This window comes from Camarhynchus parvulus, chromosome 1A (genome assembly GCF_901933205.1).
Source record: "Camarhynchus parvulus chromosome 1A, STF_HiC, whole genome shotgun sequence".
NCBI classification, from domain to species: Eukaryota; Metazoa; Chordata; class Aves; order Passeriformes; family Thraupidae; genus Camarhynchus; species Camarhynchus parvulus.
The window spans coordinates 39,369,596-39,513,774 of NC_044586.1; the positions used below are offsets into that span (position 1 = coordinate 39,369,596).

General features: G+C 36.2%; 1 protein-coding gene across 1 annotated transcript; it reads right to left on the reverse strand.

The window, feature by feature from the left end:
• Nucleotides 1–24,163: 24,163 nt before the first annotated feature.
• SLC16A7 (solute carrier family 16 member 7) lies at nucleotides 24,164–102,309 on the reverse strand. Its single transcript, XM_030959726.1, has 5 exons — nucleotides 102,029–102,309; nucleotides 55,779–56,021; nucleotides 36,325–36,468; nucleotides 33,987–34,799; nucleotides 24,164–31,602 (listed from the first exon to the last, which is right to left on the reverse strand). Exons 2-5 carry the CDS (start codon nucleotides 55,990–55,992, stop codon nucleotides 31,331–31,333), a joined length of 1,443 nt encoding a protein of 480 aa, XP_030815586.1. The 5' UTR covers nucleotides 55,993–56,021; nucleotides 102,029–102,309; the 3' UTR covers nucleotides 24,164–31,330.
• Nucleotides 102,310–144,179: the final 41,870 nt, after the last annotated feature.

The window sequence follows — 144,179 nt, forward strand, 5'->3', positions numbered from 1 at the left end:
TACAGAACAATTAGATTTCTTGACTCTTTCATTACTAAGAAAAGTTCTGCCTCAGATGTTGTATCACAAGGGCTTGAATTTATACTTACCACTTTTGTATCATAGGATCACACCTATTTTTGTGAAAACAGAGAGGAAAAAATAAAATAATTTAAAATAATACAGTTCTATTCCTTCTCTCTCCAGTAAAGAAAAATAGCAGCAAAAGATAAAAAAAATTAGAGGAAAAATTCCTAAGCAAAATCCTGTAGTATAAGTAAATGCATAAGTAAAAGTATGGTAGTTTAAGGAGCTGATGAGTGAAAATTGGCTAATTTTTCTTCATTTTAATTAAAATACACATAGTATGTTCTGATACAAATGTTTTGAGCTATTTTTGCAGCCTGACGTATCCCATCTTCCCCTGTAAACCTCTTTGTCAGTGTAGCTCTTTTTTTTGCCTTGTGGTTTGCTGGTATTTGGGGGAAAATTGTGAGTTTGTTCTATAATATGAAAATATTGTTCTTCCAGTCCTAAGCAGGCAATGACATGATCTATTTTTCTCTCTTATCTGAGGGCTCTAAGCAAGTACAACTCTGGAAAGTGTTAAGAGATTAAATTGTACTCTAGATCTACAGTGAATGATAAGCGACTGGTGAAATACGGTCATTTTAGTTCTGACACATAATTAAATGTTGATTCCATCAAGGAAAGAGAATGTAAATAGATGTATATGCATTTCTGCACCTTACATGTATTCTCAAGGAACTTCTTTTAGATTACTGAGAAAAACCAAGGCCCTTCTAATGCTGTTAAGCCAAAATTTGAAACAAAACCTGAAACTTTGTTTTTTTTCTCTTCTGACTCATGGAACCCTAGAACTGATAAATTCCAGTTGGGGAATATATTAGCATATGTAGTGCCTGCCAAAATTATTTCTGGGGTTTCATAATAAACCAGTCTTTTAAAGTAAGTTCTTCATGTTTCATATTGAACGGTTTTACAAAAAGAAGGGAAGATACACAGGAAAGTGGTACGATAATTAAAAAACGCTTGGGTTTTTTTAACCCTGACACATTTTTATCATCAATCTGTGTCCTCACCTCTAAAATGAAGCAGCAAGATCAACTAATTAATATCATAAGGAATTCCTTCCTCTCAATGCTACTAAATATTCAGTTTTTTAGGTATAGTAAGAAAGCGGAAACAAAATATGTAGCAATGGAAAAGTCAATTTGTTAATTTGAGACAAATTTGGTGCTTGATTTTAAAATGCAGAAGGAATTATGATATAGAGTTTTCATTGAAACTAATAACATTGCTCTTTTCCCAGAGATTTCATAATCTCTTCAAAGTTTAAAAAACAGAATTGATGAAAGAGCTTCAGAAAAGTTCATCTTCTTTTAAAATTTCTAGATAACAAAAAATCATTGAAATGTTGGGAGTTTCCCCATGTTTGGTGGCTGAAATACTGGTATCTTTTATATTAGTGACATCAGAAGTTCATCTGTAAGTGATGAGGTTGCTGTAACAATATGTCTAGCGCACAGATATATTTTGGAGTTTTCCACATACTTATTCTGAACTATTGCCATAAATTATGAAATTCCAATCAATCTATATTTAAGAGTTTGCACATTTGAATTTTTTTTTAATTTTACAAAATCTCCTATAATAATCTCCTCTAAAAGTTTGTATGTACAGCTTTTTAGAACTATGGACTGCAACTAATAACAGAAAAATCTTATATTAAAAAAAAATAATTTGTAACTTTGTAGATCTTATTTGTTTTGCAGTATTCCCAAGTTTATGCCTGCTCAATACTATTTTTAGCACACATAGGCAGAATAAGATGTAACAGCCATGAATTATTTAAAAGTCATACCTTGACAAGTGATGACAATTGAGCATGACAATTTTGGAGATTCTCATTTGTTAAGATTTCACCATAATCACTTCTCAGACGGCTTCCAAAATTCCTGTTGAATGATAGTTTGAAGCAGCTCAGCAACAGTACTTCATTCTTTTAAACTGGAAAATTCCTTCCCAAACCATCTGGGCTGGCATGTGTCCATCACCAGATCTAGGTTGCTATGAGACAAGATTTACTTATTCTAATTAGTCACATAGCATGAAACTCCAATTTTGCTCATTTGAAACAACTTATGTCTGGAAGGGCATATTACCAGTAGCTGTAAAGCTCAAGGTGTAAGACCCAAGTTAGTAATGTCAGAAAAAAAGACAGGGACTACTCATACCTGTAAAGCCTTCCAGGTTTGCCCCTAGCTCTCTGACCCATGGAGGGTAGCTTATTATGAATGATGTGTTAGTGTTTGCCTCTGTGACACAGATGAAGTCACAAGGCCAGCTCAGTCATTCTGTTTAACTAAGAGAAATTAGGAGTGGATCTCTGAAAGTTGGAGCCATTGCCGTGTTGAATTTTTCTCCTGAGAACCTTCCTAAGGCTTTCAGTCCTGGGAGAGGAGAAGACAGGAAATACTATGCAGCTCAAATACTCAAGTTATGATTATTTATTATTTGTATTATAATAAAGCCCAGAAGATTAAGGTAAGGTTAATATAGAATTCAGTAGCCAACATTATAAACAGCCAATAGACTTGCTACAGAATTTTCCCTACTAGAGCTAAAATAACCAAAGGATAAATTGAGAAAATCCAAAATAAGCATAATTTGAGATAAATTCAGGCAGTATACTCTTCAACCCTGGAAGCATTCTAAGTAAAAGACAATTCCAATTTTGAATCAAAAACTACCCCACACACTTGCTCACAAATACTCCATATAACCATCTAGCCACTTAGTGACTGTAAACTACATCAAACTTCAAAGACAGATTGGAGGAGGTACACAAGCACTGATTATCTTTCCACCCAGCTGAAGACCCTGAAAAAGGACGGAGTTCATTCTAAAGAACATTTGCCCAGGATTTCAGAGTCATGGTAATTTCATTCAAGTCTACGACCACCAGAGGAGGCAGCATAATGAATAATGTAATTCAGTGGTTTCAAAAACAAATCCTTATGCCTGTGTCCAGGTGTGCATACACCTATTTTTCTTTAATACAGTAAGTGTAAAGGTTTGTAAGAGACTAGAATATAGGCCTATATGTAGAGACTCTCTAACAGACTATATCCTCAGGCCACTGGTATATAGTTCAACACATTCTTCCTTATCAGATTTTTTTCCCCATAAATCTTACAGGGCTTGCAGAAGTGCCTTTGACAGAACAAGGCAGATTGTCACAGTCTTACCCATAACTGGACGATATTGTAAGTATTGAGGAATTGAGTCCCCATTGAGTTGATTGAGTCCCCATTACCCTTACCTAATACCATTTTCTCTGGGTATTTTCAAATACTCAAAACAAAGTTATTTTTCTCTTTAATGCTTGTATGCCTGTACTGACACCCAGCTAAAAGGTTCCTAATAAGCAGCCTTTATTCAACTGCCAAGGCATCAGAGATCGCCTCAGACACGTTCTTTGCTTATCCTTTTTCATTGCCTTGTTGTAGCTGCTCCATGCTAAGCCTGCAAGAGCACTGAACCCCTCTTTGAGGATTCTGCTGGAGGACTGAGCCTTATGTTGCTGAAATTAAGTCAGATTCAGTAGCAGCATCTGTATCTCCTGAGGTCATATATTCCAGGTATGTAATTAGTTCCAACAGCATAACAAAATACTTGTTTTGAAGTTAAAGTATTTTTGTTTTCTCTTTCATTCATGTCATGTTGATTTTTGGTGTACTCAACACAACTTGTTTGGACCGACTCCAAGAAGGTGACTCTAGGGAGTTTTACCTTCCCCAATAATTAATACTTGATTATATCTGTTCCAGAAAAAGCATGCATCTGGTTTAATTAGTATATTGGGGCTCAGATTATATTTTCCTTTCTCTTGGTGGCACACAGCCACCTTGACAATAAAACAATTCAAAAAATTTACTGTATTTTAATGTGACAGACCAGCTTATGATGAGCACAAAAGTCTATTAGATTTTTAATTCATAATGCTAGTAAGCAACAGTCAGCTTTCCACAGGACCAGGGATTTTTAGTGTGTAGTTTATGCAGTTTTTATGTTTTGTCCCTTGATTTGACTGCAGTTTGGTATTCATTCAAGATCCTACTGGGGACCATCTCCAACTCTGTCTAAATTGGCAAGTCATAAGGAAACAGAAGTGGATCCTCAAGAATGAATCACATGATACTAAAGACTTGAAATCCATATGTGTTTTGGAGGTTGAGAGAGGGCTGTTAGAAATGGTATATTTTATTTCACAAAATTCTAATGCTTGACTGAGGGTGAAATTTTGAATGTCAGTGCATTCATCAATTTTGATTGCCTCAAAATACTAAAAGGCTCAAAACTCCAGTTAACAATGATCAGTGAAACTATTGGAATTCTCACAGAGCCTCTCTATTTCAGGTTGAAAAGCAATGGTTCCTCCTGTCTCCCAACCTTTAAAGTTTCCATAATAAAAAAACTGTGGAAAAGAATTTAAAAAATAATCCCTACAGCAAAACTGTTGTGGCAAGAGATGAAGCCATGTAAAGTGTCCCACTCCATTGTTGAATGGCATAATTTTCCTGGTATTATTAAATTCTTATTCATTCATGCAGCTAACAAACTGAGAAATGTGCTGAATCAAGGGAAATTTGATTATTTTATAGGAATCCTTCTTCAGCCAATTAAGGAGAAGCAAAATCTGGTGCTGGCTTGATGTGGGGGACACAAAACCAGGCATTTAATTTTCTGGTAACACAAAATTATAAATTGAGAAGGAAAAAATATAAAAAATAAAGCAAATTTATCCTGACATTTTTTGCTGAACTAAGTACTCAATGTTTTTCTTTACAAGGTTAGTAAAATGTAAAAAGCTGTATGGATATTGTGAGAAGTACATAAATTATTAGCTTCTTATTTTAACTTACCTGCAGTTGTAAGATTGATAGTTATCCCACTGGCATTGCAGCATATGCTTTTTATTCTTTATTTTTGTTCACAGGAAAAAAAATATCTGCAATTTGTACACAGCACAGTACAAACACTGGTTTTGTCCGTCTATACTTGCCTCGGGTGGTCTGAAATGCATGGGTTTCAACAGGACAAGGAAGTTAGTTTTCCAAGCCACTGAACAATCAATTAAAATGAGTAAGGAGGAGGAATAGGAGTATCCTTTGCACACAAAGGTCTTTTGCTGAAGAGCATTTGTTCATCAAACAAAGAATTCACCATGCAGTTGGATAATAAGATGATTTGAAAGACTGGACATGGCTCAACATGAACTCTGTATAACTGCACTCGTGCTGACACAAGGTGATGAGCTTCCTGACTAATCCAACCAAAGAGCTGATGCAAAGGAGAAATAGCACAAAGAGTTTTTTTCTCAGGAAGGGCAAAACTAGGAAGAAAAGAAGAAAAGGGAACATAGAAACAGGATAACACTATTTCTGATTTGTGCAACATCCTTTCAATAATATGAAGGCTGTTGAATACTTTATCACACTGTCCTCCTGTGTTCTCATTAGCATCTTGTTTTCTGAAGTGCAGATCACTTAATTCACAAATAGTAATTAAAAAAAAAAATTTGTAACTTTTAAACAAAGTTTTCATGTTAGAATGACCATCCTCACATTTTTTTTTTCAGAGATGTAAGCCCCCATCACTGTAGGCACAAAGGGCAAAGAAGTACTGCCTTTTCTATTGTCCTCTTAGATGTCTTCAGGCAAACATCTTTTCTCTCTGTTAAATCAAAGTTAGATGCAGCCATGAAGCTGAGATGCTCTGTATGTCCAGAAATAACCAGTCCAGGCAGCTGTCAGAAAAGGAACTAAAAAGAAAAACTTTCTTTTCATTCTTTAGTAATGAATATATAACCTGGGGCTTATCTTTACTATTACTAACATAGACCAAGACGGCATGTGTATGAAAATACACATACGTAACCACCCAAGGCAGGAAGAAAGAGCAGGTGCTGAAATAGTTACAACCACAAGAATGTTGAAGAAGATGGTGTGGTGGGTGTCACAAAGCTTCTGCTGGGCATAGAACGCTGGTTTTTTGTAACTAAAAGACTAATGGAATGAGAAGGGGAGACTGGAAAAAAAAGACTTCTGACCTAAAAGAAGGAAAGATAGAGAGGAAGAAAGGAAGAGAGAAAGAGAGGAAGAGGGGAAGAGAGGAAGAGAGGTAGAGAAAAACCCCGCAAAATATCTAGAATATGAGCCTGAAAAATAAGCTAACAAAAAACATACCTAGGAATTTCAGATAATATCAGAGAAAAATAATTCAATGGTAAATTAATAGAGAAGGTCATAAAAATAAATTGCTTTTTATTTATAGCCCTAATAGTACCTGGATACAATATGCTAAGCTCCCTCAGCCACCAATTTATTGTGGCTATATTTTTATTTAGCATGATTCTTTTTATGTTTGTCAAATGTTAAGGATGGGAATTCTTCTAATAACTCTCTAAAATATTAGTCAGCTTTGGAATTGTAAGCACTCAAAATTTAAGAAAAGAGGACAGTTGTTTTCAGATATGTAAATCTGTGAGATCAACTCAAAGGTGGTTTTCTCCCCCTTGGTGTTAAATGGAAAAAATTGCCCTTATTTTTTCTAGATCTTTAACCTTAATTTTGCTATGAAATTCCAGAACCTTTTGAGGAGGCAAGGAAAAAATTAACATGAAAATATTAATACATTTTAATTACATTATATTAATACATTATAATTACATTTTAATATTTGCCATGGTGTTAAAATGTGAGGGAATCCACAGACAAACAAAACAACCAAAACCTCAAACAACAAGATGATAAATGCAACAGAACTTGTTTTATTTTCACTAACACAATTTGCCGGACAGCTCTTTCAGTGGTTGTACTAGCTCTGTCCCTGGGTAAGATTTTAAAGGAGAAACCAACTTCAGTACAGTATATTTCATGAACAGGACATGTCATTCATAGCTGCAGAAACTCTTTTGTGCAGCAGATGTTCTCTAGATGCAAAGTCTCCGGAGAGATTCATTAGCAATTGAATTCATTAATGAATGAATTCCAGCTTTCATCTGCCTTAGTTAATGGATAGATATCAGTATTGCAACTTCCTGTGGAAATGAACAAGGAAACTTTGGGACCCTGTCATCTGTTCTATTTCTGTTTCCTCTTTATATTTTCACCTGGAGCTGCTTAGAAAAAAATTACCCTAACCACAGACATTTAGATATATAATTGGCTAAGTTGGATGGAATGCTATTTTTTATATACAGATTCAGCAAGCCTCTTACAAAGCTTAGCAAAATCATATATGATTTTATTACCTTTAGTACAGAAACTTTTTAAATAAATAGAAAAAAAAAACCCACCACATTTATTCTGCAAACACGTACAACTTTTTTACAAAAAAAATTATCAAAATGTAAAAAAGAAACATTACTCAAATGTAAATCTGAGGTATGCTTTCATAAATTATTTTCAGGAACAATGTGAGACATAAATATAACAATCAAAGGTTATAGCTCTACGGACTTACAAAACATTTGATCTACATGCAAGAGAACTCCATAGCAAAATGTGTTCATTTCACCCTATTCTAAAGTATAGTGTATAAAACTTTTAAAAAAACCACTAAATCTGGGGGAGAAAGATCTCTTAAAATATATAATTTTAGTGGTTTTTTTTTTTTAATACTTAACTCTTGGTTACACAATTGCATATAAATGCAATTTCATCAAAATCAAAATGTTTTCTTGTGAAAGCCAGATTAATGTTTACAGAGGAAATTTCCTAATTTCCCAGCAAAGCTTCACAACAGATAGTAGACTTTCATTGTATGCATTCCAATGTCTCCTAGACAGCCACCTTCTCCCATTTTAAAAGTCATCAGGAGTGTCATCCCAAAGGCAGGTGAAGATTGAACAGGTTTCTTGATAGCAAGCATGTAGAGCACATTGCTTTGCATTAAAAAATCACAAATGCTCCCTATTACACCAAATACAATTTTCTTCTTTAACTCCTAGGAGGTTTTGAAGATGATTTCATTCCTATAAATTTCAGAGACATGTCAAACTATAATTTTCAATAAATTAACTTTGTTTATTCAAGTTCAATACAGTGACTTTCAGAAAACTTTATCTTTGGCATAATCTGTATCTCAAAATTCTACAGAAATTAATTAAGCTGCATTTAATCACATTTAACCACAAAAGTGCTGGTTCTTAATGAAATGAAGATGCTGGAAAAAGAAAGTTGTACTATTTCACTATTATGACTTCTAATGTCAGCGGTTTTAAAATGGAATTAAAATTAAATTTCAACAAGTTTGACAATGCACATTGGCACACAGTGCATGTACTGCTGCATATAACCATAGGAGTCTGTTTTAGGAACTGGCATGTGATTCCTCTTTGGGACATGTAGTAAAAGGCTAACATCCACCAATACCTTCTCAGAATCTTTTGATATAGCTGTGGGAAATGATTAAGTTAAAAACACATTTTCCTTTGTAAATAAAGACAGCATGTAAACAAAGGCTTTGAGAGATTGAGATTTGTTGACTAATAGCATCATTAGTACTTCACATTCCACATGCCTGGACTTGAAGAATATATTTATGATTGTAAACATGCAGTCTCTTAGATAAAAATAAGTAAATAGAGTTCACTTAATAGAGTAACTCTATTGAGCATCATTGAATCACTGAGAAGTTGGCAAGCTGACTCAAGAAAGTTTGTCTTTCATAACTTTCTGTGACAATGGGAATTTGTATGGGATTTTTCCCATCACATATTTGTGACAATATTATCACACCCAATTCTGTACTGAGAAGTATGTTTATCTAATTCTAATTCATTCCAGTTGTGAAGTGTCCCATTAGGTAGCATGACAAAAGATGGCCCCCCACACAAGAGAAAATTTACAGTTTGTGATGTTTAATTAAACTAATGAAGAAATGCAGGATGAATTTCAAATAAACATTTAGCAATAAAGACAAAACTTTTTTATGTTACTCATAGTAATTTTTGATATACAAACACTAGTAAGGTAATATTGACCAAAATTTTCTGCATTATTGAAAATCATACTTACTAAGATAAAAATTCCAGAACTTGTTTTGTGTTGCTTTCAGCTTGAAAAGCAACTTTCAAGAAGGTGAATTGAAATTCTTGCATCCAATACTGGGTCATTATCTTAAAACAAACAAACAAAAAAGAAAGAAAAAGAAAGGATGATCCTGTGGTTATACTATTTTTTCTACTGGACATGTACATAATATTAATAATAGAAAAAGAGAAAAAATATTAATTAGGTGACTTACAAATGTCCAAAGTTACCACTGAAATTAAACTGTATACAGCAGCTGCTTACATGACAAGGTTTTTGCATATGCTTTTTGATATGAGAGTTCCTCTGATTTCTGCGCACCTGGTTCTGATGCATGCACCTGGACATGTGAAATTGACTTGTGCCTAAGCATCAGTGAATTCTAAAGACTATAGGAATTACCCAAAGGTCACTTGAGTTGGACACTGATGCCTTTTCCTCATGTCTAATGATACTAACAGGAATGAGGCATTCATGAGTGGAAGGCACAGGTTCCTGATACTACACAGTCTACACACCATAGTGATTAGACTCTCACAGTATTAAGCATATATATATTTCTCTACCTTGAAGGGAAATGGAAAGTTCTAAAATTATATTTCTGTAATTTCTGTACTTCTTACAGAAAAAGGTTTAGTAGGCTGGATAGCCTCCTCCTCAGGAAATAGTGTGAAAAACTTCTGTTTAATTGTTAGACTACTGACTGTCTTCAATGTTACTAAGCACAAGTCCTCAAGCTCTTCTCCAGTTTGCTTTATACTGCTATTGAATGAACCAACAACAGCAACAGCAACAACAACAGCAACAAGTGCAAAATACTGGCAGACCAAAATCTAAGAGTCCCTTTGGCAGAGAAGGTTTAATATAAAACCATAGAATTTTTTTCTCATCTACTGCCTGCAGGACAGGGATCCATCATCTCAGCAATTACACAGGAGAGAGATAAAACATTCTTAGGGACTAGATAGTCTTTCTCCTGGAAGTTAAAGAGCTTTCTTAGCATGCAGAACTTTGAATCCTAGTTTCCCCTGGAATGCTAAACCAGAGTATCACTCTCCTTAACAACCATTTAAGTTTGGGGTTTGCTTGTATGAAAAGTACAAGCAAACCCCAAACTTCTTGTACCATTTCCATAAAAAAAAAAAACACCAAAAAACCCCCAAAAAACAAAACAACAACAACAACAAAAAACAAACAAACAAACAAACAAACAAACAACAACAAAAAAAAACCAAAAAAACAAAACCCCCAAAAGCCAAAGAAGAAAACACCAACACTAAGGAAACCCCCAAAAACAAAACCCAAAAAAACCACCAAAAAAACCACAACAATAACAACAAAAAACCCAAAAAACCAAAAACCCAACAGATGCATTCTAAATAGCAATACTCTGAATTTCATGCTCCGGTTTCTAAGCAGTAGTTTTAGTACTTGACATACAGTAGAGTAGCTTACAGTAACCTGATGAGTAGCTCAGAGTCTGATCACAACTCTGGAAAGGAAGAAGATTTTAAAGGCATGGTAACTACCAGTTGACTTGAACGCACCTAAGCATTTAATTAGATCTTGTCTAAGAAGATATTTGCAGGACAATCTTCTAACATGTAACCATCACTGCTTACATGTAAGGGACAAACACAGCAGAACAAAAAATTGGTACTACCTTAACTGATAGGTTGCTCAAGTTACTATCTTTTACTATTTTAAGAAAATTATTTTTCTTTTCTATTTCATTCAGCACTAAGAGGAGATTATTTTATGCTTTGACTCAAAGAAAAAGTGTTATTTAATGACTGCCAGCACTTATTCCAGGATCATGCATATTTTCCTTCATAGTCTCCAGATTGTATGCCTTCATCTTTCCATTCATCCACACATTAGTTACAAGATCTGACAGGATGGTAGTACACTGTCATATGGCTGCAGGGCACATATATTAATATTTAAGACCTACGAAAGGAATATATTTTTCATTGTAGCAGTAAATTTTACAAATGCAAGTCAGAAGATTCTGCAGACACTCTATAGAACAAAATGTGATAGAACCTGCCAATAATATCTCAAAGTGGAAAAACAGTCCTGAGACCAGGGCAAGAGCTCCTGCCTCTGACTGGGGCATTGAGATCTGCCCATCATGGCATTTCTGTGCTATTTCTGGGTCAAAAATTGGGTCTTTTAGCACCCCATGAGGTTAACATAAGCAGGGTCTGCAGAAGCACTCAAAGAATGGTAGCAAAAAACCTCAATTTTTCTTCCATCCTCCAAACTGAGGGAGGTACAATTCCAGGTGATTCTGTAAAGTTTTACGACTCTGTAAAGTTTTAGGACCCCCTTTTCCCACAGATTTGAGATCTCATTATCATTCCACAAATCAATTTGGCTAACAAGTACAGATATATCTATGCCTTACCCTTTACACACAGTCTTAGATTAGTTAAAAGAAGAAGTACAGTTTGTAAGTGTAATATTCTTTTCCTGTCTTCAAAGTGGTTTTCTCAATCCCATTAAACACAACTAGTGAGACTCAATTTCTCAAAGTAAATAAAAATGTTATGTTTTAGAGCGCACATGGAACCCTGCTGGGACAGAAAAGAGTGCTCCTAGAAACACTGACATTCTTTTTTGCCTCTATTTTACATTAGCTCATTCCTTGAAGTGTCAGATAGGAACAGTTATTTACAGATTTTTAGCTAGAACGTTTTTTTAAAAAAACTTTTTAATTCTGGCATATACATACTTTAACTGTATGCCATGATGTATTCCTAAAGTGTTTTATGTTCTTACTAACATAGAAAAGCAAAAGCATTCAGATTCCATTAAATATGTATATGTCATTAAATTGATCAAGAGTTTCAGGGTCTCATTAGAGTCAACAATAATAATTAAGAAGAGAGAAAAGAACAATTAAAAACTCCATAAAAGAAGTAAAAAGAAAAACAATCTTCGAATATAATTACAGACTTAAGGTTGAGCAAATAGGTGAGAAAAGATTAAGCATAAAGCAACAGCCATTATTGTATAACTGTAGTTCACTAAAATTAAAGCAACAACCTGATCTCTTATTTAATAATTAGCTGAAAAAAGGCATTTTGTACTAAAAGTATTTTTGTGTAGGAGATATTGCTTAGGGTTTTTTGAGAACAACATCCAAGATAATGTTCCATTATTCATACTAATCATAAACAAAGGTCATCTCTCAATGGGTTATTTGGAAATACTTGTTTCTTTTTAAATAAACAGTATAGTTCATTCACATGTTATTCTGTAATAATTTCACATTTAATTCTTTCTGATTATTACAAAGGGAAAGGAAATTTTACTTTGTAGGCACATATTCCCTTAAGACATACAAGGACAAATTCATTACTTATACTTTTTGTTTTGAATTGGATAAATTATGAGGGGTGATGCAAAGACCAGTGATGGAAAGCACTTTTCAACTGTTAATGTCGAGATTCGAGTTCAGTACATGGATGGCAGTTAACGTTGTTCTATTTCCTTTAATGCCTCAACCCTTGCTCACACTGCAGTCATTTATATGTGCCAGTTTCAAGTGAGAAAGAATTAGGAACAAGTGAAAACAAAAGGGTTTTTATTCACTTTGAATTTGTAAAAATGGCTGAAGTGAATTCTGTGATTTGTCTTTTATGATGCGCCATTCAAAAAAGAAAAGAAGAAAACACAAGCAAAAAATAACCACAATATCTCCATACTCATAAAACATCACTTAATGCTGAGAAAATAATTTCAGCAGAACAGAGGATCTAGAAAGAATTTTGCAGTGGAAGATGCATAAGAATAAATGGAGAAAAAAATTAGTGACTAGAACAAAACATTGCAACTAAAAAATTAAAGATCTTGAGTCTTAAAGATTTAAAGATATGTATATGAGTCAATTCCTGTATTGTTTTAGATTTGATTATTCTCTTATACTTGGTTCAGCAGAATCTGATTCTTAACAATGACCAGGAGGAAACAACAATTACCATTACTTCTCTTTCACTCCTTAGATTCTGCAGTAAAAACCAGCATATACTTGCAGACATTTAAAATGAAGTTCAAAAATACAGAAAAAAGAAGTGACAGGAAAACATGACTGGGAGATGAGGATGAATCTTTGCAAACTGGAAAAGATTAGAAAAGTCACACAGATACTGGTCATTTCTTTAGTGTCGGAGACTAGATAGGGTGGCAAGCCATTTTGGTTTTCTTTCTGTTCCTCATCAAGGCTGACCCAATCTCACACTTCCTAATTACATCTCTTTTATCAGAAAACAAAAGTGCATCTTTGAAGTGTGACTCCAGGAGCCAATTAGGCAGATTAGTTTCAAAACACACAGGATGCAGCAGCTCTTATTTATTGACTCTTGAATAGCTGTGCTAATGGTTTTTTCTCTAAATCATCAATGTATTAGTCCACTTGCAGGTACTCTAGTTTTTAAAAATTATAGGAACTGGATTAGCTACCCCAGCCCAGCTGGAATATGTGGGCTGACTGTCTGGCTGTATCATCTGTTGCTCAGTTTAAAAAAAGAGGACAAAGTCAGTGAAGTGGAGTGTCAGCTCAAAGTCCAGGTGTAAATGTTCCTAACTGTGATTGCTTTAATTGGCTTTATCAACAGAAATTTTCTCTGTAAACAATGTATTGTTTATCTAAGATAGAGCCAGCAACACTGTTAGAAAAGGTACATAATTTTCTCTTACTACATGGAAGTGATGAATGAATTCTAGCTTGATTTATTTTTTCAAAGATTTTCATTTCTGTATTTTAAATTTCCATATAATATTATTTGTAAAAAGATAAGGAATCTACAGCCATCTCTTTCCCTGGTAGTTATGGACAATAGTAAGCTTGTTAACAAACTTAATATTTTAGTTTAATATTTCAACAGGAATAAATAAGTATATTATCATATCATACCATATCAGATCATATCATGCATCAAATATCACATTTTCCTCTTGGCTTGATGAATATTAATATTGAATCTAGTTAAGGTCAAGAAAAAAATAGAAACTGAATCATGATGATCTTCAGCAAATACAGAGGAATGTGAAGGTTGCTACATCATTTCCATTGTTGCTAACTTATAGGGAAAAATACTACTCGACCAAATTTCTGTTGTCACATGCTGGTGATCACTGTACTATGAAATCCATTAGACAGTTCCTGAAGGGAGAAGAAAGTTCAGGAAGACTGCTCTTTGTAAACCATCATCAGGGTCATGGTTCTGTGAAATATAAATTTATGAACCTCAGCCTGACCTGGCCCTATCCGAGGGCTAAACTGAGTTTGTAATACTGAATCCTACTGCTTGATAAATAAATAGGTCTTAAAAGACTTTTATTTTGATAACTTTGTTGATTTTTTTTTGTTGATGACACTCAAAACCATTTTTTTTTAATGAAATCTGAAAACTCTGAAGAAAACCTAAATTTTGCAGAAAGAAAATTAGGGTGAAGGAAAGGGAGAAGGACAGGGACATGGAGAGGGATAGGGACAGGGACAGGGACAGGGACAGATATTCCACAGTCACAGTGTGCAGGAGGAGACAGACATCTTGAAAAGTAAGTCACTAAGAGCTCTGAGGACAGCAGAAATCCTCTTCTAGAATCTATGACAACAAAGAGAAAATTGATTTGATGTGTTAAATGGTTGTTATATCAAATACTAGCAGTATACTAATGGAGAGATATTTCCAAATAGTGTAAAACTACTTCCGTTCCAGACATCCATCAACATCCATTAGGTTTATTGTTAATAGGGTTACAGTGTTAGATCTATCATGTAACCAATGCATTTCTAGTGAAAATGTTCAGTTTAGTTACAGAGCTCACAGGGATTAGAAACTCCATTTATTTTGTTGGAATGCTTTCCACTATGACTTCTTCAAACTTCATAAAACCTGTGCTGTAAACTTTCCTCTTCTTCTTGCTAGCTGGGTGTAATTATTATGTGGGAGAAAAAAATTTAAAAATAAATTCATTGTGCTTGTGCTGTGCAGAATTGTACTAATAATGTTGATTTACATCAGGCAAAGATCTGAGTTCTCAAATGGCATTACTTAATCAAGCTATGAATACAGTTTTACTTGGATCTATTTTTACTTAAAACATGTGTTGATCTTTTCTGTATATATTCAATCACTTTCACAGTTTAGCATGTGACATATCAAATCCTCTCATTTTTTCCCAAATTATTTATCACAAATTGACAGTTCTTAGCACCAGGCCTGTAGTGCTCTATATGATGTATGACTTAAACAGTGAGTTCCTCAAATGGCCAAATATCAGTTGATATAGCTCTTGTATACAGCAGGCAAATCTCAATTCTGGGAGGGTGATCTTAACCATTTATTGCATTCTGTCAGCAATTTTTTTCTCCTCATAGTGTTGCATACAAATACCTATGTTGAGTACAAATATCTTCCAGAAATAAGCCGAGAAACTTCATGGAAACTGCTTTGCCTCTGGAGTGGAAAGAAACTCTTACTAAATGAGAGTCACGACTATGACATTTTCCATAATGCTGTGGGAAAAACCAGAATGATTATTTCCTTTGCAGAGGTATTTACCACTATACAATGGGTAGCACACCAGAAGACCAGGTTAACAGAGAGAGTCAGAAAGTTGTAGATAGCCACATAATTGAAAATTCTCATATCCTTACATAAAAAGTTGCTTCAGCACATTAACCTGATATTTGAGGAGCCTTTTTTTTTAATGCATACAATTGGCTGTACTTTAGTACACCTCTTGAAACTACTTTAAAAATGTAGAGAGTCCCAACTGGACTTCTTACAAGAAGACTTGCATCACTCTTTAAAGATTTAAAACTAAATTTCTATTCTCCTGAACTCAATTCTAAGCTGCAGTTTTGAATTTTGAGAAGGCCAAAGATGCCTTTCATTTCTTTTGTGAAAGTATGGATTTCATGAACAGAGCAGCAAGTGTGCTTTTTGACTTTACACAACTTTGATTGCCAGAACATTTCAGGGCCATTTCTTTAATCTTCTGAGAAGATTCTCTTGATGACTCAGATTAAAAAGATAGATCTCATTTACTGATCTGTGCAAGCAGATGAAGTTTCTGACACTTTCATATATAATCTTCCTAACAGAAGAACTTAAGTAGATGAAATATAAAATAGACAGTTAATTATGAATATAGAAAAACTGCCTGAATTAAATGAGGATTGTTCCCTATGAGCAGAAAAGCTTTAGAAGTTGAAATATGAAACTTTTTTAATGATTAATATTTTAAATTGAAGGGAATCAAATGGAAATTCAGCTGAAAGTTACCTGGAGAGCTCCATAGAAATCGTATATTTAGTATAGCAGATTCTTATGGAACTTTGCGCATACATGCTAGGGAAAATGAAAGTGAAGAGATAAAAGCTGGATTCAGAATGGAGATTTTAAATTATTTGATTGGGATGAGAATTTTTTGTGTTAGTGATGAACTTGACTGACTCTTTTTACAACCCTATTTTGTTTAAATGTAAAGAGATCAGGAAAATAGTTCTGTAAAGTATTTGCTTTCTGAAGCAAATTAATTAATTTTTATGTTTGTGTTTGTTATATTTATATTTATATTTATATATACATAATATTCCTGGGGATTAATTTAAAAATTGAAATTCTCTGCAGTCACGGTCAGTTTCCAGAACCGCTAGCTGCATAAGAGCTGATAGATTTCAATGGTAAGATTTACCCAAAGAAATATATGCTGGTAGTTTCAAAGCTACTCCTGACATCTCCAGCTGAGAGCCATCAACTCATTTAAATCAAGTTGCCATCAAGCAAAAAAACCTGTAGAACAACTCTGAAATTTCCAGAGCTCCATGTAGACTCTTGGTTTTCATATGTATTCAGAAATTCAGTAAATCCAATGCTTTAGATGAACATCACGATAGGTATGTTCATTCTTGCTCTGTATTAAAAGCTCAACTGCAGAAGGCCACAAACTGTCTTCTTAAAGGTCTATTTGTTTCAACTCTTCTATATTGTAATTGAAATAATATTGTGAATAAAAAGTGACATTCAAAATTGCACCACAGCAATGCATATACTTTGCATTTAACCTGTAAATCTCTGTCATGTACTGCAACTGAAGGCAGGAGGCTAATTGTGATCTCCATTAGTTCATAAAATGTTTCAGAAACATTATTGTCAACTGAATCAGAGACACTTTACACTTCATAAACCAGACATTAACTAAGAAACAGAGCTGATCATGTCTGTGGATTGCACTCCTTACTCCCTTCTTCCTTTTATTTGTGCTTTTGAAACCAAGACTTTGGAGAACAACAGACTTGCTAATCCTGACAGGACACAGACATTTTCATTGTAGCATTCCACTCAGCAGCTCATTTGATTGTCCACAGGCACAGGTGGGTTGGAAAAGCTGAAGCAACAACAGCATGTGGCTCTAGAAGACCTCCTCACTCTCTTTGCTCATCTAATAATCTTACTAACAAAGCTAGCTTGAAGTGCTGCTCATCAGTCCATACTCCTCACACAAACACTCCCTTCAGAGCTGCTTTCAGGAAGATGCAAATAGCAAAAATAATTTGTAGTTTTGAGAGCTATTTGCTTGCTGATGTGGATCAGCTGGGTTAAAGGATAGCAGAACAGAGATGGTGTAGGTGATACTTAAACAGAGACAATATGTTTCTCTATTTCAGGTAATTTATTTCTCTATCTTAAAGCAAGTGGCTACTGTGACATAAATATTTCACTGAGTGACTACAACATAGTAGGTAACAACTAGTCATGCAGAGGCAAAACCATATTGCAGTAAGAATACAACTCAGCAGAAATTACATATATTTTCAGTTAGAAACCATTCTGAGAGACACAAGAGTGCATTTAGAAAGTCCCTGTGAAAGAAAAATGTGAGAGAAGTAGCCAGGTAAAGACCAGCTCCTAGATTCCACTTACCTGCTTTTAGCTTAGATATTATTCACACATTAATGGGAAAGCAGAGATTTTCCCCTTTGTTGCATCTTGTCTCGAGACTAGGAACTATGAAAAAGTAATATAGTAATAAATCCCATTAAAAAAAAAAAAAAAGAAAAGGTGCATGAATAGAGAAATAGAGAAATGTCTTTAAATTTATCGTGTTTTTTTTCTGAACCACGAAGATCTTTTCAGGCCAGAGGTGTTAGAAGGTGAGTAGCTGCGTTGTACATTTTCTTCAGGGATGTAGCAATTTCATGCTGAGAACTTATTGCCTGCAATTCTGTAACAGGGGAAGTGGTTCTTCAGCTGCTAAAAGGTGACATGGAAAACAGTGTGTGTTCTAAGAACATAAAAATGTTAGTGATCACTGATATTATCCCTTGAACTCATAGCTTTCACCTTTCTTTACTCAGGTCTCTAGCCATGACTTCTTGTATACTTATAAAGGTAGGAAAATAGGCCTAGAAAGTTGCTTGGAAATTTCCTGTAATAATTCATAGTACACGCATGAAGCAAATTTAAATTATCTTGCATTTTAATTTCTTTTTATTTATACTGTGATTCTATTTAAAAGAACAATTTTCTAAAGGTATAAGCTATCCTGTAAATTACGTATAAAAAAAAGTATTTTCAGGAGTGGAAGAGAGATCTATGGAGGTGTTCTGTGATTCTGTTACAGTTGAAATTTGGTTTTTATTCCTTTTACCCAGATTAAGGTAATTCCAGCATGTGATTACTACGAATTTTCCCAGTCACTTGTGTTGGTCAAAAAAGTTTTGACCAAGAATGTATTTTTCCATAAGGTGACCAAACCCTTAGCAGAGAAACCCTCCTCAGTACAGGCACCCTTATGTGCAAGAATCTATTCACAAAGACCTTTGATTGATTCATGTGAGTTTTTTCATGCTTTTGGTAAAATATATCAGAAAGAGAATTCCCCAAATTAAAAACTTTCCTTTGCCCCTCTCTGTTTTGTTCATCCACACTTAAGGTTACAAATGCAAAAGAAAGAACCATGCAAACTATTTAGCCTGAAAGTTTTGTGATCATCCCTTGGCAGGGTTTGGGGCAGAGTGAGGAAGAGTCTGGATTGTGTTTAAAACAGATACTTCTTGATGTAACCCAGTGAGACAAGCCCCTGACCTGAGCACCTTGCAGCACTGAAGCAAGGCATTGCTCAGCGGTGTATTGTGGATGCTTAACTGTGTTCTGGAGAAAGTGCAAAAAGTGTGAGGCCAGCAATTTCCACTTCAGGCTCTACAGTCAGCTCTCTTGTCAGCACTCCGGGGAAGGTGAGAGAAAGGTTGTCCCGGATGCCTAGCAGTGACTGTTGCTTCAATAAACAGAAAACACATTGCTGAGTCTGAGGACAGAGGTGTGGGAAGAAGTTATTAACAGATACTCAAACAGGGGTTGTAAATGGCTTCAGGGTGATTCATGCTTGTTGTTGATGCCCTACACCAACTGAAGTGCTTAAAACAGTTCTCTGGTTGTAAACTCCTGTTAGTGTCACTCTTAAGGACAATGAATATGTCACACCTTCAATACCTAGGACGACATACTTCTGCTAACAGCCCACTTGCAACCCTTTGCCAGATGCACTGAATCTCCAGGTTGCTGCTGCTGCTGCTGTTACAAAAACAGAACTTAAAAATGAGATTCAATATGATTCCCTTGATTAATTTTAAGAGAAACATCTTGCTTTAATAAACCTGAGTAGATTCCAGAATTAAGACCATTTAATGACACTGTTACTTATGGGAATAACATTGCCAGAAAGATTAACTCCCTATGAAAATAATTGCTACTTTGAGGCAATTTCTCATTTTCAGTAACCTTTTGTATCCACATGAAACTTCTATGCCTCTGGGTTTGTGGGTGGGAAGAAAAATACCTAGTTCTGTGAAGCAGTCATTTTCAATTAGCAGTGCGGCCTGGCAGCCAGGAGGGCCGACCATGTCCCGGAGTGCATCAGGCACAGCATGGCTGGGTGAGCAAGTCCTGCTTTGCTCTGCACTGCTGTGGCCTCACCTTGAATATTGTGGGCAGTTTTGGGTGCTAAGGATATAAAGCTATTGGAGAGTGCCCAAAGAAGGTCAACAAAGATAGTGAAGCATCTGGGCAGGAAGCCTTGAGTAGAGGCTGAGGTCATTTGGTCTGCTCAGCCTGGAGAAGAGGAGACTGAGGGGAGAGCTCACTGTTGTCCACAACTCCTTCATGAGGGGAAGAGGAAGTGCAGACACTGATCTCTGCTCTGTGGTGACCAGTGACAGGACCTAGGGAAATGGCCTGAAGTTGTCAGGGGATGTTTAGGTTAGGTATTAAAAAAATATTTTTTTACCCAAAAGGTGACTGGGCACTGGAACAGGCTCTCCAGGGAAGTGGTCATGGCACCAAGCCTGAAAAATTGTTTGGACAACACTCTTGGGCACCTGGTGTGGGATGTCTTTTCCAGGACTGGAACTCAATGAGTTGAACTTGATGATCCTTGTGGGTCCCTTCATGAAATTGTACCTCAAACAAATGCAATAAATCCAATGTTAAAGTAAACAGAAAAAAAATCACAAAAAAACCCAAAAACCCTATGGATTTTATTAATATCCAACAACAAGGCCTTTTATTGTTTCCAGTGGACAGCAGATGAGTGAAAAGAAATAGATAATCAATGCCAATCTACTTTATTTCCCAGTCTTTTAAAAGCTGTGGGTATTGTGACTTTTCAAAGCAATGCATTTGCTGTGAAACACTCAGGGAATTGGGAATCCACAGGGGATTTTTGCTGTGCAAAAGCAATTTTTTGTGTACTGGCAATTATTTTTACTGGTGTTCTTTCACTTTGCATAAAATATTTGATGTTGGAAGACATATAGTCCAGATAGTAGAGTGTCACTATGCAAACTGAAATGAAAGATGGCTCATTTCTGTGGCAGGAAAAAGTATGACTGGAGAGAAACTCAGTCCTGAATCCCCAGCAGCTTCAGAAGAGGGAATCATGGGGTCATTCATATTAAGAAGAACTGAATCTCTCTCAATATGTCTGATGAATAATGTGATCATTGCTAAACTCTGTTGTTTCATAAATTGAATCCAATTTTCCTTTTATGTCCATTTAGAAGGTTCAAAATGGAATTGAAAATCTTTGTTTTGTAATTAAGGCAAATAAGCACTTTTTCTGTGAGGGGAAAAAAACCTCTTCATTTCATCCTCAACCATTTTCCCCCAATTATTCAGTTCAGTGATTGAACTGAAAACCTATGGTGCCTAACTGCTATTCATTTATCATTCAGGCCAAACTGGAATTGCTATTATTAATCAAAGTACATTATGATGGTTGACAAAATGAATCACTGTTCCTCCAAAATAAACTCTTTGTAAGTGAAAACTGATACATGTATGATATATCAAAAAAATGTTGCCATTTCTTTTGGTACCTAGCTACAGCTTTAGGGTTCTACAGGACCATTTCTGAAAAGATTTATTTTGTGGAAAATACAAGCACAAACAAATTAGTGATATCTCAACTAGATTATTCATGATAAATGTTTTCTTTTAGTATTCAGTTAAAACTATTTCAAAAGAAAGCTTTGAGAGTTTTACTATGTTTTCATAACACATTTTCCTAAGTATTTCACATTAATTTTGTGCTGAAAATTTAATGCCATATAAAAGTTTAATTAAATGCTTGTGTAGTTTGTAGGTTTTCATGAACTTTCATGAGGACGGTAAAACAGAAACAGATTTTGCTGATGAACTTCTGCTTGTCTTAAATTAAGAAACAAGTAAAGCAGCATTAGCAAATTTTCCATTCCAATTTCATAAACATTAAAGCGTTGAAATAGACTGTGCACATTTCCAGCTTATGAAAAAAGATTTGAAGGGGAAGTAGGAATAGCAATAAGAACTGACTTCAACTCTATATAGTTGATACACAAGGCATGAAAATTATTCTGCTGTCACAGGTTTCATATATATATATAAACATATATTGCTTGATTAACTATGTTTACACAATTTCCAGGGGTAAAAAATTATAATTAAATTCTGAAAAAAAGAAACACATAAAAGAAAGAAAATTCATAGGTGTTTTTTAATGAAACAAAATAAATCCCTGTATAGATATTACTCTTAAAAGCACTCAAATTAAAACTGACAATTTCCAGGCAATAAAATCTAATTTGATCTTAAATTGAAATAATATTGGTAGGATTTTAGGATGATAACTGCAAATGCTGAGCAGTGTCTCCTCTGGGCATGCATTTTGATTCATTTTTTTCTTTTTGGAGACTTCATATTTTCCAAGAAATTTCTCAGAGGTCCTTTTTATCATACAAGGTCCAAACTATTGGAAAATAAGTTTATTTTGTGTTTTCTTGTTTTGGTTTTTGGGGTTTTTTTGGGTTTATTTTCCTTACTGTTGTTGTTGTTGGGAGATTTTACAACTGAGACAGTTTGTGTATGGATGTTCACTCCTTCTGTCACACCCCCAAAAACTCTCCTTGTCTTGTCCCTGAGCAGCAGGGTTAGTGTGTACAAACCTGACCTCAGCAGATGAGCTTGTGGGCTGTGGCCTCCTCCACCATGAACCCAGGCAGAGATGATTTTCAGCACAGCTGGTGTTTGGCTTCCCTTGTGAATTCAGTCTTCTCCCTCGGCCTTGTTTACTTCTCCTTAGACCTGAGATATTTTGACAGAAGTACCACCTTTATCTTATCTGAAATTCCCATCAGAGTCCAAATTCCTGTCTGGAGGCATATTTAGGGAGGGGTGGCCTTCAGTGGACAGTAGTCCCTACAGTGGACAAAGGTACTTCGATGATCTTAACAATGTTTAAAACAGTAATCATTGATTCAGTCTCTCGCATTTGCATGATCAGTATCAGTGACAAAGTTAGGAGGAGAAGAAAATATGAAAGAAGTGAAGTAACTTAATTACCTTCAAGTCCCATTTAGTCTAAATTCTGACTAAATCCCAGAAAAGAAAATCATCTGAGTATTAGTTTTGACAAATTAATCTAAATTCTCATAGATTAATGTGAAACATTGATTTGAGGTAATACAAGTTATAGGAATGATTTTTCTGAAATCAGTATCTATAGAGGCAACATATCCTTAGGCATGAAAGTGATATCAGCTGTGTCTTTGAGCAGGGTTAAATAGCATATCTTGTTCATTGTTTCAAAGGGACAATTTTGCTACTAGAATTTTTAAACTTTTTTTTTCTTTTGCTTGGTCAATGCTTGAAAATGGATTTTTATGATTATTAAAACAGATATGCAACTATTACAAGGATCCATAATCTAAACAAAATCTAAACATATTTCAGTAGCTGAATCAAAACTTCTGTATCATGAAGATTATATGTATAATTCTTTGAAAACAGATTTTACAGTTATTAGAAATATAACCATTTGATAGTTATTTCTTTCTTATTTGATAGTTCATTTTTTATATCTTTGTTTTCTAGTAGCCTTCTGTGCATCTACCTAAAAAGTGTGTAGATGGTATGCAAAGTTGCATCTTAATACTGTCTCTAACACTCCCCATAACACCTTAATTGTAATTATCCAATCATATTCTGTAAATAACAATTTAACTGGGGCAAGCAATCGTAGACTGAAGACAATTTACAAAAACATAGGAACCGATGACATTCAGAGGATACAAAGTAAGACTTATCTACACTATCTCAAGATGCGGATAAATTTCTCTTCTGTAGTGAAATGAGTATTGGTGACTAAGGAATAACATTCCATGTACATGGAATGTAGGAATACATCCAAGTCCAAGTAATGGGGAAAAGAAAACCTGGTGTCCAGATGGCATTTTAGTTATGTATGAGAATAAATCCTAATTATGGTGAAATTAGGAATAGCAAGGGGTTGGTACAATGTTTTGTTACTAGTAGTAGCTTTTCTCCACAGGAAATCTCGAAGTTCTGTTTCTGTATGCAACAAGAAGATTTGAGATCTTTGCTACAACTGCATAGTGAATCAATCTAAATATCTATGAATATTTGCACACTCTGAAGGTGTAAATAATATACTATTAAGAAGACTAAGAAAATAGAATTTACATCCTTTCAGAAAAACTTGACATGGAAATTTTATTTTCATTTTTCTTTTTTTCTCCCAATTGCTTATTATACACAATTTTCATTGTAATTTCCCATAAATATATATGGACAAACTTGACATATTACACAGTAGTACAGGCCTGGAGTAGAAGTTAATGAACAAAAATGGATTTAAATACAATTTAATGCAATGCATAAGCACTTTACAGGGTTAATATACATTATGAACAATGAATTTTGTCAGGTCAAAAAAGGATTTGGCATCTAGAAAGTTATCATTCACTCATATCTCTTTGGAACATAAATAGCACCTCTAGCTAATAAATGATTGTCAAAAAAAAATCTAGCCAATATATTCAAGTAAAAACCATACAGTATTGCAAAATACAGAAAGGAAGAAACAACTTTATTAGTCAACAACAATGGTTACTGCACGTTTAATTATTGCATAGCAATACCAGGTTCTGTTGATAAACTGCAGATATGGTGAACTTTCCAAGTAGGCTGTAAGTGGAAAATGCAGCTGTATCACTCTTCAAGGAAGGGAATTTATGCAAATGACTTATGTACTACTCTGAAAAATCTCCCAGTAATTTTAAAGTATAACTTTTTTAAAGAGTGAGAGCCAAATGTAGACTTTTCATAGGCTTGCCTACTCGCAGACAAATTAAAACCACCAAAATCTGTAAAAGGTATGATATATTGTCAGTGTTTTTAATTACTAATGTTCTGGAGTATTTCACATATTAATCTAACAGGAATATTGTTTGCAGGGGCTTGAGTATTCTCACTTTCCATACTTGTTACAAAAAATATCATGTCCACCAATATTTTGTATGAACTGGTCATACATATCACATCAGCTGAAAACTCAGTATATTGGTTGCTGTCTGATCAGAGATCATTTAGTTATTATTTCCACAGCAATGACACCCCACCAACAAGTTCACCAACAATGTAGGTTTTGCCATCTATGTCAATGAACATTCTCAGTGATCTTAGGCTGCTTTGAACTGTCACGGTTGGAAACCAGTGTTACGTAATACTGCAGCTTTTTGAATTAATTTCTACTATAAATAAATCTAGCAGAAACTGAAAAATAGCATGTGCTCTTACAAAAAAGCTTCAAATTTTTCTGCCATTTGTGGAAGTTTTTTATTTGCTTACAATTGTGTTTCATTTATCAGGCACAACATGCAACTTACTCTAAAATATTATATATATTTTATATATACATAAATATATATAATATATATAAATTAGAGTTTTATATATAGGGGAATACATATATACACATACCACATCTGCATATATATTCCCTTATATATGTCCATATATACATTCACAGACGACATAAACCATTTTCTCTGGAAATAAGGAAAATGAAGGTTATAAACTGCTCAAAGAAGGCTTGAACGGAAATAAATAATTTCCTTTGGGGTTAACAGACTTGTTTGGATACTTATTCAAATATATCCTCTGTATTTTATAATCTACATTCAGAGTGTATGGTGGGATTTTTAAAAAATTTATTTACATAGGCTATTAAAATAATACATGTTGTGCGTTAATTTAGGGACTGATTCATTGGGAATATTATGCAGGCATAGAAAATTTGCCAGCTGTAACAAATCCTGTGTTTAATGTGTTATATCTGATGGTCCTGAGATTTGTAATGGAGAAAATAAGGCTGAAGTCTCCACTGAAGCCACATCACCTCCAATGTCTAGTAAAGTTCTTTGATTGGTATTTTTGTTTTGGCTTTAGTGGAATATGTACTAGGTCCTAGAAGGCAAGAATAGTTTGAAGAATATCTTTGAAGGAACAATCATCTCTGGTTTTGTAAAGAGCACATGAAGAATAATTATCATTCCTTGACCCCAATCTAATATTTTGTGACTACTTCCTTCAACTGCCCTATTAAAGGAAAAGCAAGCTAAAATTTGCTATTATTTCTAAACACATTTTATTTTTCATGGATGCAAAATGTTCTGTAATAGTTTTATAAACTGTTTGGATATATTAACTTTGTTACTTTCCCTAACTCAGAAATCGTAAGAAAACAAAAAGGAATAGTGGGCCAGCATCTCACAGAAAAATCATTACACTTTCGATAGCTAAATGACACACTGAGTTTTTAAACCAGATCAGTGATGCAAAAAATTCACAGGTAAGGATTAAGATTAAAGATATGTGAACTGATACAAAGATGTGGACACAGATATGCCCTGCCTTGAAAACAGAAATGTAAGCAGCTTTAAATATTTGGGAGACTTTCTAATAGTCTGTACAGGTTTTACCATTATGCATTTTTTTAACTCTATTCTTCCAGGGTTGTGCAAGTCTCCAAACTTCAGCTGAGAGGTAGATGATGAGAAAAATTTGAACTGCAAAACTACAACATGCAAATTATGTTGAAATCACACAGCAATGCTTATGCAAATTCTCATCAAAAATGTGATAGTACATGCAAGCACTTTCATTTTATATATATTTGCACAAATATCAGAAGTGCACCCACCCCCAAAAAAATTCCAAACAGCCTTTTTAAAACTGGTAAGCCATCTCTGAAAATAATTATTTTAAAATTCCCTTTATATTCCTCTCTATGAGTAGAAAAATAGTCATCTATAGAGAAACTAACAAAAATTGCCTGATTCAATTTTGTTATAGGCAAAATTGTCGGTGTCATTTATAACATGTTCATCTATAAAAGTGGTGACTGGCTTTGTTTAGTGAAATCCTGATAGCAGTCCAAAATCTGGCTGCATATAGTATCTTTAACTTATGTATCCCAGTAATATCTCTCCATTAATATTCACAGCCAGACATGAAAGAAGGAAGTGAAAAATGTTGCATTTGGCAACACAGAAAATGTGTCATTACAGGAAAAAAACCCAAGAAATATTTAAGGATAAGTCGCTACATCCCCAGTCCAAATTTTTTGTTACATCAAAACAAAGTATGGGGTGGTGGAGGTGGGGAATGTTTAAAAGGAATGAGAATTCTCTGGGAGGAACAATCATGTGCACATTGCCAAATGCTTTTTAAGCACAGTGGATGCTCATATGTAACACGACCATTAAAACTCATGTGAATTTTGCATTGATGTGAATCAGTGAAATTGCTGCCATTCACTTCAGCATAAGTGAAGCTGTACCTCCTCTCAATAAGGACAGCGTCACTTAAAAAAATCTATTTGAAGATAAAGTAAGATTTTCCCTAGCCCTGTCAAAGCAGTTCACAAAACACACTCCTGAAATAAAAGCATTGTAGTCTTTCATACAAAAAGATGCATTTCTGAACTTCATGGAAATACAGAATTAACAACAATTGCAACCACAGTTCAATGGGGAGAGATAGGAGGGGTGAAATTTTGATACGCTCCTGAAATAGTACTGAGAATTATTAGTGAAGAGTCTTTCTCTGGAGTTGAAAAGGGTAATACAGGAGAATTCTCCAGCTAATAGAGTATATGACATAAAAAAACCCAAAAGAGAGAGAAGTATCTGGATATGTATTCAAAACAACTTGAAATTTAACCCTGATATGAAATTGGGGAAAATATTATTGATGCTATCCACCTTCTTACTACTTTTAAAATTTTCACATTATATTTTCTAGAAGAGAAAAAGGGCAATCAGGCTTAGCAATACTGTACCAGAGAAATTAAAAGAATGAAGTACACATGAGTATAAAGGAAAACAAGACCAATTACGGATTTGCTTGTGCTGACTGAGACTACAGATTCTTAGAGCGCATAAGAGACGCATGTGCTAGAAAGTTGGGGTAAATTTCTTCATCACTGATCAGGGGAATGTGTTAGTACTGACCCTTCAGTGGTTCAAACTGAGGGTGAGGTAATTAAGAGAAACCAGAGCAATTCAGAGAAATTATGTATATACCCAGGTCTAATCTCAAAAGCAGAAATGTAGCAATGAAATGATTTACAGTACAAATTACAGGTCAGTGCAAGTAGGAGTGATATTCAGGAGTTTGAAGGCAAGTTATACTCATTTTGCTACTTGAGGTTCAGAATAAAGTTGATTCAAGGCAATTTATTATTATCACTACTTTTAGGAATAAGAGCTACCTGTACTAGGCAATTGCCCCTTTAGGACCTGTCATTTGGAAGACACAGGTTTTTAATTTGAGGCAGTTTTTGCATAGATACAGTTCCAATTTTCTTCACTCATTTCTGGGTTTTAACTTCTTTACTATTCAGTAATATCAAGAGTATGCTGATGGGTTTTATTTTGTTGCTATTATTAAGAGAAAGAGTAATGAAAGAGGTGTAAGGAAATGTTTAACTTGGCTCTTCCTACTTTATATCACTCTAGTTGCCTGCCACATCATTTTGCCTTATGGGTTTAAAAACTGCACATTGTTGAGTGGTGGTAAAGCAGCTCTTGCACTCCTATTAACTTTTAACATAATGGACCAGAGATGAAAGAGTAGCATCTCTGTAGAGTGTTTACAGAAATTTTTATTTCCTCTGAGATAGTGAGATAATTTTTGCAACTAGTGGTCAGATGTGTCTGTGGCTCAAGGAACTTTGTTTTTCCCTTATTTCCTATGTTGTTTTGTATTCTGAGATCCTGCATAGAACAGGCAAGTTGCCTGCATATTTCCTGAGAGACTTTTTTTTATCATCATTTTTCTGAATCCTTTATTTACTCAACAGCAACTTTCAACAGCCTTCAGTCAAAAGCTGACACTTCTTGTATTCTACCCTTATTCTTAATCATGCTCCTTTATTGCAAAGAGATAACAATAAGCACCTACAATTTTACCTCAGACATTTTGGTTCAGTTCCTGTATTAATCTCTTTTCAAATAATCTCTGCATTTCTATCAGTGGCTATCGAGAGCAGAGTGATGTTCTTGATGAGCACTCTTCAGCTAAAATTTCAGTTCATCTTTCATAATCCAGTATTTATAACTGATAATCCTCACTGTATGAAAGCTTAGTATCTATGAAACTCATCCCTTTCTGGCTACGGGCACACAAGGCCTTCACAGCTCCTGGAATTCACTCAGTATGTTTGTACAGCCATAAAGAGAGCAATGCTTCATGTCATGGGGTTCTGGCAAGGCTAAGGTTTGGATGGAGGTGCAATGTATTTACTTCCTCTCTGAAGCTGGGGCTTGGGAGAGGAACTGTAATTTTACTGGGACTGAATCATTCCTCTTTACAAAGTACACAGCTTGAGTCTGAACATGCAACCCATATTTTATCCCAAAACTCTGAAATGCACATATTTTGATTCTGATGCTCCTAAAAATTTATAGGATTTGTTGGAGAAGTTTGGTTTTCCTGAATATAACTAGGCAAAAAGTAGGTACTTAATTCTGTACCATGATGAGAGTAGATTCATATTTCTCCCCAAAACAGTGATGAGAAAATTTTAAAAACTCAGCATTATTGTGGAACTTTATAAAATGATAAACCAGTAAAACAGAAGCAAGCACTATCCATATTTTTAGAAGAAAAATTAAAATAATTTTGAACATAATAATATAAAGAAATTACTTTCTTAAAAGCCCTCCCATATCTACTAGATTTTACTATTGAGTTTTTAATTTAATTATTGGCACTTCAAAGTGTGTTTATCACAGTTAGCTCTCTGTCCAATATATTTCCAACTTTTTGAGATTTAGAAGAGGACTAAAATGAATAATTTTCTTTTCCTGGAATTGAGTGTAGGTGTATCCTGCATAAACAGAGCATAAATATTTTATGAATCAGACCCTTAATTTTCACAATTTTTGAGGTGTTTATAAGCATCCCTCCAAAATGAATAGCACCTTTCCTTACCTAGAAATAGAACAGAAATAATTTCACATATTATCTTCAGAAGCTTGCACTTTTAACTTTCAAAGCAGTACTAAACGATTTGTGTAAAGTAAAATTGTAGGTTTATGCCTTGTTTTGTCTAAAGGAAGGGGAACAATTGTGTACATTTTAATTTATATGATGGTCTGCATGAAATTGTAGACACAAGACTAAACATCCTGCATAAAACTAGTGCGTCAATACAAAGCTTCCAGACTGGCATTGTCAAGGTGCCTTGCAGCACTTTTGCTCAAAGCAGCACTACAAAAAAAGAAGTAGCTTTTCACTAAATTCCTGGGAAAGGGAAGTGGGAACTGGGAAGCTACCCATCTGCAAAGATCAGAAGTTAGATCTTAAATCTTCTCTCAAGACATCATCAAACAACTAACGACTTGTCAATAAAGCCAAACATCTACTTTGAAGTCATTGTCATGAAACTCATTAAGGCCACAAAAGCCAAGCGTTAGTATCCTTTTAACATCAGCAGATTATGAATCTAGTCCCTTTAGGAAAATGGCTTCACAGTCTGATCCAGATCCTTCAGCTACACAGGAATACATAGGCAAACAAACTGATTGCCACTCTTGTTAGAAATGTAAAACTTGGGTTTAAACCTTTTATGTACAGGCAGATTTTAGCTAGTTTGAATTAGCAAGGTATGAACATACTTTGAATTCAAATGTATATATTGAAGTACTATGTAATCAGCTATCACTGGAGGAAACTACTTCTGGAATATATTATAAATCAGCTTTTTATTGCATTTTAGAGGGGTGTTCACCAATTATTTGTCTCCTACACTTAACTTTTATATCCATAATTGCTTATGCAGCCATATTTTTTATCTAGTGGGTGTACAAAAGAGAAGAATGTTTCAGTGTGCTACAGTCAGGTATAATGTCTCTTTTGAAACAAATCTTTGACTTTATGTTCTCTTTAATATTAATGGCAAGTAGAATTTGGACAGATTATTTCAAAAGACTTTAACCACATCATAAAGGTGAATGCAAGTATCTTCCCAAATAAGAGTAGGAGATACTCTTGCACTAGATACACTTCTGAAACAAAACTGTTTGTCATTGGAAGGCTTTATAGCATGTTTTATCTGACTCTTGATTGTCCAGAGTCAAAATTCAATGGACTCATTTGCATTGAGTCACTATCTCTGTAATCATAATTTTGTATCTCTGAAACAAATAAACTGTAGATAGTAATTTAGCTTTGAGTCTTGCCATAGGGCAAAAATCTGTTCCCATCCAATATTGTGACTGATCATTTTTACCACAAAACCTGGCCTGTGTCTTGAAGACATATTCCTAATGGAAGTCATAAATATTGCCTTCTTAGCTATATTTCAGATTAAATATTGGTTTCTCTTTCTGATGGATCTTCAGGAGCTTTATCAGCTCTGCTGGAAGCATCTTCATTCTCATTGTTTGTTAATGGTTCTGCTTCCTTTGGGTCAGCGTTCTTCTGTGCTTTCTGCTTCTCATCTTCTAACTTCTTTTCTTTTGCCAAAAGCCTGTAGTTGATGGCATTGCCAATGAACAACCAGATACTGGCCACAGTCACAATCACTCCGCAGACAAAATACATGTACTTGTATTCCCCAGTAACATCTACTAACCAACCTGAAATACAAAGATAAGAAGAGAGAAAAAGTGTATTTAGACTAGGATACCAAATAAAATCCACATCTTTCCCTCGGTAAAAATATCTATATACTTTTTGGTTTTGAAGTTGGAGCAGAAATGCATTTTCAACATGTTAAAGCTGTCTAACATAGACAGTGGAACTCGTAAAAAAAACCCTGTATTAATCCAGATAGCGATTGAAGACCCTGACAATCATAAAATGTTGAAGAACAAAGTAAGTAAAGCTTAATGAATAATGACAGTTTTTCAGCTCTTTTATTTTCATTCTTTCATCATCTTATTATTTTATTCACCTCCTAATTGTGTTTTCCTATTGTTTGGAGTGACAGTCTGACACTCACTGAGGCTGCATAAAGACAATAGGATGAAGAGGTATGTGCCCTTTTAGGCTGCTGTCTCTGTGCATCAGCTGCCTGCTTTTCACTTTTACTTTCCTCTGACTGGTGAGAGATAGAAAGGCTTCTCCCTTCAGCCATCACACTCAACTGCTGAGTTTTAAACTCTGAGCCCTGTACCTAAAACTTATATTCAGACCTCTGAGATTAAATTTCTTTATGACAAGGAGAGAAAAATATAACAGTTCTTCCAATTTTTGAGACATTCCTTCTAAATTTTCCCAATTCCCAAATTAACATCTGTACGTTTCTAAGTATTTAGCTCTGAACTTTCCTACACTACAATTGAAACTCACAGGGTAAGCTGCACACTTCAATTTAGTATGCATTTAGATGCTTTTACTGGGCTGAAAACATAATGCCAGTCTATTCACCTGATACACGTTTACAAGCCATGAAATTATTCCAGACTTTTTTTTTTTTTTCACAAACTTAGTATTAGGACAAATTCAAATAGCACTGCAAGTGTACAACTCACTTATTAGTGTAAATAGTGCAATCAGTTGATTTTTATTAATGAGCAGTCTCATAAAAATATATTTAAAAACAAAATTCTGAATTAGCAATGCTTCAGCATACTATTTTAAAACATATGAACTAGTCAAAACTGGAGCTTAGCTTTTCCATATGTTCACCCCCTTTGTTCCCTCTGTTTAACAAGTTAAATCAATTATTCATGGTGTAATAGCACACAAAAAATGCTTTCCAAAACTCCTGAAAAGTTTTTGTACTGAAAAATAAATAACTATGTAAGCTACTTCTCCATAAATACTGGATTTAATATCTTTTGAGTTGATACTGATTTCAGAACCTGACTGAGAAGGTTGGACTCAGGTGGTTAGAGGCTCACACCCCCCACTAGGTGGCACAGAAAGAGTCTGTGTGAGGATACATTTTGCTCTACTTTTGCCAAAGTGGATTTGTACATTAGATGACAAGAAAAATATGGAATGCATTTAGACGTATTAAAAATTTACTTGTATAAATATTCTTTTACTAAAGTGAGTGGAATTGTTTTAGCATATTCAAAATTGCACACAACAATGCTATTTTCATAGAAATACTGACAGTAATCTGAAGTATTTTGGTATACATAAATGCTTTTAGGTACACAATCTTGCTGACTTCTGAGGCAGTGCTAATGTGGGTACAGCGCTAATGTTCATTGGGCTGGCAATCTCATTATCTTTATATTCTTATATTGTTGGCCTTATACTGCAACACACACACCAAGATACTCACCAATGCTTCTCAATAAAATTAGAGCATCTATTTTTTTAATCTCTTATATCATCAGAAATCTCAATAATATAAAGCTTACTATCAGCATTACTGAATACTAAGAAAATAGATAGCAAACAGAAAATACTTTCTGAAAATACTTTCTGAAAATGCTGTTCATTTTTGCTGCTAGAAGCTCAAGTGTCATGAATAAAGTCTAGGTGATACACCTAGGCTCCCTTTAAGCTCCCCTTACACTTGGAAAGAGAAGTTGGTGATGCAAACATCTTTCAGTCAGTTCACCCTCTGCATTGCCTTGCCCCCATCTATTGGCTATAGAAACAGGCTAAAGGACTGGCTCTGAGACGAGCTGGGGTGTGAAATGATGCCAGGGTGCAATGCTCCACAGCACCCTGATGGAATCCCACCCCGTGTGCACCCTGTCTAAAATGCTGAGCAGGCCTGTGTTCCTTCTGTCACTTTCCTGTTAGTTTTTCCTCTCTGGAAATGCCGATTCTCTCTGTTTAGATAAATTAAAGGTGCTTAAGCAAGTGTAAGTAAGAACTCTTCAGGCTGTCCCTAGGTTGGAGAAAAGTAACTGATGCAGTTATTTTTTACTATCAGGCTATTACGGTACATTTCTAGTAAAAGGAAAACATTAAGAACAATGTTTATATTAATTCAATGTTACATTGCAAGATTATACTGTAATGTCTGAAAAAAAGGAAAGAAATAGATTCTTACCTCCTAGAGGAGGGCCTATGAGCACAGGGCAACATTCCACAATGGTGACAAGTCCCACCGCACTGGAAAATCTGGAAGCTCCAACAAGATCCATCAAGGTCTCAAAAAGAACGCTGCTAACCATTCCAAATGCAAACCCAAAAAATACAGCATATATCACCAAGCCAGTGTAATTTTCTGCCAGAGGGCACAAGATATGACAGACTCCATTGTACAAGACAGCAAAACTAAAAAAATACTGAATCTTTGGCCGGATAAACCTGGAGTTTGCTACAAGTCCCATGGAAGGCCTAGCAAACATGTCTACAAAGGCTAAGATAGAGAGCAAAAAAGCAGCAGAATATTCATCAATTCCCTTGTGCTTGGCATAAGGAGCCAAGAATACTATTGGAGCAAAGAAACCAATAAACATAATGACATTTCCTGACAAATATATCAGAAACCCTCTGTGTTTGAAAAGGGACAGATCTAGATACTTATTCATAGTTTGCCAACAAGACTTCTTGCTGTTTTTGTGCAAGGCAGAATCTCCTGTGCCTTTTTCAACATCTTTTTTCACAGGAGGGACTTTTTTTGGTCCAACAGGTCTCATTAGTGACCCAGCCACACAGCAGTTCAAAAGAAGTCCTCCCAGAATAAGAAAGCTTCCTTTCCAGCCAAAAGCATTAAAGAGGAATTGATTGAGAGGTGCCAATGTGCTCAGAAACACTGGACTTCCAGCCATTGCCAATCCATTAGCGATGGGACGCTTCTTATAGAAATACTTGCCAATCATGGTCAAGGCAGGCTGTAAGTTGAATGCTAAACCCAGACCTAAACAACACATAAAAGACAGTATTATTGCAGGTCATGCAGTGGAAACCACATCTCAGCTCTTTCAAGTTATTTTTAAAATGACCAGTATCCAATACAGCGATTCTCAATATTGAAACCACTAGCATCAGAAAATGAAATACAGCCTCATTGACGTCTACGAGTGCTCATACCAAGACTGTGTCACGGTGGCATTTGGTCATTTCCCCTGCTGTGCTGCATTGAAAGCCAGAACTCCTTTTTGTGTTTCAGCAATGATAGAGACAGGGGAATCACATACAGAAGAATGATGGTATCTGTGCCTTGACTCACCATTTTTTTATTTGCTAAACTATAATACAATTCTCTCCTGGCTCATTTAACAAAACTTATTAAATGTCACCTCAGCTACAATGAATGTAGGGTTTACTTAAATGCATAAATCTCCTAATTTCCTATTTCCAACCCTAATTAAGATACAACTTGTCTGTAAAACTGGAGGATAAAATAGCAAATTATTTTCCAGCACATTCAGCTCTCCTTCCCCAGGTCACTATTAAGGAGTTTTAAAGGACACATATGGGAGCAGACCACCCACCCAGATCAGTTGAGTGTGTAAACTGAACCCAAAGCTGAACCTCTAGGCCTTCTCTCTGTATTAAGACATCTAAGCCATAAACTCTAATATGCCTCTGCTTGATGGTTCAGGAGAGAAACTCTCTTCCTTGATAGGCCCATTCCCAGACTCTGACATTACTCTTTCAGTAGGCACCATGTTTAGGATGTCAAAAATAAGACTTTTAAGGTTTAATCACTGAATAAAAACAGACTCCTTTAGTCCCAACATAAAGGAAGATGAGCCTGAATATACAGGTACTATCTCATTCATTTATTACCTGCAATATTTTACGTCTCCTTCCTTATTCTGAGAAGGGAGTTAAAAAAAACCCACAACTTTAAATAAGGAGATTTTTTAATTTACTGGTATTACAATAAGTCATTACTCTAGGTCTGTGATAGATGATTATGAATAATTTTATTTGGTGACTGACCCTGGGGGATTTTAAACAAAAAAAATATTGAACTGAAAGTTGTTAGATTTTTCTGTGAGATTATATGTGTGTAAAAAACCTACAGACATCTGGTACAAGTTTTCATAATTCTACTAGAATTTGGCTAGCCTCTGCCACCCTGTTTGCAGCGCAACATGACTGAAAGCTAAAACAACAAATGTGAAATTGTACACAAGTGACTGTAATAAGTGCTGTCATGAGCCAATCAATTTTTATACTGCAATTATAGTGCAATGTGGAAAAGTACATACATATAGCATTTATTGAATAAATTCATCAGTTGTTTCTGAATCGTCCTAAGAAATAATTTAATATCATGCCAGTTAATTTAAAGGATTAGATAGCTGAAATTAACTGATATTACTACCTTCTTGGATTGCATAGAGAATTCTTGATCAGTGAGGCTCATTTGTAGAACAATATTAGAAATAGTTTGTTATAACATAATATAACCTTTTAAACGGGACTCTTACCTCCAACCACACCGATACATATATACAGCTCAAGGACACTATTGCAGAAAGAGGATGCAATCATTCCAAAAGAACAGAGGATACCCCCTGCTATCATCACAGGCCGACTACCATACTTATTCACCAAAATGCTGCTTATGGGACCTGTTGGTAGAAAGAAAATGCAATTTCAGGTAACAGGTAACTCTATCTTTGTATTTACAACACATTGGAATGCTTTCCTCTTCCATCCCAGAAAACGTTAAACTGTTTCTATACCAATCTGTCTTACAAACACTCTGAAATTGCAGACACAAGACTGGATGTGGATATACTGCCTCCATGACAATATAAATATTGATTAGTTATGGAGATGGATAAAAAGATTAAAGACATCAGACAAACAAGAGGGATTGTTACAGTTCACGAACAATCAATACCAAGATCGGTCAATGAAAGTTTTGAAAGAGCAAGGACTGAAGAATTTCAAGTATGAGACAGGTATCAAAACTCCATAGAGCAGGAGGAGCCTCCAGGCAAGCAGACTAAAATTACTTAAAACTGCAGCATGTCCTGCACCCCTACTTAGAACCACACATAGGCTTAAAAATATTGTCAAATCAGAACATAAATCTCTGGCCTCTGAGGCTTGCTTTCCCTTACCTTATCAAGAGAGGAGTACTAATGCACAGTAAGATAACTACAGACTGCCTGGGAAAATCTAAAATGTGGTTTAGCATAAAAACCTATAAAATTTAAAAATATTGCTCTAGGTCCATTTTCCAGTTTCAACTGCAATTCAGTTTATGGTATAATTACATCCATACTAACCAAACAGCTAGTGTGCAATTTAGCATGACATACATTATATGTTTTTGAACAACCTTGGCTAGAATAGATGGTGTGCTACATATCAAGACTAAGAGGTTGTCAAAGCTCTTTAGGTAAACCTGCATAGCATCTGGTTGCACTATATTTGGTCCAAACCATTACAAACAGTCTTGCTTTTGCAATAACATAAGTTATCCAATACAAATTTTTTTAAAAATAAAAGCAAAGAACCCAAAAAACCCAACATCATAGAAAGCAATGCATTTCAAACTTAAGACAGAGGACATACCTAGCACAAAATGGAATGCCTTGATTTGCATCTGAGTTCCCTGCACTATACTGGTAACAGTTTTAAGTCTCTTTTTTTATGAAAATCTAAAGGAATAAATCCCAGAAACTTCATGCAGTGAAAAGCCAAATCAAATGAAATTTAAAAGTGTGCTTTCATAGGCAAAGTTATATTTTAGACTCCAGTCTTTGAATTACCTTAAATGCATTAGAGAATTATTATTGATAGGCTGAAAATGTTAATTACTATTTGCATATACACAACAGAAGTCTTAAAAATATGCCAAATGATCAATTTTTACCTTACTTCCTTATGGAAATAAGCTTCTACAATAGAGTTGTCCTGTGCCTGCCTGTCTTTTCTAATAGCTCATTAATACAGAGATCAACTTGAAGTTAACTTGACTAGAAAGCAAAGATTTGAGTCATGTTTGGATCTTAGTTTGTGAATTCATTAAATAGCTTGAGTCCCAAGGAGTCTTAAGCATAGCTATATATTGAAGCCCACAGACTTAAACATCCACAAGCATGGAATGGACACCGAAATAGACAACAGCCCAGGGACTTATTAAAAGACTTTAGAACACTAATGAAGCACTAAAACGTTTAACTGACAGCTTACATGATGACATGACTAACATTTCTTTATTTCCATTAGAAGGGAGCCACTAAGCAGAACTGTGATAGAAAGGCTTTCCCCTTTGAGACCATATGAAGAAAGCAGTGAAACATGGAAGAACATGATTTCTTTTTATAGATTTATGTTTCGAAAATTAATGGTTGGGCTTGTGTCTGAGTTAGAAAGCAAGCCCCTTTGAAATATGTAAACAATAGAAATAATTTCTCTAAGTAAAAAAAAAGAACTTTTTAACTGGAAATCTCTTTTTAACTCAAAGCAAAAAGTTTCATCCCATTATCAAATAATAGCTGTAAGTTTAAAAATAAATAAATCTAAGGCAAGTAAAAAATCTAGTTGTTATTGCTAAACACAGTAACAGTATTCACTTACGACATATAAAAACAATTATTTTTAATTTTTTTAATTATTTCCCAGTTCTTCTTCCTGTGATGACATGGAAGTATTTACAAAATTGAAAATGAAAAACTTGTTTAGTGCTTGCTAACAGACAGTTCCTTACCAGGAACAGGAAAACTGCATCTCTGCTGATCTTCACTGTAGCAGTTAGGCTGGGACTTTAAGTTACAGCTTTCCAGATCAAAGCACATAATGTTAGCTTCACCTACAAGACCTAATAACTGAGCTCAAATATGGATGTATTAATTCAGATAGGTTGTCTGAGCCTGATTCTATACTTTCAAATTACATAAATTTGGAATGTATCATGAATTTAAAAATCCTTCAAGTATAATACTCCCTTTGAGGTGTTTTCTTTAAGTTGATGATATGTACTTACCACCACAGCTCCCTTAATTTGAGGTTTTCTTTATGTATATTCCAGTATTTTAATTTAAAATTTGTGCATGTGGGAAATATTAATTTTTGTACAAGCCACAAAGTTAGTTTAAGCTCCCTAAATTATCTAGGACACTCTTCCAATGTGATAAGTAGGTTAAACATTTTATTCTGACAACTGTGTATACACTTTGTTATGAAATCTCATAAAATAATGCATTTTCATGCCTTAACATAGATGTTTCTAAATAAATTCCAGCTGTTTTCCTGCCATCATATGTTTTATAGCCTTGTACAAATTTCTTGCCACATCTAACATCTTCTACAATTATTTAAGTAATACTCACATGCCAGCATTCCCTGTATATTCTTTCTTTTTAGACAATGGAAGATTAAGCTGTTTAAATACTATTACACTGCCAAAACCTTGCTATACATTAATATATGTTAATGCACTAAAGGACTGCTGGATCTCTGAATCTACTTTTCCAAAGCCTGAAGTAACTGCATAACAGATGTTAAGTCAGGAGACCCACAAGAATATTTACTCTGGTCTCTCCCTTAACACCCACTAACCATCAGCCACAAAAGATTATACACTCCCTAAAGCAAATTTAAGACCATTATCATAATATGCTAACACTCTCACAGCTGTACTTTTGTTTTATATCTTTCTGTTTCAGGCAAAGGACCAGGCTGTGAGGCAGCAACTGTAACCAGCACCACTGAAAAACAGTTTCAGCAAGGGCTGTGCTTTATAAGACAAGAAAAAATAGCTGCTTTTCACATTGTTTGTCATTATGCCAAGGGAAAAGTAGCAAAAGTCATTTCAGCTGTGTGAGCAGAGATGGGATCATGCATTTTGGAGATGTTTATGATGTTTCATACAAAATCTATAATACTGTGACACCTATGCTCTGTTTCACAGGTTCAAAAGAGCATTTACTTGCACTTGTGCACAAAGAAGTTGGGGATGCTAAGAGTACATTTAGATTAGATGTCATGAAGAAAATCTCCCCTGTGAGGCTGGTGAGCTGCTGCAAGGGGTTGCCCAGAGAAGCTGTGGCTGCCCCACCCCGTAAGTGTTCTAGGCCAGGTTGGATGTGGCTCTGAATATTCCAGTCTACTGGCAGATGTCCTGTCCATGGCAGGGGGGTTGGAACTAAATCATACCATCAGTCATAGATTGGCCTGGGTGGCAAGGGATTTTAAAGGTCATCTAGTTTCAAACCCTTTAAGGTCATTTGCAAAAAAATGTCTCTCCATCCTTCTTGGAGGGTCCCTTCAAGTAGTAGAAGGCCATAATTAGGTTACACCACAGCCCTCTCTTTTCCAGGCTGAACAACCCCAATTCTCTCAATCTTTCCCCAAAGGAGAGATGCTTCATCCCTCTAATCATCTTGGTGACCTCCTCTGGACTTGATCTAACAGGTCAATGCTCTTTCCTGTGCTGGGCATCTCACAGAGGGATGCAACACTGCAGCTTGCAGAATATAGGGGCAGTACAGAGCAGAGCAGAGAGGAATCCCCTCCCTGGCCCCGCTGCCCACGCTGCTTTGGATGCAGCCCAGGACACGTTTGGCTCTCTGTGCTGGGAGTGCCCATGGCTGGGACATGTCCAGCCTCTCCTCCCCCAGCACACCCGAGTCCCTCTCAGCAGGGCTGCTCTCCATCTGTCCATCCCCAGCCTGTGCTGATACCAGGGTTTGCCCCAGCCCAGGTGCAGCACCCTGCCCTTGGCCTTGTCAAACCCCATGAGATTCCCATGAACCCACTGCTCAGGTCTGTCCAGGTCTCTCTGGATGCATCCTGTGTCAACTGCACCACTCCTGTGTCACCTGCACTACTCAGCTCAGTGTCATCTGCAAACTTGCTGAGGGAGCACTTGATCCCTTCATTCCTGTCATTAATGAAGATATTACATATTATAATTTATAATAATAAAAAATAAAGTCCCAGTGCAGACCCCTGAGAGACACCATGTGTCACAGATGTCCATCAGGACTCTGAGACATTGACCGCTATCCTCTGGAGGTGGCTGTCCGACTAATTCCTTATCCAGCTAAAGTCCACTCATCAAGTCCATCTCTCTCCAATTTAGAGACAAGGATGCAGGGGTCAGGTCAAAGAATTTCCAGAAATCCAGAGAGATGACCTCTGCAAACCAAATATTATGCATTCTGTGACAGTTTAATCTCTCATTCAAAAGCTTTTGTTAAATTCTTTTAGTATTTTTGGACAGGCTTTAGACAGAAAAAAAAAAATATTAAAAAGTCATGCAACTATTTTTGCATTTTTTTTATATTTGTATTTTTTATCATGTTTCTGGGAATGGTAACCTGCATTTCTGACATATCCCATGCGTTTGTGTAACAGCAGTGAAGTAAATTAGTTCAAGAATCCTTGGACAGTTTTCTCTGTAGTTCTCTGTGCATTTGGCAGCATTTTTTTTTCCATTTCATATAACATTTACAACTGGCTGCACTGATTCCATAAACCTAGAAAACACAGTAACCTTGACAGAAAGCAATGAGAAAATATGCTCTTGCAGTAAATACCACCAAACAGAAATGTGTAACAATGAGTTAGGGCTGTTAGACTATGAGAGAGGAGAGCTCAGCAGCTAAAAGCTCAGCCTGCCAGGGAGGACGCAGTCAGCTGCTCAACCATCTATCACACTTGGCTCTCCACTTCCCCTGCTCTTAAATACATTCCCTCAGTGTCATTCTTCTGAATGCTCACATTCTCACTGGTGTCCTGAAGGAGCCTTGTATTCCATCAAGCTTTTATCTTTTGATCTCTAATGAACATTAATTTGACCTTCATCTATTCCTTGGAGGTTTATAAGGAATGTAGTAATTTTATCTGGTAACACACAGGAGCCTGATGGAAGAGTGCTCAACTCTGGCTTCTTCCTCACGGTTCTTCCTCCCAAAAAGACTACACCTGCAAGTTTTGAAGTGAAGTGCTGAGGTCAGAAACACATATGTCTGACTGCAAATATAAGCTGCCTTTTCCTGAAATGTTCAGGAGAAACAAAAGAAGTGATCAGTGGTGCTGGTACTTGCTCTAAATGTATTGCTTTTATGGAGGCATCACTTGATCTGCTTTGGTATTTGTGCTTTTCTAGCAACACATCAGAGACATGAATCAAGGGTTTTACATATTTTGATTAAAGCTCTTGTTTGGCTTGCAGGTTTTTTTTTGTTTGTTAGGGCGCAAATGTGTATGGAGTTATGGACCATGTAATTTAGAAAATGTCTTCAAGTTAGCAAATTGCTCTATATCTATGAATTTTAAAAAGCTGGAAAAGTGCCCAGTTTTTAATCAAGGAGTAGCCAGACTGATTATTATTTACATGGATACGTATCAATGCTTTATATTAATTATGTTTTGCATGCTCTACTGCAGAATTTTTTTTCATGAAAGGCAAAAACACTTGATCACAATGCAGAAGACTTTAAGAAAAATTCTGACATTTCTTTTGAAATGAACAATATGAGATTTCATCATATTTAATAGGAAATTAGTGTAATTCTATGAGCTACTGAACACTCAGCAGATTTCAGAAACATATATGTAAAACACCGAGTAAAAAAGCTCTGGCCCAAAATTAACTGCCCACATTTCATATTGACACCTTTATCATGAAAAGAAATAAGATGCAGAAAAATATTTCAGCATTCTTTAAAAGTTTCCTTATATTTGGTTTCCTGTGTATGCACATGTGAACACAATAATTGTAGATGTTCATTACTCACCACCTTCTATTTATTATTCTCTATTATCATTCATTATTTTTATAACCCCTAAAAAATTCCTGGCTACTTTTCCTGGAAGCAGAATAATACTTTGTCAATTCTGCCCAGCAGAATTTTAGAGAGCAAAAAGTCATAACAAATACAATAGACCAGGCTATTGTATTCTTAGGAATGTATTCTCTCCAACTCAAACCAATAAATTTTTCAGATAATGCATTTACACTGAAAGATTCAGCCAACTTCAGTTAAGATTAATATTGTCATTTGGATTTCTCTGTCTTCTACAAATTGCCCATCATATTAAAGTTCATACAATATCCCATTCCCATCCTGCACCCCATCCTACAGTTTATTTTTTTTCTTCCAGAATAATATTATAACTAACTCAACTTAGAAATTATCCCTTATATACTGTTGCAGGCAATAATATGTAATTTCAGAGATAGCGCAAGACACTTCTTCCTCTCAGTTGCTCCTTTATCATATTCCTTTCTGCTCTCAGTTTTGCACTGTATAATTAAACTTCAAATTGAAAATACTGAATCTATTACCTATGATGTGTCTCTGGACCTCTTACTGTGAATTATGGATCATGAGTGGATCATTAAATCTCATCTACATACTTAGAATAAATGTGATGAGAAGTATAAATCTGTATGTATGTATTTATAACTTGGAAGTGTCCACAGAAGACATCATATTTAGGTCATTGTCAATAACACTGTAAGATTATTTCCAAATGCACTTAACATATCAGTAGCATCAGGCTTAAACTCTATTTTATAGAAAAAAACCCAAAACTTAAAGCATTATCATTTTAATTACAGCTTTTTTACTAATATCCAGTAAAATGCATATGGCGTCTTTCAGTGCTAACATTTAGAAGCCTAAGTGTGTCAGTTTCCCAAACTCCTTTACAAACCATAAATTAGACCATAAATTAAACCATAATTTCTAAATAATTTGATGCTAATAAAATATTATACTTAGTAATAAAATAAATATTTAATGATACATCGTTCCCAGCATGCTGAGGGAGTGGGAACATGGAGGGAAAAGGGAAAAGGGAAGAGTGAGGGGAAGAGAAAGGACAAACGAAACAGAAGGGGGAAGGGAATTTATCTGTGTTTTAAAGACGCCATATAAAATCTGAACTAAGCATTCTCATTAGTTTTTGGCACCAATTTAGAGTCTAAGTGGAGACAGTGGTAGTGTATTAATGGGACCATACTAGTTCCCCACTATTTTTCAAAATACATTCAGCTGCCAATTAAAACTGAGACTCTCTGTAAAGCTTCATTTGCTTTGGTTTTTTCCCTGTTTTCAGACAAGTGAAAAAATAGCACATGCTTATATTGAGAAAAAGCTGTTATATTATAGAATTATATATAAAGTAAAAAACACTGACTATTTGTCCTCCTGGTCAAAAAGACTAAAAGCAATATAAACTGTTAAATGCTTAGAAACATGAAGAAAAAGAAATCAAAATTAGAATAATGAACAGCCAAAAGTTATCAAAATAACTCTTGATCAAAAACAGTAACAAGATTTATGTGATGTGATGTTTTTCATTTTGTCAATGCATGTTCAACTGTGCTCAAATTAGTAGCCTTTATTAAACCCTAAAAGAAGTTGAAATTTTGAGGACAACTCAGTCAACATGCATAAAATTCTGAAAGTGTCCCAACCCAATCATTCAATGAGCCTATGATTTCCAATTTGCTTAAATTTGAGACAACCTATATTTAACTGCTTTCTAAAAATAATATTTAGTAAAATATTTACTGAATAATCAAAAATTTAAGAGTGGTTTCTAATATCTTCTCACTCTATTTTCCTTGCATGTCTCTAGCCTTTTATGGACAAACACATGTCTCAGAATAACTCTATGCAATGAAATTGATGGAGAAATCAGATAAATTTCTTAAATCTTTACATCTGAGTAGATATCAGTTTATCTTTGCATATTCCCATACCCACCTCACATATGTTTTCTCATCAGAACTGTCACTTTCAGATTTCCATCTGCTTTAGAAAAAGCTTTACTTGATGTGGTTTCAAATTTTTAAATTGTTCTCTGTGTAGAGTCACATGCCATTTATTTTGTGGACTCAATCAAAATTAGAATAAGTTATGACCAAGTTAGGAGTGAAAGAGTCAGGAAAAAATACTAGAAAAAGCCTGGGACTTGGACAGTGGAAAAGAAATATATTATAAGGGAGTTGGACAAAGGCTGTTATGGCATTTGCATTTTGGCTGGACTAGAGAGGAAACAACATTCATAACATTCTCTACACATTCTGCTTTGTAGAGCAGAAGATGCACCTCCATAGACAAGATTTTCTGAAAGTGAGCGGGTGGGAAAGTCTAGGTTGGCTCTGCTTACATGAACAAGGAGTATTTGAGCTCTGCTTCAAAAAGCAACATGAAGGGGCTTGGTGACCTAGTCCCATCCTCTTGCACCTGAAGATAGTATCTGTGTGGCTTTTGAAAAAAGAGGGTTTTTTTTACCTGCTGTGAAGAAATAAAACAACCTGCCACTGGCAGAAACCTTATTCTCCATCTAGTAATATAAAGCAGCTTTCTAATGACTGTGATGCATCATAAATTCAAAATAAATTAGTGCCCATTAAAATACAGGCTTTTCATCATTTGTATTACAGATACTGCTGGAGCATCATGCATTTCTGGAGCTACCTTTCCACTAAAGAATTATGTTGACATTCTTCAGCAAGAACATATTAAAATAATCCAATGAAATATACCTACTTCTGCAAAGATTTACTATGTGTGCCTGTGAGGAGAATATTACTGAGGTTTACTGAGGAAAGTAATATTTTCTTCCTACAAGAGGAACTACATTTCTTTTAGTAAGTTTTAATACATCTTACTGGAAAGCAATTGGTCAGAACTTTGCCTGATCTAGGCAATGTGCATATCTGAACACCCTGTCAGGTAATTTTTTTATAACATCAGGTGAAATAATCTGGAAGAAATTCCATAATACAAATTTGTTCTTGTCTTAACCCCATTTGCCACTTCAGCTCTGGCTCTCTGAGCATAGGGTCAAGTGCTTTGCACTCAGCTTACTGTTTACATTTGAGTAAGTAAATATGAAGAGCTTCTAAATCACAGTGGCAAATGTAACCTTGCACACTCTTTCCACAGGTATAAACTATGGTGCTGTGTAAAAGACAAGAGAATCACTCCCATATATATTATGTGGCATGCTAGTTGATTTTTAAGGAACAATACAGAAAATTCAAAAAGCATTGCATGAACCAACTTTATGCTTTAACATCAATTTTATTCCCAAGCTGAAATAGAAACTTCAAGCCTCAGAACTTTCAGTTAAATTAAAACTCTTCAAAAAAACTCACTCTGAAATATCTCTAGTGTGTTCTGCCATATAAATAAACAAATTAAAAATATAACTGTGTGGCATTACCAGGAACTAATTCTTCCTCTTAGCTCAAAATAATTACAAACATTTTTTCCAAGGTTATTAGGTATCATATTGCATATCATTACCAAACAGTCTTAGGAAACTTGCAACTCTACAGTTTCTTATTTTAGTATAAGCCCAAAGTGGTGTTTATTACTGTATATGCAGTCACCTAACACAAACTGAATTTCTCTCTGAGATGAACTGCCACATCTCATTCTGTGAGGTGTACTCCTCTGAGTGATTGTTCATGTAAGGGGACTTGAGCCCCTTAGAGTCATCTCCAATGTTGACTACATTCTTTTCCCATGTGAGAATCATAAATTTTAGGTCACTACCTGGAAATGTTTTGTTACAGAATATGTTGTTTCAGTGAATAATCCTTACAGTCACAGTCCCTGATTCCTGATTTCTCAGAGAACTTTGCAGCACTGGAGCTCTATGGAATCCAATAAATTAAAATCCAAATTAGGACATTCATACTTTAGGTCAAGAATTAGGTGAATTACTTAGATTTTTGTTTTCCATTTATGAAGCAGATATCAGCTTACTAACAAATAAGTCAGAAGTTTTATCCAATGACTACTTCAATAAAGTGAATACCACCAGCTTTCCTCAAATCCTGTAAATCTTCAAAGCTAGTATTCTATATCTTATTTATATTTTATTTGGGGGAAAAGATATTAATCATTTATGAATCATGTCTTTTTAAGGTGAATATAAATAAAAATGAGATCTTAATGAATGCCTCTGAAATCATATAAGTCATTGAAGGTGCACTGTCAAGAAATCTCGATGTTGCAAACACACCTAACGATGAACATATTTGCATAAATATATAAACATGTTTATATGTTGACTTATTGACTTTAGGTAGGTGAAAAAAAAATTTAACTTTGAACTTTATGAGATCAGTAAGGTATTTAAAATGAAGTATTTCTTGCAGGATAAGCACCAATGCTCATACTTGGAATGGAGTCCCAGGCAGTTGTTTTAGATGTCTCTCACAAGAGAGTAACATCATCAATAAAGGTGTTCCTTCTCTCCAGCTTTAGACCCTTATGCTCCTTAATCAAATGTTTCGTGGTACCCATTCTGGGGCTTTGGTTTCTTATGGATTGTATAGTTCTTCTAAAGACAATCTTTAAGTTAAATATTGAGAAGTAAAACCTCCTGTACTTTATTTATTTACCTCCTGCTCTGAAAATTACAACAATTCTGACAAGGCAAGTAATAGCAGACTCGTTCACTTTATTACATACACTTAAAGCTTAGCAATGCCACAAAAAGGAGAGATTAATTTTGCAGGTTGGGTATATGCCAGTAATTCAAATAATTTAGACCAGCACTGCTCTAGAAGCTTTTCTGAGTGAAATTTTACTTCCAAGGACATAAGATTACTCCACCTTCTAGGGAAGGCCAAATAGGACATTCGCTGCCTCCTTTCGTGCCAGTCCCATCTTGAAAACTGCTGCAGAGTTTTTGGGAAATCCTGCAAATCTGGAAGCAATATATGTGGGACCGAGAAGCTCATCCTTTTAAAAGAACTACAAATTTCAGTCAGGCAAGTTCTGTTCCAGGAAGAGCAAAGGATTCCTCCATAGAGCAGTATGAGTAAGGTTTGCAGCATGACAAAGTTGGTGCTGCCAGCTGATACTGATAAGAGAAGTGTTTGGGGATCTTGTTACAAAGAGACTGAACTGTATTTAACTTTTAAATCATTCACAGAGCATAAGAAAATATAACAGGTCCACAGATTTCTATCAGCTTATAATCAGCTACAGAAGAATGTAAACCTAGACAATTATTAGACAAGCCAGTTATGGGTTTTTTTTAAGTGCTTATGGAAGAAAGGGAATTACGGGTATGAGGAAAGTCATTGCAAGGTAAGAGAAGATTTACAAGCTCAAAGGTACTGTTAAAATTACCAGGTATTTTTAATAGGACTAAAACTAATGCAACTGAGTCAGTGTCACTGGAACTTAGGAGAATTATAACCCATTCAACATACAAGAAGATTAAAGAAGAAATCAAACCTTAACACAACAAGCTTAAAACCCCTAACAATGGGTGTGTATCTCAAATAAGAATGTTCTTAGATTTCAAGGTCTCTAGGTAGCAAAATATAATGTATTGGTGTAGGGCAACAATCACATAGGGCGGCATCAACTCAGATTTGTGGAGACTTTGAACTTTACCTCCGGATTCTTTTAGCACTCAAAAGCCAAAGAGGTCTTTGTATTTGATGTGTTTTGGACACTTAGCTTCAGAAGGAATGAATTAGAAATTCCCATCTTTATTGACTGACAACAGAAGATGTCTAGACAACTGGTCAGATATAGGTGCCTTTGCTGAGGAACATGAAACACATGAATCCTGTTCATATTCTCTCCAGCTACTATTGCAAAAAAGCTGTAAGGATACCATTACTTTCTTCAAAGTTTTCTAAAAATTAAACCTCTTAATGGTACATGTTTCAAAGTATTACACATAGAAAACCAAACGGGCACACATTCCCATCATCAGTGCGAAACTGTTAACAGATATGTTTGAACCATATGAGGAAATCAACATCTTATTTCACAATAGAGTTCCTGTTTTAATCACATTCTTTCATTTGGATGTCATGTCATAGTAGACATTACTCCAAACAAAAATCAGAACTGCAGAACTGCAATGTAAATACTTTACTGTTTCTTGACAACAAAACAACACCTGCCAAAATTTGTGGAAAAGAAAGCTAAGATTTTCTTTGGCTTGTATGCACCAACAAAACATGTATTACCTACTAAAGCTGCATTTGTTTGTGTTCTTGGAGGTACAGAATCTCAACAGAATATCACTATTAGATTAAAAGGTTTTTGACCCCTAAATATTGCTTCATATGGTTTATGCATTTAAACACATTTACCATGTGGTCTTTGCAAAAATCTTCAAAATTAGTGAATCAATTTAAAGAGTACCTAATATAATCATAAAAAACATTCTAAACCATCACATTTTTTTATTTCTGCTGTTCCTCTGGCATCACCGTAAGCCTGTCACATAGTCTCTGGCACACTCACCCCTGCTAATGACTGCATAACTACATATCTTGAACCACAGTACGTCTCAGCTGTTGCCATTTGATACTGGCTCAGAATACCTTCTAAACATATCAGTACAACTCTGTTTTCCTTGAATATACTCTTCAAAATAAACAAGGGAATAGTTAGACATTCCAAAACAATGGACCAGTAAAATTCTATAATAAGTTCTTTGTAAAGTGCTGGGTTTATTCTTTCATTTGAAGTGCTGGGTGACTACAATGGTATACACAGACTTTTCCTTCCCCACGTTCTTCTCTGGTATCTGCATAAATGTCTCATGATTCCCAGTTGCGCTAGACCATTGTTCCATTACCTTTGAATTACCCAACACACATCACGAACACAGCCATTGTATGATCCCCTGAAAAACTATATGGGAACTAATCCAACATTTGTAGTACTCACAAAATAAGCATTCTTTCCTCAAAGTTTTACAAGCTCAGTGAACATATCAAAGGCCTCAGTTTGTCCCTTGGTACCTTTCTTAAACAAACCCAAAGTTTTAGCTCCTTAGAAAATGATGCATGTTATTTATTATTGTTAGACTTTGGCCTATTAATTGAAACTAAGTGGAAATCAAAAAAGCATCATTTTTGCAGATAAAAAAGCTGTCAATATTTATTTACTTATTGAAATCCCTGTCTGTAAAACCAAATTAAGATCAAGACAAAGTCTTACAAAGGGAGAGTTATTAATTAATGTTTATTATGCAATCCACATTGCCTACTTTTATGTAAATGAGACCTGTTTTAGTAAAAGGCTCAAGTTAATTAAATTTAAGTTACCACAAATATTTCTATAGAATCATGGAATTGTTAAAGTTGGGAAAGACCTCTAAGATCACCAAGTACAATCATTAACCCAGCACTGTCATGTTCACCTCTAAAGCATGCCCCAGGTGATCATATGAATCAAACCATGACCAATACCCTATGGCTGGAACATCAGAAGAGGATTGTAGAAACACAGTGGGAACTCTGTATCATGTAATGTCTTTCTGACAATTGTAGGAATCTATAAAGTTAGAGGGTCTTATATTGGTGTCAATATGCTTTCTCTCTGTGTAATTGGCTAGGATGAGTATTTGGTGACTTGTAACAAGTGAGTTTCTTTGGCTTGCTGCCTAGATGCGAACTGTCAAGATCTTTGCATAGAAAAAACTATGTATTATACAGATTCTGGAAAATAAACGGTTCCCGACGCATCCATCAGTGGTCCCGTCCTGTTCATGTCTGTATATAGCTAGCCGGCGCAAACAATTACTGAAAATTAACACAAGTACACAATAAAAGACAAAAAACTCCTCATTTCTCTCAACGGAAGCATGTACTTAGCTTTGAGACTGGCTTCCTAAGTGTATCCAGACCTGAGCAAAACCCTTTTTTCATGAAAACTTGACAAAATTGCATCCACAAAAGGCAATGACTGTTTAGCAATTAGGTCTTCTCTGTTCAGCAAAATGTAACAAGTTGCAGAGTAAAAACCCATCTTGTTCCTGTACATAAGGTGACAAGCCTGTTTGAAAAGAAAATTTATAAAACCGTCTAAAACAGATATGGTTTTGGTTTTTTTTCACCTTTCTTCCCTTGACCATTTTAGAGTGTTTTCTAAATATCTACGAAGACATCTCTGTTTAAAACATCTCTGTTTAAAACATGCATTGCTTCTGCAGAACGCTACCCTACAATGTCCAGTTTTACGAAAACTCAAAGCCTTGCAAGAAATACAAGACTTGGCTGTATTACCCTTCACCGGCTTTAGCATCCAAGTCTTGTTTTTTAAGAACTGAACTAATGCATATTTATAATATTTTGTTACTCTTATCTCCATTTGGTAGTAAGAGTCAAAATGCTCTGTTCTTGTGAAACCTCATTACGACTCCTTTTCCTTTTATCTGTGAGTCTCAAATTAACTTGACACAGATGCTTTTCATATATCTCAGGCTAAATGTGAAGTATTCCCTTATGCCCATGAGGAACTCAGAAAGTTAGTAAGTTCTGCTTTCAAGGGCACTCTAAATGAGGTTATTAAAATGCAACACTTTGCATATTCTGATGGGGAAAAACACTTGCCCCTGACAACAAAGGAGATAGGTCAATTCAAGAAAGCTTCTCAATCTCCATATTGATGGCCACTGAATTCCTTGTGCCAGCATTCGTAAAACCGAAATTATAAAATGTTATCAGGAAGGAAGAAAAGTGTAGGAACCCAGGTTCTGCCCAAAAGTAAAAATCCATAACCATCTGTTGTTTGTGTTACATGGATTTCACAACTGTCATCTCCACCGTGCACGCCATTTCATCTTCACAGCAATATCACCAAAACACCCACTGAGATAAAATCACAAATATTTTGAACATTCCATATGATATGTTATTTTCCAAATTAATATTAGACAAAGTCAAAATGAGGACTTGTCTATAGGTTACTTTTGTGCTGTCATATGAAAAATCCTTCAAGGGTTTTCTATTGTTTGGAAACACTTAACTTCGGACTTGAATAACTTATGCAATACTGAAGAGAAAGGAAGATATTAAGTGCTACATTTTTAAAGAATAAGTGTGTTTTGAAAAATTATAATGTCCACTCCATACACTTATATAGCATCTTTATTCCAAAGCAGTCTAAAAATGTATTTTCAACTATTTACTCAGAAACATTATCCAGAATTTAAATGAAACTTTTATCTTTTCTGAACTTCAGACCAGCAAGACTGTCCCACCTTTCACAGCTGGGTATGACTTAAAGGATTTATCAGCTCTCAAGCTAATCTTCATAACCCAATGTTACACCCAAAAAGTGCTTTTTGAGAAAACAAACAAACAAACAAACAAACAAACAAAAGAAACAAAAACCGCAAACTGAAACTGTCCTTGGAAAAATGATAGAAAAAGAGTTAAGTACCAGCGAGTGAACAAACTGCTTTTTCCCTGAGGAAATCTAAAACTCAAGGTCAGTTCTGTCTGAAATCACCAGACCTGTCACATGGCTTTCATAGTTGCCCCTGTGGCTCCTATCAAACCCACACTGAAAGCAATGAAAACATTTTTACTGGAAACAGATCGAGCTGTGATAAGAAGCTCCTTAATCACCTTTGGCTGATAACACTGCACAAAGTGAGAGGTAAAGTTTTGAAAAAGAGAAGAATGAACTAAGAGAACTTGAGGTCAAATGTATTCGACCTTTTTCTTTAATTCCTTAATTTCTCTGTGTGTTGGACCAGAAATATTACTCTGTAAGTATATGGATACATATATATTTTATATACATAAGAATACATACATGCACATGCATTTTATACACATATCTGTTCATACACGTGTAGGAACACAGATTGTGCTGACAGGATAACTCAACTAATTCCATTTTATCCCAGCTTCTGTCCTCTAGTAACAAAAGTCTGGTGGTCCCAATCTCAGTCCTTTGGGTGTAGGAATCCATCACAAACCCATCACCCTTAATTTAATGCAATTGACAGTCTCTCCTCAAGAGAGGCAGAAGGAGTTACCATGGAGACTGAACGACTGCTCTTCTCCAGAGGATGCTTTTATCAAGCATGGCCTGAACAGTAGAGGCTGTGCAATACTTGTAACCTTAATCACATCACTGGATCTTGCTTTTTGGGATGCCTTTTTAGTAAACTCTAACAAACATCAAAAGGTTGGGGGGTGGGGGAAGAAGGAAGAGAGACCTTAAGAAAGCAAACAAACCAACCTCCTAAAACACAACAGAAAGCAGTATGAAACTGCATATTGTGCCAGACTGAGAGAGAAAATTAGTTTCATATTGATTTGATTTATCAGATTTGTCACCTCTGCCTGGTGCTTTCCTAACAGGGTGAATGCTGTGCTTGACCTATTTGCTGGAACTAACCAGGACTGCAGGAGACCATATGGATTGCCAGATGGTCTGCTATAATTTAATGCCATTTATTCTAAGTATGAAGTAAGTGATAAATATAATTAACATTCTTTTAGCTCCTTACTGGAGCTTTTTTCAGAGGCATTGAAAGGTAAGTTAATACCTTGTTGCAGAAACACAGATGCCAGCTAATTACTGCAAGAGGCTGCAGCCTCCAAAGCAAAAAGTGTCTGCACAGAGTCTAACTTATTCACTGACCCCACTGTGATGATTAATAGGTTGAATGCTAAGCTGTAATGAGGATGACAGATCTTAGATGTTTTCAGGTTACCTTCATTAGTAGCATGATGAACAGTGTTCATTGCAGGTGCACGTATCACACTCCATAGTAAACAACACACCTTGTACTTGTGGCCTGAATGTGTACTTCACATTACAGCACATCAAATGTGAAGGAAGAATCAAACCACCTTCAGACAGTAAAAACAATGATGTGATTTCCTTCAGAAATGTTTTTCCGGATTGCTATTTCATATTCTGCCAGTGATTGTCTAAATGGCCCAGTTTTTAGGAAGTGGTCCTAGAGAAGCTTTGGCTTCAAAGAGTGTTTATATCAGGCAGGGTCGTCACTATCAGCATTTTAAAACCAAGAGTCTGTAACAAGATATCCAAACAACTCTGCTTACTGTTCCTGTGCTGATAATCTCTGTAGTAAATGGGATAGGTGTCAGCAGAATGAATAGCAAACAATTTTGCAGTTTTTAGTGTCAATATAGAAGCGCAGTTAGTAACTGGTAATCAAAACAGTCAAAGAAGTACTAGAGAAAAGGCAGAAATACTGAATCTTTTGCATTTAATAGGAAAAGTTGTGCACATTGAACCTCACAGATAAAAATGACCACAGCGAAATGTCTAAGATTTGCACGTGCACTGGTAATGTAACCTGGGTGAACTTTGACCTGTCAGAAACGGCATAAATGAAATGCTACGCAGAGAACACAACATAGCAGCACCTTCAATATACAGCAAACCTGCTTCACATTGTTAAAGGAGCTCAGGGTCAGCAAGTCACAGCATACAGAAAGCAGAAAATATATCCAGCTTTTCAACACCGATGCTCTTCCCATACAGACAGGAAGATGGGTTCAACACTCGTTCAGGGGTTTCCACAGTTACTCAGGTACACTCCACAGTGCAAGGACTGATGCACCCTTAAGAAAATGCTCCATTAGGGGGAACTTGAATATGAGGAGATATACCCTCTTTCACTCCATTCTTGAATACTTCAAGCTATTTCTTCACCTGGTGAATTTTGGTGAATTCACTTGACTATTGTCACTGGTCCTATAAAACCCTCTAAATTTCTCCACCAGCTTGTGAGTAACTCACAATTTTCTATTAGTACATGAATAAAAATAGTATCAAAATATGTCAATAGCATATTTTTGTTGAAACAGATACTATTTGTCAAGACATCTTCATAAGGTCTCTGTGATTTACAGAATTTGAAAAAGGATCCATTTTTCCATCCCATCAACTGAGGTGCAAAAGCTAACGCTATGATGGCTCCAGCTTCATGATTGTAGTCAGACAGGGAAAATGAGGTATTTGGAGAGAGCAATCCAGATAGCTTGATCCTCTTTCTAGGTATGCTCCTTACTTTTCCTGACTACTAAGTAAGGTAGGGCCATTTGTGTGCCAGAGTTTAGGGAGAATGAAATAAGAGATAAAAAAAAAAAACTACCATGCTGGGAATAACACTTTATTCACCTTTCAATAGATCATTTGCTGTACCCGACAACACTGTACTTTACTATTACACAGATACCAGTAAGAGTATTCTGAAAAATACTCTTCGGCGATTAAAGAGTTTCAGTATCAGTATGCTATCAGCACAGTGTTTTCAGTCTCTATGTCTATACATTCACACATATGTACATATACATAAACACACATTTGCAGATGTATGCATTTAATTGCTTCATCAGTGCAAATAGTCAGATGCTCCAGGTGGTTATCTCTTAACATTAAAGGGAAAGGGAAATACCAGATGTGTTGCCTGAATTAACATAATTCGCACCTCTGAACTGTCTAAGTGTTTTGCCTAAGCAGCAGCTAACTCTCACCAATACTTAAAGGAGAAAAAAATTCTGATAAAATGAAGAAACCATGCAGAATTTAACAAGTTAGTCTTTGAGGTTGATAGACACAAAGCCTGTCAAAGCAGATCTGACACTTAGTTCTTAAACATAGCTTTATACTTTAAAAATCCTTTTACATCTGTCTTGTTCTCTACTTGCTTGCCTGCAAGAAGAAAGGTATCAGAGAATTTATGTTCCCTGTTCAATCCCAAGAATAAGATTGTCTGCATCTTAGTTGTCATACAGATGGCATGTTTGAAGAATCACTCTTAGGACAACTAAGGACCAGATATAAACCCTTGTCTACAGAGGAATACCTGTGCCTCATGAATGAACACTCATTGCCGTAATAATTTTCTGTGATTAAGCTTCATCCTTGGATATACTGAGAAATCTCACCAAGTCAGTGGAAACTGACCAAATTCACCCCTAGACCCAGAAGAAATTATTTGGGCATTGATTTGTTGGGAAATTATACTCTTAAAAATTGTGAATTTAGGGAAAGATTGTGAGATCTTTTTTTATTCAAATTACCTGAATCTTAGGTAGAGGAACAAAGAAAAGGCCCAAAGGGAAAAAATGCTTTAAGACCATATGAAATAAACAACCAAGCAAAGTTATTTACTAATTTCAGGAATGTCTTACCTCCTGCATACATGACAGCAAGCATTATTGATGATATCCAAGCTATCTCACTATATGATGTGTGGAAGATCTCTTGTATTTCTTTGAAGAACACTGTGATGGCTTTGGGGAAGGCATAGGAAAATCCAATAGAGATAAAAGCCCCAAAGACCACAACCCATCCCCAGCCTCCGTCAGGAGGTGGGTAATCTGGCGCTCCTGTTGCAGGTGGCATTTTTGGTCTCTGTCTCTCCTCCAATTAGACTGAAAAACAAGGAAAGAAACAGATTGTCAATTTTTTTTTCATTTTTTTCATATCAAACTACATTATTCAATAGTCATCTGCAGGGAACATAAAAAACCCTTGGAGGAAAGATCAATTTCCATCTTTCATGGGACCACAGAACAAGAGTACATGATTTTAGAAGCAAAAGCTGTTTTGCAAAAAAAGTTGTGGCAAGAATTTTTCCAATAGCCTAGTCAATATGTGGCAACTGTTAAAAATCACTCATCTGAGTCACTGAAGTTTGTATTTGCAATTAGTCACTTATTGCAAAGTGACTTGTGTGGGTTAATTTATGTAGCTCTACAATCTACAGTGTGGAGAAGAAACAATTTGAAAAAAGTTACACCTAAATTATAACTAAATGCTATAAATAAGTGTTAGTGAGATTTATTGGTACCGCACCAAAGTCATCATCAACAACAGAGAGGAACAAATTGCAAACATCTGAAAAGCAGAGATCTAAGCAGAGATTTAAAATTCCCTCTGTATCCATAAAATAAATACATAATATTAAAATTCCATATGTTACTCTTAAGATTTTGATATTTTGATGTTGATATTATTTGCAGGAACAAGGTAGAGCTTGATGGTATTAATTTTGCTGTTTCCACATATTAGAAGACATCAGGAAGCTTTCCACAGTGCTTCTATAATTTAGAATTGATCTTAGGAGCTGCCACCACAATGATACTTTACAGAGGTTCTAAGAGGTGTAGCCAACACATTCAGACAGCTCAAATCCACACAAAACTTCTGAGGCCTGAAATAAATTTCATATTGCCAATATCATCCTGATATCTAAAACTTTACTTTTTTACATTCTGCATTAACTTTTTTAGAAAATATGTAGCAGTGAAAATCTATTTGTTATTTCTGAGATTTTTTCCACTAACAAATCCAGTTATTATTAAACACTGAACTGGAGTCCACTGTGTTTTTTCCAGCCTACACATACAGTATGAACTGCAAATTCTTCTTTCCTCCCCGTTTCTTTCTTGGGCATTTAGGCAACTTATTACTCTTGATTGGTCTCCTGCCATACTAGTATTCAAAACTGTTGATGATAACAGTGAGTAGGTTGCTGTTATGCTTATGATTACCAGCAAGCCTCTCCATGATTTCTTCTGTGCCACTTACAGCATATTCCAATTTCTCACAGTAAACTGCATTAGCAGTGGGAGTCAGGTGATTACCTTAACAAAAACGAAAAAAAACCCAACTGTGTCAGCTTATACTTATCTCTTGGGATAGTGCCTGGAGTACTTTTAGGGTAAATGCCATGTAGCACTGCATGCAATATATGCCACAAAACAAGCAAAATATTGTTTTTAAGATTAGCTATTACTAGGCCAGCCCTGTGATAGAAACCCAGTGTACTTTTGATTCTCCAGTTCACTGAAGCTGACTGTAGACATCAGCTACAATCTCATACAGCTGGCACACCACTGGGGAAAGCTAAATCAATGACTAAAACATCAGGCTTTTAGGCAAAATTTTAAAAGCCCAGGTAGTTTGACTTCTGCACCATATAACTGAGATTTTCTGCTGGCAACAGTAGGTATCTATTGCTCTGTACACAGAGCATATAAATCTTTTTATATGCATGTCTAGAAAGAACCACTGGTATGTACTTTGTTTCTGCTTATCCCAGTCTCAGTTTAATGTTAGTTCACTGAGAAAACTCAGAGAGGAAAACCTGGGCCTATCACTAGAACAAGCTGGACAAAGAGAAACAATTCTGGTTGCTGAGACTTAACTTTTTGAACACTGTTAAACACTAATTTCTTTTTGCTAATAAAGATCCATTAGAAGGAAGAGTATCTCAGAAAGCCCACTGTAACTTAGAGCACAAATAAAAATTATCAACTGCCTGTTCAAGAGCAGAAAAACTCAAATTTGCTATAAAAAGCAGAATTCTATTTCTGTGAGTTGAGTGGAAGTAAAGAACAAGAGTTTGCCATCTATCCCAGAAAAACTGTTGTTCTGCTCATCTGAGAAAACTTTTGGTTGTTTAATGAAAAAAGGGTAACTATTGTTTTCTTACACTTCAAAGGCTTGAGTATATTTGTTTTCATATTTAATATTCACATGACAACACTTCTATCGCTATTATGAATTTTTGTGATGGCAAACAACATCAACACATTGCTCTTCATAAAAATGGAAAGGGCTTATCAATTTACTGAGGAAGCACTCCTTTTCCTAAAAATAATACAAAAGCACTTTGAAAAATCACAGCCACCACATTAGTTAAAAGAAAGCTGAAGCTTCCTGAATGCCACTAATAGTTTGGAGAGATCCCACTATATCCACCCCTTTAGGGTAGAAGAACAGGCTCTGACAGTTCAGTGCTTTCCTCCCTTTAAAAACTTCACAGTAAATTACAGCAGCATTAAGGAGACAAGCAAAGGGGCATTGGCTGCTCCTGTGCCTTAGCCTAGAGGCAAATTGGTGTAAAGGCCACTGCATAGTCCTGTCTGCCAACCTACAGTGGGCATCATGCTGTCACAAAGAAGAGCCTAGCCTGGATCATAGTATCTCACACCTCCTGTTTATTCCACAAAGTAGAGCTAAGAATAGCTTCCCTGATATTCCTTTATGATCATCATGGCCAATATTAGCTCCAGTCAATGAAAGGGGAAAAGGAAAAAAATAACAAATACATGTTTGTACCAAGGTGAAAATAAGTGTTCATTTTCTCACAAACATTAAATCCAACATCCCACACATGCTCAGGACCTAAAGTAGTATTCTCCTGTAAAATCTGCATTTAATGTCCTGCTACAATCCAACAACAAAATCCATCAGCAACCAAAAAACCCCAGGATTTTACATTAGTAGACACAAATGTTGATAAAGGAAGAAGCCAAAGATGGAGAATGAAGCAGTGATAGTCAAAATGCCTTTTCAGAAACTCTTATAGGTTATTATGGGCTGTGAAGAATAAAAAGAAATATGGCAGAAATCCTAAAAACAAGCATGTGTGATGATGTTCACGCGCAGGACACAGTACCAGACCAAAATAAGAACAAAAAGAAACAGCACTTGAGTAAATAAAGATCACCACCAGTGTTCTTAGTCGGTCATATGAATTCTGTCATGTGCTTAAAGCTAGCAAGAGAGCATTGCTGGTACCTATGCCTTTATAGGCAAGCAGTGGGCGAGGAACACGGCCTGCCCCCTCCCAGGGAAACAGCAGGGGAATAGTGTCTGGAGTGGGTCCTGAGTGAAGCCATCAATCTCACTTCTCACTGTCAAATACACAGAGATTCCTCAGCCTTTACATACCCTGAGTCAGATGTGCACAAGGATTTTCTCCTAAGCTCTTTCTAATTCCCTTGTATAAATCCCATTCATGTAAGCACTGAACAAGAATGCAGTTTACTGTATAGGAGCTGCATGTGTCTGCTACCAAATTATAGGAGAGAAACAAGAGGACACTTTTATAACATATGATAAGCAACATTTTTATTGCAATTTTCATCACATTTGAACTTAATTAGGCATATGAGAACTAGTGAATAAAAGAGAGAAAGGAAAAAAAGGAAGGAGGAGGAAGGGGAAAAGGATAGATGTGAAAGGAAGGAAAAAGGGGAGAAAGAAATAAAAGGAAAAAAGTAGCAAGCAAGCAAGAAGGTCAAACTAAGAGCAAATGCTGCAAACAAATAATGTATCTTGATACTATGCATTATAGACTTCAGTCAGTTACAATCAACCTGTTCAAAGTGCTCATGTGCCTACCAATGCTTCATTAATATTTTGCAGTTGCCAGCTGCCAGAATCAGCTATCAATACAACAGCTTGTCAAAGACACTTCTGAGAAGAGTTTATATTGTTCTCTTGTTTACTAAGACTCTGATTTTACTGGGAGTTTTAGTTTTGTTTTTCTGCAAAGTTAGAGTAACTGTTTGTTTTCCTGCTTGCATTTTGTCTGCCTTGTCCTTAATGTGCCCCATCACCACTTGACTCAGCAGCCACATGTCCCAGACTATAAGAACTGGCATGTGAAAAATCTGTCCCCAGCTGCTGTTAGGCTAGTAGAAATACTTCACATTTGTGTACTGCCCTCCAGTTCCAGACAGTAAGCCAAGAATTGCAAAAACCTTTGCAAACTTGAGCAAAATCAGTCTTATAACATCCCTGTGAGGTGACTGAGAAATATAATCCACTTTTAGACATGGGAAACAAATGTGATAACAGACTGAGTGATCTAAGATCAGTGTCAGAGCTGGCAAAAAGACTAATGCCCAAATAAGATGTGAGTTATGACTGAGATTTTTAAACATGTGTGTATTTTAGAATCTCATTAAGTAGCCAATGCAGATTATTTGTACTGCTTAATACTAGAGCAAGGAGCTCAGGTGGGGTACAATGTTTGCTTTATAGGTTTGAAAAGTCTGTTGCTCCACCTTACCCTTAACACATGTTAATTACACTGCTGTATTTGAAATAAATTACTTAGAAGCATAGATGCATTATGTAGAAGCATTAGAACATAGTGAGTTAAGAATTATCCTCTTATCAAAGATCCTTGCTTAAATGCTGTAAGTTTTTCCATTTTCATTAACCCCTCTTTAATGAGTTCTAAGCAGGATGGCAGAATAGCAGGTACCATATCATCAAATGGCATTGCCTCACCAATCTCTGTACATTACTGTCATAATCTTGGGAACAATTTTGAGCCTTTGAAGAAAAACGTATCTTGTAAGTTTTGTGAGAAGGCTTTGCTCCTACTTGCATTGGTGTTTTTTGGTTTTTTTTTTCTGAAGAAAGGGAAGATGTGCAAAGACTGTAAGGTAGCAACAAAGTCTGTTCTCTGCTTTTAGCTCTAACTACTCAGATCTGGAAGCAAAGTATTTCCTAAGGAGCTCTGGTACCTAGCCTTAAAGAACAGGCTAATTATTCTGAAATGGGAAAATAGTCTCCTTTTTGTCTGTGTTCAGAGACTTAAGGGGTATGTGATAAATAAAACCCAGGTAGATGAAAGATGCACTCATAGTCGGAACTCACTGCCTTTTTTCCACTAGGGTTTAATCTTCAGGACAAATACGCCCTGTGTGAGACCAAGACTACTAAAAATGTGCCCAGCCTAGACAGCATCTTAGAAAGATGTTGGGTTTTGTAAAGTTTCTCCTACAGGCTTGAATCTAAGGTCATGTCTGTAAAGGCTTTCAAGACTTCTATGTGACAATAAAATAATTTATATATATTACATTAAATTGTGCTTACAGGCCTAACGTTAGAGTTTGCTACTCTTGCTAAAAGTCTAAGTAAAAAACCACCATTGTTACTTAAGCCTATTTCACTTCATTCTTAAAAACATATCTGCAGGTATTTTAAGTCTAAATCAATCACCTATTGAGAAACAAAACATTTTGTTTTATCTTGAAGAGCAGATGAAGAAACTAGTTCTAAATATTGGTATCTATGAAACAAATATGTAATTATCTGCAGTTCAGAATCAGTGTTGTTGTGTACTTATCATCCCACTGAAGCAGTAACAAAACAAGTGCTTGAAGCAGTATGGGAATGTGAGAGCCCCTCACACATCCAAGGCAGACATATGCAAATCATTGTTCCAACTGTCTAGGAGGTTGGCAGAGGCAGGCTCCATGGAGGGAAGCAGAAAAGAAGGAAAAAGCTCATGCTGTAAGATAAAATTAAATGAGAAATCCCCATAACTTTCTTTCTTCTTTGGGTCTAGCATTTCAATTCACTGATTCTTAGGAACAGCATCAACTGGGCTGATAATTGGATGTTACAGCAAAAACTGTTTGCTGAGCTATACCAGGATAATTGCAGATCTGAGTTGCCAATGGCTGTGAGAATATTCACAGAATATGCTGAGTTGGTAAGGATCACCAAGTCCAACTCTTACCTCTGCACAGACAGCCCAAGAATCACACCATGCACCTGAGATTTTTGTGCAAATACTACTTGAAGTCTGTCAGGCTGGTGCTGTGACCACTTCCCTGGGGAGCCTGTTCCAGGACCCAGCCACCCTCCAGGTGAGGAACCATTTCCTAATATTCAACCTAAACTTCCCCTGACACAACTTCAGGCCCTTCCCTCTGTCACTGGTTACCACAGAGAAGAGATCAGTGTCTGCCCCTCCTCTTCCTCACGAGGAAGTTGTAGAGCACAAAGGTCTCCTCTTCTCCAGGCTGGACAGAGACCAGGTGACCTTGGCCACTCCTCACACATCATCCCCTCAAAGCCCTTCACCATCTTTGTTACCTTCCTCTGGACACTCTCTAATAGTTTAATGTCTCTTTTATATTGTGGGGACTAAAACTGCACACAATAATCAAGCTGAAGCCGCACCAGTGCAGAGTGTATTTGAAGGTCTAATTCAGTTTGACCAAGAAGAATTCCTTTCTTCCTCTTAGAAGACTCAAAATCGGATTACTGACACAGAAGTGAGTCCTGAAAGATACTACCCTATAAAAAGCAAAAACATATAAATTACGCTGTTAGTGTAATTAAAATTCCATTTGCACTACAGCCAAAAGTTATTACTAGGTCAGTAACTAAAGTGAGTTTTTTTACAGTACTGGAACCTCCATCTGGAAAAATCATATTGTAAATATATTGGACTTATTACATCATTGAAATCAGATTTGGAGCATTGCTAAGTCAGTAGTGAGATGACTAACATAATCTTTCAAAACTAATATTAATGCAGTATTTATAAATAATTTGATTTTTGTGGCTGGGTTTGGTTTTTTAGGTTTTTTTTTTATTTTAAACTTCATATTTTGTACTACCACATTCTCCTGGGAATCCATTATCTGCATTCACAGTCAGTCATGAGTTGGACTTCCATTCATCATCTCTTCTGTTACTACATTTTTCCACTGTTTTTAAGGGAAATCTATATGACTGGCTTACTCTGGATGACTAAACATCTACATAGCTAGAGTTAAGTGAAATTAATTCCAACCAAAGTCATTGCAATTCTGTTTTAATTACTTCAAAAAGACAGTCAATAGGATATCTAACGTAAAGAGGTTGTCACTCCGCCCAAATTGAAGTGCACTGAAATGAACTGTTGATGGCTAAATTGAAAATGCCAGTGATCCAGTCTGAAGAATTACTCAGATTTAACAATAAGTTGATTGAAGTTGATGAAAAATTCTGCAGACCTGAAAAAAAACAAACCACCAAACTAATCAACTTTAAAAAAAAACCCAAATCAAAACTTTCTTCTGCCATTAAATAACTAGTTTTAACAAGCTCAGCTAAACCCTTTATAAGCCAATGTCTTAGCTCCCTGCACTGCAAGAGTACTGATAAACTTATTAATTAATCTCTAACCACTCTTAAACTCTAGCACTACTCCCTCATATTTAAGTTTGGTGGTTACCAGCTTGACAACTTACAGATGCTTGATATTTTAACTCTTTTTAGACCAATATTGAACAATATTGGTAACATTAGCCTTTCAACTACATCAGCACACTCATTTTCTCTAAAACTCACACTGAATAAATGTTTTAAAAATAAGACTTCCCAGAATAACAGAAGTCGTGTAAATTTGGAGCTGTTTTGTTTGATATGTATTTGAAGAATTCTGATGTTTGGAAGGAGGGAGTTATAGATTCATGCAATTGTAATATTTTATAAATGGAAGAACTAAGGTTTTAAGTCAGTGTTAATGGAATTATCTGCACAGCTGTTGAACTTTGCTTGAGAAATAAATAGCATAATCTTTCTAAAGCAGCAGATTTTCCATTATCAATAATAATGGATATTCATTTTAACACCATTCTTTCAATTTTAAGCTGCAGTAAAAAATATCAATCATAGGAAAAGCTAGCCTATTCTTAGGCTGCACCACTAGTTAATATTTTCAAAATCTAAATTTTTATCTTTTTACATAAGCATGTTATTTGGAAGTGGCAATATTTAATTCATGTATTGCTGAAGATAATGTTCACATTCATCTATGAGCTGAATATTTGGCATTAGGAAGATGCAATAGATTCCAATTGAAATTCTGCTGATATTAAATTTTGTAAACTTTATAAAAGTTACTCTGGGGTCTTGCAATCAGAATCCAACCCTTGGCTGTCTTCTCTGCTCCAATATTATGGCCCAGCATATTTTTTGTGTATGTCCTACCACTCGTTTAAATTCCAGCCCAAAAGAATCATCTCTCACATACTGGGAAAATGTTTTTCTTCTATCCTCGGGCAACACATGACTCCCATGGGTGGAAATAGTTACTAATGTTTAAGTCTCAGCGACAGCTACTTAGATTATGTAATAGGAAGTAAACTGATCTGGATTCTGTTCCTAAGAGCATATGACAGGGAATATATAGCAGGCCAAGGCTGGAAAACAACTCCAGACTGTAGAAGTTTATTCAGGATTCACATTTCATTTATTCCTGCCAATGTGGAAACTGTTACCAGTTTAAGATATTTTTCTCTATTACTAATAAAATGGACAAATTTAGGAATGCTTCTGATGACATAGTCTTTCAGAAATGTGAACTAGGAAAGCTAATGAATCATAAATCACTTTTTAGCAAAGCTGCAGTTCCCTTACATAGTTTATAGAGAAATAAGTAAATAAGGCAAGAAGGAAAAGGCCAGAGCTATCAAAACTTACAATGAGGAAAAAAGAAAAGACCTTTGAAAAGAAATTACTTGGGGACCAATGCATGTTGAAAAAACCAGCAAAACTTCTGCAATTCTGGGGATCCAGTATGAAAACCTCCCCAGAGCTCAGGTAATAAGCAAGAAGCCATTTAGTTAATATAGATTTTAAAAGTTGTGTGTGCGTAGAGGAAGTAAGCTATCTATTTGTCTTAAATAAAATTAAAAATATATAGATAACTGAAACTGCAAAATCCAATTGAGTCAACTCTGCCTTTAAAAGCTTGATGTGCGAGCTCTTTCTGCCAGCAAGAGTTAAAATGTGAGCCACTGATTCTAAACACACTATAGCCAAAACGTAAATTAATCCAAAAGTCATTCTGGAATTACTAAAACATATTAGGTTACATATTAGGTTGGAAAAAAGAAAGAGAGAGAGGGAAAGAAGAAACGAGAAGAAACAAGAAAGAGATAGACAGAGAGAGAAAGAGAGGAAGAATGGAAGAGAGAGAGAAAGAAAGAACGAAAGAAAGAATGAAAGAAAGAAAGACAGAAAGAAAGAAAGATTTTTCCCACTTACAGAATTGAGAAGAGATTAAATTTTTCATGCATTTATAAAAAAGCAGTTTTAGAACTAAATCAATGTGACTTTGCAAAACAAAGTGGAAGAATTTCAGAATATCAACATAATCCTCACAGAGACAACTAAGTGAAAGTTTTTTCCAAGTCAGAGGCACTAATTTTCATTAAATTTCATCTCATGACCAGTGATAGCCATGGCTCTGAAAAAGCAAAATTTGACAGCAAGTTATGATCCCCTCTCCAACAGTTTCCAGTTCCTGGCAAACACATAATCACACAGTATCATGTCAGGTATACTGACATGGTGCTTATGCTTGGGACCAACCAGGGGCCATCCCTGAAGATGCACTTGCCATTTCTTAAGTGCAGAAATCAGATGCTAATAGCACCTTGAGGACTGTGCAGGGGAATTTAACTTCTCTAACCACCTATCATTATAGCTATGTCCAGCCCACTCAACTTTCTGTCTTTCTTATGCTGATATTTATGCTGGTAAGAGATCATAAAAGAAAGTCTATTCCTATTTATAACCCACAACTTTGAGCAAACAGCTAAACAAATGGGGAGGCATACATGTACATGGGACAGTGTAGTACTACACAGACACAGTTGCCATCTCTTGATGACTAAACATGGCTAGTAGGAACAGAAGAGCTTTGTTAGCTCAGAATCCCATTGAGGGAACTTAGCTCTGTTTGAGTATCATGGCATGGTGCTATATAAAATAAGTACACGTATGATGTTTATTTGTCCAGTCTGGAACATAATGATAAAAAATTCATTTGAAGTATGCACCAAAACGAACATAATTTAGGCAGTGGCAATGCTCTAACATAAACAAATACAGTGAAGGAAGAATTTGTGATTGTATTTGATTTCCATGGGAAGGAAGAGGATGTTTAATTACAAACTTACTATGTACTTTGTCCAAGTGTTAATGAGATGACCTGCTGGTGTATATACAAAACAACTTTAAAGGCCAAGATGGTTTAATCAAATTCTGACACGTACTCCTCCATCCATTGTAAGAAATTGAGCATGGGGAGATCAAAAAACCTCTCTTGATTATTACAGAGGACACTTTTTCCTAACACAGAAAGTACACAACATCCAAAGAGTACAACATATCACTGTACCTCTTAGAGAACAGTTCTACAATGCGACAGCAAAAATAATCTTCAATCAATTTCCAGCAAGCTTTAGAACTTATCAAAGGTTTTATGTAAATCTTATTGTTTATACATTATCACTTTTAACTTTTTTACTCTGCCACTTACTAAGTCCTCGTAGAATACCCAGAACATACACATGAAGCCCATGGTTCTGCTCTGGCACAGTGGCAGAAATGTTGTCTGGTGCTTTGTCAATACGTTCAAGGAGATGACCAACCAGTGAAGGATTTGTGAGAACTGCTAGACCTTTCTGAAAATCCCCCCTTCTGACATCAAGAATTTCTGAAGAATCTAGAAACCAAATTTTTCCCATTTTTTGGTCATATTTTCATTTTTGAATCTCTATTTAATCCCAGCACTATGGATTTAAGTTAATACCATCTATTTTCCATTTTGTTTATGATGAGAAAAAAAAAAGCCTTCTGGAACATAAGTCTTTTTATCAGAACTTAGCAGCTATCTCAGCCTGGTATGAAAGTGCTCCTTTCAAACATTAAGGCAAGAGGAACTCTTTTTCTTACTAAGGACAATCCATAGGTCACTGCCTGGGTTGCAGACCCAAAAGGTAGACCTGAAAGCTGAAGCCCTGAAGTACCACAGCCTGTTAGTTATGGGATATGAACATGCTCATGCATTAGCTGTATTTTAGCTGGCAAATGTCTCATTTTGCTTGACAGAGCATATGGGGTAGCACTGCTTCATTGCGCAAAAGCAACCTGATAAATCCAGTACAAGATTCATTTTTGTTGAGTTATGCTGTACTCTTAACTGTGAAACTTTTCCCACATACCAAAGTGCTTTGCTCTACATAACCCCTCTTCACAAAAGCCATACCTACGTAAACAGACTCACAAGCATAAGCTCTTAAATTTCTGCATCAACACAAGGAAAGTTTTGCTCTTCAGATTATTTTTCTGCAAACTGAGATAATGTAATACTCCTTATTATTGAGAATCTAGAACAATAGAATTCAGAGCCTCAAAATTTAACTATAACAGCTACATGGAAACAGTAGTAGAATTTACAAAAATATATAGCAAATGAGACAAGAAATATAAAGATCTCTGTGGCATTTGCATCCTTGCAATTAGCAAAAGGGCACAAGAAAAATATTCACAGAAGGGACTAGTTAAGTCATATCCACCAGGAAACTTAATAAATAAAGAATAAACCATATCCAGTGTAGGGCAACAAGCATATCAATCTAAGAAATGAGTCTGTTGTCCCTTTCAGGACAGACATTTAATCAGTTCAGAGGCAAAACACTGAGCTGTATTTTTCCTTGTAAAAAGTAGATATATACACATATTTGGTTGTTCATGAACTCTCCTGAAGGCCCATGTACTTATGAGTTTAGACAAATTTTCTATATGCAAAATTGTTTGCGACACATAGAAACATGTACAGCACACTCCACATACCTATTCATTTTGTCTTGATAACACGACAAAGAAGTGGTAGTGGAGTTGTGTAAATCTCAAGGTTTTTCCTTGAAAAGCAATAAAATGCTGGGATTCAGAGCCTAAGCATTATAGTCCCCTGAAGGCCATTTGCAGTCTTCCAGACAGTAATATTCTTCTTTGTGTACAAAACAACTCTGGAGTTTGTGTGTATTTCTAAAGTCTTTAAAGACATCTCTTTTAATTATTTTCACTGGTCTTAAACTGTTATCTACCTATGCATAGGTATGCATAGAGTATGCATACACTTCATATACATAACCTTTCACATACAGCCTAACTGACTTCAAAGAGGAGTAAATAGATTTGAACTCCATTCAAGTTTTATTTAGCTAGATCCTTCCCCAGTCAATAGCTGCAGATGAAACAGCCACCACCTCCTGGGACGACTGGGTTTAATTATGGTTTTATTCCTCTGCAGATTCTTCTCCAAACACACTTTTCAATATTTCTCTTACTTCTCAAAATATTACTAGATACACTGTGAGGTGTTCCTGAGGGGAGGTTGTTCTTGTAATCTGATTCAAGCATAAAATCTATTTTCTATTCAATCCTAGCATTATTATTTAATTTTTATTATATTTTGCAATTTGAATATTAAACATGGATTTTGGGTTTGTCCTTTTTCTTTTCTTCCCTTGAAGCTAAGCATTGAGAGATTCAGCAGTCAACAAAATGTTAATATGAAAAAGAAACGTTGGTTAAAACAAACTCTGCCCTAATGAACTCCAAATAAGTCTGTATGGTTTTTACGTATAGAAAAAGGATGGGTTGTTTCTTTCCTTTTTCCCTAGTATAACTTACTGATTGAAAAAAACATGTCTTTTAAATGCCACATGCATTTATTGCACCCTTTACATGATGACAGAAGCATATGATGGAAAAACATTTAAGTTGGGGGTTTGTGCCTGTCTACATCAGGAAATGCTACAAAGTATGTAGATGATGGTACCTATGGAATGACATTTCAATGCACAAAGTTTTTTATTTGGCCTTTGTAGGAAAAAGTGTGACTGACCCCTGCATAATAAAGACGACTGTTAAAAGATGTAGAACTGATAAATCTTGAATTTTTAGGAAGATAAAAGAATGTACAGATTTTCAGAGCAAGTATCAGAGACAAAAAGATGAAGTAAAGAGTGTTGTTTTCACCTTCAAAATGTGAATAAAGCTATAAGTCCTCTGCAAAGCAAAACAGGATTTTGAGGTGGGAGCACATGAGACGTTATCTGGCTCTGGATATTTGAGTATTTCAATTGGCTCTGCCTTCTATCTGTTCTGCATCAGACCCAAACCTGCTGTGTAGGGTTAGCTGAAGTCTTGAATACATTTCCAGTTCATATACATTAACAAAATAGCTATTATTAATATGCATGAGAGCTGAGAATATTAAATGGTACATTAACACAAAGTACTATTTCATTTCCACCAATCAAAAGAAAAGCACACCCTTTTTCTAGCAGCATCCCTAAATAAGGCTATCTTTTTCATAGGCCAGTTCATATGTTTCATATGCCAGTTAAGTTTCATTAAAAGGAAAAAAATAGAAATGCAAAGATTATGTACAAATTCTGAATGTAAGTGAATAAAATGTTTTCTAATAAAGACTTCTTCATTCACGTTTCTAGAAAAGACAGAGTGGGGATTCTATACCTTACACATCAGTACAATAACAGAGCAGAAAAGCAATAACATGTAATGCAAAAATCTCATTTTGAATGATGGAAAACTTTTAAGTACTTTTGATACTTTTCACACCCCACGTTTGAACATGCAGGTAAGTGGTGGTTTCTAACAAGTGGATGTTTATGTATCTACCTCCTGCAAAATAAAGCATAAGTGCTCACTTAAGTTTAAAAACAAAAAGCTCCCTTGAACTTCATTTGGATTTGACAATTAATTCTGATCCGGAAGGCTGTCCCACATAAACAAAGATAAAACCTTTTTAAAACAGAACAGGTACTCTAATAATTGAATTGTTCTTAGATATAAAATTAATAGATTGAAATTTTTCACTTAGAATATTTATACTGCTATTCTGAATTTGTACTATTAGAAAAGTCAAACACAGAGCTACAATATAGTTCTTAATAAGAATACTTGACCAAAACTGTGACTAGAAGCACTATAAGAAAACATAAATACAAAACCAAACAAACAAGCACTCTTATCATATAAAGTTGAATGCCTTCTCTGATTCAGGAAAAAATACACAAAACAAAGCACCTCCTTTGAGGCACATAGGACAAAAACACGTGTAAAGCTAAAGCAATACTTTAGTAGATTTAAGGTTAAGACTGAGTGATTACTCATTACTTAGTGCTAAGCAGACATATTTCAGACAGAAATCATCTAACATAAATTTTTCTTTTATGAATGCTCTGGTTCATCCTGATTTCTTAAAATATCAAGAAAAAAAATCTCCAGGAAGAGATCCAGGAATCTCCATAGCATTTTCATTGCTATGGGTTGCTTCTAAGTAAGTTTTGGAAATGCCAATTTTCTGAGCCTTGAGTCACTCATGTTCACCCTCTGCAACGCTTCTATATCATTCACTGAAATTCACTGTATTTTGGCTTCTGCACGAGGAATGTGTCCAAAGTTCATTTGGAAAATATCTTAATGCAGACACTGTGGAATTATTTAGTGGCTTATTTATTTGGTGATTATAATAAAAACCATATTTACAAATTAACACAGTTTGAAAGAAAATCTTTACAAACTGTATGTTCCTCTAAAAACCTAAGAAAGCGAAACAGGACAATATCCTCTGTCAATAATGGTTATATAATATCAAAAAACCACTCAAAATTGTGAAAATTACTTAGCCATAGTAATGATGTTGACATAGGCTAAAAAAAAAAAGGTTGTACTTAGGCTTCCCTCATAATCACATAAGGAAAAAATAACTTACCATTACAGAGTTCACATTCCCAATATATGTAAAAGTCTTTATGATTAACCTATGCACAGTTATACCTTACTTCAATAATTTTTTTGTCTGTTAACTGAGTAAAGTGATGGTTTATTAACTTTAATATATCCTACATACCTGCTCTGATGTGAAATAATGTACTATCACCCTGCCATGTGCTGCCAAATAACTACAAAATCATTGGTAATTGCCAATAAAGCATTTGAAATAAAGTGCTTATTTAAGCACAGCAAAGATGGCTCTAGGGCGTATTTGCATCATGGGACTGACTTAAAATACCTCCCTAACAATTCCAGATGGAGTCTTTATCCCTATCAATCACAAAGAAAAGATGTATTTTATTTAAAAAAGCATTATCCAAAATAGAATTATTATCTCCATTCCAGGATATTACACTTCATAGAGGAATGTGCATACAGGTAAATATAATATAATTTAATATAATAATTAGTCATAGATTTTTGTTTTATCTGGATATCAATGCTGAGGAGCTGAAAGTGAAAAATATGCAGTCTTTCTGAATTACAATGTTTATTTTATAAATAGCTTAATGTACCCAGCACAGGACACACAGAGCAGAGAGATGTACTAAGTCTTTGAAAGTGTATGTCAGGTCTTTCTTTTTGTAACATATTTCCACTCCAGTATGAGTTGATTGGTTTGTACCAAGTTGATTGACACATTTAATTCCTCCTTTTTTGAAAATTCTTGCTTTTTTTATAGGCAATCAAGGCAATGACATGGGTTTCTAGTGACCTGGACTCATTCTCTCATTCTGCATCAAGATTTTCTTGTATTTTTAGGCAAGACTTTCATCTCTCAATTCCACAAAGAGCTTAATAATGTGCATATATCCATTTGTATTACAAACAAAACATTTAGGCTCAAGACCTTTGCAAGCTGGTTATTGTTACAGTTGTCTAACACCTGTAGAGGAAAGACAGTCACTTCAGGAAAACCTAAAGTCTACATATCCACCTCCAAAGTGGCAATTTCTCCTGCTTAGAGTACATTTTGTTAGTACTTGTATTTTTAGCAGCCAAGGAACATGAGAGCATTTTCTTCAAAATAGAACAATTTTATCAAGATCAACTGACAACATCCTCCTGAATAGTCTCAGAATTAAAATTCTCTCCTGAAAGGGAACAAATGTTGGCTAGAATCTTCTTGCATAGAAAGAGAACTTAAACATTATGAAATGTCCTAATTATTGTCCAAGTTCCTAAAAAAGGAACTACCCGTGTCACTTAACAAAACCAAGCGTGGCACACTATTTAACACGTAATCTCTAAAATGTAGAACAGTCCAGACTGAAAAAATTACCTCATGTTGTTTATTTCATATATCCAATGAGAGCAAAACATCCAGCATAATAAAAGCTGGGGCATTTCTGACCATGCTAGAAGCAGAACTTTAGCCCTATAAGCCAACTAGGAAAAGAAATTTAAGAGCCTTCACTATTATACAGCAGTTCTTTGAGGTTCTGGTTACTAGAGTTTATATATATGCTTATTTTTATTACCATATACCAAGCTTACATATGAAACATACTCCTTTCTGTATCAAACTTTACTATAGTAAATTAAAGGATGATGAGATCTGGTCAAACACATCTCCAATGCAAATAGCAAACAAGACCATTCTCCAACTATGAAAACCTCACAGTTTAAGTTCTTCTCCCTCTCTGTATATGTGTGTGTGTGGGAGTGTATATATATATATATATATTTATATATATATTATTGGTGCTGTTATCTTTGTTCTGGCCATTAATATATTGTCTAGCAGCTTCTCCTTTCCTCATTCAGTTTTCAGCGAGAGCCTATGTATTCTATTTAATGAAAGGTCCCTAACACTGTATTATTTTTGCCCTTTGAAGCTGCCTTTTGCACAGATCACTGTCACAACTTACTTAACCTATCTGCATTTTTAAAGCGTTTATCACTGTGGCACTGCCACCAGACTGGTGTCAACAATTAAAAAACAGCAGGCAGGCTGTCTGCAGGTAGGCAGGGGAATCTATGTGTTCAGAATACTGTAAGACCATGAAGTTTCTCTTGAACAAGCAAGGGCAACATAAAAAAAAGGTTCTGCATAAAACTTTCTAAAATGAGAGTGGTAGAGGAGAATCCCAAATTTCACACTTTTTGTAATGTATTTATTTTCCCTTATTAATGAAAAAAACATCAGTGCTTTGTTTATACAAATAACCTACCTCAATGGAGAAAAGGTTATTTCAGAAACTTCTCTCTTACAAAATGAAGAGAGATAAAAAGAACATTAAAATAAAATCAAATCTACAAAAAACATGCAAACTTCCTCTCCCCCCCCAAAAATCATTAAACTCCCATTTTTAATGCAAATTTTTCTTTCCATTTAGTGCACTCATTTAAGATTTATAAATGCATATATTTTGCAAGCTGAACAAGTCTGTTTTAGCTGAAAAAGAGACAAAAAAAATCTTTAAAGCAAACATTTCAGATGAGAAGTTCCAGTGATATGTGAAACCATTGCAGATTAAAGCTAATACACCAGTTTTTTTAAAAATATTCCCCTTTGTCTTCAGTACAATCTTGGCAACATTAATACCAATCATATTTTCAATTGTAAGCAAATGAAGCCTCGGAGTAGCGTTAATTTGTTGACTGCATGCTAGCAACAGTCCCTCTGCTCCTCATCCCACATTATTTTTCCTAGGCAAAGAAATACATATTCTTGATTATTCTGAATACAACAGATTCCATCTTCAGCGGGCGAAGTGGAAATCCAATATTCAAGTCATTCTACTGGAAAAATATGACATCTTGATTTTGAAAATTGGGAATAAAAATGTAGCAAGAATCCTTTCTTTTTATATTTTGCAAATGAAAAAAGCAATCTGTAAAAAAGTCAAGTATTCATCCTGAAATCTCCTGATTTACTGGAAAAATTGAAATCAATGCTGGCTTTGGTGTTACACATCACTTATCTGAAACTATACACACAAAGTCCACCTATCGAGCACTAATCAAGCTATTGCCTGTTTGTATCTTGCAGCATGAGCAAGTCCTTCCTTAAAAGACACACACAGAGAAAGAGGAGCAGATTAGTATTTTTCTGCGCCAAAGTAGAATTTACTCATAAAAAAGAAAAAAAATTACCATGAAAAAACAGGAAAGTATTCTGAGAGATTAGCATTGCATACATAACATTTTTTGAAGACTTGGTTTCTTCATCACATTGATCTTATTTAAACAGTCTCCTATTTCTCCAATATTTTAATATTTGTGCTCACAACTCAAGGATCTCTCAGGAGGCCTCAGCTGAGTTTTGGCACCACAGCATAACAAGGTCACCTTTTAGTCTCATGACCAGAGCTTTTGGCTCACCCTCATTGACCCTGCCTGTACTATATTCTGAGTTAAGTCATGCAAGGAGGTGGAAAGGATTATGCAAGAAAATGTGGGCAGGCTCAGCAACATGTATAACCTTATGCACTTCTTAGAAAAGAAGCACTCGACTCTCCCCTCTCAGCATGGTTTGCATATCTCCGTGGTGTTCAGTTGTCATTTTCTTTCTGCCCTTTTCTAGTCAAGCCAGATACAAATCCTGCGCTTTCACACAAAATTAAAGGCACCTTTCTTTTCTACTCTATGGCAGAGCCACAGGTATTTTAGAGAACTATTTGTGCCTTGCTGACACCCTGAAGCACTTTTTCCAACAGCCATTCTCACCTCAGCTGACCAGCACAGAACAACATGCCATTTCTGGAGAAGAACTGCCATGCCAGAAAGCTTTCAACTGTGAAATCATTCAACAGATATAGGAAACAATATAGCCAACTGGGCAAAACTGCTGGGTTTTATTTGAAAAACTTTATAAACACAGAATTTCAGGGATATTTATTAGTTGATACTTTCTTCATCTAGTGGTGCAAATAAACGCTAGATTTAGGTAATTTTTATTCTCTGTAGCAGTTTTCTTACTCTTTAAATTTGTTTCCTGGCATCCAGCATACACCCAGTTCTTTACAGCTATCAGATTTGTTATTTCTTGCTAGAAATACAGACGCATGGGCCTCTCCGAAACACTGCTGGCCAACAGAGCAGTATGAGCACAGCCACAGCTATAATGAAGAAAGCACAGCAGCAAAGTTGCTTTTTACCTTGAACAATCAGATCCTGAACCAAATTAGGGAGGAATATCAAAAGGAGTTAATAACTAGGGCCAGAGCAGGGAAATATCTACCATAAATCTTTTTTCCTTCTCTTAATTTCAGAAGTCTTAAATATAGGGCAGGGGGACAAAGAGGGTAGTAAACCAACCAAAAAAATTTATGTAAAACTTTTCACATGCTTTTCTTCAGATTCTTTTAATAGCAGTGTCCAACAATTAAACCTATATGAAACTTGGGCTGTGGATTTATTTTTTCGCCACTATGTCTGAAACAAAAGTTATATGAAACATTAATGTTGACGACAAAGCAGTTGAAAATAAAAATTGAATTACATAGGTAAACAAAAAAATCAATATTATTTTAAAACCTGTTGAATGAATTCTCCAGTTTCATTCTCTGTTTGATGCATGTCTGTCTTAACTGTGCATGCAAATGTTAAATGGACTTCTCTAGAAAAAATAATATCTTATAACTGTTTAGGTTTCAGTGAGGACTCAGAAATTATTTTTTAAATCAAACAGTTATTTAATGAAGCCCAGTTTCTCAGTGTTCAACTCATGTCATGCCAAAGAAAATACTTATTTTCAGAAACTGTAGAAAACACATTCTGCAAAGTAACATGGTATAATTAGAATGTTAGGCAATAGAAACATGATTCCATGTATGCAAGACACTGAACAAGTATTTCAAAATTATCTCTTAAATCAGAAATCATTAAATAGCAATGATGCTTATTTCACCTTCCAATTTCAAAACAGATTTTTTCATTTTAAGTATATATATGAAACTTAATCTTGATGATGCAAATGAAGAATAGGATCAGAGTATTTACCATCCAACACATTGTTTTATATGTACCAAAACCAATTTAAGCATGTCATGAAGTAATTTAAACACAGTGTGTAGTATTTTTGAAACATGAGCAACAAGGAAAATAAAGCACAGTGAGAAACATTGAAAATTATGTTAAAAGGTATAAAAACAAATCAAAACCAAACTTATCTTAGTTCAGTTCCATATAAGCCCAGCAATAACTCTACATCCTGCAAAACCTGATGCAGGACTTCAAGTACAAAACTGTTTGCTGCTACCTGTCAAGAATAATTAATGATCCATCAAAAATGGTGTGGAAGTAAATTTTATACTAACAGGAAACATGCTGAACCACCCTCAGTTGCCTGAATCCAGACAAATGAACCAAGGCATGCTGTACTACAGCATGGCTTAAAAAGAATTTTCCTACTTGCATGGTATGCCTGGGACAAACACAGCCTGAGGTTTCCAACAACAGACATGTTGTTATTGTGGCAGCTGCACAGGGTAATAAAAGAAACCTTGTGAAAACCACATGTGACAAAAGTTGAAAGTCACAGTAAATAATTGCTTCCCTGAATGTGAGCTTACTGCTATTCTTTTAATTACATTCATGACTGCTTGTTATTCTATCGATTACAATAATTCTACAATGAAATTATTTTTATTAACAGGTATGTACATCATGTTAAATGCTGAAATGAGAAATTTGTAAAGCAAGCTTGAGGCTCAAAGAATGTAGTGACATTTGATTACTATATCATTATAGCATCAGTTCATTTTCCTTAATAGACTTCATCCTCACTTACAGAGCATAGGTAAGAAAAAAAGTTGGTTCTCTATTCATAAATATGCTGAGATGTTCAAAACTGAAAAAAGTTATATATGCCCTTGAGATTTCCAAAACAAATTTTATCCTAGTAACTGTTTAAACAGGTAAGGTATTTCTGATTTTTAACACAGTGATTTGGAAATTTGATGCAAGAGAAATCAAGGTGAAAATAAATCAATAAAGAACAGGAGGCAAAAAAATTTTGAGGAAATGTGCTGATGTAACAACAGGTAGCTTTGTGGCAATATTAATGTAATGCAAATAACTTTTATAACTTGTAATGCTTTCAACATTTCTTCCTGACATCTCCCAAAAATACTGTCTATAGAAATCTAGCACTTCTAATGCTGGACATACCTTTTCAGTTCTGAACAGGTAGAATCATGTTTGTACTGCTCATACTGTACAACAAAAGAAAAGATTAACAAGTGGCTAAATGCCAGTACCTAGGCACTTCTAAATTAGGCTACAGGTTAAGAAAAATCCTCTTTCCAGTTCATTACAGAGTCAAACATACTTCATACTTCAAACATACTTCATACTTCATACTTCAAATAATAGTACTCAACATGAAAAAAGAAAGCAGTGCTTTTAAAGCAAGTTCAGACACTGTCCTCATAAGAAATGAGGAAGTATTAGAAGTAAGCCTTCATGTGAAAGAACAGCTCTCTCTTGCCTGGTATTTTGAGATACCACAATGAGGTATCTCACAAACCAAGATCTAGCTCACTAGTTTAAAATTACCCTCAGATTCATCAGCAATGTTTTTTGTGTGATGCCCTATTATATGTGGCCATCAGGATACAGACATAAGGACAGTTATTCATACAGAAAAATATTTTCGACTTCTTAAATGTTATGGGTAGCAGGGAAAGAAGAATGAGGACTTTATATGTAGCTAAAAAACTACATTTCCCACGTAACATAACGAAATTAATGCATACCTGCTTTTCTGTGAACTTAAGCCTGAATTGCCCTTCAGCAACCTGCTAGAAATTAGATGTTCCCCAAGAATAGATATCAACTGTTACCTCAGGTTTTAGAAGTAACTTGGTGCCTCATCAGATATAGATGCAATAACTAATGAAGCTGCATTTCTGTCATTGTTCTGTTTCACTGTGGTATGTATAATGCTTCTATTTGGGAAGGACTTGTAATTTCTCTTCAAAACTTCTCTTTCAATCCTACAATACCTGCCAAATATGAGCCTTACAGCATGATTTGATTGCACACAGAGCTAGCAGCACATTTTTCCTCCGTTTGCATCAACTGCTTAAATTACAGTAATTTTATTTTGGAACTAATGGTATTCTCCCATATATAAAACATTTCTGCTTTGTCAGTCTGTTTAATCAGCATTACATGAGAATACTGGGCACTTGAGCCTAAAATTATGTATATCTGCATGCCATTTTCTTTTACTTCTATCACACAACTAATTCAGCTGCACTATGTGGCCAGATGTTAGTACACACTGTTGATCTACATCATTCTTGCCAACTTAAAAATTAATATCATGGGATAGTTTTGAACAAATAAAATACTTACCAAGGGACAGAAAACAACCTGTTTTATGTGAAGTTTGCAATGCATCCCACAACACTTTTTTTTTATAGACTGTAATTAACTTAAATATTTTCATACATTACGGAAAGTTTTCCTCATAAGTCAGAGATAAAATATTAAACAAAGATTTCAAGCCATTTAACTTACAGAAGGAGACACCCAAAATCCCAGACAGCCCAAAATGGTTGTTTTTATATCCCTATTTTAGTAAAGCAATGGTCTACTTGTCAGTAGTGATTTCAAGTGTCTGTAATGCCATGTTTGGTTAAAATACTCTTTAAAGATTCCCAATTCCATCAGATGGGAATTTCTCTTTTCCATTTTTTTTAATTTCTCTACTCAATATCTCAAGTATGACTTCGGTGGGCATGAAAGTGAATGAAATGAAAAATTGCTTCTTCCACACACTATGCTTATTCTTCTGATTTGCATAAGGTGCAATTTTGTCCTGAAAAAATAAAAATTTTCAACTTGACTTTTAGCCTTAAGATGACTGTTTTTAGCAACAGGGAGAAGGATGATGGCTTCCCCTCTTGCAGCTGAAGGATTTCTGCATTGAAATAGCTAAACTAGGCTAACCATGCACCAAAAAAAGCTTTTTTTTTATCTTATAGTCCCATCCTTTTGTCCTAATCCAGAAAACACCAATAGGAAGGGATTTTTGGCTGCTTCTCATGGAGCCTTCTTCATGATATACATCACATAAATCATACCAATTATCTCCTCAGTTCTTTTGCCTTTCAACTGCATGTTTCAAGATTCCACCTGACTTCGTGTCTGCCATCACTCCCTTTAAGCAAAAGAGCCAATCCTAATGGTCTCGAAAAGACTTTCTTTCCCAGATCAAATGTCCTAGTTTTGCTTTTCTGCCTCCTTCTCTTGACCTAACGCACTCAGCACATACTGCTTGAGGGGCACACCACCATCAGACACTCAGCTGAAGTTACAATGACCTCAGACTGAAGTTATATGAATCTGGCATTTACAGTTTAGATTAAGTTTCTCTTTTTCTGGTCCCCAAATTCAGATACTTTCATTCAAGGCCTAGCCAGCAGCAGAGACATGAGTTACCTCCTAAGTTCTAGAAGTGCTGCCTGCAGTGCACAGCCTGCCAGGGGCTTCCCTTCTACCACAAACCCAGGCACCCAGGCTGCACCAGCAGATCTCCACCTCTGCCTTCTGAAGGAAGTGCACGCTGCAAAGCAGGCACACAAGCCAAAACCACTATGTTATCTAATGAGTATCAGGTTCTTTTGCAATATCACATATTACAATCAAATTTCTATCACACTCTTCTTTCACAAATAGCTGGCATTTACCGTCAACCAGGGAAAGCGCTTCAGCTTCAATGAATCTGACAGCAGTGAGGGAGGGTGGAAAAATAAATTAACACTTGATACAGCCACCACAAATAGATACCAAGAATAAAGTGAAATACATGAAAAAACTCCTCGCACTCAATCAAAAGATGATGTAATGAGATCAGTCACATACTCTTGCTGCTCAGTGTCTGTGACATAGTAAAAACACAAGGATGCAGAGAAGGATAGTAGGTGACAACTATGTGCTATTTCTCACAATACAAGCATGATGACCTACTCAAATAAATGATAAGGCAAATTCTTTAATGATGCGTGGTTTTAGGCAAAACTATGAAGATTGAATTATATTTCATTATACTTCCCTAAATAAACTTTGAACCTTGCCTAAAACCTAATGTGGAGTGGGGAGAGGGGGGGAACCAAACAAAAAACTATTACCCTTTCCTTAGAAATCCAACTCCTCAAATAATCCTAACAACCACATCAACATTCCTTTCTCTCAAAACAAACATTAAAAGGGTGTTTTCATGGTATTTTATCCTGCTCCCACAGGTCTACCTTTCAGAAGTTACTGTGAATTGCCCTTTTGCAGTCACTGTCAGAGCATTTCCTGATTATATCGCAAAATTAACCATTTTGAAAGAGGAAGAGTAATTATTATTTGCAAAAATGGGAGTAAGTCCTTAGAGACAGTGATGTCTCTTGACACAAGGCAATAGTATATTTGATGAAATATAAAACAGTTGGTTAACTACCAAGCATTGTAAATGAATCGCTACCAAGAAAGTGCTGATTTCTTCCAACAATATTCCCCCATAACAAACCTCAAAACACAATTTCATTATCAAGTCCTAACAAGGCCTTTATTCTTCTCTCTAGGAAAAGACTTCTCAATGATTCAGTGACACACACACTAAATATTTTTCTGGGTCAAAGCTAGAAAGCCCAACACACCCAAGGACTGAATTTTAGACAGGAAAGTGACTGTGAAGTGCACCTACCCCTTGTGATTCATGTTTGCAGCTCAGCTGCATGATGGCTCAAGAGCATAACTACTGCTGTCAGGCTGATCTCATGAAAAGGAGGGGTATGTACAGGACAGCTGGCCAGCAACAGATGGGAATATGCTGTTCCATCTCACAGGTTGGTAGACTTCCTGTTGCAGCACATGCTGTCCAGAAGGAATTCTAATTCTAATGCAGCACCGGTCTTCCAAAGGAGGCCTGGCTTTAAGCCACAGTCAAGTCCTAGAATTCAAAGAACTTCTTAAATTGTCTATCAACTCCTTAAACAGTTCAGTCATTTATAGTTCAGATCTGTTGAGAATTAATTTGTGTTGAGAATTAATTAGTCAGTCCTTTTAATTCTTTTTGTGTGTTTGCTTTAAGGTGAAAGTTTTTATGAGCAAAACTTGATGTAACTGCTGACAGCTTAAAATTATTTGCCCTTGAAGAAGAAAATTATTTAATTTTCTAATAACATGATAGATGCAAAAAGGTCATCATCAGTTGCAGTCACTACGAGGATTATTGCTTTTGCTCATTCTGCTTTATGGTAACATTAGTTTTGACCACCAATTGACTTCTAAAATAGTTAAGCTGCATTAAAATCAGACTGTTGTTACTGCAATTTATAAGGCAATTAATTTATCTTTCATTCATTCTCTTAACACCAAGAATTTTTTTTTTGATATTTCAAATTAAATATTACTTGAAAACAAAAAAGTTAAATGCATCTGAAAACTTAGAGAAACACAAATTAAGAAACCAGCTCATTCTGTCCTTCTGAGTGGAAAGAAATTAATAAATTAAACATTCATGACACTTCTCATTATCAAGGTGTCTGGAAACAACTGTAGGGAGCTCATTCCATTATGCAAACTCACCCTGACCCAACTAGTCATTGGGTGTTAATGTAAAGAATTATCATATCACCTTCTAAAAATAGAGCCATTGTTGTGGATAAGGTTATCTATACCATAAAAGACAGTATTCATTTGTAGTGCTACATTCAAACCAGGGATTAACTTATGAGACACTAATATAAATTAATGGAAAAGCAGGTTAAAGGGGATTAAAAAATAGGATGTGGTTGAGAAATATTGCTTTTTTGCATTATCAACTGTGACACTGTGTACAAAGTGATACAAGTTCGCAGGGTACAACAAGACACCTTGATTTCACACTTCGCAGATGATCAGAATTTCTACGCAAACAGTGCCTGTACAATTCTATACATACATGAGTGTTCAATAGCATAATTTTTCCTTTTCTCTTTTCAAATGCTTTCAAGTAAAAATTGTATTAACAGTGATGTATAAACTAAACTCTGTAGTAAATGCTTTTTAAGTACATAAATTACAAATTAGAAAAATGGGTATGGTCTAATATTCATTAAATACCATTTCTGTATTATGTATTTCCCTTCTTTTAAACTAAAACATCAGTTCACAGAAACACATATATAGTCTGACATTTTGAAATGCCTCCTGACTTCAAAGAATACGTGCCTAAGAACAACCATCAATGTTTTACAGTTTCTTCCTCATTCTCAACAAGTATTTCACTATTCAAACTAAGGGAGCAGTTCTTGTGAATACTTATACACAGCATTTTAGTACTTGAGCATATTCTTACTAGACCCCACAGTGATATATTTCACTGTGCTGAGCTTTAAAGAGGGTTCTGATGAAAAACAGACATAACTTTACATAGTATGCTCTACAAAAAAAAAAACACCTGGATACTCTGAGTACTCACACTAATAAAATTAATATTCAGTCTAAATGTTTACAAATATGAAGCTCAAACAAATGCAGCAAGCTAGAATTGAGTTTAACTCACTCTCTAAGCCACTAATTTGAACAGCACAAACCAGAACATTGATATAGTTCTACTCAGAAAAATAAGTTGAACGTGCTGAATTAAATACTGCTAGTTTAATGTTTTCTCTTTTTCTGCAACCTCAGAGCCAACCCTTTTCCTTTTTTATGGTCTCTCCGCTCTTACATTTGAGATCACAGAGCAGCAGACAGCTTATCAACTGTCAAATATTTTTAAATTATTATTAAAATAATTAGAATAATTCTAACCTATTATTCTCTCTAATTTCTTCACACATCAGATATTATTGTTGTTTTTTTACACCCATGAGCTACAATATTAATGCAAATGACAAATCATGTATCAGAATTCAAAATTTAATGTTAAAGGACAAATAAAAGTATACATGCATAATTTCCATAATTTCCATAATTCATATAATTGGTGCATATAGTATATATAGCTTTTGCATCAGCAGACATCATATACACTGACATTTTTGTGATTACTGCAATGCATTAGTTATGATCTACTCTTGCTAAATATATAATATTAATTTGCTGCACTATAATAAAAGAAAAAAAATTTAAATGGATATCTGAAGATGGAGCTAGTGGAGTGTTTTGTCAGTTTTAAGACTCTTAAGAACCAAACATCACAGATGGCAAATTTATCTGTGGTTGATGACCACTTCCATTTGTCGTCTCCTAGAAATTGATTCCATCAGTTTTTGCTGTGAATCACCAGATGGCACTTCTCCCTACTCTTAAGAGTTACCCTCTGAGCATGTAGGAGTTAGATCTGGGACAAACATTTCCAGCTGAACTGAGATGCTGTTTAGATTTTGAGATCCTTACCAGTAAAGAAGCACTTGTCTTGTTTCAATCCCTCTCTTTAACTGAAAATATTCTTTCTTAAATTAGTTGCTGTAGACAAGCTATGCCTACAGAAGTGGAAAAAAAAAAGTAATAAACCCCCCCACATACTTTTGTCAACACATATGTACTGCCCTGACCAGAGACATTTTTAAATGAATTCTTTCACATTCTCCACAAGACTATATTTAAAGCTGCACTTCTAGCCTGAATAAAATAATATTGACAAAACAAAATAAAAATGTACTGAAAAGTTTGTCCATTTCTAAGCAGCATCGTAATTTCACTGCTTCTATTCTGGCTATGTTCTTCAAATAATTTCTCTCCCTTGTTTCCACGTGCATTCCACAGGAAGAAAAAAATCAGAAAAGTATGCAGTTATGGCAAGAGCTCTCAGTGAAGTACAACGATGATTCAGTATCATCACATACTAATGGGATATCTCGGTGGAAACACCATAAAGCAATGTTTAAACATCAGGCAGTGATTGTTTTATGCCTGTAACTACACTGCACGCACATCTTTCACTCTCCTGCTTTCCTCTGGTACATGGGTCAAGCACAGCGCTTCCTTTTCTCTGGGACTCTGGGGAGAAGAGACAGCCTGATTTGGATTTTTTCCCCCCACTCAATTTCTTTCCTTCTTGTAGCTGTTTAACGGGACAGAGAGTTGTAAATAAATTTTGTGTGAAAATCTGAAAAAAACCCCCAGGTTTTTAGGAGGAAAGTTAAAGCAAAAGGAATTTTCTTCATACTGAAACTTCACCAAGGTTGCATGCAGCATCATGAAAAGTCATTTGTTCAAGCATGACTCCTTTACACAAGGACTTGGGGACCTCTCTACTATTACCCTGTAGCAATACCTTTCTTGTTATCTCCTGGTTTTGCTAACAGTCTAGGCAATATTTTTAGTTTTGGAGAGCTACAGTACATCAGTTCTGCATGAGAGTGGGACTTTGAGAATATACACTGAAATCTCAACCACTGGTAAAAACAAAATATTACTTCTTTTTCGATCTCCCAACTAATTTTTAGAAACATTTTATGAATAATATTTCATGTAGATTTATTGAGAATTATATCATAAGCAAACACAAATGAAAAAATATAAAGCAAGGTATAAAATATCCATTGGAAGTGTTTGAGGACTCCATTGAGGAGTTTTATCTTTTTTCTTTTTTAGAATTTGACCCATTTAAGTCCACAGCCTTAGTGCGTGATAAGCCCCTACAATGCTTCTGACATCAGAAGAGTTGTGAAGGTGACAGCCAAAACTCTAGCCTCTAAGCCACCAGCCTACCCTGGTGAAATCAAAGACAGCTTTAAACTCAGTTTTGAGCTCAGTAAACAAAGATTTAGACTTTAAGCTTTGATAACAGGGATGACAAAAAACAGCCCCAAAAATCACCAGGTTATCTCCATGAAATAAACTCAGCAAATTTTTCTTCAAAATTGTGTATAATCAGCCATTCTAAAGCTCGTGGACTATTTGCAGAACTGTTTAGGTTGGTGGGAGATTTTAAAGGGGTTGGTATAATAAAAAAAAAATGGAAATTACTTCTGCACTTGATCCTAAGGAATCTAATAATTTTTAAGCACCTATATATGAAATGAGGCATACAACACTGAGTTCTGACATTGCAAAAGACTGAAAGGAGTTACTTGTGTCAGTAAAATACACCCCCACATTGTTTGCTTTAAAGCAACCCCTCAACATTTATTATAAAAATCTCTGGTATTGGAGAACTGTCTGAGTGCTCAGCGAGGATGAATAACCTTCATTCCAATACTTGGTTTCATGCAGGGGGGTTATGTTATTGCTTCCCTCCCAAATTCTTATGAAAATAAGATGTTTATCACGAAGACTTGTCTTGTAAGTAAAACTGATGTTGCATTGATAAATTAGGTGTTACTTCAAAACACATGGCATTAATTATCCCTATCTGACCTAAGCTACACTGATGATTCCCCTTCTTTTAATTTTCTCTTTAGAAACTCATCTTTGAAGTCTTTATTTTCTCAGAAATTTTGGCAACCTATATGAACAAATATGTCCATCAAATCCATAGAGTTTGGTTATACTGGGAATTGTCAGCATTCAGTCATTAATCCTTGCTATAACCTTCCAGGAGTGGACAGAGTATAAGAATATTTTTTCTTTGAAGTGCTTCACACTGTTTTGTCAATACATGTTAGATAATGATTAAAAAGCCAACAGCAAATACTGTGCAACATGTGCTAGTGCAGTGACTTGTCTTGCATTTAATTAGTCAATTAGTTTTGCATGGATTACCACAGTAATCTGAAACTACCTATTGCTACTAAATAAAGCTAAAAGGAAATAGAAAAACAGCACATTACCTGGCAGAGAGCTGCTGTCCAAGACAATAATCGGAACTTGAGATACAGAGCCTTTGTTCAGTTTGAACATTTAAAGACTCTTTGGAGACCTGATTGGCTGATTATCACACATGGTGTTTGGACCGTTTATTTTGTGTGACCAATGGCCAAACCAACAAGCATCTCAAATTACTGAAGTGCAGGAGGTTATGGTGAAGCTCAACAATCAGAACACAATCCCTCAGAAGGATACCCTTGGTTTATTAACATTCCATCACCTGTTTAGGGTTTCTTTCACAGCTTCTTTGTCTGACATGAACGATTTTTCCTTAACAACCTCTGTTCAGTTTCAAAATTCTATTTAGGTGTTATATGTAGCCTTTTAAATGAGTGCTAATGTCTGGGGACACCTTAACATAGTTTGTGTCTAATGCTCTAGGAGTTCAGCAATATATAGTGAGGCTGGTTGGGAAACTGCCTTTTATAACATACACTAAGATCAACATTAATATTATTTTGTTTAATGAATAAAAAGTGTAATAAAAATGCTCTAAAGATCATCAGTAAAAGCTTAAAAGGAAAATTATAGGCACTTAATGCAACTATCATGTTGCAAAAATCCAATTTTTTCTCATTTGGACAAAATTGTCCAGCAATTAACAGTAAGTGTGCAATTAACTTAGATGTTTTTAGACTGCTCAATTAACAGTGAAAGTATAAAATACTGCATAAGGCTTTATACAGTAATTAGAAACTTTGTATTAATAAGCAGTATTAGCCATGACAATATTTAAAAAGCTGTGTTTTGCTGGAGATAATGCAGAATTTGCTGTAGAGCTCCAAAAATTATTTTCCATTATTTCTTAAATTTTAAAAAAACCTCACTATTTTTGTATAGGAAAAAAATGGAATCATATGTAGAACTGATGATACAATAAATATATTACAAGGCAGGTTGTACCTAAGACCAGATCCTACCTTCACTTAAAAACTCTGAGCAAAATGCTTTTCAAAGTTCACATCAAAAGCCCTTTCTTTGTAAATGCAAAAATGTTGTTAACTATATTGCTGGAAAACCAGGCAACAAGGTGTGCATGTCCTCACAACTGTTATTTTTTATCAGTCTCACACACCATACTTGCCTTGACCCAAAAACTGCTGGAAAGGATGAAACTGCCTGGCCAAAAGAAACAGAAAAACAATGTGATGACTCAGGCTGGAAAAAAATTAAAGCTTTTTCTTGTCCTAGATATTCACTAAGCAACAGATATTAAAACCTCAAAGCTCTTAGAAGTGCTTTGTTTGGGAATTTCTGGCCGCCTCTGGGACAGATTTTATGGGCAAACTGCTGTTACTTTCACTAGCCACCACTTCAAATGTTCATAGGCAAGAAAGCAATTGTCAGAATAAATTTCTTAATCTATATGAAAATAATGACACTAATGACGATCTGCATTTCTAGGACGTGTGGCAATCTCATATGAAAAGTGAAACAAGGTCTAGAATTACTGAAAGCTAACCCAATAGGAGACTTGCTTAAAGAAAAAGACCAGCCTAATCACAAGAAAATATTATCATTTAATTGATCTCTGTACTGTCAAAACTTTAATTTGAATCTGAAACAGTTCTTTTGGGAAGAATGAAACATACTGGAGATAACACATGGCAGCGATAGGTGAGCCTCTAATGCCAAACTGCGAGGAGGATACTTGCAAGGGTTGTTCATCTCATCACTGAGGACAACAGCAGGAAGGGAATGTGTTTGCTGACACAAGCACACAAGAAGGGGACAACAAAGGAAGTAAACATGGGTTGCTGAACTCTGACAAAGACCCTGCAGTGACAACAATACCACATTTCCTATAATTGTAGTGAAGTAGGAAGGGAGGCATTGTTACTGCTGGACACCTTCTGTTACATTTTGACAGCTTGTGTTTAGTCCCGGGTACAGCTTCTCACTTGTGTCAGCAAAGCTGCTCTCCCCCACTGTGCCCACAGGCCCTTCCTTCCACAGGATCCTCATCCCTCCCCAGGCAGGGGAAGAGAAAATCACCGCTGGCCCCAAGATTTCTGCACCCATGAGAACCAGCCACAGAAGGATGGATTAACAGCAGGCACCACTGCAATGTCTCCAGGGATGCTGGCCACAAAGGCCACACGAGCAAGCACAGCACAGCACCAACTTGGCATCACGCTGGGGGACCACAGCTGCTTTTTGTCCATTGACTTCAGACAGCAATAAGGACTGAAATCTGTGCCAATCCTGCGGTTGAGCTTTTTAAATTCAGGGAACTGAGCATGAGGTAGATGGTGAGAACTATAACTAAAGTGTACTTCTAAGTGACAGAGCTAATTGGCATGGGCATGCCAGTGGCAGACAGCTGACCTGCAGTCCACTGTCAGCTTGAACTTGACAAAAACAAAAGTTAATACAGTCTTGGACCATTGTCTGTATAAAAACATATCAATATCAAGAGGGCTATTACTCAACTCTCATATGAGACTGTATCCAGCAGCGTATTTTGTGAAGAATAATGCCAGTGGAATTTTACATCTAATACAAATCCATCTACTCGAGAGCTCCTCTGAGAAGGGTGCCTAGAGCTGGTTCAGTTTTTGCACTCATAGGCACATATTAAATGTAACTATTCCTCCCTGGAAGAGAGCCAGACACAAAAAGGAGAATTTCTTTTGGGATGTTCAGATTAAACTGTTAAAATTGAAGTAAACTCATCATAACCATTTAGTCTGGCTGCTGATGTGAACCTCAGCTCAGTTATTCTACACACTAACATCTGCTTTACTACTTCTTTTTAGTAACAGACACATGAAAAGAAATAATCCTTGCTGCATATGGTTGAGTGCTACCATTCATACTGCAGCACAATTTTTCCTTCTGTCCCAATCCAAGCCTTCTTGAAAGAATGCCCTAAATTACCAGGGGCAGTAAAGCCTAAAGCTATAAAGCAGCTTGTTCTAATAATGGATGTCTGGTCACAAATTGTTTTCTTTTGGTGTGAATTTTTACTTTTTTTTTTTTATAACTCCCTGCAAAACCTAAAGTACTGGGTGATAATCTTCTTTTCTCCTACTAGTACATACTCAAGATTTACACATTTTAGAGAAGATTTAAGCTTGTGATACAGATCTGCAACGTATTTTTTGACTTACACATAATTTGATGTTTTCTCATTTAAGGGAGCAATCCATCGCAACAATATTTTGACATTAAGAGTGCTGACATCTGCATGTGATCTGGATATGTAGGTTTCACTTAAAATCAGTCGGCAGAAACAAAGTTCTGGGATATCTCTCCCTGACCTGTTTAGACATGTAAGCTATAACAAAACAAAATGTGGCCTACAAGTGCCTATATCTCTCTATTATTTAAAGTACATCTGGAAAAGTGTTCAATTATAGATGCATATCCTACTGAAGTCTGTGCTTGGATGAATCCAGCCCTATATATAAAGTTGTAATATTATTTTTTTTAATTGCAGTGGACTGAAAAAAAATTACCCTGTCCCCTCTTCCATTCCAGTATTTCTAAATCATAAGTATGTTGGGGGAGGTAGGATAAGGGTTATCCTGTTTGTTTATTTAGCTCTTACAAAATAAGAAAGCGAAAAATGTTTGCTCTAGATTCTAAAAATGTTCTTTCCATCTTCTTTGAAACTGATCCACAGCTTAATAGCATGATGTTGAAATCTGAAATTCTGCAATCTTTTCTGTACTGTTGAGAAAAATATGTCCAGTTTAGCTGAGTATTGCAACTCTGAAAAGCATGTGCTGCAAGACACAAATTTTGTCTCTGTGTTTGTAAAATGTGCAACTCAGGACTGTTGGATCACAAATATTTTTGTGGTTGTCATGGCTTCATAGAAGACAATTTATGGAAGGTGCAGACAAACTATCTTGTGCTTTGCATACCACAGACAACTATCTTTTTGAAAGTAAATCTTCAAGTCAAGTCTTATGCAAAAAAGCATAAGAAAGAAAATCACTGCCATATTAAGCAACATAATGACAAATTTCATATGTGCAGTTTTAAATGACAATTTACTCGATTAAGTCACTGGATAAAACACGAAATTAAAACTTGAAAGAGTGTTCAACGCTTTACAGAACAACACAGAGGACAGCTTACCTCATGTAAAGGCTGGACACTTGCCCAGATCCACAGAATTAGAGGGATCATTTTTAGAGCCAATTTGTGACTGCAGGGATTAAATTGCTAACAAGACATCAATTTTTATAATGCAAACACATTTTGTCTCATATTTTTGTGACATTTTGTTAGATTGTATTTCATAATATCTGAATATGTGGCATTCTACAGTTCTATAAAAGTACCTAGTATTAAATACAATTTCTTCCAAATATGAAATAGAGGCAGCAGAATAGATTTGATTCACAAACTTTGAGGCAACAAAACAGGCTGTCTCTGATGATGTAGATATCAAATATGCATCAGGGACCGCTCAAAAGTTAACAAAAAAAAACTAACTGTTTGACTACCAAATCTTTTTGAATAAGTCCAAGAATTCCATAAAATACCCCTTTGCAGAAAAAAAAAAAAAGAGTACTCTCTGTGAATTATTTGGAAAACATTATAATGCAGCCTGAATTTTTGTTGGCTTAGATAACTGCAGATTAACAAGATCTTGAGTAATTAGACATGCCATAGGGTGTGCCAGTACACAAGTTTGAGTGTGTTAGGTATGAAGGAAATACAAATCTGAAAGGTATGTTGCACATCATATTGCCCAATATCCCAGCTTTTTGGTTGCTTCACAGCACCCTTTCAAATGAGTCAGACTGATGGGTTAAAAACCACCTGTGCACAAGTCACAAACACAGAGGTTAAAGAGAAATATCAGTGGTTTCCTTCTCACCCACCAGTACATTAATGCTCACTGCAATGGCACTGCAATGAAAACACACTCCCCCACCAGCCCCTTAACCTGCAAGCCCTGTCCAGCCTGCCAGCCCTCTCCACCCACAGACACTGCTTCAGACTGCTCCACAGATTGCCCACTGCCCTCCCTCCACTCTTCCTCCCTAATCCCCCAGCTTCACCCAGCTGTCTCACCCCTCCTTGCTCTAACAGCTCTAGTAGCTCAAAAACATGCCAGCATACAAAGTCCAAGGTAAGGAAAAACTACTCCACAAATGGCTTACAGCTTCTTCATCACAAAACTGGTACTTTAAGTTTCCCCTGGTTCCTTGATTTTCCTTCACTTGTCCTCACTATCTTGCATTTAAATGCATCTGTATGAATGCACAGATAATCATACACAAAATAAGAGAATGCAATACCTTAGAAGTAACTTCTAATGCTACTCTGTCAGGGCCAAGGTTTGGTGTGATTATTTGAATATCACTTTCTGCCTTAAATAAAGAGGTATAAACTTAGCCACTAACAGTCTTACTTTTTTTAAATGCTGCAGTAGCTCATGAAGACCAAATATGTTCAACTCATTAATATATGATGGTAATTTTCCTCTTTTGATCAGATCACTTTAGATGCTTCTAGGAATTCCATTTCTTTGTCTTTTACAAATTATTTGTGGGAGAGTGTACTTTTTAGAGTACAAAATCTTTTTTCTATTCAGATCAGATAATGTATGTGAGCCTAATTCAGCGGAACTGAGTGTGTACATGAGACTGAGTATTAGAAACTAAAGGGTTTTTAGAGGGGAGAGATGCTGTGAGAACATTGCAAAATAAAAGTGAAAAGAATAATGAGCTTGAATGCAATAGTACTATTGCCTTTACTAGCATCGTAATTTTTAATGGTATGCATCTTTTGAAAGCCGGTACCTCTTACTTTTAACTTAGCAATCTTTGTCATTGCACAATTATAATGTTAAGCAAAAAATACTTGTTTCTCACCTGTAAGAAAATGCAAGATGTTCTCCAGCTTGAAAGTTTATGATTTATGTACAGATATATAAGTTGCTAAATATGTACTGTATTTGTTGGAGGTTCACTCAGATTTTCATCTGGATTTGGACCCTGATTAAGACAGGCATTTAGAACAAGTAAGCAGTAAGTGTAGGTATATGCTATAGTGGGAAAATTACAGTTGTACTTAGGTATGAACTAAAACAGACAAGCATGGAAATAAAAATATTCAGCAATTGAAAAAGTAGTTTTGCTTATAGATAAGAGTGAGATACAACTCAAACTGATTAAAGGGTGCAATATAATGTATTTCTACTTTGCCTTAAAGGGCAGCTATGCTGGCAGAAGTTTTCACTTCTGCAGGATCAGCTCTTGACTTTAGCATCTACAAAGCTAAAACAGGTTTTTTTAATAGGTAAAAATCCACATAAATCCTGACAACTGAGGGTACTCAGAAGACAGAAACATTTTATGCAACTCCCAGCAAGCCTGAACACTGCAACAAGAGCACCTTTCCCTTACAGTTCGCTTTTCTTTTTTGCGCTCTGGACTAACCAGTATCTTCCAAACCACCCCAAGTAAGTCTATTTGAGATAAATACAACATTCTTAACTGCCACAGGCGAAAAGTGCAGATGATTGTACAGTTTCACTGTAGCTCTATAACAACAGGTTATTTTAGAGATGGTGTCCTGGTAACCTTAGCAGTAACACAAACCACCTCCCAAAGGCCAGCCCAGTGTCCACAGCTCCATCTATTCTACTTATGCTGCAGCATTTTAGGATTCAAATTAAAGGCAGTGCTTTGTCAGCCTCTACTCTGAGGCACAGTCTGCATTTTAGGTAGCTCATGCTGTCATGGCTTTCCTCAAAAGCAGAATATTGCATTGCTGGACTGCCCGAGAATTAAAGCCCAGTAACCTGATAGTTTATATCATTCCCTCCTTCTTCCTCTACCTTCAAGACCTTGTGTCTTTTCCCTGCTGTGAAAAGCTTTCCTACTCCTGCTTAAGGAATCACTGCAACACCCTCTGGATATTATCAGCTCTCTGACAGATAAAAAAATTAATTAGAAACCATCTTGAATATGCTTTTCTCTCTTTAGGACAAGAGTCTCTCTTGGTTCACGTTTGCAGCAGAAAGTAGACAGCCCATTTTTATCCTCAGCAGGGCCCAGATAAGCAGCTCTACCAAATGAAGAAACAAAGAGGGATTCCCTCTGTCAAAATCACAGAAGCAGAATAAAATGTGCCTGGGAGCATGAGTTCAACCAAATATAAAAGGTTCTGTGCTCAGTGGGGCTTGGTTAAATAAATCAGGTCCAAACTTTAGGAACGCAAACACAAACCATTCCCTTCTCAATGGGGTAACAGAAACAAACACACCAAGTTAATGAACGCAGCAGGGATTGACCAAACAGTTCAAACTCCCCTTTGGAACAGTGCAAACAGCTAAGAAGCAAGCAGCCTTAGCCTCTTGGCACAGGAAAACAGAACATGCTCTGCTTTGGTTGGATGACTAAAAAATTCCTTGATTACAGAAGTCCTCTATTCTAAAATGAGGAGCTAAATTTACTATTCAAAGCTGACTAAAGATTCATCCATTCAGGTCTGACAGTTCACATGCCAAGTCAAAGTATTGGCACTGAAATGTCTCCTCCAGGCACTTGATTCTGCTGTTTTCGTAGCTGGTCCAAATTCTGCATCTCCTCACACTCCTGTACTGCCAACATCATCCATAGTACCCACTGCTCCTTCTATGCACCTGCTCACAGAGGTTCCAAACGGGTCAAAAGCATCATGTGGAAAATACATACACATGTATATATGGTGTTTATAGCTGCTTACTACAGGCTGTAAATACCATACTGAAACACTAAGACTTCCCAAAACATCAAAGCAATATAATTGCAGCCTTCCAGGGCTTTCTTCATTTCCCCACTTCACCTCCTAGTGTGCAACATGTTGCATAGTTCTTCCTGTTTTCACATCACCTTGTGTATTTGTATATGTATGTATAATTTTTACTATTGGAAAACTATCTGCTCACTCATGTATATTCAGCTGCCATATTGAGAAGTAAATGCTTCCTTCAGACTACACCAGAATGCATGATTCTCTGCATATAAAACAGCTATAACTGCTGTTCAAAGTACTTATAGGACAGGGTGTTCAACATACAGTTATAACTTCTGTTTTCATCCAGTACAAGTTCATTAGTACAGGGAATTGATTTAAAAGTAGGATTTAAGCTTCAGTTATTAAGAGATAACAACCTACTTACCCAGGATCCACTAACACAAAAATTAGAGAGCCTAATTTAGGTGGCTAATTTAGGTATCACAAGAGTATAGTCCTGCATTAAAAAATTGTTGTATTTAGACATCTGGGAAAAACTGGTAAATGGGGGACAAGAAAAAAAAAATAAGGAAGAAATTTGCAACTACCTTATTAAAGTTAAAAACATATCCTGGGTACTTAATAAAACATATAATTCAGTGCAATTAAACTATAAATTTAAGTATAATAATTGCAAAGTAAGCTTGGATATGACAACTACTATAGCTTTGCTAATTTTTTAGGAAATGCATACAAGAAAAAAATCATGGCCTCATAGCTAAAATACATTTTCATTGAGAACAATACAATTTAAGTCACCATTTTACGTATACAATATTTCTCCAATGCTGAAGTGTATCCAGAACTGCATGCTCATTACCCAATTAAGCAACAACATTTCATTAACACCTGTCTATGCTCTTACACTCAAAAGAAGAATCTATTTTAACTGTGGAAAGGACAGGCTTCTGTATCCTATTATTATACTATTCATCCACAACAAAAACCTTCCTATGGCCTACAATTAGCATAAAGAAATCATAAAAGCAAAGGTTAATATACTCTCTATTCTTTTCTCAAAAAAAAAAAATCAGAATACAACTAAAACCTGCTCTGACTGAAAACATGACATGTCATTCCACTTCTGCTAGGTTGAAGATATCTGCCTCTGTGAAACTCCTCAAAACACTATTTCCTCAGGTTAACGTGTTCTCCCATCTACTCTGTTTTCACCTTGTAATGTATCATTCTTCTAAGGCTACATTTTTTCTGTACCCTAATAGTGTTACTGGAAAGGCAAAATTAAAAGCCATAAGGATAAAGAATGCAAACATATGTAACTCTACATATAAAAATAGCATGGTAAAACATCAGTACTGGTAACTATGGAGGAGCATCATCTGTATCCTATGAAAGGTGTCCTGCAAGTGACAACTGCCGCTGGCAGTTTTAGTGTGGAAAACCCAGTAGGATGAAAAGAGTAGAACACTCACTTGCTACTGTATCTTGGTTTTCATTCTAATAAATGGGGAGAAGGACAAAGTTCTGACCAAATTCAAAACGGGAATGGTAGAGAAGATGGACACATTAAAGAACTTATTTGGAAATAGAGACATCATTTTGGTAATCGTTATGAGAAATAATTTCCATTTAACCTAATCAGGCAAGTCAAAGCAAGCAATCAAAAACAGTACATAATGGAGTCTTTAGAAGCAGTCAAAGAGTCTCTTCGGCCATTACAGGGCGTAAACCATGAGTAATTCCTTATAACCCAGTAGAAGTACACCACAGGAAGGGAGCTCAAGCAAGGACCTGGAGTCACAGAAAAAGAGGAAATATCAATCAAGCAACACTGACATATTAATTGATTGAGAGCAATCACCATGGTGCTTTTAGGTGTCACTTTAAAATGCCCTTCCTGGATATCTCTGCCTCATCTTGGCCTTTATATTCATTAGCTTAAAAATCACTTTCATTATTTTCATGAAGCTAAAACTGAAACACATCACAGGCCATGCAAGGCACTCATAATGTTCTAGTGTTATTTTGTATGAATGAGGAAATGAACTAAATTGAAATAATGCACCCCTATTTCCAGCATAACTACAATAAAACATCTCTTTTTGAATAACTACATGAGAAAAACATGAGAAAAAACCCCTACCTTATGCCTCTAGCCAACATAATTGTATCTGCACAAGAAAAAGAAAACAGGTTCCCTTTTTTCCTATTCTTCACAAATATAAAGCATACTTCATGCTCTGTAAATACAGGCTATTATGGCATATTCTTTTCTACGTATATTCTTTATATTTACAACCTAGAGGTCAAAAAATACAAAAGCTTTTTTCATTCCTTGCTAAAATATGTTGTTGTGGTTTCTAATCATGTGTTATTGAGTCCCCTGATTCAACTTTTGAAGTGCTGGTGAGAAGAAGGGAAAGAGGCTGCCTAATGGAAGATAAGGAGTTAGGATCCCTGTGTGAGTAGAACTCTTACAAATTCCTCAGGGGAGAAAGGAATCCTTTAATTTAGTACTATGTACAAATTATTTTAAAGATGTACATTCTAAAAAGGGGCTGGTAATGAGAAGATAGGCCCATTGCTGCCTTCGGCTTCCAGCAGCAATTTCCTTACATAGTCTATTCAGCTCTCTCCACCTGCTCTCAGATGCAACCCCGTGCTTAGCCTCCTTGAATCTTTGTCCTAGGCACACTTTCTTCTGTCTTTGAAACCAGTCTTCAGTTCTATTTTGCAGTATATATCTCAAAAACTTTCATTTCTACCATCAGCAGGAGGAACTGCTGGGAACGCAGGGTCCACAACCCAGATTCAGACCCAAAGCCATCCCCAGCAGAGCATGCAAAAGCAATTAAATTCTAGAAAAGATCTGTTCAGTGGAAAGTATACTCAGCAAAGGCTGAATTATCAAGGAATTTAGCACATAAAATTCCAATTGTTAAGAAATCAGACACTTACATTACCAAGGGGAGTTGATTTGCATCATTAAGTTGTTCTTTTCTTGGCTTCCTTTGCGAACTTGCCCTGAGGGCCATATCAAAAATGCAAACCATAGGAGCTCAATCTAGTAATGACAACTCCTATGGCATTTTAATTCAATAGCACAGGTAACTGTTGAAATGTCCCATATTTTTATCCAATTTCTATCTCTCAATAAGATCAGCAAAGAAAATCCGCTATGTCTCTCAGAGGCCAGATTGTTAAAGCTGGTAGTTTGAATACAGTCTTGTATCACTTCAAAACTTTTCATCTTCACCACCAAGTATTTATATTGTTATTCCAGAGATTTGAAAAGAATACCACATACAACCTAATTTCTAATGTTTAAAAAACCACTTTAATACAATTAATTACAAAAGCATATGCTGGAAGTAAGCATATGCTCATTTCTCTGTCTGAAATACTAATCAAATACGTTGCAGTAGGAACTAGATATGTTAAAAAAAAATCAAATATGCATTTTAGATATATACTTTCGCCATTTTGTCAGCACAAAAAATGGGGATTTCATTTTGGTTTCTTTCTTCACATGTTTTTAGTACTTTAAAAGAAATACTTGTTCTCTGTATTTCTTGATTTCAGAACACACAAACTGAGAAGTAAAGCTCCACAGGTGATACTATGAAGTTTAAACTCACACATGGATAAATTGAGATTTCATCTTTTTTTGTCTCTTTTTTGCTTGTACCATAGACTCCAAGAGTGTTGAAGTGCTGAATGGCAAGCATGAATGTTAAAACCTAAATTAACCTATTTCTATGGGGAAAAAAAATTTCTATCTTTTGGGATGATGTACTGGTGTTTTGTGACTAATTTTACTAATTTTGATTAAAACTGTAGACCATATAGAAGAAGTAAATGTACCCCATTGCACTGTCATTACCACCACTGCAGTGACAGAAATGCTGAAGTTCTTCGATGCCAAGCACATCCTGAACATCATTACAACCTTTTGTGGTATGTGCTATCCCTGGGTGCCAAACTTGGGAATGTTGCCAATGGTTTGCTAATCCTGAGGCCACATGATGGAAGGACACTACACAATGGTCACGCCTGAAGCTGCAGCAGGAGTCTGCTTGCAGCTATGGGAAGATGAGCTACTCTGAAGGACCAGGACTTTAAAAATATATAAATAAAAAAAGCTATGAAATACAGTCATTCTGAGTCGTCTTCTGTGCAACATGCTTTCTGAACCTTGATTATCACCTACATGAGTCTTCCACTGGAAAACCCTAAAGAAAGATAAAAGTGAAATAACTACCAAGCTTGTGGTCAAAACAGCTGGAAAGTGTTTTTTGGGGGATACAAAAATTCATGCTGAAAGAAAAGGAACACTTTTTAAACAATCTTGTATGTTTGGGCAACTCCAGTCTGCACAGCTTTATGCTTTGACTGTTTTTTGCAGAGTTTGATACTGTCTTTATTTTTCATAGTAACCATATGAAAATAATGTCAAATCCACATATTCTCAAATATTCCAACTTCTACAATATTTGGACCACCCCTGTAGTTTGTTGACAGGTGACTTAAAAAGTACAAGTTTCCTACAGTATAAAATTCATGGCAAATTTTATATGATTTACACTATTATTCAAAGCACTGCTTTTTTGTTGGGTGGAACTGAAATACATTCAATAGCTAACATTCAGTAATCATGACACCAAGTTGAAAGAAAATGCATAAGCACTAATTAAAAAAAAAAAACCAAACCAAAACCAAAAACCTGGCTTAAGTTTGTTCTCTAGTGCTCCCTGCCTTTATGAATTAAAATTAATTCCATTTCTTAAGATCTTAAGTCTTACAACTACAAAGGAAAAGAGTATATTGTGATAAGGTTCAATTCTTTTCCATTAATTTCTTCCTTCACTTTTGGAAACCTTCTAAAGTGGCCTAGTCATGTTCATATACTTTTGGAAATGCTAATTCATTTTTATCAGCTCTTCATGGAAACCTCTTCATTTATATCAAGTTCTTCATATAGACAGAAGAGCACTGTGTCCCAAAAATAAAAACTATTATCATGGAACTGGAAGCTTGACCTTGAAAATGTACAAATAAAGGAACTACTTGAAGACAACACATAAACCAAAACTAAGATCTACAAAAGGAGCTAATGATGATGAATCTGCCTCCTCACCATCACCACCCCCCAACCCCCAAAAAATACTGTGAATTAAAAATCTTAAGATTGCAAAGATAAAAATCAAACTATAAAGACTGTGACTCTTTCTAGTTCATCAGCCACTGTAACCTAGTTAGATAACCCTTTGCTCTTCAATAAGAGTTTAACAGGATTTTGATTGCTTGATCATAAGACCAAGAAGAATAAAAAGATATTGGATAGACTGTAAAGCCAAATAGAGCTGCACAGTCAGTTTCTCCAACATCATCTACTCTTTAAGCCATGGAATATTATCCTCTTACTCCTGTAGACAAATTCCTTTTGTTTGAATACTGCAAACTTTTTTCCAAATGTTCCAAGATGCACAATAAAATTAGAGAAGTTGGCCCAACAGATCACAAATACATGCAAGTCAAGGAATGCAGGTCTGGACTGAGATGCGTATGTGGGACTCTGCCAGTTCCTCGTGTTCCTTTGACACATAAAACAGTTGGTCAATGACATCATATTTTCCTATCTAACCTCCTCCTTGGTGCTGTGCAAACATTATGCTACATATATATTACACAAACAGACACAGAAACTGGTAACCTTCTTATCAATGATTTATAGCTATGACCTAAAAATGTTAATAAAACTCAAAAGATAATTACATTTTTTGCAATTATACCGACCTTGAAACATAAAATTCATTTAACAACACAGATTATTAACATGGCCCAAGAACCTTCTTCTTGATTCTCACGCAAGAAAATTGACAGCTTAACTTCTGGCAAATGGTGTTAAGGGATACAATTTAATTGAGAATTATATTCAGGCACTATCCTTGCTAAAGCAAACTTGTCCTCAAGAAAAATGCAACTCTTCAAAAGCATCATGTGATTCTGCAGTGGGAAATAAAATCAGGTAAGTCATAGCTTCTTTTCTTGAAATAAAATGGGTCCAATAATAACCACATTTACTGGAAATAAAGCCACCTCCTCATTGCAAAAAGAGGACAAGATAATTTACTTAAGAAACAAAGGATACAAGAGAGGACTTCTTTTTTAAATTAAAAAAAAAGAAAAGCACTAAGTGCCAGGGGAAAAAAAATCAAGAAATAGAAGTATGATGTAGCAAAGCACATCCAAGAAAGAAGAGTAGTGAAAGAAAAACATTTTTAAAAAACAATAGCTCATGATTCAAGAAATGTTTCTTTTCTCTCCCTTAACTTGCCTGTCCATAAATTTAGGCTGCCCAAAGATCTCCTGCCCTGATAAAACTTGGATTCTAGAATAATAATTCTGCCATAGCAAGAGCTGAGTGAGTTTAAATACAATATACACTACAGAGAAATGACAGATGAAATTAGGTTAAAGAGTTGGAAGAAAGCTTTTTAAATATACTATAACAATGCATTTATTTACAATGAAAATTGCTGAAAAAGAATTCCTTCACTCCTTACTGCAGCTGCACAGTCACAATATTTAACTACACTCTGGTTTCTTTTTGATATTTCCTTTTGTAATATTTCAAAGTCCCCCCCTTTACACGTAAAATACCTGTTCAGATCAGTGTATCACAACACAATCCAAAGAGTTTTCCTATCTATAAAACATGTGAATTTGGTTTTCCACCATGCATAAAGATGTTCCATAAAGACCACAGTTCATATTTAGGCCATTCTACATCTCCATAATATAAATAAATCAGGTTTTCTTCACTATCAAAATTATTAAAAGCCACAATAAAATAAAAACCATAACATCCAGCCACCCCTCTGCCTATTCAAAATGATCAGATGTTTTGCTTTGAAGCCACTTACATTGTAACCACTATTCTGCAAACTAAGCTAGCTGGGACCTTGCAGACACATGGAGTTACAGTTCTGTAATGAATTGCACAAATAATAACAAACATCTCAAGTATAATCTCTTCTCTGAATGGATTCCATCATGTAGAAGGAGTTCAGCACTCAGGCTCAAGTACACTATTCAAAGTTAGTAGACAATAACACAAGGAGAGAGGAGAGAGCTGATTTAAAAATAAAAAGGGAATCACAAATGCATTATTCCCATATTTACTACTTGTACATAAGTATATCTCACTTTTATTGAATTATTTGTCAGTTTCCTCCTTCTTTATAATATAAGTGTACATCTCTCTGTCTCAATGACTAACTTTTCTGTCATGATCCATCTAGACAGAGCTAAAGCTCTCGAGTTGTTGGCTCAGTTGGTGTGTGATGAAGTTTATGGCCCCATTCCTGCACTGGAAGCCACAAACACCTTTTCATTACTATTTGATCAGTAACTTCAGAACCACAGATGGGAACCACTATGGAAACATGAGCAATTATTATGGAGACCAACAAAACCAGAATGGACATTTTCATGAGGTACCACCTTTCTTTAGCTTCTCTCTTTTTACCAAAACACCTTTCAACAGCAATTTCTGTAAGACCCCTTTACTGAAAGCTCAGACTGGCACTGGAAAATCCAGGTATTGTAAACGTTTTTCTGCTTTGTTTTGTTTTCCTATCAATCTCACTGGAAAAGCAGCGGAGAATTTGTGTCAGTTCTGTGACCCCGCAGGACTGAAAGGTAACGTGCTTTCCCAGAAGTAGAAGGGGACACTGGTCTGTGACACGTGAACAGGGCAACTTCTCCGACGCTTCTAAGACTTACTGCCTTTTAGGGGCCACTTCAACAACGATGAACGCTGAACGATTGCCCCCTGCCAGGGAGACTCTTCAGACCACTCCCTTCAAGGACTGTGTGCTAGCAGAGGTCAAGTAAAGAGAATTATGGAGAATATATTTTCGTGGCCCTGGTGCTACTTATACCAGGACCTCTGTACACAACCATTAACTAAAGCCAACAGCGTTTCGAGATAATAACGCAAGAGTCACGGAACTCAGAGCAGCCCAGAGCACAGAACAGCAGCTGGCACGGAGCAATAGTGGCTCCATCCAGATCCACCTTCTCCAAGGTCACCTCGCTCTGAGCTCCTCGCAGGCCCGTGTCTGATGACGGCGAGCGCGGCGGCACGGTCTGTGCTCCGCCGCTCTCCGCCCACATTTCCCGGCGGAGCTGGCCGGGGCGGGGGCCGCGGACGGCGGCTCCGCTCGGGTGGGCGCGCTGGCAGGCTCGCCGGCCCGCGGGGATGCGCGCAGCGGCGCGGGGGCGGGATCGCGCCTCGCTCCCCCCAGAGCTGCGGCCTCAGCCCGGCCCCGCCGCCCGCCTCCCTCCCTGCCCCGCTGTCAGAGCCGCCCGCCCGCGTGGCAGCGGGGCACGGCGGGGCGTGCGGCGTCTCCCTGCGGTGCCTGCTTTGGTACTGGGGGTACAGCTGCGTCCCACGCAGTGTCCTTCCGTCCGTCCATCCATCCATCCATCCATCCATCCATCCATCCATCCATCCATCCATCCATCCATCCCTGAGTGGGCGGCGGCTCGTGTGTGTGTGTGACTGACAGTGAGGCGCGCACAGCGCGGGGGCAGCCGCTCACACGGGGCCACGCCGGCGCGCCCCGGCTGCGGCAGCCGCTTCTCCGTCCCCCGGAGCCCTCCCCGGTGGGGACAACCTCAGCGGCCTCGCTGCTCGTCCTCCTCCTCCTCCCTCCTGGCGGGTAAGTTACGTTACCTGGTCTCTAGCTCGGACTGGATCTAATCCCGCGGCCGCCGCCGGCTCGTCTCCCGGCCGCGGGGGTGAGTGGGGGAATTAATTTATTTATTTTCCATGAGGTGTCCTCTGCAGCGGCGTAGCGGCGGGAGAGCCCGGGCCGGGCGGCAGGGAGGGAGGCCCGGGTGCTGCTGTCCCGGGGGTGCTGCCGGGGAGCGGCCGAGGCGTTCAGCACCGGCGCGGGGGGGCGGGGGCTGCGGAGGAGACGCCTCCCGGGCTGCCCAACCCGGCTCCGCGGGGCTGGAGAGGGCGCGGCGCCCGGCCCGGGGAGAAGGGGATGGAGCCAGCGCCAGCGCGGGAGGTGGGACAGGACGGGATGTACTGGGCTGGCGCGGGCGGGCAGCGCCGGGCTCCGAGTCCCTGGGGCAGCCGTGAGCGCTCCCCGCCCTCCTGCCCGCCCCGCCGCACCCGGAGCCCCCTCGCGCGGAGCCGCGGCCGGGGGACGGGAGGGCACCTCGCTTCTGGCAGCGAGAAACGTGTCCATCCCCCCCGTCCCACCCCGATCTCCTCCTCTTCAGCACTGAGGGTGCCAAGTATTTCACATTAAAGGCAGTTTGCGCTCTCTGGTCCACCGAAAGTCTAAAACACTCTGTATCAGTTTCCTCGTGTTAGGGGAAAAATAAAAAGTAAATTAACCGAATTCGTTTTGTACTCAACGCAGGACCTTCGCCTTCTGAAACGGGAACTGAAATTTGGCTCGTCAGCATCGAGTTGCTGATGAAAATCTTGAACACCTCAGCATTTCCCGTCTTTTTGTCTCCTTAAGAAAAAAAAAAGTTATGAGAAGTGTTTTGTACGTATGATAAGCATATTTATGAAAGTGACCGCTAAATTATCCAGAAATCCTGTCCTTAAGGCTAAAATCCTGTCAGGAAATAGACAAACATAATCACATAATTGCATAATTAAAACCTTTACCACAATGCCTATTCTCATCTAAAGGTTGCACATTAAGTGCAGTACTTAAGTAGTGTGAGGAGACTAGAGTTTATTTGTTGTTGACATTTATTATAGTTGTTGACGTTGTTTTATGAAACGTGCAAAAAAAAATGCTAATATCATATTAAAAAAACAAACAAACAAAAAAAAACCACCAAAGCTCTAACAAAGTGCTTGATTTCAAGCATGTTAGGAACTGACACTGCCTGTGCATGGACAGGAGGAGAACTTGGGCTGTAGTTAGGAGTAATGTAGTTTCCTGAGCTGTTAGTAAAGGAAAGAAAGACTTGAACTTGTGCAGTTTATTTTTGTCTGTTTATTTTCCATTAATAACATTTGAATCTCTTAGCTAGAATTAGCCACAATTAACAAAAAGTTTTGAAAAATAATCTGGAAAGGAGCATATCACCCTTCAAAAAACCAGCATCATGAATGGCAATTACATGAAAGAATCCATCCACAGACAACTTCCGTCTGAAGCACAAATTAATAAAAATCAGGTTTCTTTGTCTCCTTTTCTTAATAATTGATTTGCTTTTATGTGAGAAGTGTTAGGAACTTTTCTATGTTTTAAACTGTAACCATTAAATCAGAAGACACAGACCTGGAAATATAAGTAATGTAACATTTAAGCATTCCTTCATTCTTTAGGATGTTATTGTTATTATTTATGTATCGTCCATTTCCAGGCCAAGTTTTTCAGATTCAGGAGGGAATACTTTGTCACATGTCTGTAAAGCAGCCAGCTCTCTACAGTCTCTGGGCAGATTCTGGCACTGTACTCATAAGGAACAGTAAGTAGTTCACTGGTAGAGAGGGCAAACGCTGTTCTTCCTGACACAAACTGAGCAGCATGGAGTCAATTTGTGACATTGCATAAGCTAAGTAGTACTTGATTTATGTATCTGAGCCCAGGGGCATTTTTAGGAGCTAACATGGTGACTGCCAGGGCAGCAAGTGGAAGTCACAGTTGCATTATTTAGGTAGCAATATCAGCCATCTCTTGTGCAAGTGTGTCAAAGGAGCCTATGCCCAGCATGCCGCAGTCACAGTGTCTGTCCTGGCAGCAGGCTGCACTACAGGCTTTGGAAGACCAAGGACCCCTGAGGGGCCCGCTAAGCCTGTTGGAGGGGAGAACAGACACTAAGCCATGACTCTTGGGCACGCAAGCAAAGAAAGCTTGGGTACTGATGGCCATGGTCAAACTCTTCCAGACAGGCCCACAACTACAGGGTAAATATGTTGAAATTAGGATGAAATTGGATGTAAAATCTTTTGTTAAAAAAGCTTCCAGTGATGAAATCAAAGTTGTATTCTTGGCATTACAGCAGTCTAAAGCTGTCTTCCATATTCAAACACTTTTTATGCCCTGAAGAAAACTGTAGGCCATATAGGACCTCAGACAGTTCCTGTAAAATGCAAAGCATGTCTACAATGCCCTTTACAGTGAAATAGTAGAGTTTACATACTATTTTTTACAATTTTAGGAAAGTAATTTTCAAAGAGAACTGAAAAATAAATATCTTGGTTTTCATTGCATACTTCTATTTCCTCCACTGATATGCCCAACTAAAATAAATATATATTTATATAGATATAAATATTTATTTTTAATTTATAAATGTATGCTAAATATTATACACAATAAATTTACACAGTGTACAAGTTATAATTTTACACTTATATGTCATAAGGTATATCACACAGACAGTATTTGCTGTACTACATAGTACATGCTGCATGCTGTATGTAACACAGTGCTACACAGTGCAAGTTGATGTATTCTGTGCTTGTAAATAAATTTGTATTTATATTATACTGCATATATTAACAACTATATAGAAATAGCATATTGTATTATCATATGTTAACCATTACAGGCATAAATATGTTCTGTATATACCTATGTGCCTCATGCAGCTTCTTTCAATACCTCTTTCCAGACCACTCTCTGTAGGAAAGGTGATTTTAATTGACTCGCTGTGTGCTTCATTGCATTTGGTGTTTTCTAGTGCAAGGCAGAGTCAGAACATAAGTTGGCTGCAGGTGTAACAGTGTGGGATTCTGGCCTACAGTTGGCACAAGTTCAGATACAGCATGCTAAGTGCCTCCAGCCTGCTTAAAGGCACAAAAATTACCATGAGCCTTCAGACTAGAAGTTGATGCATTAATTAATTTTTTACTTGGACTTTGATTGCAGTGATATCATGTTTTTAAGTGAATACATTCCTCTGTGAGTGTCTGTAGAGTGAAGGCACTGAAGTGATTTGGTTCTCAGCTGTAGATTGAAAAACCCTGTTGGCATTCTGCATCTTTCCAGTCTCGGTGCACCTTTGCTGCAGGAAGTCTGTTAATCAAATTAAAAATGTTTAATGAGTGATATCAATTAATAATTTCTGAGTGAATTTTAAGAAGCTACTAAAGGTTCAGAGCTCTCTGTCCATGTGTGTGTGTGTCTGTGTGTGGGAGTGTGGCATTCTGTATTTTTCAGTGAAATAATTGTTAAGAAGAAATTAAATCAACTGTTAAGAAGAAGTTAAATCAACTAATAAGTGTATGACAAGATCCACCTCTCTGGTTGTTAATTTTGTGTCCAGTTGATAGATAGATTTTTATGAGGTTGTATGTTAAACACTATCCTGTTTTGGTTGTAACAGGTTGAGGTATTTTAGTGATATTAACATAAAAGACTTTTAAATATTATTTTTTCACTAGAGAAAAAGAAAATGCTACAAATGTTGAATACCTGATGGTACTTTTTGTAAGTCTCTCCACTAACTGTTTGGGTAAGTCCCCTACTGGAATAGTCCCTTTTCCCCACATGCCACTTGTCAAACAGTTTTAGCTGAATCCAGAATTTTACAGGTCCTCTTCTAAGCTTAGAACTTCTCTGCTTCATTACAGGTTATGTCTTCTTGTCCCAGAGTCTGAATCTAAAGGATGCATGTTTACTATCACGTGTTGCTCTGGCCTATGTCAGATTGCATTCTGATTATGTTCTATTTTTTCTGCACTGATTTTGGTTCCATAAATACACATCTCAAACTCCTCTCATGTCCATAAGCAGGCTGGTGTGGTGTGTATTCTTGTAATCTCCAAGTGATACACAGGATAATAACATGAGTATTATATTGGCAAATCATCCAGGCCACCTTCTGTAAGTTTTATATCAACTGCTAGTAATTGTCAGCCTGTGTCTCACTCCACCTTCATTCATACACACAGCATAACATTCATGTCACTAGCATAACGTTTAATCCTGGTCCTGTTAGTGAAAGAGATACATGCACTTCAAGTTTTGTGATAAAATTCATATAAATATAACTAGAATATAAAATTCTATGATAATATACAGCCAGAGCATGTCTTTCCATTGAGGATAGGTTTCTCTGTAGCCATCAACCATGGCCCAATCAAATTGTTTTCTTTTGCAGCTCACGGTGACACAGAACACAGCACATTGTAACTACAGGAACAGACTCGACTGTGAAAGATCTCTATCAGGCATCACAGAGAATTTGAGGCAGCTGGCAGTTATCAGCTGAAGCAGTTAGTCACTAGAACTGTACAAGATAAATAGATAATTGAAAAGCCATCTGGAAACCTGGGAGAGATAATAAGCCTCTCTTCTAGAAGTGAGGTAACAACTCAGGTAGGTCACAGATGAACTCAACTCCCCGATCAGTGCTTTGCCTAATAACACTGAAAATACAGCAGCAGTTCATGCCTGTCAGTTCTGAAGTAGTATTGAAGTTGTTGTTGGAAAGGCAGTTTGGCATATTCAGTTATACAAATTATTGCAGTAGAGTGAAAAAGGATTGTAGGGCTGTAAGCCACGTGGCCAAAACCCCGGGAGCGACAAGGCCCTTTGTTAAATTACAGTTGCCAAAATAGAAAACTAGTTGCACACACTTTTTACCCTCCATGCTACTTTGTTTATACTGCCGTGCCACCGGTAGTATTCCTGCCACGCTGACCACGGTTGTCACGGTGGGCCAAGTTACTTCTTTTTTTGTGAAATTTATATTTATATTAAGATAATGGAACTATTTTTGTTTTATTTACCATGAGCACAGAGGATGGAGGGGAAAGGCCAATGTCTATGAGTGAAAGAATGTATTGATCTTAGTAGCTGCATTTTAAAAGAGTCCTAAAGAGTCTTTCTGTTCAAGTTATTCTTATGATTCTCAAATTTCTGTCTACAGAAAGTATGAAACCTTGCATGAGCATGCAAGGAAACTGATACCATTTGATAGCTCCTCTTGCTAGTTTCTGATCTCTTATAGAACTATATTGATTGTAGGGAAAGAACATGAGATATTTTTGTGAGAGTGAGCACAGAAAATAAGTTCTTGGCCTTTTCAAAAAAGAAAAGTGGCATCTTTCCACCAGAGAAGTGCTTGAATTGATACACTGACATCTGTCTATTTTGTTAAACCACTCAGGTGGATCACAGGAAATAACTGCTGCCAGTGTAATATTAATTCTTGTGGAGGTGAACAAAACAAACAAACAAACAAAAACCCCAAACAACCAAAAAAAAAAAAAAAGGGGGAAGACTTTTGCTGCTCAATTTACTTTGAAAGATGCTTTTAAAAATCTGCCTCCAAAAATTCAGTCTAAAAAATTTGCACTGAAAGAGCACAGAGCAAAACACATGCATCAAAGTTTTTTACTGTATTATTTGCTACAATTACAGTGGCAGTTACTGTATCAGTTGTTACAGTACAGTAGCTAGGAAAGAAACATATTAAATTCCCAAAATCCTTTAACAAAAATTTGCATGTGTCCATGTTGCTGGCTGCAGAAATAATGTGATTCATTTGAACAGTCTCTGTAAATCTTAAAAAGTAACTGATGTTTTTATTTTTTAGGTGTTGTTCTAATATCTGTTTTACTATGGTACTGGACATGAATTAGTTGTGTGCATATGTAAATTCTGCTTCTATGTATTGACTGTTGAGGATGTTTTCCTTTCCTATCTCATTTTATGACTGCTAAAACCAAAAAAAAAAAAAAAGCTTTAAAGCTTAAAAATGCATGAAAAATTTTAAATTACCATTTGCTGTTTTGAGGCCTGATTCATATTTCCATTATAATCCTAGTGATAGACTTTGGTCAGTCTAGAGCCCTTTTTATATCAGTTTCTCAGTTTAGATGCAAGTGTACAATTGTAAATTACCATTGTGTTGTAAGATATGCCTAACTTCATTAGATTACAAAACTTCTTAGGAAGCAGGAGAATTTTCATTTTGACTTACTTATTTTTATTTCCCTTTAAAAGAAGATGAAATGAAAAAGCCCAAAAAATTGCTTTTTGTATAAAATTCCGGAATCTGCCTAAGGATTTATTATATAAGAATGCAATATAGCAATAATTATAATCAAAAAAGATGTTGGCAACATGCTGTTGTAAACACTGCAAATAATACTTAGAATAATATGCAGAGTCAGAAGTAAGAAAACATCGCTCAGAGGAAAGCATCCTTTTAATCAGGATAGAAACAGATCTATTTTACTTTTTTCTCTCTCTTATGAATCCTGTGAGTATTTCAGTCTTTTTCTGTGCTGTGACCCAGATTCAACAGGAAAAGTGAAGAATAAATAGTTCAGCTCAGGCTCACACTATATAACTGAGATTTAGGCTCTACTGTAGGAGGTCTGAACAGAGGAACTATTTGTAGTCAAGTTTGCTAATTGTGCTTGAAGGGAGAGATCCTTCATTATTTGGCTGTGCTCAAATATTAAGTCAGTGCTCTAAAACTTGGGGGATGAAGGTGTCTGTTTTATATAGGCACATGACTTAGATTAACTGTTCAGACAAACATCATGCCTGACTGTTTCCAAAGCTCTTTGCTCTACCATCAGGAAAAAAGAAAAGGCTTCCCCCTAAAGGGTTCTGAATTTCATCATGGAGGCACTTAAACCCCTGCTAGTTTGAGAGCTGGCTGCCTGAGGAAATACATGTGAACTCTCCTGCATAAAGCCCTTGACCGTAGATAGGTTTGCAGAAATGTTAAGCATCAGTGAGCATACTCTGATGGGATCATATTCTGCACTCAAGGAAACATGACAGTCCAACTCCTGAGCAGGTTCACAGAACATAATGAATTTCTTGAATACCATGAGTACATCAAACTAATCTTCAGTATTTCAACTTGTTATTCATTGTGATGAAAGCACTGGAGTATATGATCAAAATCATACATGAAGAGCTTTCACTTTATGTCATTATGTCTTATTATTATAATCTTGGTTTACTTTGAAACTCACTTCTGGGATAATCACATTTTTACAGAATGGGTAGAACTTTAGAAAGAGAAGTATGGTTGGAATGCTAGTGCTTGGTATGCTTCAAAATTGTAAAAATCATCTGTATATAAGGTATTTACTTTCTTTACTGATTAGGTCAAAAATATGTGTCGACATTTTAGGGGACACATACCAAACAAGTTCTTCTCCCACCACACAATCAACATCAGGAGACTTTTGAAGAAGACACACAATATTTATGTGTGTGGTTCTAAGGTGCACTATAAGGAAGCAGAAGTCAACTTTCTATTTGGGGAAGGTCTCAGATTGCTAATCCAAACCATGTTTTCCCAACAAATGGCAATGGCAATGTTTGCAGGTATTCGCATACGTCCTCTTACTTTTTGGTGACTTTCTTGTTCTTTAACAATAAGGCCTGATGTAACTTCTGCTGGTGCCCCAGGATCACACTGTTTTGTTTTGTTTATTCCATAAAATCAGTAATAATAGTTTCTTTTTTTCCATTTACATTTTTTTGTCAGTCATTGTCTCATTGTCAGTAATGTCTTTGGATGCACAAGTCTGATACTGAATTGGTATTCAAATATTTACTTCTTATCAAATAGCTTGAATTCTGCAACAATTTATTGTGGCCTAGGGTGAGACTTAGATGCAGATTGAGACATCTTAGGCATCTATATAGAAAGGCTCAGGTATAAACTGTATGTGTAAACTTTGTTCTAGACCAGAGTCAATGCAATCTGTGGACCCTTCCTGGTGGCTTGTCTGCTGATGAACTGCTTTGCAGATGTTTCAGAGGGAACTGAGTTGTTATCTAAGCTCCATCTGAATGCAGACAAAAATTATGGCATCATGTGAAATGTACTGTCAGTTTCTGTCTTGCAGTTCTCTACAGGATGAAATTCCCAGAAACTGGAAAAATACATTTAAAAATATATTTTTATATCCCTAAGTTCCTGACAAAAAATAGTGAAAAGAACTTTCCTGGGTTTCTCCCGAAGACAGATCAGGATTCTGTAAAATTGTTGGATCTTCACTTGTCGTTTGCTGTGACTCATGCACATTGTACAACAATACCCAAAGCTATTGGCCAGTTAAAGCAATCTTGGGTATCTTCATGTGGTTTTGTTCTGAAAATGTGTATCAATGTACATCTTGGATCTCTCAGGCTTATTCAATGCATTTAAGATAGTAACAGGTTTATTTGAGTTGGAAACCTGAAAAAATCTGACACTGCATTTATTGATGCCCAAGATTATTCTGAATTTTGTGTCCAAATATCTTACTTACCTTACAGTTCCATGTGAATAAAATTATTTGCTTTAAACATAGTTTTTTGTTTCCTTTGGAGTGATTCTGACTACTGTGGAGTCATTCATCCCCTATCCTAGACATTTTTGCTTTTCATAACTTTGACACCACAGGGTTTTTTAGAGCATTGGGTTAATCTGAAGATCTCCAGCTGATATACTATGGAGTAGGTTGGAATCCAACCATAAAATAAGATAAAGCAATAGCAAAAGACACAGTCCAAGTTATGGTCAAACTAAGGTTACAGAGTGTGGCTATTGCCTCAGCTACAGAGACAGAGCCTAGACAGCTGCAGAGCAGTGGCAGCCAGCCAGCATGCCTGAACAGATGAAGATGAGGCCAAGAGAGGGAGGACTTAAATCTCTGATATTAGTTGCTCTAATATAGAATGAACAAGCTATATAAGAACCTTACATACCCAGAAAAGAACTAGAACAGCTAGTTGGGAACAAAGTACTTGAAGTTCCTTGTGCATCTCTTCAAATATAAATTATTATAGAAATATCACATATTTTTCCCATTCTATTTATGAAAGACATTATTGCTTTACAGGATAGTTGCAGACCCTGAAACAAAGATATGCCAGTTGAAAACTAGGCCATTAAATAGCTCAAAAAGGAAGAAAAGAAATGCAATTCAAAAATATCTATGCAGAGAACGCATAGTTGTCTGCAACCCTCCCCATTACTCTGTGTAGGTAGTACTCAGGATTAGCTATGGAAACAAATGATGTCAGAACCAGTCCTTTAAACCTTTTCAACTTTCCAATATGAAAATATCCTGTAGAACTGTGGTGTGTTATTGGATGTGAAAAAAATTGTTTGGGATTTTTTTAAATGTCAATAGAATGTTTTTCCTTAAATTTTAGTTCATCTCTGCTGTATACTGTGTATATTTTTTTTCCTATTAAATAAAAAAGTCTTGCCTGATAAGGACATCTTTTCTGAAAGCACTTCTTAAAATAGACTAGCTTGATGCTGTGGATAGTGCTTTGACATTGAAGAAAACCAGTGAGATGCAAACAAATTCTTGCAAGGCTGGAATTGATGCCTGTATACTTTAGAAATGGTTTGAGTCATTAGTAGATTAATAGGTTGCACAGAGAGCTGGATCTCTGAAAGAAGTCAGTGAATTAAGGACAGACTATTACCCCGTGGCTCCCATTAGCCTGCACATTAACCATCTAGATCTACAGATATTTCTGACCAATACAAATCACTGGAATAATGGGCATAGGTTTTATACAAAATCATCATGGCCATAAAATGGAATGTAAGAACATTTTACCACTACTGCAGTAGGAATGGCCAAAAATAACCATACATTTGAATACAGCTTTGTCAGGATTTTTATTCTCAAGAGCCCACCTATTCACAAATCTGGAGTAGCTAAATATCAGAGAGTTAGGTTCCCTGATATGGTTTGGTTTTATTTTTTCAGTAATAGCTCATAAAATCATTTAACTACTTTCATAGAAAAGTACAATTTGACAAATCTGATAGAAAATATACCTGCTCTTGGCTGAGGACAAAGGAATGGCTAAGAGGACCTGTCCTCTCTGGTTGCAAGCTACTCTTCCTATCCTTTATCTTTCAAACAGTGATGAGTTGTGGTGACAGACACAGTGAAATATAGCAGCCCCTTCCAAAGGGCTTATAGTGTTCTGTGTGTGCAGCAAGGTCATAAGAAAGTTCAGCAAGGTCACAAACATTCCACATTAAAGAGTTTAATCATGGGGAGGAGTCTTTGCCAGTGGCATTTGGAATTTCAGTTTCTCTAGGTTTGATTCATAAAACCTAATGAAACTTGCAAAGTAGTAGCTACATTGGAGCTAAGCATCTTGGCTTATTCTCAGTGATTAGAAATAGGTATCTGAAGGCCACAGCTGATTTAATCAAAAAGGTCTAAAATGGGTCAATGGAATTGTCTTCTGGAACTACCCATTTGTCTCTGTTGACTATAAAGATGAGCCAGTGTGTTGGTACAAGTATAATCAGCAGCAGTTTAAAAATCGAAAGGTAAATGAAATTTCTTTACTTCTGACTTTTCCCTCATTTGCATATTGCCATCCTTTTTCATGTGAAAAGGAATCAGTGGACTCAAACCAGATTTATCTCAATGCCTTTAGCTGATTTTTGACTGTTATATCCACCCTATGTCCTATAGTACAATAACTTATCACAGACTTCAAATTTTGGATGATACTTCTGCATTAGATGAGCACATTTTTCATTAAAATGAAGAAAATGAAACCAAAAGCCATGTAATGCATGCTAACTTATGGACTTCCAGCGTCATAGACTTTCTTCTACAATCTTCAACATTGAACAGTGACAAAATGGAAAAGATGAGGTTTGCAATATCTTTCCTGATTTTCTTTTAGATGCAATGAAAGAAATTTCAGCCTGGTCCTGCGTGCCCACCAATGTATGCACCTAAACATAAAGACAAAACTTTGTTGGTCACTTCACTTAACTGCAGGTTGCTAAAATACTCCAAAGTTGCTAACGTGCTCCGTTTGAAAAGTGTGCTTTGAAAGAATCCTGTAGGGTGAATATAATACCCAGTAGAAGCTAAAAAATGGCACAATTTTCCTGTACTTGTATTTTGTGTAAGTTATAAAGACTCTTCTTACAGGTGGTATGAACCCCCATAAAGCTTTGCAGGAGCAGGAGTGTTTAATTCATTGACAAGCCCAAAGCTAAAGCTAATGAACCCAGGCCAGCAACACAGCTACTGCAGACCAGCCTCAGCTGGCAGCTGAGCTGCGATATTCATGGAGAAGATATTTTTTTTTATGTGTGTAACATCTCTTTGTTGAGTGTGTTCAGATATGGCACAGGTAGAAATACTCAATATTCAACTATTTTTTGCTTTGATAGGAAATACTGGTGTTCAGTGAGTTTTTTCTCCCACATACGACAGCTAAGTTCTCAGTTTCTTATAAACTTCATGAAAAATTAGCTAACCAGAGTTACAAAAATACAGTAAAAGAAGTAATATTCATTTAAAAACCCTACCTACCAGTCTTTTTGTAGTGATATGGATCATTAAAATTGTCAGATAAAATAAGGCAATGACACCCAAAGGATGTATAAGGCAGATTGGATGGATATATAATGAATTCAATTTCCATTCATTTCTCAGCGAGAATTTTTAAAGGAGAGAAAGTTGGAAAATTATAGTCATGTTTTGAGTAAACACAATGAGACTGATTTCTTGTTTATAAACCAACACTCATGTTTTGTTATGCATATATGACTATACAGTTAATTTTGTGTCTTAGAGAAGTGTGTTATTTAGTACTTTTGCCATACATTTTTGTCATTATCTTCAACAAAAGCGATGAAGATATTGTGGCTTAAAAACATTTTGAAAAGGCCACCCAAACAAACAGCTCACCCTTCAAAAAAAAATCCAAAAATTGTGATGGAGGAAATCTCTTTCTATATTGGAGTAATATTTGGGGTAATTTATTGGTGTTTTTTCTGAGTATTTCATTTTGCTATGGGTATGGTAATTATTTTTATTGTGAATGAACTCAGAATTGTTCAGATTAGTAAATGAGTGCTTTTCTAAATCTTAATAATGAAAGATCAATAAGTGATTCTAAAATTACTTGTGACAGATCTCAGCAATAACAAAAGGATATAGTTTTCAATTAATTTTTGTACTTCAGGGCACTTATGTCCGTCAATGAGACTGATTATATGTTATGGCTGTGCAAAGAATTGATTTTTTAATTTAGCTTCCAAATTAAGCAATAGAAATAATTTTTATTCTGAAAAACAAGTGTTTTGCAGTTGGGGTTTTAATTATCTACTTTAGTTCTGAGAGTAATGAAAAAAAATCACTTAGTTTGCAGACTAAAATGTCATGTGGCCTTGTATTAACAATTTTCTTGAAGCACAGGTAAGAAAAAACAAAGAAGAAGGACCAGGTCCAGACAAAGCTGCTGGAGAAAGCCAAATCTTTCTTTCTGTTTGAGTGTTATTCATTTGCACTGTGCAACTTAGATTTAGTTTTCAGTTCAGCTTACAGGAATTAAACTTCTCTGATCCTAAATGCCAAGCTGTGAATGGTTTTGAAAAGAGGACAATTCTACCAGAATTAAGAGAGGCCTCATTTCCTGTCTTCTCTGCATTATTGTCAAAATATCTATAGCCCCAGGAGAAATTAATAACTTAAACTATGAAATAAACTGTTTCACATTCCTATCCTCAGTCAGAAAGAGAACAAACCTGAGTTCAGGAAAGAACCATAAGAGATGGGATGTGGAGTGTGTGAAGGCTGGGAAATTTACGGATAGGATATCCACATGTTGGGGATACTCCATTTTATATGAGACATCACTGAGTCAGAGGGAGCAATAGTTTGATAATATGTGGTTCAGAAAACTTTCCATCACCACTGGATTTAAAAGCACTAATAAAATACAACAGAGTTAAAACTAAAAATGCTCTTCCATTTCTGCTTTGTACCCTGAAGTTAAGATGCTAACCTAGGATCTGTGAGAAAACTGGGAACTGACTCATGTACTGCCATATTTTGTATGAATGTCAGGAGCAATGGATTAAACAGGCATAATGATAGTTCTGCATTTGTGTGTATGTAATGAAATTTTGAAAATTTTGGTAATGAGCACATTTGGCTTGCGCTCACATAATTTTGAAGGGACTGAAAATTCATTTTGTGGAAGAATTTATATTTTGTAAAATTATCATCATCATCACCACCATCATCTCTACTTATGTCTCCATATCTGAAACCAGCCTTAGCTGCAGTCCTTCAATGGATGAAGACAAAGCAGAAATAAAAGATACCACTGGGAACACTTGGCACAATAAGGGTGTTTGCTATGGTGTATGTTTCATTTTGCATCATGTTACTAAATTACTGCAGCTACAGGAAAGGGGGAAGAACTATTTCTGGTTTGTCAAATGCATCAAGTGTTGGACTTACAGAATAAATACATTTGACTTTAAGAATTGAAAAGCTTAAATGCAGATTCAGGAAAAAAAAAAAAAGAAGATACTGATGCACAGCAGCAGCTCCCTCTATTCCTATGCTTATGGGGCGTAGTGACTTCCTTAACCCTATGTGGACAGATTTTCTTTTCTTTGTCATGTATCTCAGTGTTTTGTAGACTGAAGGAACATCCATCAGAATTACATCTGATCCTATTTCCTGTCATATTAGTACTTTACCTCCTTAATACAAAAGTCTTCTTTCTCTCTGTCCCACCTTCACATATACACTTACACACAGAAAATTAGGAATAAATGAGTTTTTATAATCTGATGGCTTCAGTTTGTGGATGAGATTAGAGCTAAATTAAATACAAATTAGTAAGAGGAAACAAGAGTCCATTTAAACCTATTAGTGCTATATAAAGTTTTTTTTTAAAGAAGGAGCGTGAATGATGTGAACTCTATTTCTTTAAACTAAAGTTACTCTTGATTATGCAGTTTTGAAGTTTCTAAGGAAGTAATGAAAGTGTCTTACGGAGAATCTAAAATTTCTTGAAGAGGAAGTGTGCATGCACAGTGCTATCAGAGGCTTCTTTCTCTAAGTCTCAGAAAGAGGATTTCAAAGGGCATTTTTGGCAATCAAGTTCAATTTTCTGCTATTTATGACTATGTTGTTCCAATCATTTTTAAGATTTGGACATCTACATTAAAATGAACTTTTCTTCCCGGAGTCCATCAATATTTTCTTCCCAAAGCTCCTCACTCCAAATGGATGCATTTTAGAGCTTCTCTTATCCGATAAGTGTTATGATCTCTTTCTACTGAAATGGGATACAGCATTAGCCACATCCAAGATTTCTGTTTACTCTCCTTACTCATATATTTATCTTTAACTTATTTTGACATTGCTTTAAAATTAAGCTCTGAATTAACTTTTTGAATATATGTCTTCTTTATTTTATTCAAGCTTTGAGTTGCTCCCTGTAGTTATTGACCTATTAGCTATGTATTGACTCAAGAGAGGATAAAACTTATTCATTCAAAGAACTCATTATGTAAATTTATGAGTGAAATATTTTCTTTAACTGCACTGTGTAGTTAGCTAAAGCTGTCCATTAAGAAGTGTATTAACACAAGTATTTTCATCAATCTATGAAGTTTACCCTGGTTCTTAATTGATGCCATTTACAACAGTAGGCAACCATTGATTTAACAATAATCTTGGGATGTCTCATGCAGAGAACAATTTTTGAAACACACCATAATAATTTTGCAAGAGACAAGTAGTTATCCTCTCCAATGCTGATAATTTTTTACATCATTTGCAGAGGCTGGGCAGATTCTCTTCCTGCTTTTTTCCCCTTCAACTTCCTACTCAAAAAAAGAGTATAATTCTTAACTCCTTCAGCACCAAGTTCCCCACTCCCTACAGGTATTCTAATTCAGATAGTAGCCTTTATATTATTTTTATGGAACAGTGTCTTTTGCTATGACCTTTAAAAGTGATTTTCTGTGATGCACATATATTGAATTTTCAGTTCTATCCTTTCCATACCTGAAACTGATCAAAAAGTTTCAGAAGACACATACTCTTCTGCTATTCTGAATCTGGAGATGTCTCTATGTGATGAGCCCATGTTTTTCTGTCTAGAGGTTAATGTATATGATTGCAAAAGTATTTTGTCTTGAAAAATTTGAACTCCATTATGTTTTAGAAACCTAAAGACCATTTCCCAAAAGATCCAATACAGAAACTGCTTGCTGGACAGTCTCATGAACTGGCAAGAGAGAGTTCAATCTATGACAAGACACAAGTGCTTCCTTCAGAATCTGTTGTGTGAAAAAAATGTGATTACTGGGGTGCATTCACTTGTCACACTGCTTAGAGGTTGGAGCTTCCTGCTGGAAGGCATTATACATAGGTTTAAACTCTCCCTAGATAATTTATACACATCTCACTTAGTGTAGGATTAAAACAAAATAATAATGTCAGCAACATTATTCACCCACTATGAAGCCTATCCAAAACTAACATTTTTAGCTGGGTGCTTTGGATATCACTGTGAGCCCCAGCTAAGCTACAGTTTTACTGGGAGGCAGTTTGCTTGTGATATGAAAGCTGCTGATTTAAGCCTGTGGGAGTTGAAGGGAAAGACATAATGTTCTGCAAGATATCTGTGTAGTGAGCTTCATTCAAAGGGTAGCATCAGATGTGCCTCAAAAAAGTCAAGCCCTTCTTGGTTGTTTATGTGTTTAGCCTAAGGAAAGAATTTAGCACCTGAATCCAAAATGCTTAGTGAAGTCTCTTTAGATTAAAAAAAAAAGAAAACTTCATATAAACTCTATTTCCCTCCAGGCCCTCATACTAAGAATGTATGACCCATAAATAGTTAAGCCTTGACAAGTTTAGTGACTTTCTGTATCAGCAGTAATGTTGACCTGCATCTTCACCCCTGCGACAACTGGTGACACCTCCTACTTGTAACAGCAGCCAGGGAACTCTCTTCAGCTCTAAAGACTACTGACACAGACTGGCCACAGCCATGGAATATTCTTAGCCTTGGGCTGTGCCTGGGACAGTATCCTTGGATCCAAAGATATAGTAATGAATTTTCATTTTCTTTATTTTTCAGTTAATATGTTTGAAATAATGAAAGAATGTTGAAGCTCAGAATGTTGTTCTCAGAGCTTGTTACTAAGGGCATCTGTTACAGGTTCTGAGGAGTCATAGACAGGACTTGTGGGTGTATTCAAGGTGGAAGACTTGCTGGAATAGTGCTGGAGGTGATAGTAGGTTAGCAGGGGATTGCAGGGTGGAAAGAGCTTTGGGTGGGGGAATGGCCCTTGGTTCTTGCAATGCCAAACATTTTCCAGAAAAGTAGGAGGATACATGTGAAAACCATGCCAGAGAGTATGTAAATTATTAAGCAGAATGAATGGTTGAGTTTGGGGTTTTAGCTTGCTCTCCAGTCCTACTTTATTCAGCAGTGTAAACATAAACAAATGAGATAAGGTTTTACTGCTGGGGTCATTTTTCCCTAATCCAAAAAATGTTCAAACATGAGTAGGCAAGGAGATAGAAACAGATAACGTCAGGCTGGCTTCAATAATAAGAACTGGGCAAAGTTTGCACAAAAGGCTTGTTTTTCCCCTTCACAGCTGAAGTAAACTATACTTTTACCCCCTACTACACATATGTGTTTAGCAGATTTTTTTAGAATTGGAATGCTGCAGGAACACCAGAGCAGAAATGGAAATTAGAAGAGGAAACCAGATAGTGGAGGTGCAAGAAAGAACTATGAATGTATTATAAACCCAGAACTACAGAAGTGAGTAAAGAGAAGATTTAAACAGGAATTTCATAAACACAACAGGTTGCAATGACATCTTCATCCTAGGCCCACAATAGATCTTTGGAAGGACTATTGATGTCACTCCTATGGTATCATATTTTTTTCATGTATTTGTTTTAAATAGCAGTTCCAAGTAATAAATTAGTCTAGAGATATGTCAGTAAAACAGAACAGCTTCTTGAATTTTAAAGAGGAACTGATACATCTTTGGACAACTCTCGTATCCAAATCTATTTCTCTTAAAAATTATTGAAGTGGACATCATCTTTTGAAACATTTTGAGACACATATATAAAGTAAAATAAAATGAGATGAGAAATACACAGACACATTCAAAATATAAGCATGGAAATATTCCCCTTTACTTAATTCTTTATAGATTTTTTATTTTATCACTTAATTCTAAGTAAGACTTTTGTAGTTTTCAAATTTACTCAAATTCCTACATTAGTATAATTTGTGAGTCTGGCTGAAAATTACTGTAGTCAATTTTTTAATAACAACAGAAACAACAAGAGATTTTGCAGTTGGCAGGTTTCTGATACTAAAAATATGATACATAAATAAAAAAATCTAATTATATTAATTTCAATTAATTGTAATTATATTACAATTTAGTTGTAATAGTGTTTTTAAAATACAGAACACTGTTGTTGCTTCTTGAAAAAATCTCTTTTATTTTAATTTTCCTCACAACACTCCATGCTGATGGTTTTGTGATGCATTTATTTTAAGGAATGTTAAATCACTTTTTAAAACATTGTAGGTGATCATGGCGTTGCACACTTACACTATTTATTTCAGTAAGACAAATTTAATGCTGTGACTACATCCTCAGCCAAATGCATGGACTGCAGTAGAAATGTGGATCTGTAAAGGACTGAACTGGCATTCTCCACACAATGCTTTTACCTTTCAGTTTCAGTATGATTTTTGAGACTTAGAATGAGAGGTACTTCATAGAATAACGGCCTCAAGCGAAGAAGAGCTGATCAAGCCTTTTGTCATTGCAAAGTAAATCATCAGCCTGCTGGTTTTAGAATCTCAGGGACATGGCTTTATAGTGTCTCTCTGAGAAATATTAGCTCTAATTTTTCAAGGGGATAAGCAAATCTGTAAGAAATGTTTGCAGAGAAATCAAGATCCCAGGTTGGGAGAGAGTGATAAGATATAACTGTAACACACTTGATTCCTTTGATGATCCCCCACTATAACTCTTACTTCTGGCAGGAGCACTAACCTATTATTTTTTAGTGCCTTGACAGCCATATAAAGCAGCAAAGGTACTGAATCAAGTACATTATTTACTAGCAAAGATGACAGTGGGAAAAGCTTGAATGACAGCTCTATGCTTTGCATTACCACCTAAAGATGAAGATCTGAGAACAAATCTGTCATAAGGGCTTTGTACCATAAGGACTTCTCTTTCAGAGCAAAGCCCAAAGGGTTGCAATCATGTCCTGATGAGCCTGAGAAATCCACATCTCCTTCATGACTAGGAGAAAAGATGCTCTATTGCACCTTCCAATGGCCAGTAACAAGCACAAATCCCAATAAACTGGACTTAAGTAGACTGTGCATATACTGTAATAAGAGGTTTTTAAAATGTCTTGCCTAAAAACATCTCTGATCTGCATAGATGAGATGATGATGATCAGCCTTAGACCTGCAGTCAAGTAATTTATTAAGAGTATGAATTTTGTCCAGATTCTGCTTGCTACTGTTTTGTGAGTTGCTGTCCTGGAGACTCTAAATCCTGGGGAAACTAAATTAATTTTCTCAACTGTCTACAGTTCTCTACCTCATTCAACAGTGACAAATATTGACCCTATGTGCTATAAAACCAGGGTTTTTTTAATTTATTTTTTTTATATGAAAGAAATCCATCTTGGAACTAAACAGCTTGCTGCCAAACTTAGGTTTTTTTTGGGTTTTTTTTGTTTTTGTTTTTTTTTTTTTTTTTTTTTTTTTTTTTTTTTTTTTTTGTTGTTGTTGTTGGTTTTTTTTGTTGGGCTTATGTGATATTTTCAGATAGGAAGAGAGGCTGCCCTGTACTGTAATCAGGCACTCTCTACAGGTGGGATTATTTGACAGTGAAACTGAGAAAATCTTTCTCTGTCCTTGTATCTTAAAGGCAGGGAACATGTTCAGATGAAGTATACAAATATGATTGTGGATGAAGCAAAATACACTGACAAGGACTGGAAGGAGCTGCTGTAAGCTTTGGTGACAACATTTGCTTTGCATTAATGCTCAGAGAGCCACATTCGATGTTGTCCTCCTCTGTGTTATTTAGAGCAGAAATTAAAATGCTGGTCTCATTCTGCATTAAAGAGCAGAAATCCCATTTTGAGAAACAACAATGAAGTGAAATTGGTATTATGTATAATTGTGTAAATAAGCCTGGTTATGCAGTAGCTATATTTTAAGTAACTGCCATATTTCCAAGTTACTGGGGATGAATATCTGAATGCAGATATTTTCCATGATGACATAAATGTTTCATGCCTAATTTTCAAGTAGTTGTGGTAAAATAACTGGCATTTTTCCTGCTGATGTGGCTGGATTCTTGTAGCATTCTTTTGTTAGCTGGTAAATCAGCTGAACAATCCATCACACATCACAGGTTTTTTCATAGTTTATGGTCATACCCAAGGAAAGCATTTTAATGGACGTCTCTCAGTAAAAAAAGGAGTGGCCATCTTGGCTTCAGAAATGTAAAGCAAAGCTTTTGTTTGTTTCTTCAGTAAGATAACTACATTCTACAAATAGCCTTGATTTTCATTTCAGAGAGGATAAATTTACCATTATCTTCTAGATCTTTCTTATTTTGTAATTTAAATTTGAATTTCATTTTTAAGGAAAAAGTGCGCAGGATCAGTTACAGATGAACCCACATTTTTGAATAAATTTTGAAAACTATAAAAACATTAATTTATATCCAAGAAGTGCCTGATTTTTCTGATTAACAGGTAACAATATCAATTTGCAAGATTGTAATTTCTATCATTAGAAACCATATTAATGAAATAGTTATATATTGTAAAATTGGTGAAAAAATATGTAAAGCTTCATATTAAGCTCTATATTTTATGGTATAGCTTTTTGTCAGTATACTTTGTAATATGGTAATGGAGTTTGGTAATCACAAAAATAGCATTATGCCAGATGGGTAATTAAAGAAACAAACAAACAAAACCAAACAAAAAGAAAAAAACAAACCAACCAAACAAACAAAAATCAAATCAAGGGACAGGTGCTTGGATAGAAACATCTATGAAATAAATGTTTACATAGTATTGAATTTGAATAAACAATTCAAAACCATTTTTTAAAATTTTTGTTTGTGAAGTATTTCCACACAATAAAAGCTCACACTTGTAGGTGAATGAATGTTGAAAAACTGCAGATGAAATTCAAGACTGATAATAGCACAGAAATGCACATAGAAAGAAAACCCAATCTTAGATATAGATACAATCACATGCATCAGTGTAACTGTTTCCACATGAAAAGAGATCTAGGGAGGTTTTTGTGGTCAGTTCCCAACAATCTGAGTTTGGTATGGAGCAAAGCAGGGAACATAAATATACTAATGTATAAAAGTGGTATGTGCAGATAGCAACTATTTTGTTAATTTCTGAAAATACAAACACATAAATACAATACAAACACATAAAATCTCCAAAACTGTAAAAAGCATGGAGAAGGGTGTATGGCATAATAAGATAAACTGCTTAGGACAAGTGGAAAATCAAATTAGAGATTTTTCGTGTTTCAAATTCTGATTGCTTTCCCTTCAGATATGTTGTTTCCAGGGCATGTGCTTGGCATGTTTTTATCAAAAGGACAAATAATTTACTACATTCTAGGATGCTTTTTAGGACTGTATGTATTTTTCCTAAAAAATTGTTTGAAAATGAGACACTAAATTTAGTCTTAGCTATCCACCTTAGCTATGCCATCTAATCAACAGGGAAAAATAGACGCTGCAGAAAAGATTCAGCTCACCTTAATGTGGTGATCCAAAATTGCTCCAGTGAGTTGTCCTTGAGGTGTCTAGTTTCATCCATCAGTTCTAAAGATGGTTTGCAGTGTCTAACTCAGCTACAGTAATGTGCTACTGGTATTTCTGCCATACCTGTTTCCGCCACCTCTTTGGCCTACAGCACTGTCCTGAAGAAATCCTCTATAAAGATGGAAGGTTGATCTGCTTTCACTTCACTTCTGCTATAGCTAACTTGTCCCAGTCTGTTGGCCATTATTTTATCATGCAAGTCTTTAACTGAGGAGTAATCAACTAGTTAGCAGTTTATAAAAGAAAAGCCTGAAAAAGCCCCATAACAATCAGTTGGGGCTACTGATTGAACAAACCTCTTCTAGTGTGAGCACTAGCAAGGAGGGAGGAGAGTTGGCATGCTGTATCACTGCCTGCCTCTCTGCAAAGTACACTTATTGCAAAGCTCCTGCTGTTCCAAGAGTAGCTAGTAATTACAGAAGAAAATAAATTTTTGTTAGAGCGTGATGATTGAATGGAATGGGAACACATGAAATACTAATAATATCTAACAGCTAATATCTAATAACTGGTCATGGGTTAGTGAAATAGTTTTTAAGTTTCCTTGCAGATTATGCTGCTTTTCCTACCCTTGAAAAAATCAGAATGCTTAAATCTGATGACAAGGAATTGCTTTTAAAGATGTAATTAAGGTTCAAAGCCAGTTGTAGCCAAAATATTGCAGTTTACAGGTTTATAGGAATTTTCTGCATGATTTTATCAGATAAGGCTGTAGTATTTCCAGTTTTATTGTTACCTGAGAAATCCATTTCCAGTATAGTTTGCTCATGATAGTGCTCACCCATTGTAAGCTCATAAGATTTGTCCTTCAGACACTGCATAACATTCCTGTCAGTTTTTGGGATGATTTAATAAAATCATTGTTGACTTTAGCATGCTTAATGATCTGGAAAACTTTTGTATTAACAATTTGCATATTCCTAATGAAAACACTGTGAGGTATTTCACTGTCAGCTGTTTGCCAGTCAGAAATATCACCTTGCAACATTTGGACAGAAAAGTTTTTTTTTTTCCATGTGCCCTTATTATATGGGGTTTTTTCTTGCTATTTTTTGCTTAGCATTGAGGCTGATGTAAAATGAGGTGCATAAATAGGCCTTTTCTTGTATGTTTTTGCATAAGACAGTAAGGTGGCAAACTTGAACCTTCTATGTTTAGTAGCACAAGTCCAACTTAAAAATACGGTTTGATGTGATTCAGTGAAAGTATACTCATATATTAAAGGAGAAAAATAAATGTATCAGGATTAAGTGCAGATTTAGATACAGAAGACTATTCAGTAGAGTTAATGAATATTATCCTTTTATTCTTAAGCACTGAATGTAAGAGTTATTTGATTCCAGGCCATTATTATTGTCTGTGTCCAGCATGGACTGTGTAAAATGTACAGTAATTTGCATTTTATAAAAGTTATGTTTGTGTAAGAATTGGAAATATGAAATATGTAATAATTTCACTCTTGGAGTGTCCCTGTTGATATGGCAACTATTATATTTGGTTTTTATTAAGTAGGAAAGACTATCTTTCATCTTAACAAATGTCTTGCACTTTACTTTCTAATGAGACAAAATGCCTTCCACAGCAAATTGGGTTGTAAGTTTTGTCAGTAGAATCCTGTCCTATTTAACATTGCTCTTTCTGGAACTTCTCTGTCATGAGGTTATTACAGAATGCTATAGTTTTGGGTGGGGGGGAGATTTGTGACATTATTAGTACTGTGTCAGTACATATGACATCAACACTGGAGTTAGAGAAAGCAAAAAAAGAAAAATTTTTTTTTTCTCTTCCAAGAAGCTAAAGCATTGTCATGAATTCAGAACTAAAATTTGGGTACTCAGCAGAACAGAAGAAGATCATTCTGAGGAAACAGTTTATTACCAAGTTCAAATCAATCAAAATAATTTGAAATAACATACATTCCAGATTTTTCCTTATGGAAATGTTTTTCTTTTCCAAGGTGAGACCTTTTCATGCTCTATTTACTAATATGTTTTTAATCTTATTGGCTCTTCTCTCAAATTAATACCCAAAATATGAGAAAACTGTACAAGCAGAAAAGGTCTGTCTTCCCATCTCCAGTTGCAATTAATTTTCCACATAGATATAGATAATAGCTGAAGAAGAGAATTCACCTTCGCTGTTGTTCTTCACGGGGGTGAATTTTAGTTGCAGAGCACTTTATTTCCTTCTCTCTAGCAAGAATTTATGTCATTTAGATGAAGAGAAGCAACTACATGGAGATATTGATGTTTTGGACAATCACCTGCCATGTACAAAGGGCAGGTGAGTTCAGAAAAGTCTCCACATTTTCAGTAAATATCAGACAGGTTCATAAATCTAAGGGTCCCTTTTCAGGCTGATTATCCACAACCTCCCAATGTTCAGTACTTTGTCAAGAGTCTACCACATGGCTGGGTGGCATAGCTTATGCTGAGTTTCCTCGTCTTCTAAGTTCAGGATACTTAAAACTTTCCTGGGATCTTTATTTTCTTAATTAAAGAAATGTCCTGACAGTCCCACTTATTTTTCAAGCATTTTTTTTTTCATACCCATATAACCTATGTATGGCCACCATTCTTCAACTTCCTATCATGCAAATGAGCCTAAAATACCCATTGAAACAATAGACTGATCCAAATCAGTTTTCTCCCAGGTCCTACGTTAAAGAGACAATAACCCTTACTTGAATTAACCTGCCCTTAATTGAATTCTAATAACTTCCTTCTGTCCTTGACAGATTGTTCCACCTCCACAACACACTGAAATACAAGTGCTTCACAGCATGGCCATGAACAAAATTGGTTGGTAGGTGTTTTCTTCTCCATCCAAGGAAAAGGACAGGCAAGGGAGGAGCACAATTTGCAATGCCTCTCTTCAGAAGGAAGTTTCCAGACCTAGTCTTGAATTAAAGAGCTAGTTAAACAGCTGACACATGGAGTCTGCCTGCTGTCTTGGGCTGTGGGTGTGGGGATGTGTGTGCCTGTTACAAAAGAACAGTGCCTGCTTTAAAAACCTTTCATTCTGTCATATATTTCCTAAACTGGGCACACAGTTTCAATAAGAAATAACGGCTGTCTTTAAAATATTCAGTTCCCTAGCTTTTGATAAACTACAACATCAATTTTTCCTCTGTTTTTCTGAAAATTATTATTAGCAAAACTGAAAGCGAAAAATGAGTCTGAGACAAATAAGGTCAGACTTGCTCCTAAATATAATTTGCTCTTAGCATGCTGGTATTACTGTTATGTCTATTATGACATTTCTATGAATAAAGAGTTCATATTATAAGAAGATCTATTTCCATTACAAGTGATACTTTTTCATTTTTTCCCTAGAAATATTCAACCAGAACATGATTTACAAGTATTACCTAGTTTTTATGTTGCAGGGTCTTTTATTCTGTTATATATTTACATACACACATTCATACATATATAAGCATACATATATTCATATATACTTTTCTACAGTTTTGAATCTGCCAGTTTGAATTATGAAATCATGTAACTGCTGCAAACAGAGCAAGCAATTATTGTTGCATCAAAAAAAACCTCAATATACAAACTTATGATGATTCTAAGAACATTTCTTTACAGTCAAAAGATTACTATTTGAAATATTAAGTTGCAGTGACAAGGTCCCCTTTGCAGTGTAGCTTTATATACTTTAATCTTTCATCATCTCACCATTCTATGAAATGAATGCAGTAAATTTTTAGGTAACCCTGGAATCACTATTTGTAGAACTCAGAAGCAGACCAAAGGAGAGATACAGAAGTAAAAGAGAAAGGAAATCCTTATGTTCCTTCCAAATATGAGACTCTAGGAAGCATATGCTTGAATGAGTAAGAAAAATCATGCTGCAGTGATTAGACATCAATGTTATTTTAGAGCAGCTACTGCAGATGAACAGAATTTCTGTAAACCAACAAGACAGGCAAGCATTTTGAGCAGGCAAGTATAATCACAGAGGAAAAACTGTGCCTCACAGAATATTTAGCCTTTTGCCATCATGAAAGTTATTCTTCTGTTCTCCAGTTCTGGATGGTGGAGTGACCATATTCTTATAGAGATTACATGGAACTGCAAAATTTCTAAGCAATTGGGTTTTGTGTCTACATGCTCTTATACAGAAATACATCCATTCCTCTAAAAAGGTTTGGTGGCTTTTTCTTTCATAGGAAAATATTGCATTTAACAGAATAAACTTTACATGTTTATACAGGTGAATAAATATTTTACAGGGGAAATTTTAAATAAGTTTTCCATCGAGATGGTCTGGAATAGTTGTAAGACATTTGCATTTGCATAGCATCCTCCCTCTTAGTGAGTGGGAGGGGTTGTAAGAGTGTCAATTTACTGCTGATAAAGCTCTATTCTTTGACAGAAGTCCATATGTTCTATTAAGAGCATAAGTACAGAGAAAAAAGTCACTCCAGAGAAGCATTGTTTTAGCATATGAAGTTTTCTTTTGTGTTTTTATTGTTTGTTTTTTTGATTGTTTGGGGTTGTTTGTTGGGTTTTTTCCCTCACAGAAATTCCTTAGCAATAGGAAGAGTAACTCTGATGCTAATGAGTTTTTCTATACTGGCAACAGAAAATATAGTGGAGTCCGTGTCTGTTTCCATCATGAGTTTCCTAGGGGACCAGCATGAAATTAACCTAGTTAGCAGCCACGGCCACTGCATAGCAGGCTCCCCTAAAATTCCCTTTTCAATAAAAGCAGCCTCATCTCTTGGCAATATCACTGATTTCCATAGGAGATATGAAAGCCAAATGCACAGGGGATTTTGTTGTTGAAATAATTTTTATCAAAATATTGTTACTGTTATTATTATTGTCTCTCATAAGTGAAGACTAGGCCATCTTTCAAGCAGCAAAGTATTGTATACCATCTCACATTCTATGCATTTTAATGGTATAATTTAAAATTAAGAATTATATCAAGAGTTTTACCTAGAATAAATTTTTTAATTCCTTTTTTTTTCTTAATTTCTGTCCTCAGGCAAAAGTAAATAATACTGTATTATTTCCCACTGAGTTTCCCACTGGATTATTGCAGTATCCTTTTAAAGTACAAGAAAGATGTTAGAGCTCAGAAAGGCGCCATGAAACTTTTATATGTAGATATCATAGTGTAACGTATTTTGATATATCAGCTTATTTAAATTCCAGTTTGGGTAACCAGATTCAGAATAACAAATTTCCCTGTGTTTTGACCGAGAATTTCGAGGCTGTCTGTGAGGTGAAGTGTGAGTCTCCTGCTGACAGTACTGGAGACTACCAGGACTTCTTTGGATACAGTATCTGTAGAAAAACAGGCATGTTTAGAGATGGTATCTAGAGGAATGGCTCAACAGGGAAAGGTCTGAGTTACGCAACCATCCAGGCCATCAGGATTAGCAGGATAACAGGGGTACAAAGAGAAATGTGGTTTGCTGGGTTTTTTGAATTGAAGAATTCTTTCAAGAAACTCAAAGTATTGCAGTAAGTCATTCATGAATCAACATTTACAATCAACAGCCTAATCTGAGACAAGGGAGTAAATCAGAAAACAAGGCTGTCCAAAATGTGGGTATCACAGTAATTGAAGGACATGACCAATGGTTTTGATTTTTTGAACTTTTTGAACTACTTTCAACTGAAATATGTTCCTTGATCCTGAGTAGTAGAACTTGGATTAATAGTAGTCCAATATCGATGGCATCTCTGCCATTATAATCCAGCTTTATAAACTGAGGGGAAGTGTCATTAAAGTTTATGACTTGGCAGTTTCTAATTCACAGTTGAATACTCTGCTTTAAGAAAATCTGGGGAATAAAAAAGCTAAACTTGCAAGCTTTTGAAATGCCTCTAAAAACATTACATCATGTTGCTTGGGGCTTCTTTATAGAGATTTCTGTGTTAAACAGGGAAAAGTGCAATTAATTTCCAGAAATAGTGTGAAAGTTGTTGCAATGGTCAGTTTGTATGAGCACAGTTTGCATCATTTACAAACTATGGCTTGGTCCAAGTTGAATTTCATCATAACAAAAAATAATGATGGATAAATTTTGGCCCAAGGTTTTGAAAATTAATCTCTTTTTTACTTGATAACACAGTTGTTATTAAAAAGATTTTAAAAATCCTCAACATAGTACAAGAGGCTAAGCTGACAAGATAGGAAAGAAAGAGAGACTGGCCAAAGGTTGCATGTGGATTTGAGTGACAAGAGTAATAGAAGTTTCAGCATTTTGTCAGGTCAGAACCTTTGGCAGCATGAAGGCTACTTATCCCTTCAGTCTTGCACTAGCTGCGGCTTCTTAATCACTTACAGCTCCTGCACATCAGTACTTTTCATACACCCCTCTGAAAAAAGCCAAAAACCACGATGGATAAATAGAAGCATTATGAATAAAGCAAGGATATTTGACAAGTTTATTTTTATATTTTTCCCTGGGTTCTTTGCATAGTTTAATGACTAGAGTCATAATTCATCTGATATTTTAAGAGAAATTTTGTCTAATAATTTGCTCCTTTTTTTCATTTTTCTGTTTTTACATCTAAATGTGGTTACACATGGCCGACGATCCATTTTCTAGGACCATGGGAAATATGCCACAGAGCATAAAGAGACTTTCTCCCCTGAAGACATTTTGATAGATTCATGTGCATGATGCAATGTCATGCAGGAATAACCAAATGTATTTTGAGAGACCCAGTTTGGTACTTCCTTATCTGACCATTGTTTAACCCATACCAAAATATCTTGTTACTTAGACCCTTGGACTTTCTCCTGCTTTGCACATCAAAGTACAAGGTTTCACATGTTATATTCGGTTGTATTTTGACCAAAAAATTCAGGTGGGGGCATTTTAGCACTGAGGTCCACAATTTAAGAAAATACTGCTTTACAGGGATTTCAGGTAGTATTTTTCTGACTACTTTTGCAAGTTTCAGCTTATGCAAAAAACATGCTTGCAATGCTTTAAAAATTAAAAGCTGACCCCTGAAACAAACTGTTAAGAGCTGATTGTGAGACAGATGATCTAGACAAGACTGTAAAATACTTCCAAGGGTTCTACTCTAATGTCTGTATCAGAGACCCCGAGAATTCAAGAAAAAAGAACATTCCACAAATGGGACCTTTTCTTTTGGACAAGCTGTGAAATCTCATGGCTTTTCCATCTGATATTCACTTCCCATTACTGTACATCTGGATCTTTTAAGAATGCAGATGCAATAATAAGGTGAGCATAAATAGTTATGAAATTTTGCAATAGCAGTATTGGGTAATGACTGAAATCTACTCACAGTTCTGCTCTTAGGCAAATTTGTGGTGAGATTTCCCAACAGAAAGATTTTTCTGAATGGTGGAAAGAATGGCAGTGGTTACCTAACCAATTTCTGTTGGAGATGGATTTACAGGATGGTGCAACTTTATTAAACAGGTGCCATGTTTGTCTTTTAAAAGGACACTCAGTTCAATGCAGACATTCTCTGACAAAAGGAGTTTTTCATTAAATTTGAGTTAAGGGTGCACATGTATTTGTGCCCTACCTAAGAATTAAGGTCAGTGAAATGTAACATTTTAAAATTGAAAAATTCCGAATCGTAGGACATGGAGTTGTTAATCTGCCACCTTTGAGCAATGTCTTTGGAAGTGCACAGTTATACAGACTCACACCTAGTCTTAGCCAGCAAGGTTGATTTGAGAAGAAGCAGAATGATATCTAACAATTTTTTTCTTACCTTTTCACAGGTGTGGCTAAATGAACCACAGTGGGTTGAAGCTATCCCCAGCAGCTGTAACAGTGGGCTACAACTAGGAAGTAACCCCAAACAGGCAGTGCTTTACAATGCCTTTATATATTTCCATAAATTAAGTTGATTTTCTGCTGCATTTTTTACTCTCACAGCACTGAAAGATCTATGTCAAGAGATGGCTTGATTTTTTGAGCTGATACTGGATTAAGACACACATACATATCTCTTTCCTTGAATAAAGGCAGTACAGGCTCAGACCCAGATCTCCTTACACTGCCAAGCTTCTCCAACTAATCCCTTCACTATTCAATATCCCTGCACTTAGCACAGTGAATCCAGTTGAAATTCATGTGGATTTTTGCCAGCGAGGGAAGAAGAATACAATCAGTATTTCACTCTCATATTTTAGCATTCTGTTTCTAGATAGTCACAAATTTAAGTTGCATGTGCATCAACTCCTTGATTCCTGGCTTTCATATAGCTGAAAGTCACTGGATTAAACATTCTGGGAAGGAACACGACTGTACTGATATTTTAGATCCCAGTAGAAGACATTTTTGTCAGACATTTGTTATGTACCACACGCTTGAGATCCAAACAAACACGATTTTACTGCATGCCAAGGTAAGTTGCCAAGAAATGTTTTACAGAGAGTGTGGAAAAATAGGGAGGAGGGATTATGTAGCTGTTAGGAGCTGCTGTAAATTCTTGAGGTCATGAAAAAAAGTTTGTGGAATACAGCAAAGTAAAAAGAATGCACGGGATTCAGTAAGAAAAATAAGGTAAGGTCAGAAGATATTTTCTTGATTTAAAGCCCTGGAGTTGGGATCTGAAGTAGATAACAGACAAAAAGGGTTTCTCTGTAGTGCTTGCTGCTGGCAGTGATTATAGGTCTCCTGGGACTAAGCAGTAGGAAACAGAGAAATTGTGAATACCAGAGGGAACAGGATCAAGAACAGAATCTGCAAGAATTTCAGCAGACAGTTTAGCCCAAAAGTAAAATATTGTTCAATGGACTTCTTTTGAACTAGGGGATGTCTGTGGCATTGTTTTGTATAGGAAAAATGAACAGCTTTGTTCTCTGTTTGTCCTAGAAATCTGGGACTTAGGAGAGAAAAAATACTGCCAAACCACCAACCACACAGCAAAATATGAAAAGAGGCTGTGATAACTCATCAAGGATCCAGTAGGGCCCATGGAAGCAAAACCAGAATAATTGTTAGAGAAAATGCATCATTCATCTCTGGAGCAGCTACACTCATGCAATGACATTGCACAAGAGATGATTACTGATGAGGTGATAAAAGGCAGTAGGAAGCCATGAATAAATATATCCAAGGAAAGTCACAAACACATGATTCATCAAAAAGGAGTATCTTTAGAAACATTTCAGTGTTCAAACTGTTATGCGAGGTTTCCTTTAGGAAAAAATTTCTAAGCATGAAATCAAATCAGTTCCTTGTTCCTTTCTCTTAACAAAATCATGCTCTGATTTTTACCTTGGAAGGAGACTCCATAGTAAAAAAAAAAACCTGAAAAAACCCAAAACTAAGCTGTTTTTTTAAAAAATCCAACTGTGAATATGCTTAAGTTTTAAAACTTTATAACATTATGGAAATGAAATGGCAGATTGCCACATAGTTTGGATCATAAGATACAAGGTAGGTATTTTCATGCTGCAGGATAATTACAAATAAATCTTCAGTTTTTATCTACAGAGACAGCTACTGAAATTACACAACTATAATTAACAATAAGTAATAAATTATAAAGATAAATAGTTGAGAATGGCTCTGGCTGATAAAACTTTTGGCTGTAAGAAAGAGAGAAGAAAGGGAAAATAAAAAGGGAAAACAAAACTCACAGATGTTTAAACATTAATTTGACTTCAGACAAAATCTTCAGAGTTCTAGATCTCACCCAATACCCCTCTAAATAACATTTTGTCTCCACAGAGTTTTAGAATTGCATGGTGACTAATAATGTGACTCTGAAAAAGTAATAAAATTCACCAATATCAGATGTTTTAATGCTGTCTTTTTTACTGTAACACAGAGACTGCATGTGAATAGAGTATTTCCACATCTGTGGTTAGAGAGCTGACTGTAGAGCTAGATTGGTGTTGTGGGTGTTTAACTGTGTGATTGGAATAGTGGTGCTACACAGAAAAACTATTACTAACTTCTGGTGCCTGGGGATACTCAGGATTTCTGGATTGTGACGTAATTTCTGAGCTGGATAATGCTGCGTCCCACAGTATGAAGACCTCTGCCTCAGGTGAACTCATGAAAGTTGCATCCTCAACAACTTCTGTCTTTGAAATAAAGTTTTCACTACATAGTCTATGTGTTTATCCTTTCTCATGTAAACTATCCTTCCCATATTCTAATTCATTTTTAGTAGGTCATTATCATCCGTATTTAAATTACACCTTCCTCACTCACAAGAAAAGGATGTCAGATTAATCCTGGGATCTTTCTTATCTTAAGGAATGGCTACTCATCAAATGCTCTTTACCCAAAATACTAAAAACAATTCTACTTTTCTTGTTTGCAACATTATCTCTCATTTAAATTCTCAATGAAGCAAAAACACACTCAGAAAAATATGCACCCTCTAAAAACTGCTGATTTTACAATATCCATTGGTAATGTGAATGGATACTTTGTGCTTATGCTTTGTGTTGCATGTCAAGCTTGAAGTTTTATTTGTTCTTTACTTTCTTTATATCTGAGATAACTCCTAAATGGCATTTTTCAGTGTTGACAATAAAGAAAAATTCTGTTCCATTTATTTTTAGATAACGGGGACACGTTCAAAGCTTCCTATAAGAAAAATAATCTTTGAATTAATGCTCATATTACTGCTCATATTATCTTTAGTTATTGTTCCATTTAGAAAGTTTAGCCAGTGCTTAAGCTACATTAGAGTATAAAACAGATATGACTTACTATAAACAATCAATAAAACAAAGAAAAAAGCCAACAAGCCAGCACCATGATGCAGATGGGATATACAGTCTAAGATCAGGAAATAGGAGTTAGATAAACTTATCTAAAATATCAGACCCCACCCTCAGTAAACTAGACCTTTTCTGCAGATGTAGTTCTCCCTCCCTTTATTTAATAAGGAATTTAAATTATTGCTTTATCACTATTTATCACTTTATCAGTATTATTGCTTTATCAGTATGTAGTGCAGCCTTTGCACAGCATGCTGTTTTCATTGGGAGAAAACTAGACAGCCATTTTATCGTAAACACTATCTCAAAATCCACATATAATCCAAATAAGGTTAAACAGATAAACAGAAATGACATTCATCAAATTTTTGAGTGGCCGGTTTTACAATATTTAAAACATTCTCTTCAGTAATTGTCAGTCTGTAATAAATGAGTAGACATACCTGGAATCTTTCAAGGAATTAAAAAAAAAGTTATTTAAAACACTAAAATCTAAATAAAATTATTGTGGGCTGTCTTAGATGTTTAAGATGCCTGTTACTTATTTGATTTAGTTAAAATACAAGTAAAGTTACCTTGAAGAGCACTGCAGAGAAAAGAAGCACAGTAAACTGCCGTGAGTGGGCAGAGAGATTGAATCTAAAAGCTTTACAAGTTAATTGTTAATTTTGGATAAAACCTATTTATCTAATTATTTTCATTTTCATGCCAAAGTATTGGTTTTTGTTCGACTTCCACTTCTGTTTCTGACATCCTTCACTTCTGGCGTTCCACATTTGCTTCAGCAGACCCCTGGAGATTAATTTACACTGTAGTCATAAACACCCCTCTCAAGGAGGATTAGGCACTGCTAATGCATTAGGCACTGCTAAACTTCTCTCTGCTGATCAGGATAGGACCCAAGGGAATGACTTGAATTTGCACTAGGTAGAGGGGTGGCGATGGGAGGGGCAGTTAGATCAGACATTAGAAAAAGGCTCTTTACTCAGAGGATGGTTGGGCACTCAAACAGGCTCCCCAGGGAAGAGGTTACAGCATGAAGGCTGCCAGAGTTCAAGAAACATATGGACAACAGTCTCAAGCACATGGTGTGAATGTTAGGGTGGTCCTCTGCAGAGCCAGGGGTTCAAATTTAATAATACTACTGGGTATTCCATAGCTATTCCATGATTCTATGAATGACTTACCCATAGCACCGCCCACCAGGCTAGAATAGCTGGAAACAGCTAGAAAATTTGCCTAAATTAATATACATGCATAAACTGCTATGTAGATAAGGAATTAGAATCTAGGACATGTTTGGTTTATTTTCGTTCAGGGCACAAAAAGCAGTGTGCAAGAAAAGTCAGTAGAGTCCATGCTTCTCTCTTCTTACAGCTCCTTGCCCAAAGGATAAATAGTTGCTGTCATATATGAGGAAAGAGTGGGTAAGAGAGGGGGATGCTGAGATATATTACATTTTAAAACGTATGTATTGCTTTGAAAAGGGGTGTGACCAGTTCATATTCATTATAGTTAATATTCTGACAATGAGTGATTACTGACAAGGTGATATTTCCAAAAGACTTTTGCCTTTTATACATCTGTTGCCTGAACAGGCTGAGCTCCTCAGTATGAAGAGACTGACTGAACTACAGTCTACAGTGCATGCAAGCTCAGTTTCATAATGGTGTAGCGCATCTTGATTAAGAGTTTGCTCTAATGTAGAGAAGTGCTAAAACATAGATCCCTGACTTTGTCAAGTCCTTCATTTCCTGAAAGGGCTTTTCAGAAGAAAGCCTTCATTGTTCAAAACAGATAAATGAGATTCACCACATAGGCTGGGCTTTCTATTCCCCTCTTTAATGCACTGCTGGTTCCATTTTATTTTGGTTATTTGATTCTGATCACACATGAGGCACAACCAGACCAAATGGATCACCTAATCTTTGATAACCTCTAGAGATAACTCCCGCACTACACAGGGAAAAGCTAATTTAAAGGAGCAACTTGCACATTCTCTTGGCATTCATGCTTTCCCTGGAGGTGCCAGCAATGAGTCTCAGTTTGCTGAGACTAACTCTCTTTATAGTACTGTTGATTATTTACAAATCCCTATACAACCATAATCCATTTTATTTTAGCAGCTGTTATCACCCTATTGTCCATGAAGATACACTCAATTCTGAAAACTGCTACTCTGTGGGTAATTGTGAAAAGTAATCTAAGATCAGTAGGTGCCTGCGTTTTAGTTTCTGCTTTTTCTTCCATGATTTAAGATCTTTAGGATTCTTTCTTTGAAATGAATAATAAATAGTACTTGTCATTGTTAAAAGATTTTTAAATTCCAACAAATAACTGTTTAATTGTCCAGTGTTTTCTTTTGTTTTTTGTTTTTTATTTTGGTTTTGGTTTTATTTTAAGTAATAAAATGTACTATACTCCCTAGTTTTAATATTATGTTCTTATTCCTTAGGTGCTATTGTAACATAGATACAGTATAAACAAAGATCTTAATGGGAAAAATGCATATTTTTAAGCAGCTGTTTACATAATTTAGAACCCATGACAGAAATATTTCATAAAATGCATGATGCCAAAACCCACTTCCTTCTGCTCCTACTTGCTAATGGTTAGGAAAATTATTTATTAATGACTTTATAAGTGATTTTAGTGACTAAGTGATTTTAGCTAGATGTGAAGATAAATCTGATATAGATAAGATTTGATAATTGTTTGGGAACATGAAATACTGATGCCAACGGATCAGGCACATGTGTTTTGGTTCTGGTTTTAGGTGATTTTTGTGGGGGGGGGGTGTGTTTTGGTTTGGATTTTGTGTTTCTTTTAAAAAGCTGCTATACTGTAGGACAAAAAAATCCTTAGAGAGACAAAAATATCTTTCCAATACACCATTAATGGAAGAGGTAGTGTATCAGCAGATTATGAAACAGAGGAGAGAATGTAATTTTCCTGGAATACATGTAATAAAAATAGTGCTATTCTCAAAAGAAATCTCTCAATGATAATTTAGGTAGATCTGTGGCATCTACCTAAATTACCCATATTCTAGGACGTTCAGTAGCTAGATTTCACGGGGAGGAGATGGTTGCATAGAATTTGTCCAACTATGGTAAAAAATATCACACCCTAGCTATTGAAGAAGAGATTTTGTGTCAAAGAAATATATGTGCAATATTCTGTGTTGATTGAGAATTTTTTATTTGAAAAGAAAATGTTTTGCTTTGAGAACTGTGGCTTTGCTGGCTTACATTTGGACTTAGCTTTGTACCTGAAGTACAGTTCCAAATAATATAGTTGAAGCTGTTCAGATTATTAAGGTATAAAACAGAGGATAGTATAAGATGAAACAATATGGGAACATAACTAAACACTCTGGTAAATTCTGAAATTAGTTTATGTAACAGATTTAAAACACAACAACAAAGACTAAATAAGACATATAATTAGGAAGAAGTGTCAGGTGGGATGTGTCAATAGAGTAGAATTGATTCCTTCTATAGAAAGAAAATTGTGTCCAAAAATTTCTGGAAAATATGTTTTGGGAACAGTTTTTACCTATTCAGTTGCTTTATTAAGGAGCTTTCTTAATAAGTAAAAGTTCAGAAGAGGGAAGAGATTTTACCAAAACAAGGAGCTTGCCGTTCTTACACAATTCCTGCAGAAGACAGCTGCCCTGACATTCAGGCACAGTAAGTGCCAGACAAAGCTGTCACCTGATGCTTGTAAATGGGGACTCAGGGCGACTTGCACAAAGGCAGAACGACCACTTGAGACTTGAGCAGGTTTGGACTGACTGAGCAGTGGTATGCCAAAACAGAAAAAGGATCTCTAATTTTACTGCATGCAAGGAAGGATATATGTTGCTTCTTTTTCCTGAGGGAGACCAGTTTCAATAGAAAAGGTTCATGAGTTTTGAAAGATGATGCAAAGAAGAATTTAAAAATTACTTCTGAATTTTAGAAGCTTTCAGTTTCAGTGACACGATTTACAAACAGAGATGGAAGAGGAAAAGGCTTTGTGGGAAGAGGAAGCTTGTTTAAAGCATGGGATAGAAATGAGGTAAAAAGACATAAAGATGTGATACTGGAGCTGGGTGAGCCTGTTCAGAAAAAAGGTGTGACAAGTCCTGTCTCAGAGGATATGGTGTGTCACTGCAGAAGCCACAACATAAAATCAAGCTGCCGAAGATAGTGATGGTTATTAATATGTTGTCCTTATAACAGCTTTGAAGCAGATATTTCTGACACAGATTATACTGTGTTTAAGAGAAACAGACTTTATTCTGTGTTGATTTCTGGTTGTAATTTTCTACATATGGTAGTGCCAGAAACACAAATGTAAAACACAGACTTGGGTCAGCTAAGTTTGTGGATAAATTACAGAGTAGTATCCTTCAATCTGATCCTTTCACCTGTTCCAGTGTTCAAGTCAAACCAGAAATCAGACCTTAAACTCTTTAGCCAAAAGTAACACTACTATATGGTATTGCAAATACTATAGAAGATTGGGTGGGGAATGCTGTATAGATATATAAGCATATATAGGGATGGGGGATAAAGATAGGCAGAGATAGTTAGGCCCAATATACAAATTCTGTTAACACCATAGAACTGAGTTTATTGAATGTTATTGAAATACAAATAAAACATAAGAATAGGGGCAAAAAAATAGGGAGTTTTGAGGAACTTTGCCTTATTCTGGGGAGGTGGTAGATAAGCAACAGCAGCTGTATAAAGATTGGAAAATATTTTCAGAGCCTTCATCAGGAGAAGACAGGAAAGAGGTGGACCCTGTATGCCTGTCTTCTAGAAAAGAAAAAGCTAGAGAGTGAGAAGGATCAAAGGAGGTGCCAAGGTACAAGACACAGAGCAAATATGTAGTAGTGTGCATTGTCTATTTGTAAAGGGTTGTTGAAGGGCAAGTAATGTGTAACTTAGTGTTGCAAGGCAACACCTCTGGAACATTCTTGTAAAACTGGTTTGGCGTCTGTACACAAGGAGAGCCAATTTGGATACAAGGACAGCTGCAGACCTTTCCTCTTCCTTTTCAGATCTTAGAAAAATATTTGTAGCTTGCTTGATAAATAACAGAGATTTGCCTTAGAAATTAGTCCAGAAATTTTGCTACTTACAGAAAAGCTGCATGTTCAGGGTTGGTTCCTGTATCTGTGAAGGCCACTGAAAGCTGTTGTGTCCACTGCAGCTCCTGCCCTGGTGAGGTGGATGGTGCTTCTGTCAGGGGAACCAAGATGTGTCTGCTGTGTCACAAGGTCTTGTCTTGGATATGTACTGGGGAAAATGAGAACTTGGAGTGAGCAATGGGGCACACCATCCCTTCAGGGCCAGTGCTTTGTCAGAGACATTAACAAAGTTAGAGACATTAACATTTAACAACATTACTTTCCCCTGGAGGCTGCCCTCTGACTGCTTAGTCTAATCCTTAATTTTTGGTTCAGTTCTAATGAACCTAATCTGACAGCACCTGTATGATTTCTTCTGTTTCATTACCAAATGTACTCTTCTCTGCTCAGCAGCTCCGTTCCCTGAAGCCCTTTTAATTGCCAGTCATTTTCTCCTTGTTTTCTTTATTTCACTTTGGATATTTTTCAGTCTCTAAAAGATCTGTACCACAATCTGCTCCATCATCCATTTATTTGTTCCCAATTTTCCTCTATAAGCCTAGACTTGGATCTTTAGATCAATGTTTAGACATCCTCCTCCCTATTTCTTGCAGGCTGGAGAAGCAGGGTGTACCACAGCCTCAGAAGAGACAGATTCCCTTTTATTTTTTCTAGTTCTAGCATCTGTGCAATCCTACTCCTACTTTCCTGATGGTGAAATTTGCTAAATGGAAAATCTGACTTTTCATTTAGTAATCCCATCACTTTAGTTTACATTTAGGTTATATGAGCCCATTGCTGAGCCCATGACTCACTGCAGAGGCTATGAAAGAACATATGGTCTAGAAGCGTTCTGAAGGTATGAAGGGACTGAGCACAGTAAGCTGCCCCACAGATCTGGTGCCTTCAGTGGCTGGTCTGAATCTGTGATAAATTCAAATGTGCTAGGAATCTTTGTTTCCTCTGGAAAGTTATTATTAACTCCACTATAGGTTATAGCATTCTATAGGTACTGCCAGGGCCCTGAGAGCACTGAAATGCCCTACCCACCCTCAGCTAGGGCCTTTCCCCCACACCCTGCCCAGGACTCCCATTTCAGCTCAGGCTGGCAATCCTGATTTAAGGTATGACATAGCTGTGCCTGCGTTATGACCTTCTTCTGGCCTTGTCTCCCGGCTGGATCCCCTATACAGGCTCCAGCCCTAGAGTTTCCTAGCTCATCACTTGCTTTGCCTGTGACTGTCTGAAGGCTCTATTAGCAACCCTAACACAGAGCAGAGCAACCACTGGGAGTGATGTGACTTTGGCTTCTCAGCCCTGAGGGAGCAGCCATCTCTTGCTGAGCCCTGACACCCATTTGCCTAGTCAGAAGGTCAAAAGGAAAAGACATATGTCAAATGCCAGTGTTAACACAGAGCAATGATACTAAAAGTGTACAGAATCATCTCAAGTTATCCTTTCTTCTGGCAGAGCTTCCAAGTGTGCAGCTTCATGGCAGCTTTAACATCACGAGGAAGTTATTTACAGAAGGCACTGTAGGTGGGAAAAAGAAAATTCCATCCGTTCGAAAAGCTGGCTGCTTATACAGCTTCTCTGTGTGCTAGATATCTCTGGTAGGTGTTTGTCTTCATGGCAGGTTTCTGTTTAATGTTGTACTACTTCCTGCAGTGCACTCACTCTTTCAGCCCTGCACTTTACTTTACTGACCTTGATTATACACCCTTTTTGTGGGTGACAAGTGCAGGCTTCAAAAAAACCCACATCATTGTAATTCTTAATTCCCTAGCCAGTTCAAGATCCTTTCTCTTGCAGAAAGTGTTTGAGATTAGTATGAGACTTGAGTTTGCCTGAAAAACTAATGAAGCATTTGTACCTTTGGCTTGTGGGCCTTTTATTCAATTTCAATCCTCCCTCACAGCTTGGATCATGGAGCTGGAGCCAAGGGAGCAATGGGCTTGCCTTCAAATTGTAATTTGCCTTCAGCTGTAGCTTTTCCCAGCTCATGAATGCAGCCCCTGAGTGTCACTGCTGAAGTGCTCCCATTCATGCTGTGTCTAGCAGCACTTATGGCATACTGGTATAGGCACCTCTCTCTGTCTAGGAATGTGCACACTACAGATTTGTACAAAAGCTTATACACTGGGTAGCTATGGATGGTCTGAGGGGTTGGGTGATGTCATAGCTAAAGACACTTTTCTTCCTTCCAGTTGCAAAACTTTCATTCAGCACACTTCCTACTGTTTCTGATTCTTATCTTCCTCTCTTCCTTCATCATTGTTTTGCCTGCTTATTATGGGTTGGAGGCTATTAGTTCATTACTTATAAATGATGAATTTTCAAAGGAGAGATATTTTGGATTTTTTCTTCCATTTCTGCTACGGTTTACCTAATTTGCTATTTGTATCATCTATCTTTCCAATCATATGATTCTACTGCATGTCTGATCATATGACTGGATTAGTTTACAAAGCTGGGATCCTTTTCTCCTTGAACACAAGAATGGTAGTATGCAACGTTTAGTTGTCATCTAGTATAATAATAAGACTTTGACTTAAAAATTGGTTTGGTTTTCTTTTCCCCTTTGCCTTGCAATTTTCCCCCCAAGCTTTCAAGCAGAAATAGCATCAGCTGTTGAAGCATAACTTCTCTTTTCACACTTTTTTTCTCTTTATAATTAAAGTTGGTTCGAACATTCAGTATTTATACCTGAATTTCAATTTTTAATGTGGGTTTTCATCTCAGTTGGAATGATCTCAGGTGAAAGATTTCACCAATGGAGATCTCACCCAGTATAAAACATACCTGATATGTATTAGGAGCAAGTGGTATTAGCAGATGTCTGTGAAATACTTTCAGACAGTAAGATACATCTTTGTTATGATTGCTTATGAATGATCACACTGGATTCCAGGGCAGCAGAAAGCTTATCAATTTGGGAAGGGGGAGCTACAGATATTGTTGAGTGTCTTTTTTTTTTTTTTTGCATTTTATTTTATTTACAATCAGTTTTACTTACAAGAATGATAGAAGAGCCATTAAGCCATTACAGTTAGAAATTCCACCAATTCATAAAGGATTCTTCCCATGTGAGTGGAGTCCTACTCGACATTCTTGCTATCTATAAATTCAGAGTACCTAATTTTTTGGGATAGGGATGTTGAATACATCTGAAGACAAAATAGTTACATGAATCTTTGCAATCTGTTGGGTATGAAACTAAAATGCGCTTTCATCACTGTGGCATCTTTAGTATGGCAGGTAGCAAGGTGTAAAACATGTTATTCACCCTTCTTCCCTGTTAATTCCATTCAGCCCACTGCAACAGATCACACAGCCTAGGAAATTATGTGGTAGTGGTGCCTCAAAGAACCTCAGCAGATCCTAGGGATGGTAGCTTTTAGAGAGATTGGGAACTTCAAACTTCACTAGATTACTGGGATAAAGCCAGTTACTAGCATTGACATTTGACCTGCTAAAAACATGTCTATCTCAAAATATTTTTCATCGAAATATTTTTCATCATTTCTCACATTTACTTTCTGAATCACTTGGTTTTTCACAGTGCATTTCCAACAGCGCCTGTATCGAGTAACTGGGAAGGTTTAACCTATGTACATTAGAGATGGGTGACTCCAGGCTTTTATATTTGCAGAGGGGAAAGGATTTAAAATCAGTTGCCTGCATCCAGTTTCCTAATTGTTTTTCCAATATTTATTCTCATAGCATTACCTCCTGCTATTTCAATTTACACTGCCAGTTCTGGCAATTTCTGTTTCCCTGTAAAACTCCTGTAAAGCCCATTTCTTTGCCATGTAAATAGAGCATTTACGAAGCTGAATGTCTACTGTGGTAGTAGCTGTTCATATTTGATTTTGTCTGAATATCAGAGCAAGCTCATACTGAGCAAGGTGGGAGGGTGAATCTACCCTGTGTATTTGTAATGGTTTGCAAATACAGTCATATTCTTTTTCATTTACTGAGCTGGCTTTTTTTTTTTTTTTTAATGGGATGCAGAAGAGAAGCTGCTGTTCCCATAACACTCTGGAGCAGCAATACAAACTCAAAGAACTTATTTATATCTGATTTCTACTAAGTCATGCAAATTGGAAAGCTTCAAAAGACTTAGCAATCTGATGCAAATAGTAAGATTATTATTGGAAGCTGATTTCCATGTGTGTATGTTGTATGCATGCCTTCAGACAATGTACAGATCTCTACAAGAAAAAGAAGTTGCGTGCATTTACTAATGACTAAGGACAGCCTTGTTTTCAAAGAGAAAGTAAAGAAATATTTTTGCCACAAATTGGCAAGAGTGGAGGTAAAAAGAAGAAAAGACTAATTGATCATTTACTGTATGATGTATTCATAGATTTTCATAAAAAAATCAAAAGAACATATCTAACAAACCCTGAATACAAAATAGGATTCAAACTGACTGTCGTGATTTAACCCCAGCCAGCAACTAAACACCGACAGCTGCTCAGAAGGGAGAGAGAATTAGAGCAGTAAAAGTGAGAAAACTCATGGGTTGAGATAAAGGCAATTTAATAGGTAAAGCAAAAGACATGAACACAAGCAGAGCAAAACAAGGAATTTTTCCACCACTTCCCATGAGCAGGCAAGTGTTCATCAGGAAAACAGGAGTCCATCACGTATAACAGTTAGCTGGATAAACAAAGGCCATCACTCTGAACATTGTCCTCTTCTTCCTTCTTTCCCCAGCCTCATAGGCTGAGCATGAAACCACATGTTGTGGGATATCCCTGGGGTCAGCTGGCATCAGCTGTCCTGTCTGTGTCAGCTTCTCAGGACTCCCAGCCCACCCTGTGGTGGAGTGCAGCGAGAAGCAGGAAAGGCCTTGACTCTGCGTAAGCACTGCTCGGCAATACAAAGGCATCTGTGTTATCCACATTTTCCAGCACAAATCCAAGACAGCCCCATACCCAGCTACTGTGAAAAAAAAGTAGTTCTCTCACAGCTAAAACCAGCACAATGGCCTAGAAATTAGTGTTCAAAATACATTTTATGTTGCTGAGGGAACCAGGGTTCTTTATTCTGGAGAAGGCTCAGAGCAGACCTTATTGCTCTCTGTGGTGATGGATGCTGTCAGTGCAGGTGTCTCAGGGAGCAGCTCCATTGTGAGCTGCAGGCTGAGCTCTGGGGCCTGAGACAAGAGGCCATGAACACCTGAGCCTCTGCATAAAAGAGGGACCTGTGGCCTGTGGCCTGACCAGGTGACCAGGCAACAGCAGGAGCTGTATAAAAACCCAGAGATTCCTTTGATTGATCCTAATCTTGCTTCTTGGTCTAGCAGACCCCATACTGTTATTCTTTTCCCTGACCCATGTAATGCCTTACC

Coding starts and splice junctions, on each gene's coding strand:
- SLC16A7 (XM_030959726.1), bottom strand. CDS start 55,992: ATGCCACCTGCAACAGGAGCGCCAGATTACCCACCTCCTGACGGAGGC. Junction 36,469..55,778: donor TGCTGTCATGTATGCAGGAG/GTAAGACATTCC, acceptor TTCTACCAACAG/GTCCCATAAGCAGCATTTTG. Junction 34,800..36,324: donor ATGTATCGGTGTGGTTGGAG/GTAAGAGTCCCG, acceptor TGTGTTGTTTAG/GTCTGGGTTTAGCATTCAAC.